Source organism: Castor canadensis, chromosome 9, assembly GCF_047511655.1.
Source record: "Castor canadensis chromosome 9, mCasCan1.hap1v2, whole genome shotgun sequence".
Lineage (NCBI taxonomy): Eukaryota > Metazoa > Chordata > Mammalia > Rodentia > Castoridae > Castor > Castor canadensis.
In genome coordinates, this window is record NC_133394.1 from 20,546,156 (window position 1) to 20,669,401 (window position 123,246).

The 123,246-nt window shown below is 42.1% G+C and overlaps 1 protein-coding gene across 7 annotated transcripts; it reads left to right on the forward strand.

Moving 5' to 3' along the window:
- Nucleotides 1-2,859: 2,859 nt before the first annotated feature.
- Nucleotides 2,860-119,969, forward strand: Trim2 (tripartite motif containing 2). 7 transcript variants are annotated; one of them, XM_074041311.1, is made up of 13 exons: nt 18,604-19,146; nt 24,188-24,263; nt 64,004-64,188; nt 69,619-69,856; nt 82,273-82,424; nt 83,593-83,773; nt 84,637-85,360; nt 100,445-100,548; nt 100,792-100,959; nt 105,828-105,996; nt 107,091-107,161; nt 108,964-109,104; nt 115,181-119,969. In XM_074041311.1, exons 3-13 carry the CDS (start codon nt 64,055-64,057, stop codon nt 115,331-115,333), a joined length of 2,235 nt encoding a protein of 744 aa, XP_073897412.1. In that variant the 5' UTR covers nt 18,604-19,146; nt 24,188-24,263; nt 64,004-64,054; the 3' UTR covers nt 115,334-119,969. The 7 variants fall into 7 exon arrangements, with proteins under 7 accessions (XP_073897415.1, XP_073897412.1, XP_073897411.1 ...); XM_074041314.1 differs by lacking the exons at nt 18,604-19,146; nt 24,188-24,263 and adding an exon at nt 2,860-2,973; XM_074041310.1 differs by lacking the exon at nt 24,188-24,263.
- Nucleotides 119,970-123,246: the final 3,277 nt, after the last annotated feature.

Sequence of the window (123,246 nt, forward strand, 5' to 3'; positions counted from 1 at the left end):
ATATCATGCTATACTCAATATACATAATTATTGCTTCAGTTAAAATGGAAACATTTTTTGAAGTTTTAGCAAGGATTTACTTTAGTATAACAGGACAAAACATAGACAAGGGGTAGGAGATAAAAAGAGAGAAACATTTCCTGTTCCCCATGCTGGAAATGGGAGCAAAGACTCAAAATGGTGGCCTCCATCTCTTAGTCTGATACCAGACAGCTTGGGGAATACACGTAGTCAGAGATAATGGATCTGGGTGGCTGAGATGGCTGTTAAAACAGGGAGGGGTCATCCTGGCCCACTGTTAAAACAGAGAAAATCAGTGTGCTTTAGAACTTCCCTTTGCTAGACATGATTATTCTCCCCCAATCCAAGGATCCTTGCAACTTGTTAACATCTCAGGTAGCTCCTCTATATAAAAATAGAAATTATTTTTAAAAGGACCACCTAGCTCCACCTTGTCCAGCAAGAGAGATCAGAATCTTGGAGGCAGGAGTCACTGCCTTTCTCTGTGAGGTCTGGCCCTGCTGATTGGGTTCAGATCTGATTGATCAGAATGAGTATCCGAGACCCACCCAAACTTGTGAAACTGATAAAGGATGAGGCCTTGGCTGTTTGGCTCAAGAAGGGCTGCCCATTTTCATGGAGGTCTTCCCCAGGAGATGCAGTGTGGCCCTGAAGGTCATGGTGCAAGCCTGGTCCTTCACCTGCCTGCCTGAGGTGATCCCATCTCACTTGAAGACTTTACCACTGAGCTGAATGGGTGCTACAGTTTGAATACCTGCAGGCTTGCATGTTGAATGCTTGGTTTCCATCTGGTGGTGCTCTTTTGGGAAGTGGTAGAAATTTACAAGGAGGAGCCTAGATGGAGGAAGTAGGTCATTGGGGGCGTGTCTTGGAAGGTTATCAGTCCCTTTTTCTCTCTCTTTCCTGTTCCGCTATAAGGTGAGTAGACCCTGCCACACCCTCCTGCTGCTATGACGTTCTGCCTAAGTTCAAGGAGCTAAGCAACCATGGACTAAAACCATGAGCCAAAATACATCCTTCCTCCCTTAAGTGGTTTATGTCAGTTGTTTTCTCACAGTAAGGAGAAAGCTGACGAACACAATGCACTTGATATTGTGCTTGTCCAGAAGTTTCTCCCCAGAAGGTGGAAACTGGAAGTGCTGCATTTATGAAAGGTTCATGAGCACTTCTAGACACCATGGTCTGCAGTCAGGTCACTCTTGTGCTCACCAGAGTCCATGAGTAAGGGGCAAACGGTGGAGGACTCTCCATGCATGGGAGCAAAGCAACCGTTGAAGGTGTTAGCAGGCAGACCTCTGCCTCAAATAAAGAACTCTGGATGAATTCCTCACCTGCTCCTTTCTGTAGCTGAAGCAGAGAAAAGGTTTAGGGTACCTGTGCTGTAAGCAAAGACAGGTGGAAGTAAGTCATACCTGGGACTGTCCATGCCAGCAAGGTCTGTTCCTTACCTGAACCACATCTTTACAAACCCTTTCTCTCCCACATCTTCATGTCTGCCTACATTCCCATAGAGGAAGATGAACAGTTGGTTCACCAACTCATCTTTCAGTTCCAGAAGCTTCATATGATCTCTGCCTCCTTCCTCCAAAGCTACTTATGCACAATGCATAAGTCTCCCCTTGGAGACTCTCTTAGTAACCTTACCTCCAAGCTAACGCGGATCAGTTTTAGTCCTGAGCCCCTTCTTATTCCACCAGAAAGAGTCTGGCGTCCCTCCGGACCCTGATCTTAGAGGACTATGACTCCTGACGTGACACCATCCTGCCTGCCCAAGTGGCTGCTCCCAGCACAGGGCTGCAGCCTCTATGTGTACCTCATCTCTTTGGCTCCCTGGAGGATTCCTGTGCCATGCCATCAAGCCTGCTGAGGCAGGCTAGAATTAGGGAAAGTTCAGGACTCTTAGAAAATATGATTTAATATTGTATTTCAGGTTGAACCTTCCTCTCTTTCTCTGAGCCTTCTTTTCAATCGCAAATGTGTGTAGGTTATTCACACCCTAGCTCAAGAACAATTCAAACCACTCTTACCTGGCCCAGGGACCACACGTATCCCTCCCCACTCATTGATTAATGATTGGGAATCAGCAGGTTCTTCCCTTCCCGTAGGTTAGCCAAGTTTTAAAAGCACCTACACGCTCTGCTTCCACCTTCCACTTGGGCCCACCATGCTTCCTTTTATAAGTCCCCTTCCCAATTTTTAATGAACTCCATTTATACCCACGTGTCCTGCCATTGGATTCTTACATGTGGGACACAAAGAATTTGGAAATCTTCTGATCAGAGACTGTCCCATTGCCATTAACACTGGCAGTGCCAATCTCAAAAGCTTTCTTCTGAACGCTTGGGAACTGAAAACCAGGACACTGGTGTATCTTGAAGGGAACAGGGAATCCAGCGTTTTAGGCACCTGTTTGGGAAAAGGAAAAGTGATACAGTAGGTGGGCGTGATAAGAGGGAGGAATATTGGCTTTGGGGAGTCAGGGGCCTTAGTGATTTGTGTCCTAGACAGAAGTAGGAATCTGAATTTCTGGAGTCGGATTCAGGCTTGGGAGGTACTTCAAGGAGTTATCCCTACCTGGAGGGTTGTTTAAAAAAATGGTCAGAAATAAAGAAAACCTCAATTACAAAAAAAAAAGGAAAGAAAGAAAAAGGCAATGACACTTTCTATTCAAGTCCTTTTCCCTTTTCCCGCTCCTTACTTCAGAATGAAACACTATCTTAAGCAAACAGCCTAAAGAGGCTGGTCATTGGCTCCCATTGTCCCCTGATGCCACAGCTCCACCCCCTTGGCTTGTGCTGACAAGCGTTTATATTTTCCAAAGGGCCACCCTTTAACTGGCAGCCTGATGACTATAATGGACTCAATTGTCTGAAGGCTGCAGTAAGCCAGAGACCCCAGGTCAGAAGAGGCTGGGGCTCTGTAGATCTCCAGGAGTGGCATTATGGAACACGGGTAAGGACTCTTCTAAGTGTTATAATGATCGTTTTTCTGGGCCAGCTGTTAACCCCGGGCATGGAGAAATGCAAGTTGCAATTGAGTTGCTAGTTTTTTCCTGGCTTTCGTTTTTTGCCTGCTAAAGCCAGAAGGAAAGAAATTAATAGTTCACTGGGATTTGCTGACAAGGCTTATAGTGAACCTTGTCAACCTGTTAATGGCAAACGGTGTTTGCAGAAGACTTTGGGTCTTGTGTTCCAGCATGGAAGAATCCAAGCAGAATGCATGGGTGGAGATGAGTTTTTATTAAAATTTAGGGAAAGGAAAATACAAAGGGAGCACAGTGGGATGCAGGAGGAGTCTGCTGGCAGAGAGAGCATCATTTTCTTTTTCAGGTGCTTTTAAAACCTACACTACCCCATGGGAGGGCAGACCCAGGAGGTTCCCACCCAATAATGAATGAGTCCGGAGGGGCATGGGTGGTTCCCAGCCAGGTGAGGGTGGTCTGGGCCATCCCCAGGCACCCACATGTGCCCCCAACTTTTCCAGCTTCTAGCCTGTCTCAAGCCCAGGCAAGGAAGGATGAAAGAAGGAAAAGATCAGGGAGATGCAGGCAGATTTGACACCAAAGCAACATGGATACAGCAAAGCACAAGACCATTTCCAGCCATGCTGTGGGACCCTCTCTTTTCTAATTTAGCTGCTAGATCAGTTGTCTGTTGAGTGACTGTAAGCCAGCTGTTAAGCATGGAGCTCAGTGGACCCCCTTTGAAAGGTCTAGTATTTGCTAGTATTTTCAAAGGCATAGAGTATTCTTGTCGCTCATAAGTAAATCCAATCAGAAACGTGGGATCTCTTTTGTCTTGAGCTAGCAGGCCACTGGAAAGTTTTACAGCCCCATAAACCGTGCTCAAAGGGTACTGTGACCATCTGCAGGGGACTCTGGAATGAAGGAACAGCCCTAGGCAAATACAGCATTTGTCCTTGACTACCCGTGTGAGAAGGCTGCAGGAGCCAAAGGACTCCATGTGAGGTGGGGGTGAAATCTGAACAGCTTTGGCCAGCCACATCTCCAGCTGCTTTCTGGTGTCCAGTGTGTGATGGTGCAAAACTGTTCAGGTCCTGGTCTCTGGTGTCTGATTTCATCTTCTTGGATGGCCCACTTGGCACTAAGATATCTGTCTCAGCACAGAGAGACGAACACATGGCAGTGTTGTCTGTGGGCCTGTTGAGGTACACAGGGATGGAGCATCTGAAATCTTAGGACTTGCTTTAGAAATGTGTGCCCCCCTACTGAAGAGAATAGCTCTGGCAGCTTTGATCAGAGACTTTTGTCCTTGCCTTTCTGGTGAGCCTCTGTAGTTGTAAAGTCAATGAACTCTCGGTCTGTTTGATACGGAGGGAAGTCTGATAAGTTGAAAAGGTGTGGCTGAAGTCTTTGATTAAGGTAAAGGTGAGCCACAGGACTGTGTGTTAACACACCCAGTGCTTTCTAAATCTCCCTGCCTCTGCAGGTACCAGAATTCGTATGTTATCTGGATTCAGACTTCAAGATACCATGGTTTTGTGGTTCCTGGAGGAGGTAGATTAGAATGCAAAAGTTCTTTTTCAATGAGTTTCACCTACAGCACCGTGACTGTCTGAGCCCATTGTATGGTGGTTTCAGAGTGAGGCCACAGGCGTCCGGAAAAGATGGGTGAGTAGCCCTGTGGGGTGGTCTTGTTAAGGAACTGAATTTCTGGCTCTGACAGTGAACTTTGGACTGTGTGGGAAAGGACAGGTGTGCATCAATCCAACTTCCAGGCTCCACTGTGGACCTCAGAAATTCAGGCTCTGTTTGCATCACTGCATCCTTGTGTGTCCATCTGACTGTGTGACCTACTACTTAACTCAGTTCTGATACCAATCAGAGTTAGTGCAGACCCCACAGGCTAAGGGCTCAGTCCCTAAGACTTCCTCACCCCAGATGCCAACTGCAAGTCCCAGAGAGTCCCCTGTGCTTCTGATGACCAACTCTAAATCAGAGTTTCCCACAACCTGGAGGAGTTCCATGACTAGAGTATAACTTGTGCTACAAATCGGAGGTTCCCACAGTCTCATGTTTAATCAGTTGTTTGAGTGGCTCACAGAACTCAGGGAAACACTCATGTTTATCAGCTTATTATAAAGGATATTACAAAGGATACATACAATCCACTTGATGAAAGATGCAGAGGGAAAGGTGTGGGGGAGGGGCACAGAGCCTCCATGCCCTCTCCAGGTGTGCCACCCTCCCAGCACCTCCACCTGTTCAGCAGGGAGGGGTGTTTATAGATGCTTCATTATGTAGACATGGTTGCCAAATGGTGATTGAGTCCATTTCCAGCCTCTCTCTGCCCTCTGGAGGTTGAGGTTGAAAGTTTCATCCCTCTTATCCCTGCCTGGTTCGCTGACAACCAGACCCCCTTCTAAGGCTGTCCTGAAGCCCCCAGCCCTGAGTCAGGTATTTAGCACACAAAGAGATACTTTATCACTTTGTAGATTCCAAAGTGTTGTTAGGAGGTACATCAGAGACATTTATAGGTTTGTGCCTTTCCACAATGTCAGAATGTATTGAATGACATTTTGTAAATTCATAAGCTATGTCAATTTCATTGGCTTAATTCACCAAGTTCTGCTGACTTCACTTGACAGCCATGGCCACTGAGGTTCACAGATTATTTTATTCCAATCTTAATTACTAATATCAACTTAGATCACATATTATACTTCACACACTGATGTACATATATTACATTTGTGTGTATGTGTGTGACAGAATGGCTAAAAGTTAAAGCAGCTATAGAGTTCAAAGCCTCTTACTGAAGGCAAAAGCGGAGAGCTGTTACAGATGAAAGGAGTCACTGCAGAGTCACTCTGCAGATGAATTTCAGTGGGCCATGGAAAGCAGGGGGACGGGGAGAGTTGATAACCTGAGACAGAGTTGGGAGTTCGTCACTTGCTGGTTCCATGGTACATGCAATGGATGGTCTGATGATGGGTTGGTGGACACCACCATACCCCATGTTAAGTGCCTCTCCTTTTATGTAATCCAGATGAGGGGGATACAGCATCATTCATTGATTTGGTGTGTTCGATAAGCTCACAGGCCTCGTTTTTCTAATATGGTTTTGATATACCCATATATTAATGTGTTCCTGGTTTAATTTGATAAGTTCATAGGTGGTGATATTTTCCTTGCATACATAAGTTATTTATTAGTCTGTGCTGGACAGATGATGAATGTTTACTTGTACAAACAAGGTATAGAGTCATTCTACTTCAGCATTTGTACCCAAAATGAAACAAGCTATTGTTTATAAAATGGAGTCATTCAGGGAAGGGCACAGCCTGAAAGCCACTGTTCCATACAATATGGAAGTAACTCGGAGCAGGGTGCAGCCTGGTCTCCACACAAGGGTTTTGGGAACTATGTACCAGGAAGCAGTGAAAAGAGCAAGTATGTACTTTTTCTTATACATCACGATCTCACGTCTTCCTAATGAGTCACACTTCAAGTCATTCCCTAACTGTAACTTCATACAAGTTATACCACCTCTCTGTACTCCAGTCCCCTTGTCTATAAAATGAGGCCAGTCCTAGGAACAGAGGCAGAAGCTGGAAAACACAGTATTAAGAACAAGAGATTTGGGCTGATGGAGTGGTTCAAGTGGTAGAGTGGCTTACTAGCAAGTGTGAGGCCCTGAGTTCAAACCCCAGGACCGCCAAAAAAGCAAACAAACAAACAAACAAACAAACAAAAACCAAGAACAAGAGCTTTGACTCAGACATACCTGGGTTCAAGCTTCACTTTTGCTGTTTTTCTTATGCATAATATTGGGCATGTTGGCTGATCTACTGATGTTTCATTTTCCTCAGTGAAATAATAGGGATGCCAGTCCACTTCCCTGGACCACTCAGGCTTAAATGCCAGCACACACAAGCACTCAGTGAATGTCGATTCACTTATTATGACTGCTGCCCGCTGTCAGTGATCATCCTAAATATTGGCCAAGTTTGTTGAATGTTTCTCTGGTTTATCTGTGACATTTGGAGAAAGGAATGGGTGAAAGAATGCAGAGTGCAAGCTGGCATTCTCTGGTCTCCATGCCACTCCTGACTCCAGATAAGGATGTCCCCAAGTCACGGTCCTTTGCTCTGTCCATGGTGTAATGTCTTCAAAGTCTATTCTAGCTCCTAATCTTTGACTCATGATACAAGAGCTCTCCCTCACATGGTTCAAAGTCACCTTTGGGCTCATCATTGAGCATGCTTATCTCTGTTGAAGGTTTACTAAATAGATAAAGGGAGAGGGGTGTAACCCCAAACATTGTAAAATTTTTTTAATTAAAAAAAAATAGGTGAACCTGATGTGATCTGAAAAATATGCTTCTTGTTTTCTCAGGAGGTAATAAATTCAAGTCAGCTACTTTATAAAGTAAGCAAATATAGCACCTAAAATTTGTGTTTATCTAAAATTTTCATAATACTTTCATGTAAAGTATGGTATCCCACACGTGTGCCAAGATCAGCACATAGATCAAGCAGAGCTATGAACAGAACTTGAATCTCAGGTCTAAGGGTTTCTACTGATCACTAGTGACAAGTTACTTACCAGTTCTCATTTTCCTCCTCTGAAAAGGCAGTGTCTACCTTATTGGGTGATATGGTGATTGAGAAGAGGGACCATGTTAGATGGCTTCTGTAGTGCTTGGTCTGCAATCTTCCCTTTTTCCTTATGGACACACCACTCATACGTTCTGAAGTTTCTGGCTGATGGGCCACAGGTTCCAACAGAGAACATTCGAATGTCCGCTAAGTTACAATAGCCCAAGCCAGGTTGGGAGAGTTTCAAATGTGGGGCACTGAAACCCATCCCCCATGTCACAGACTGGAAAGTGTCCAAATCATTTAGAAGATCCAGCCTCAATTTCTTCTTTCTAGGATTTGACAAGAGTCGAGTCATTTCTTCACTAGGCCCATTTTAAGGAAAACAGAGGCCTGCCTTATAGCCATGTTCTGATGCAGTGGGACCAAGAAGGCCCCTGTGGACATCTAAGGAACAGAGAGCCTGGTGACCTTTGCACTTCTGAGGCTTTCTTATTGGAACAAGGGAAGGAATTTCAACCTGTTTGCATTCATAATCCCTTGCATTTAAACCATTTCCTACTTAGATTTTCGAATGAAGCATACACACACTCACCCACATTCCATATACGTGTCATTTTGTCATTTGGGGATGTGAAAGGGACTCACCAAAAAAAAAGGTGATTCAGAAAGCTAGCCTGGGGTCCACTTCCTGGGGAGCCTCTTTAGGTAGGCATCTAGCTTGCCTCTGGTCTCCTGCTGGGGACACCTTACTCCTCCCACCTTACCACACTTCCAGTCCTGCCCAGCTTCAAGGGCAGCACTTCCTGTGTGTAGCTCTTTACCTGACAGGTGCGCTGTTTACTCTAACTGTGCATTCTAGCATCACTAATGCTTAGCCAGCTAAAACTGGAACAACACACTCCACAGCTTATACAAATAGACCAGCAGTGAAAGTCCTCGAATTATTGACTCTAGATACCACAGGGGCCAGTCTCTGACTTCACACATGGCAGATCTGCCTCTCCACGCATGTGCGGAAGGAAGGTGTTGAAAGCCAAGGTTCCTCAAAGCCTCACTGTAAACCCATCAGGGAAGGTCCCAGTGTGTGGCCTTGGGCATGGGAAATCCCACCAGGGCCTCTCCAGGGGGGGAGTCTCACTAGGGACATTTTGTCTCTCTTCCCCCCCTTCTTCCCAGAAGAGTAAAATGTGAGTTTGTTTGTTTGTTTGTTTGTTTGTTCTATGGTGCTGGAATATAACTCAGGGCCTCCTGAGTGCTGGACAACCACTCTGCCACTGAGCTAAATCACCCCCCAAACGTAGAGTTTAAGCTGAAATTTGAAGTTGTGACTTGACTCAGATCTGTGTGTCGTAAAAAAGCACTCACATGCTTTCCAAGAGAGTTTCAAATCTGAATAGCTTTCCCAGATATTTCTAACTGCAATATCTAGTGATTTAATTTGAATTGCAGCAGTCATCCCTTACCCTTGGGGACATGTGTTCCAAGACCAGCAGATGTCTGAAAACCATCAAGACAGTGATGCCTAAAACTGCTGGCGCTACTGGACCCCGTATATACTGTGTTCTTTATTACACATGACAAAGTTCAACTGACACATAGGCATAGTAACATTTGAGCAACAATAATACCAAATGGAACAAATATAACAATATACAGTATTAATAGTTATTTCAAGTCGATGGGTGGCTTGTTTCTAGAATTTTCCATTTAATATTTTCAGACCCCTGTTGACCTGTGTACCTGAAACCAAGAGATTGAAACTGAATGAGGTGGCCTCTGCTCAAGGGCTTCATGTCAGATATTATGAGCAAGCTCTTCTGCCAAAATCCTGTGATGTCCACAGATGGCCTCCCTTCATGATCCCCTAGTGTTACAGGCAACTGGCTAGTGACTGCATTTCCAGAATGCCCTGTAGAGCCAAATCCTTTTAATGTGTCACTGACACTCGGGTTCTTCCATTGTGACCAAAGGACAAGAATGAGAGCTCTCAGGTTATATGACTCTTGCCCTGTGTTCTTCCCCAGATAAGTCTATTTTCTCAAGAGCATTTTTAACAAGAAACAGTAGCAATCCATGATTTCTTAGAAACGTGGGCCCTTGCCGGGTATGGTGACTCACACTATAATCCTAGCTATTTGGAGGTGGAGGATGGGAGAGTGCCAGGGGGCTGGGGGAGGGGAGGGCGGAGTTCTAGAGACTCTATCAATAAAGAAAAAACTGGGCATGGCGCTGCATGCCTTTCATCCCAGTTATTACAGAAGCATAAGTAGGAGGACTACAGCCCTGGCATAAATGTGAGATCCTATTTGAAAAATTCCTACAGCAAGAAAAAAAGGCTGGAGGTGAGGCCCAATTAGTAAAGTGCCTATCTAGCAAGCACCATGCCCTGAGTTCAAACCCCACCCAGCACAACAATAACAAAAAGGAAAAAGCAAGGAATGTGGTCCCTTTTGACATGCTCTCAACTTGAATAACTGTTGCATCTCTGGGTACTCTGTGTTCCAGGCACACTGGGAGTACAGCATAAATATTAATTAATGCTGGTCCATTACCAAAAGAAAATGGGAAGACCCACTATAAGGCAGCAATGACCCTACAAGTCCCAGAAGCCAATGTGGATCTGTGACAAAGAAAAATAGTGACAAGACCTGAAAAAACAGCTCTCTTCCCACACTCAGCACTTGCAATAAACGAAGAGGCGCCATTGTCTGAGCTGTCACTGGGCACTGGGAGGCGGCCCAGCCTTCCCCTTGGCTGTCCAGGGACACTCAGGGAATTCTGGCCTCTAGCAGGAGCTTTCCTTTTTCCTCATAGGCTGGCTATAGCTCCACAGCTGTCATCTGCACACAGACCTGGCCATGTCCCAAACTTCTGGGTGTGGCTTTTGAGGCCAGGGTCCTTGCAGGGACAGCTGCTAGGTCCACAGGTTGGGAGGAAGAAGAGCATGGTGACTGCTGATCCTTGTCGTGTTCAGGAATTGAGGTAACTGGGTCAGAGAAATGTCACAACCCCCCACCCCCACCCCTGGGGAGGCCTCAAGGCTGCTATTAAGAATCACAACAGCTGGCTCTGCGGTGCTTGTTTGTGGTTTTAGCTACTCAGGAGGCTGAGGCAGGAGGATTGCCTGAGCCCAAGAGTTCAAGGCCAACCTAGGCCGCATAGCAAGATCCAATCTCCTCCCCCCGCCCGCCCCCCAAAAATCAACAACTAAGGCTTATATAACTGAATATATGGCTCCGTCATATTTCTTAGACTAAACCAGTGTTTCCTAAACTATTCTGAAGATAACTGTACATAACCCATACACACACTCACCCTGGGGAGGTTCTGATTCACTAGTACTAGTTGGAGCCCTTACATCTGTCTTAGCAAGCATTTCAGGTGATTTTTATTCGCTGGGGAATTTTGGTAAATACTAGAATATTTATAATAAGTTATCTTTTCCTTTTGTTTCATTGGGTTTTTTTTGGAGGTACTGAGGCTTGAACTCAGGGTCTCACGCTTGCTAAGCAGGCACTTTGCAGCTTGAGCCACGCTGCTAATCCTGTTGTGTGTTGGGTATTTTCAAGATAGGGGCTCAAGAACTATTTGCCTGGGACTGGTTTCGAACCTTGATCCTCCTGATCTCTGTTTCTAAAGTAGCTAGGCCTCCTATTGTTTCGTTTTTTGCAGTTCTGAGGACTGAATCCAGTAAGGGCTCTACCACCAAGCAGCAGACATCCCCAAGTTATCGTTTTAATATTGTTCTATCTATTTGAATGATAATGCTTGCCTTTAATTGGAATCCAGTGGTGAAGAGAAGTCTACAGCCATGAGTTTTTGCAGGAAAATTAGCAATTATATACTAGCATCACTCAGCAGTCTCACAACCTACAAATCACTCAAACGTAAATACAGACTTCCAGCCCTCAACCCCACCCTGCGACACCCTAGCTGGCATCTTTCCTAAATCAGGATGCTTGGTCCCTGTGTGGATAAAGCACCACTTTCTCATATTTAGATAATCAACTTGTGTAGACTGGAAATGGATCACAATCATCCTTCTGTATTTGCAGGGGACTCATTGCAGAACTCCCCCATCACCACTCCACAAATGCCAAAATTCATGGATGCTGGAGTCTTTTATGTGATCTGGGTGCAGGACTGGAGTGTGGCTTAAGCAGTAGAGCACCTGCTTTGCAAGCACAAAGCTCTGAATTCAAACTCCAGTCCCACCAAAGGAAAAAAAGAAAGAAATGAAATGGTGTGATATTTGAACCTATGCAACTATATTTAAATCACCTCTAGGTTACTTGTAATACTTAATACATTGTAAATAGTTGTTATACTGTATTATTTGGGGAGAAAGTGACAAGAAAATAAAAGTCTGCACGTGTTCAATACAGATGTAATTTAAAAGAAATGTCAATGTTTTTAAACCAAGCCTGACATGGTGAGCATGGTAGCACACACCTGTAGTCTCAGCTCATCCCAAGAGTTTGAAGTTAACCTTGGCAACATAGGGAGACCCCCTCCCTGCCATCTCTCCCACCCACAGTTGGGTGAACCCAGGATTGGTTGTTGAGAGAACTCCACAAATGCGGAGCCTCCAACTCTACTGTGAATCTGGCACAGTTCCTCCTCCTTCTACACCTGCCTCCCCCCGCCCCCTTACAGTGGGAACCCTTTAAGTTCAAGGATATGAATCCAGCCAAGCCTCCTGGCATTGCTGTTTGAAACTGATAATGCATTTCCCTGGGAGAACATTGATGTTGACATGGGGCCATTTTGCTGGAGTCCAAGCACTTTTTATTTTGGCTTTTGTGGGCTGATGTGGGCATCCGCTACCATTAGTAATATTATTTCTATGACAAATACACGTAACTCAGTATAGCACTTGGGAGAGAGTAACGGGGGGGGTGCTATCACGTTCTACTTCTTGATCTGGACGGCATTTACCTGGTTCTCTTTATGATAAGTCTCTGAGCTATTGCCTTAGGACTGAACTTTTCTGTTGTAAGTTATATTTATTTAAAGTTTGTTTTTTCACTGGGACGATAGCTCAGTGGTAGAGCATGGGCTTAGCATGCATGAGGCCCTGGGTTCAACCCCTAGCACTACCCCCAAAGTAAAGTTTACTGGCCAGGCATGGTGGCATATGCCTGTAGTCCCAGCTACTCAGGAGGTTGGGGAACACAGGGAGACCCTGTCTCAAAACTGAATAAGTGAACGAAAAAAACAAATAAATAAACTCTTACATATTGAATATAGCTTTTTGGAAGTTAGAGACAGACATTGAGATCTGGTGTGAAGAATAGGAAAATGACTCAATTTTCATGTTTTCTCCACATTTTAAATACAAGATTTTGAAAAAACAAAAGCAAAAAACCAGCTCTTCCATGGTTTCTTTTATTTGGTTTATTTTTCATCTGTAATGGAAGAATCAGGTAATAAGTCACCATAGTCCTAAGAAACAGAGTTCTAAAAAGTCCTTTGCTTATTTTATTGTTTTGTGTTGGTTTATTCAAGTAAGGTTTTTGGTTCAAAAATGCAAAAGCCCGACACATAGGAAAAAGAAGCAGATTCATGAATGAGATTTTTGGCAAGAAATTGAAAAAAATGGTCATGGCCCGAGTGAAAGCTGTTCTCTCTCTCTCTCTCTCCCTCTCTCTCTTTCTCTCTTTCTCTTTCTCTCTCCCCCTCTCTCTGTTGAGATATGGAGGTCTTACTACACTGCCCAGGCTTGCCCCAAGCTCCTGAGCTCATGAGTTGTGTTTGGATGATGCTGGTGTCAACAAGCCACACGTGGCACTGGCGTAAAGTGCGTCCTACTTGGTAACGATAAGAAACTAGCCTGCTGCTGCTGGTTCACGTGTTTGCTGCAGTCCAGTTTTTAGTTTGACTTTAGAGTGTGTCCCTTCTCAGGACGCAGAGCTCAGTGTACAGCAATGACCTGCGGTCCTGCCTCATGCATCTGTGCTCACTGAGTCACTCAAATGCATCATTTTCTCTTGGGCTTGACTTAATCTCCTATCCGTCGTGGCCCCAAAGTGTACACAGCCCTCTGCTGATGCTGCCAGGAAGAGCCATAGCCTCAGTGTGTCACAGGCTGTGCCATCTACATTTGTGTAGGCACACGACAGTGATGTCTGCACTGTGATGAGATTGTCTGACGCTGCCTTTCTCAGAACACGCCTCACCACTAAGTGACGTGTGGCTAATGCACAAATTCATTGCTCACAGTGCTGAAGGCTGGGCAGGCTCAGGTCAAGGCACCTTGATCACCTTGTCCTCTCATGGAAGTAGAACCTGGGGGCAAAAGGGGCTAGCCAGTTCCCTTGAGTCTTTTTGTAAGGCCATTAATCCATCCAGGAGGGGGTGTCTTCATGACCTACACTTCTAAAAGCCCCACCTCTTACACTATCACATTGACAATTACTTTTCAATGTGTGAATTTGAGGGAACACATCCAAACCAATGAGTCTGTGAGTTCTCGAGCTGTTAATGTTTTTTTTAGACTGACTTTCTTTCATTTCTAACTAACATCATTGCTATAACCAATATAACTAAAATTAACCTTTGTTTTCCCTTTCAAAGTAGCTATCTTTTTGGCTAGTGTTTGTTGATGTTTATTTGTTTTTAACAGTATTGGGGATTGAACTAAGGGTCTTGCCAGTACTTGAGCCATACCCCTGGTCCTTTTGCTTTTAGTTTGTTTTTCAGATAGGGTATCATGCTAATTTTGCCTGGGCCAGCCTCAGACCATGATTCTCCTGCCTCTGTCTCCCAAGCAGATGGAATTACAGGCATGCACCACTGTGCTTGGTCCCAGACAAGTGTTTTATTAAATGATGTTATTTCATTTAAAAACTATATACTAGTTTTCCATTAGTGGAACAAATACCTGAGATGATCAAGTTATAAAGAGAAAAAATTTATTTTAGCTTACAGTTTTGAAGGTTTCAGTCTAATGATTGATTGGCTCAATTGCTCTGGGCCTGAGGTGTTCCATCATGGTGGGAACACAGGTTAGAGCAAAACTACTCACCTCAGGGCTAGGGAGAAAAAAAATGAGGAAGGATAAGGGGTTGAGGTCCCATTACCTCCTTCAAGGGCTCACCTCCAATGACCTAACTTCCTATCACTAGGCCCTACTCTAAAAGGTTCCATCACCTCCCAACAGCTCCAAGCTGGGAACCAAGCATTTAACATATAGGTCTTTGGGAGACATTCATCCTAACCATAGCAGTTTATAATATGATTCTTGGTTTCTCCTAAATACCTTCTGGGAATCCAGACATTAATAAGACATAGACTCCCAAGAAGTATACAAGGTAATACAGGATAAGTTGGATGAACGAAGACCCAAAGAACCTGAGATGGTGAAAGTGCAACAGTAAAATACCATGAGTTTGGGATTCAGAGAAGCCATTGCTGTCATCCATGGGCTGTTAGGGACAGGTAGGATGTGAACTGAGGGAGAAGAAGGAGCCATAGCAGACTCAGGACAGACATCATGAAGTCAGGAAAGTGCAGGTTAGTGGAGCTGAAGGAGCCTGGAGGATACTGTAGTGTTTAATTTTATGGCACAGGAGGAAGTTAGGTTCTAGAACTGGTGCATAAAAGGATAGTCATGATGACTCTATGGTCCTTGACAATCTAGACAGCATGTCACGTTAACAATTCTCATGCCACCAGCTTCTCCTCAGTGCTGCAACTGACCACGGTTCCTTTGAATGAGCACCAAAGTGCTCCTCCCCTATGCTTCAAGAAGTCTTTCCTGCTACTCAGAAAAGCAGGCAGACTGGGAGTATGGCTCAGTGGCAGAGCACTCGCCTGGTACGCTCAATGCCCTGGGCTCAATCCCCAGCCCCGTGAAAAAAAATAAATTTTGGAAAAATCTTCAGGACAGCTCGAATCCCTCTTTTATGGAGGCTTATGGTTACTTGCATTTGTTTTGACCCTCGGCCCCACTGTCATCTACTCCTTGTTACAGGAAATGAATCTTGGATGTCGTGTATAATGTGTTTGCTCAGCAAACAGTAGTTGAATTGGTGGCTGAAGGAGCCCAGGCTCTTTTCAGCTGTTTCACAAGGGTGACTTTCAGTTAGCCCCTAGTCTGAAATAACAGACTGCAGGTAGAGGAGCAAGTAGGTGGGATGAAACAGCAACCCATGAAGAAGAAGCAACAGACCCAACTTTGAGTCCTAAAGCTAGTCAGCCAGAAAATTCGACCAGGAAATTAATCCATCTTAGACTTGTGATGCCCCAGTAATATGACTTAGCTCATTCATGGGTGCTAAGAACTTTATCTAGAATGTCATGCCTTCTTTCACTATTTGCAAACTCCTAAGCATTTATTCCCCCAAGGAATTTGACCCTTCTGCTCATAAATTGAACACCATGAGATGTACCCTCAAACCCAGTTTCAGCACCTAATTCTCCAAATGTGGCCATTGACAGAAAAGTTGAAAATAAGACTAGATAAATATTTTATTTTGGAATAAAAAATGACATTAAGGAGCCTGGCATGCTGGCATATGCCTGTAGTCCCAGCTACTCAGGAGGTGGAGGCCAGAAGATGACTTGAGCCAGGGCACTGGAGACCATCCTGGGCAACACAGGGAGACCCCACCTTAATCAAGTAAAAAACTGGGGGAAGTAAGCTGGGGGTGTAGCTCAGAGGTAGATCTTGCCAACATTTTCAGGGCCTTGGTCTCGATCTCCAGCAACACAAAACAAAACAAAATTCAGCACAAGATTCTGTGCCATTTAGTATACATTTGCTGTGCTCTAAGTTTTTGCAAAGCCTGGTCCAGAGCACTGAAGAAAACCCAAATAAGCATGGCATTGATTGCATCCAGTATAACAGGAGGGAGGGAGACATGGAGTGGAGGAGTCTAGAGGGGAAGGGCTTTGTCCTTGACTGCCAGGACTCTGGGTCTGGAATGGATTAAAAAGAAAAAGCAAACTGGGCGCTGGTGGCTCACACATGTAATCCTAGCTACTCAGGAGGCAGAGATCAGGAGGATCGTGGTTTGAAGCCAACCCTGGGCAAATAGTTCACAAGACCCTATTTCAAAAAAACCCATCACAAAAAAGAGCTGGTGGAGTGGCTCAAGGTGTAGGCCCTGAGTTCAACACCCAGCACTGCAAAAAAAAAAAAAAAGTAAAAGTAAATGGGAAAGCTGCTATAGCTATGCTTGTAACCATGTAAATGGATAAATGGTGGTCATTTGTGCTTTGGGTCTGTGCCCAGAAAATGTAAGATGTGGGTGGGATTCAAACAAAATAGGAAATGCTTTCTGAAAAAAAAAAAAGTAAAATAGAAGTTCTGAAGCAATATTGGATAGAAGATGTGATATAAGACAGGTTGTTATAGAAAAAAATATAAAAGGATGATATTTAACAGAACACAGAGCATCTGTTACTGTTTTTGGCTGTAGTTAGTTTGAGCACAAAAGGAACTTGTTTAAAAATGTTAGGACACCTTCAAGAAAGTGAAAGGACACCACAGAATGAAAGAAAATATTTTAAAATCATACACCTGGTAAGGCACCTATATCCGGAATGCGAGAATTAACCATAAAGGACAAATTTTACAAGATAATTTAGAATAAGCAAGGATGCTGGTTGTTAGACAGTGAGCATGTAAGGAATGCCACTGATGAAAAGCAATAGGAGAAAGCAGACTTGAAGCCATGTGAGGTGGTTGAGATTCTCTAGAGCCTCGGGCAAAATATTTCTGTTGTTTAAGTCAGTTTGTGGCACTTGGTTCTGACAATCCCAGCAAACTAGAACAGTGAATTTTTCTCTACTCAATATTTACCTGCTATTTCTAATCACACAACTGCCTAATCTGTATTGTTTGGTGGGAAGGCCCCCAAAATCTTACAAATCTATGTGGCTGTCTTTCCTGGTGGGACATTTACATTTGGGTATCTCATGGAAGCCACACTCAGCTTCTAAACTCAAATCACCATTTCTCCAGGTCATACTTGGTTTTCCTCTGTCATTTTCCTGTCTTGGTGAGTGGCCCCCTCCACCTGCCCTGCTGACCAAGGCAGAAACCTGGGTGACACTACAACTGCCCTCCCCTCCCTGTACCAGGCATCAAATCCTAACAGCTCTCCCTTGCTCTATCTTTGAAGTCTTTCCTTCTACTCCAGCCCCATCTCCACTCCCTTCTGAGGGTGGCCTCCTTTGACAGGCTTTGTGAAACCATCTTACTGAGACACAAATCTAATCAGATCTCTCAGAGGATCCCTGGATTCTAGACAAAGGGCAAGTCCCCTAGCTAGCTGGCAAGCCCCTGGTGATCTGGCTCCTTGCCACCCTCCACTGTGGCATCTCTCCTGCTTGCAGCTATATTTAAGGTCAGCTCTGTCCTCTGCGCCTCTGTGTTCTAGGAGCCTGCACAGTCTTCAAAACTCAAACTCAGTCTGGGGAGGGGATGAGAGGGCTTCCTTGGTTTTCAGCATGATTTTAAATCCACCTCTATATCCCTACAACCCTCTACGCATGCCTTTCTATCATAACAATGTACCAGTGTTCTGAAATTGTAGGTGTCCCTCATATTACCCCCCACACCGCCCCCCACAGGACTGTAAGTCACTCGAGATAGAGACTTCACACTTTCCCAACTTTTGTGGAAGCAAAGAAGGAAGGAAGGAAGGGAAGAAGGAAAGGAGGGAGGGAGACTCCCTACCTCAACCTATTTTACAGAGTGAAAAATAGCCCCAGAGAGAGAGTAATACCTCATCCTTTTCAGCACTGATTGTGTTAGAGCTCAGTCATTTGATGGAGTTAAAGCAAACGCAGAGATTTTTGGGGGATCGTGTTGCGTTTTATAATGAACTGTCCCATAATGGAGGGCGGCCCTTTTCAGCTCTGTTGGCCTGTGCAACAGAAGTCACTCACCCAGCAGGGACAGTTTGCATTGATGTTGATGAGGGCCAGCCTGGTGCTTCTGCCCACCCCACCCCCCACACACACGGGCTGCGATTGGCGCATCCCGGAGGCGGCTGGCTGCGGACGCCTCTAGTCATCGCCCCGCCAAATCCTTCTGGAATGGGGGACACCAACTCCCGCGCTGGTTTTCGTGCTCTTTGTGGGGGGATTAGCTAGCTGCCTGTCGGGTGTGGGAACGCTGCGAGATCCGGGCGACATCTAATCCGGGATTTGCCTCTGCCTCGAGGCTTATGGAAAACAGATGTCTCACGGCCCTGGGACGCAGCACGGAATGGAAATGACCAACCACGGAGCCATCTGGAACCGACGACACCGAGGGGAGGCCTTTCAGCGCGCAGCCAGGAGGCCGATTCCCCTCCTCTCCTCTCTTTCTGCTACTCGGGCCACTGGCTCCGACCGCGTCCGGCAGTGAAGGAGAGTGACCTTCAGATCGCATCGGGCTGCGGGGGAGGACCCGAGGGGCGGGGAGGAGCGGGAGTCCTGCTTGGGTCGCCGGCCCGCCACCCGATGTCGTGAGCCGGTCCCGGGGCTCCGGCTGGGGGCGCAGCGACGCCGGGGCGGAGTGGCTGGGCCCTCCGTGCGTCTCCTGTCCGAGCGAGTCGCCGTGTCGCAGTAAGTTGCGCTGGGGCTGCGGGGCGCCCCCACCTGCAGCGCCCATCTCCGGGCAAGGTCGAGGTGGGTGGAGGTGTGCGGGGAGCGTATGCGGGGGTGGGGAACCGGGAGCTGCGGAGCTGCGGAGCTGCGGAGCTGTCGGGGCTGCGGAAGTGCCAGACCTTGACTTTGACTTCGCCTGGCTCCCAGCCAGCGCGCCAGCCAGGTCTCCCGGGACCCGCGGACCCTTTGTGGTCCCTTGACCTAGGCGCAAAGCTTCGGGATCCATGAATACGTGAACAGAATTATTTATTTTAGGTCTCTTAAAATTAAATATATAAATATGGAAATCACGTTTTCCTTTCCCGGACCCCTAGTGTACTTTCAGTTTCCATTCAGGACTTCAGCAAGTGGGGCTGGGGTATATAGCCCGGTGGTCTAGCATTTTGCCCTGCAAAAGAAAGGTACTCTGCAATCTTAAACCAGTAGCTGCAGTGCTTTTGAGAACATGGGCTTCCTTCTCTTTCTCTATTTCTTTTCAAGAAAAAATTTTGATCGTTTACCTAAAAGGGATTGACTACTGGACTGGACTTCCTTCCTGTTCATCTCCACTCTGGTCCTCCAGCCGAGCATGTACCCCAGTTCTGGTTCATTAGAGGAGGGAAATGTGGCTTTTTGAAGGTTTGCAGGGCTCTTTTGATTTGTTGTGGAAATACTTGACCCAAGTTGGAAAGTGCGCTGCGGACAATGAGATCAAAGGTGGGGGGTGGGGAGGAAGACTTGCTCTCACGCCTTTCAGATCCAAAACCCAAGTGCGTTCTCATCCGTATGTAATCTAACCCATCGAGCCTGGTTCTCTACAACCTTTTACTCCCCCCACACCTCCAAATCTCTAGGTTTAATTTAAGGACCAGACCGCTTTAGATTCAAATGCTTTTCAGTTTTAATTTATTTGTTTTGCGGAGCCGGAGATCAAACCCAGGGTGTCATGCATGTTAAGCAAACCTGTGTCACTGAGCTACTGTCACAGCCCGTAAATCGCTAATTTTAGAACATTTAGGGTTCCATTCTTTCTAGTCCCTAGGGTCTGCATGAGAGGTTATTCTTGTGGCAGTAGGCACATCTTTGCTGTTTCTTTCTATCGTTTGTTCTTTCTTAATGAAACAGTTTTTAGTCTGTTTTCTTAAATGGAGATTAAATTTTACATCTATGGTCTTAGAATATGATTATGGGCTTGTTGCAGAACAACTTGTATTTCCAGATTCCTTTACTGGGGCGGGAGGAGTATTGTGCTGGGTGCACTACCTACCAGCTGCACCTGACCTCTAGCCTCAGCTTTCCACTCGATTTCATTCTTGGCAGAATTAGTTATGTGCCCTTCAGCTCCAAGACACAATGATTCAGAAAGAATAATTCACAACATTTTGACTTACCATGACCTTAACTAAAGACAGAAAACTTTTTATGGATTTTTTTTATGATACACATTACATTTCCTTCCCCTTGAAACTTAGACTCAATTAAAAACACACAAACACACAAAAAAGACAATCAAAAACCCCCAAAAAACCACCCCCCCACACACACATAATTCTGCCTTACTTCACTTGGGTAAATAAGGATTTGGCTGAGATGGCAGAGCCATGTACCCTAATGGGACGTCTTCCTGGTGAGTTACTCTGGTCACACTCTGCGCTGAGTATAGAAGTGTTCAGACCAGATCTCACTGCCTTCATATTAGCACTATCTTTTCCCAGCAGCCTCAGTGTTCTTCCTGCTTTCCTCTATTGGATTCCTCTTAGGTATCTATCATGACTCTTGGATCACGTATCTAGTATACCATCACCTTTCATTGTCGAGGTTTGTTCAGGTGCAAATCTCCCTTCCCCAATCCCTGCCTTTATTTTCCTGGAAAATTCTATGTCTAATGAATTCCCCATTGGAAATTCCATTGTGTATGTCAAAAATAAATCTGGCACCCATATCTTGAGTTATTTTTCATCACCATTTTAGTGCTGGCTTGCATGCCTTTCTGGTTGTCTGGTAAGCTTGTCATTTCTATCTGTACTAGAGTAAAATTAAAGCAATTTCTTGTAAGACTCTCTGCATAGCTAGGTTAGAACATCTCTAGGAAGTAACAGCTCATGTTTTTACCTTCACTTTGGTCTGCCTTTAGATTGAATGCTATCATTTGAATTTCTCTCCATTGGCTACTGGTGGGGTGGGAGTTATGTGTTTATTTGGCCTTTTCCCAAGCTGAAGTAACCCGTTGCTTCCCCCAGTGCTGCATGGCGAGAATTTGCCCCATTCCGATGGAGATGACCAATCCATCTCCATCGATGGAAGCTTTGAAAATGATACCTGGAATCTTGAAATCCTGAGGAGACAGCATTATCGGAACTTTCTCCTTTTCTTGCCACTCTGCTAAAAATGACATTGCTTGGTTTACACTAAAATCCAGCCGGATTTTAATCATGCAAAAGGCAATTCTGGCTTGATTTATGCAGGCACTAAAAGTTTATGCCGGCAGATGCTGGTGAAATGCTTTCATGCTGTTGCTAAGGATGAAGACGGGAACCAGGGCAGCTTTCTCCTTTCCCAAGGAAAACGGGTCTATGCTGTCTGCTTGAGGAGCCTCTCTGAGAATGTTACCTTAAAAGCCTTGAGGCGAAGGCTGAGGTCCTGTCGAACTCTGTCAACAATCATGGTTGACTCCCTGTTATCTGTGGCTTTCCTGAGAGTTAACCACCTGCAGTGGAAAATGTCTTCTTGTGGCTGACATGTACCATGTAGTTAGGCCTGTGGTGATTGCATGTCTGCTCGAAACATGCATTCTTTTCTTTCTTGTTATCTTTCCCTACACAATGCAGCATAACAACTCTTTCATAGCATTTGCATTATATTAGCTGTTATAAGTGATCTAGAAATGATTTAAGGTAGACGGGAGGATGCATGTAGGTTCTATGCAAACACTATGCTGTTTTAAGGGGACTTGCGCATCTGCTCATTTTGGTGTCCACAGAGGTGGGAATGCCTTGGAACTAACCCCCCTCAGATACAAAAGAACTACCGTACTTCTTATGCTGTTATATATTAGACTTTAAGATCGACCCACTAGCTGGCATGTCCTGAAAAAGTTTCTACAGGTCATCTGAGAGTTTAATATATTATTTCTCTAGAAGGAAATGATAGGTTTCTGAATATGGATAGTTTATGGTCTTAGAGTTAAAAAAAATGGCAAGTGCCACTTTTGAGATAGCAGGCAGAGAGCAAATTAAGATGGGGGAGGGGTGGCGCTGGTGGTAAATCTAGTGACACTTAGCCGCCACTTGCTTGTCATTCAGCTTTCATGTAAGTTTTGAGGATTTGGTGGAAATTCAAGCTCAGAATCTGAGCTTTTGTGGGCAAATATTTTATTTTGTTTGTGATGGCTCCTTCCAACAGAAAACTATTATTTTTGCATGTTCTGCCTTTGAATCTCATCTTAATCCTTGAACAAAAATACCCTCTTCCTAGATTTTCAGTGTTTTTCTTTTGCATAACATACTGTATATCTACATGAAATTCATCTATGCAGAAGAAGAGCTGGCCCTGGAAGATTAGAATATGACTATGGAACTGTGACACTTGCCTAGTGTGCACAAGCCCTGTGCTCCATCTTTAGGCGGGGGGCGGGGGGGGGGAAGAAAGGAAGGAAGGAAGGAAGATGTACCCTTGAGTCAAAGAAAAACACTGTACTGTTAGCATCATTGTTAACTCATGACAGAGTTTGGTTTTTTTTGGGCGGGGGATACTGAGGTTTGAAATCGGGGCCTACAACTTGAGCTACTCCTCCAGCTTTTTTTTGATGGGTTTTTTTCAAGATAGGGTCTCTCGAACTATTTGCCTTCAAATAGTTGTCTTCAAATTGAGAGCCTCCTGATTTCTGCCTGCTGAGTAGCTACGATTACAGGTGTGAGCCACCAAATGCTCAAATAGAAGCTGTGGATCCCTTCTGCCCAAAGTGCAGTGGATAGATTCCCCTAAGTCATCCTGACCTCTGGAACTGGTGCGGTTTGTAGGCATGTTGAAGGAGTCAGTTCTGGGAGGTGATTAGTTTTTTAAATCACCATCGTCCCTGTGTAAATCTTTTTCATGTACTCTTTCAGGGATGCCTCTCCCTCCATTTAAATACAGTAATTGATTTAACCTAAAACGTTAATTAAGCAAGGCATAAAATCTTGCAGATCTGCTTATCTCCCATTAGAATCAGGACTAGCATTTTAGGATTCTCATAGCTGAACTTTAGGGATAATGACTTTGAAGAACAAACAAGATGGAGTCTCTCAGGTTAAGACTTTTGAAAAGACGAATCCAAGATGGGCATGGTGACACATGCCTATAATCCCAGCTACTCAGAAGGTAGAGATAGGAGAATCACTATTAGAGGCCAACCTTGTCAAAAGTTAGTGACCCTATCTCAAAAACAAAATACAAGGTCTGGGGGGAGTGGGGGAATGGTTCAATTGGTACAGCACCTGCCTAGCAAGCATGAGGCCCTGAGTTTAAATCCCAGTGCCTCAAAAAAAAAAAAATCCACTATGAGACCAAAAATGTGAAAATAATTTGAACAAGTGTTAATTTGTTTTGTAATGCTGGGATAGAACCCAGAGTACTCTGCATGTTAACCATGACCTACACCCCTAGTCTCTAGAACAATTTTTGTTTTAGATTGTTCTGTCCAGTCAGATAGAAGAAAGGAAAGATACTTTTCAAGCTTACACCCCGATTCTGTCAGCCAACAAGGATTTGTTGAATAAATATTATGTTCCAAGCCCCCTGCTTTAAGATCTAGAAAGAGTAACTGTGTAGGAGGCAGAGTATAAGCCTTGAAGGAATGAATAGTCAAGCGTCCGTGTTGTCATTACAACACTAACAAGCCTTCTTGCTGATTGCCTCACAAGTCCTTCTCCACGGGGAATCACTTCTAGCGCTGGTAGGAATCTCTTCCGTGGATGAGATACAAACACTGCCTGAGAGAGTCAAGATGACTCCGTGACCTGAGACTTACTTTCTTTGACAGTGAAAGGTGTCTTCTTGGCTCTTTCAACATGACCTGAGTGAAATGGCGTGTGTACTCACCCCGAGACTCCTAACTGGTGAGTAGCTTTATTTCCATGGTGCTGCCTCCCCAGCTTCCAGCCAGTTTAGCAGAGGCTGCGGGGAGCTCCAAAAGGACCCATAATGGGAGCATTGCTGGAGGGTAAATGATAGCTGCCCTTGAACTCTGCATTAATTGAGAGAATGAGATCAGGTCTCTTTAATCATGAAAATAGCCTCCCAGACTAAACAAAGATACAACTGGCTCTTTGCTCACTGCATGCAATTTATTTAAATTAGTGATGCACATTCTGCAATGGTGTTGAACCTACCGAATAGAAAGAGTTTTCTGGTCCTTTGCTTTAGGATAAAAAAGGCATTAGCACATCGAGTAGGATTTGCATCTTGTTAGCTTGCCCATGTGTTCTTGACTATTGGGCACAGTAGGCGTTTATCTTTTTAGCCGGGCAGTCTGCCTTCATTATGACTCTGCTGGGAATTAACATAGTGAACTAGCAGTTTAAGGAGAGGGGGAAGGGCAGAAGAAAAGTTTGGGGTCAGATCTGAGTCCTCTCCTTTTCTTTTGTAATTCAAAAGCTGTCTCCATGTGTAGCGACCTCCTTGTTATTGGCATGTGAAAGATCTCTTTCCAGATTGGGGGCAGCTGGCCCTCAAGTTCAGGACTTCCTCCACATACCCCGTACATTCGATTCTGTTTATGGAAGATAATGGCTATGTGTGTTAGTCCAAAAAAGAGGTTATAAAACTGAATTTCTTATGCAATACAAGCATGTATTTTGGGTACCCCCTTACTAGCATGGCCAAGGAGAATTCACCCACAGAGACTGGACAAAGGATGCTCAAATGGGCTGAAGGCTGCAGGATTAGTCACTTGTTACCCATGACCCTTGACAACCCCTGTCCCCCCCACCGTATTAACCATAGATGCTCCATCTGACCCTTTGTCTTCCTCTCCTCCCAAGTTTATATCATTCTCATTACCTCATTTTCTTACTCAAACCCTAACCATATACTTAGTGCTTCCTGAGCTCTCTGGACCAAAAATTACAGAGGCCCCCAGCCACTGAACCTGTGGATGGCTGTAATGTCTGAGACAAGCAGTCCTAAGTAGCTTAAAAACACAGCTTTCAATTCAAGGACAAAGTGAACACCACGGAGAAAGACTAGTGGGCCTGCTAGAAGTCCTACTCAGTGTATACAGTTCATAGAGGGCAATGCGATGTTAGCATCATGATTTCTATGGAAAACAAATGGCAACCACTAGATGTCTTTCTCTTCTAACTCTGCCAATAATGAAGCCATCAATCAAACCCAAATTAAAGGAACGATTACAGAATGTGCTCTCCAGATTCCAGCAAAATGGTTTTTTTCAAAGCTGTTTCCTCTTTACAGGAACAATGCTTCGTGCATCTGTGTGGACATGCTCTGTAGGACGAATGAGCTCAAAGGATGAATGTTCTCCTTTGCCCCAGGTCATGAGTCTGGCCCCCAGTCTAGATGCAATGAAGAGACAGGATGCCATTTGCTTAGGGGAGGGATGAACAGAGGCTGACTGCAAACTTTTGCTGTTTTTTCTTATATTCTGCCATTAAGAAGCAATTATCAGCCGGACACAGGTGGCTCATGCCTGTAATCCTAGCTACTTAGGAGGCAGAGATCTGGAGGTTTAAGGCCAACCCAGGTGAATAGTTCTTAAGACCCTATCTCAAAAATACCCAATACAAAAAAAGGGTTGGTGGAGTGGTTCAAGTGGTAGAGTGCCTGCTTAGCAAGTGTGAGACCCTGAGTTCAACCCCAGGTACCACAAAAGAAGGAATTGTCCTTGAGTGTCTTTCATCCCTTGTCCCCTTTCCTTCTCCAAAGTCTCAATCCAGAAAACCAAAGTAGGAAGTAATAGACGTCTGAAGGCAAAACCCATTCAGAGTTGTCAAACCACCCATCAAAACAACATGAAAGGCTGGTGGAGTGGCTCAAGTGGTAGAGCGCCTACCTAGCAAGTGCAAGGCTCTGAGTTCAAGCCCCAGTACCACCACAAAAAAAAAAACCAAAAAACCCTAAAAATTCTAGTATGGGCTGGGGCTGCAGATCAGTGTACAGCATGTGCTTAACATGTGAGGACTCTGGGTAAATCCTCAGAGCCTCCCTCCCCCCATCCCCCCAAAAAAGAAAAAGTAGTCCAGAATCCTGGGACGAGAAGAGGTGGGAATGAGGGTTTGTGGGGCCGTGTGCAGAGTGCTGCATTTTCTTGTGAAGTTTGCTCTTATGTTCTGCTTCTGCACAAGAAGTCATGTTTTATTCACTTTTATTACAATTTTAGTAGAAGACAAAATACTGAAATTCTCAGGGATTTCCTCAGTAAGGTCTTTACTTGTAGTCCACATAAATTGTTTTGCTTAAACAAAGCTTGTAAAGTTTTAATAAGGATCTATTGCACATCAAATTCATCTTGCTTTTTTTCCTGCGGGGTCCTCCAAATTCATATCACTTTCTAAAAAGCCTTTCAACATGAAGAATAGAAAAATACTTTGCTTTGAATGGTTAAAGCCAACTGTTTTGGAGGAAGACAGATTTGTAGGATTATGAAATTGTGAGTACCATCTGCAAGGGAGCTGGTTTGCATTTGTAATGCTGTACAAAATATTCTTGGCAAGTTCGGGGCTTATTCCACATAGGGTGCTCCATGCTAAAACTCAGTCTGGATAGAACTAAGTAGATTGCTTTTCCTAGATATTTTTTTCCTAAACCATTTCCTCTTCCTCAAGTCCCAGAAGTTTTTCTGTCTTGTAGCAGTTCCATCTTCAGTCTTCTCTATGGAGCCAATTCAATTCAGCTAGTATCCATTGACCCCACAGGGGTCAGAAATTCACAGACAGACCTCCTGCTTGTATCCAACTTTGTGACTTTCCACATGATCACAGCCACGGTACTTATTGTCTTCACATACATGCTGTGTTTGGTGTCCACAGTTCTCAATTCACTTGAAATGATTGGCCAAGGTATAAAGTTTGTGGGGCAAATACCAAAGATGAAATCAAAGAACAAAGTGCATTCAATCACTTTTAAATTAGAAACATTTAAAGTCACATGGCAGGTTTTCTAGGGGAAATTTGGTGGTTTTAGGATTTGAACACTTACCATCATCTGGATTTTGTGTACCATAGTTTCCCTTAATTGAAAATTGACAGTAAAGCCAATTAACTCTTCCTTGATTTAAAATGCTCATAGGATAAATGATAGCAAGATGCTAAATAGGACTTGCTTCCTGGTTTAGAGGTATATTTAAAACTTCATGGTTAGCTTTCAGTCTTAAAAAAAAAAAAGTTCAATTAAAAAGCAAACACAAACGAACATTAAACTTTTGGCTTAGGCACAGTGTATTTCCTAGTGGATTTATTGTACCCTAGCTGGGGGAAACTGTCATTTATTTCTCCTGGGACCCTGAGGTAGTACTGCATGCTATAAAGTTACCAACATGACAGTGTTCTATCTATCTTTTATTCATGAAGGTCACTCTGTTGGCACGTCAGGATGTGCCTTGCCATTTTCTCCGCCCTCCCCACCACTCTTTATTAGTCATAAAATTTATTGGGCCCTGTGGCATGAATCTAGAAGAACCAGCTCACTTGGTTCAAACCCATAATTTCTCCAGTGTGGCAGCCAGGAGCGGAGCTCCCTCAGCACTGAGCTCATAATAGTGATTTACTCTCACAGCTGAGAAAACCTTTACCTTTAAAAAAAATCACTTTCAGGACTGAGGGGTAGAGTGGTAGAGTGGTAGAGTGCCTGCTTTGTGTGTGCAAGACCAGGCAGGGTTCAATCCCCAGCAACGAAAAAAATATATATTATATTCTATCTTTATAATGACGCTGAGAGATATCAGCTTCAAGAGGCTGAGTGACAAGCTGGGCGCCAGTGGCTCATGCTTGTAACCCTAGCGACTTGGGAGGCTGAGATCAGGAGGCTCGTGATTAAAAGCCAGCCTGGGCAAATAGTTTGTGAGAGTCCATCTCCAAAATCACCAGAGCAAAACAGACTGCTTTGCAAGCATCAGCCCTGAGTTTAAACCCTAGTCCAACCTTAAAAAAAAGAAAAGAAGAAAAAGAGGTTGAGTGACTTTTCCAGTGAAAAAGGATTCAGTACTCATACCTACTCACTGCTCCATACTGACCAAGCACTCAGTTTAATCTGATTGAATGACATATGATAAACTAGTATTCCAGGCTGGGATGTAGCCGAGTGGTAGAGCAGTCAGCTTTGCTTGTGCAAAGCCCAGGACTCAATCTGCAGCACTGCAAAACAGTAACAATAATAATAACAAAAAGAAATGTGGAAGCTCTAAGTGAAAGAATGTCCTACTGTAAAAAGAAATCTAGGAAAGTGTCTGGAGGATTGGGTCCCATTTGAGACTGGTCACTTAAAATTTAGCTCTAGACCAGAGCACATCACACAAAAAAATCTTTAGGGAACTATGTGAACAAGAAAGTCACACATCTACTTATGTGACACAGACAGCAAGTACAATGATGGTTCAGAGAAGAGAGAGAAAACCATAGGCTGAGAAATCAGGGATAACAGAACTGAGGAAGAGGTACCACAGTTAGAGAAAGCTTAGTGAAGGTGCAAGGTCGAGATGAAGAGAGACATGGGAAGGACCTAACGGGCTGTCAGGAACACCCCAAACAAAGGTGGAGAGGTGCATTCCAGATAGAACTGGTAAGTAGACATGTCTGATTGGAGGAGGGACTGTCTGGGATGCCTAGGAAGAGAGGTTGTGGGAATTAAGATGCGACCAAATCAAAAAGGATCTTCAGTGCCTGGCAGGGACACATGGCTTGATGGTTAGGCAGGTAGAGCATGGGGACAGCGCTAGGGGTTTCATCTGAAGGCTGTGGGGAGAATCCTGGCCTCTCTCCTTGTTGCTGGTAGCCACAGGCATTCCTTGGCTTGTAAATAATACTCTCTGTGACTTTCCGTCATCTTTCTGCATGTCTCTTGTCTATCTTTCCCGTTTATAACGACACCAGTCAGATTGCATGACAGCCCACCTTGAAGACTTTATTTAAACTTGATTATCTCTGTAAAGGCCTTCAGAGGCCTCCCAATTTAGGATGGTTTGACTTAACAATCTTTCAACTTTATCATGGTGTGAAAATAGCATGCATTGACACTGAACTTCAACTTTTGAATTTTGATCTTTTCCTGGGTCAACCATAGGCAGTATGAGTCTCTGTTTAAGATGCTGGGCAGAGGCAGTGAGCCACAGCTCCCAGCCAGCCAGCCCCATGATCACGGGGGGGAGAGACCCAACACTGCTTGGGGGCTGTGTTTTAGATGATTTTGCCTGGCTATAAGCTAATGTAAGTCCTCCAATACATTTAAAGCAGACAAACCTAAGCTAGGGTGTCCAGTAGGATAGAGGCATCAGTGAACTTTCCCCTTAGGGTATTTCCAATTTAGGAGGGGGTTTATCAGGATATATAGTCCCATTGCAAGTTAAGGAGCATTGAATTTCCAAGTAAGATCACTTTCTGAGGGAGAGAGAGACTTCAACTGATCTTATTTTATTTATTTATGCATACTGGGAATTGAACTCAGGGCCTTGTGCTTGCTAGGCAGACTCTCTACCACTTGAGCCACCCTGCCAGCCCTTTTCATGTTGGTTATTTTTGAGATAGAATCTTGTTTTATGCCTGGGCTGGCTTGGATCTTGATTCTCCTATTTTTGCTTCCGTGCTTAGCTGGGGTGACAGGGGCGCACCACTGTGCCCAGCCATTGGTTGAGATGGGGGTCTCATGAACTTTTTGCTTGGGCTGGCCTCAAACCATGATCCTCCTGATCTCTGCCTCCCTAGTAGCTAGGATTATAGACCTCACCCACTGCACCCATCCTATATCTCTTTTTGGGGGAGACACAATTCAGCACATAGCAAGTACCTTCCCAGTCCTGAGTGAAAAGGAGAAGGGACTTCTGACAAAGGTGGACTGACAACAGAGCACACTGGATGGAGGGAAGGAAGCTATATCTGGGGAGGAAGATGGAGGAGAAGAAATAGATAAAGGTTTAAACACTAGCCATAATAATGCTATAAGTGTGACACATGACAGTTCACAGGTCCCACCCGTGCTGCCTCCTTTGATCTTGATGACTGACCATGGGACCCAGTGTCGTCAGGGTTTCTGGCCTGGGAGAATCAATGGTGAGATCATGCATACCAGTGATTGTGGCTGGCAAAGGCCGGAGGGCGAGATCCACGACCATGCATGCAGGATTAGAGGCGGTGACAGATGCACGTGGAGATGTCCGCTGGGCCAGCTGTCTTCCCTCCAGACAGACTGGGGATTCAAAAGCATTCCAGCAGTCCTTCAATCCTCCAGAGTGGGTGGGCTCTGAAGAGTATGAATATAGAAGCAGAGCCGGAGGCTTGATATTTTGGCAAATTCTCAGATTTACAGGATTGCCAAAAAACAGTCTGAGAAGCATTTTAGAAGTTGAGAAGCAGTGAAGTTCTTTACTTCTGAGGCTGAAGAAAAAGAATTTCCAGTAGAAGTTTCCACGCCGGGAGCAATGGGAGGATGCAAGGAGAATGGGCTGAGAAGTGGCAAGGGCTGAGTGGGGCAAGGCTTTGGTTTTAGTGAAAATGAGGATTGTGGGAAGATCAAGTGCCAAGGAAAGGACAAGAAGAAACAAGATGGTAATCACAGGATGGCAGGATTGAGAAAAGGGTCTGGGGTTTTTTATTTGAAAATCATGGCTTGTATTCCCCCTTTTCTTCTTCCTTCTTCTTTCCCTTTTTTGTGGTGCTAGTATAAGAAGCCTTGGGACAATGGGGACCAATGATGCACCACAGTTCAAGCCCAAATATGTAGAAGCCCCCTGGAGAGTCACTGGTGCAAGTCCACATTCAAAGGTTGAAAAATCTGCAGTCTGATATCCATGGGTGACAGCAGGAGCAAAAATGCACCCACTCAGGAAGACTTACATTTCCTCCTTTCTCTGCCTTTGTTTTCTGGGCCTATTGGATGGCAGTACTCCCATTGGGGGCGGATCTTCTACCCTCAGTTTTCTGATCTACTGTCTGTGGAAACCCCCTCACAGACATACCCAGAAGTGTGCTTTACTAATTTTCTAACTGCCTCTCAATTTAGCCAAGTTGACAAGATTAACCATCAGGTACTATAGAGGTGGGGGGAGGGCAGGTGGCCCACTCAGAAAGGGTCATTTTGGTGAAAAGGTACATGATGTCCCCTCTTCCTACAACGCAGAAGGATGTATGGATGCATACATTCAGAGTCTGTGACATACTTTAGGGGTGAACTACTAAAGTCTTGCCAGCTATGCCATTTCCTGCTGAGCAAAATATTAATGTCATATCTTCTGCCTACTGCAATTCCTGCCTACAGGAATCACATCAAAGAGGTGCACAGGCACGGAGCTGTGAGCACAAATCCTGCTGATATGTAATACCATAGCAGTTTTAGAACAACTTTAAAATCCTCCAAAGTTAAGCACATCTGCCTCCTTTCCTGTACCATACAGTGGGAAAAACGTGGCAGTGAAAATGCCTTCGATCCCCAGAAGTGTGTGTGACAGCTGTAAATGACTCCCTGCCCAGGAGCTAGCTTCCATAGACATATCCGTGGGGAAAAATTTGATAGGAGTGATTCGCTTCTCATCAGATTATCCTAAAGACTATTAAACTCACCTTGAAGTGAAGTTTTGTCTTTACTGTCTGTGGTGTCGCCTGCACCTCCCTCATCTTTGCACACCCACTGTGATCACTCCGTTTCAGGGGTGGGAGGCAAGAGGACGCTGGACAGCAACTCACAATCTGTGGGCTTCCTGAGTGGGTTGTTAATCACATTCGTGAGCTGCAGCCAGCCTATTTGAAAAGTGAAATAGAATAGAGTAGAAAATAGTAGAGCATGTAGGGCAGGGTGTTATCCCATGCAGCCTTTGTTTTAGTGATATGTCTGTCTGACCCCAGTGTAAAATGTTTCTGCTGTGGATCATAGAAATTCAGGTGTAGAAGCACAGAGAGTCTTTATGACCTGGACAGGTAACTAAATGTCCTGTGTCCTAGTCAGGTCTACCATCTGTAAAATCAGAATAACACCTACTGTATCTACTTTACATTGCTGCTATCAGTAGAACTAAATAGGAAATGTATTAAAAACATTATGTCCTGCAACTAGTGAAATTGAATTCTTATTACTATGATTCCTTTACCTGTCTAGATTTCTTTTCCAGCTCAAATCTTTACCACCAAGACCTTTCTTCTGAGCCTAGAACTATGGACTCAATGACTGTTCGACTTCTTCAGGTGGTGGCTCCATAAGCATCTCCAGCTCAACATGTCTTTCTTAATTTGTTTTCTAAGACATAGATTAGGTGATTTATAAAGAATAAAGGTTTATTCAGCCTGCAGTTCTGGAGACTGAGAGGCCCAAGGTCAAGGGGCTGCCTCTAGTTAAGGTCTTCTTGCTGGTGGGGCCTTAGCAGAGTGCCAAGGTAGCACAGGTTACCACAGGGTACAGAGCCAAACTAGCTTTTATTAAAGGCCCTCTCTCAAGATAATCTATTAATCCATGAGTGGGCTATACTAATGGCTTCATGACCTCTTAAAGGGATTTAATGAGTATTAAATGTCAACAGGAGTGTTGATGAGGACATCCAAGCCTGAACTCAACTCATCACCACCTTCTCTCTCCAGTTCTTGTCTACCTCCCTGTTCCATACCCCCGCAAGCACACAGACCCCTTTGCTGCCCTTCCTGAATTTACTTTTCTCTGAGAAGTGCCACCATTCAGCCCTCACCTAGGCTACCTTAGCATCAATCTCTAATTCTTCTAGAAAAAGAGCCCTCAGCTCTGTCACAATCATCACTCACTGAGTTACTGAAATTATCTCCAGTCTGCACCAGACTTTACACCCTACCAACCACCCCCCCCACACACACACACACTTTAATGAGTCTATTCTTTTCATCCTCTCCTGTTTATACATCTTCAGCAGCTCGAGCGTGACTTCTGGGTTAAACTTCACAACCTTTTTTTTTTTACCTTGAGCCACTCCACCAACCCTTTTTTATGATGAATATTTTTGAGATAGGGTCTTGTGGAACTATTTCCCTGGGCTGGCTTCGAACTGTGATCCTCCTGATCTCTGCTTCCTGAGTAGCTAGGATTACAGGCGTGAGCCACCAGCACCTAGTAAACTCCACAACCTTCTGCCTACAAAACAAGGCCCTCCAGGGCCTGGCCTCTGAATGCCTCTCACCCTCTCTCGCCCCCAGCCTGGCACTTCATACTCCCGTCATTTTAAACTGCTCTACTTGCTCTTCATCCCAGGAACACAGGTACCTTCAGGTGTCCTCTGTGTAGAATGCTTGTTTCATCTTTGGTTGTCTGGCTCTAACTTGTCCTTCAGGGATCATTGGTTTTTAAGTCAGAAAGACTCAGGTTTGGATTGCTTAATCAAAAGTTAATAGCAGTGTGACCCTGAGAAGGGAGTTTTTAAAACTCTTGAAGTTAGTTTGTGCTATTCCCCTCTGTAAAGTGGGAATGGCAATGCCTGCCTCACAGGGTTGTGAGGGTTAAATGAATGACTGTGTGTAAGGATCAAGGCCCAGGCTGGGGATTCGGGGATGCAGTCCAGTGTTGGGCATTTATACAGCACGCACAAGCCCTGGGTTCCATCCCCAGCACTGGAGCGGGGGAGGACGATGATGACACCATTGTCTGGAATGTATTAAGTATTTAATAAATGGTTGTGATCATTATTTGATTTATAATAATTCTTTGTAATTATTTTTAAATGTTATTTTATTTTATAAAAAGGCTCAATTTACTTCCTTCTGGACCCAAGCTGCTTACAGACCTGACTGGTCAGGTTGTTCTAGATTGTTTCATCTTCGCACCAGCTGTTCCTCCTGACCTAATTACTTTTCCCGCCCTTCTCCTTTCCACCAACCCCTACTCATCCCTCAAGATTCAATCCAAGTGTCCTCTCATCTGGGACCCTTCCAGGACATCTATAGGGAGTCCTGTTGGAGCTCTTGCCCACTGGAAGTAGGACATTCCTTCTCCCCAGACTCTGTCCCTTGAGGGTTCCATGTGCAGTTCACCATGGGTATCTGACCTATGGGACATGATCAATAAATGCTTCCTTGAAGATGAATGTCTTAGTCTGTTTTCTGTTGCTAAAATTGAATACTACAAACTGGATAATTTATAAAGAAATTTAGTTCTTGCAGTTCTGGAAGACCAGAAGTCCAAGATCAAGGGGCCCCAACGTTAAGAGTATTCTTTGGGTAAGGACTCTGTTGAGTCCTAAGCAGTATAGGATATTACATGGCAAGACAAAGCAAGGAAGTCAGGAAGAGCTCACTTTATAACAGAGTCACTCCATAGATAACCCTTAATCCACTAACTCATTAATCCATGAGTGGATTAATCACCTGTTATATGTCCAATTTTTTTCTTTCTTTTTTTGGCAGTACTGGTGTTTGAACTCAGGGCCTGTGTTTGCTAGGCACCCATTCTACTATGTGAGCCATGCCCCCCAACCCATTTTTGCTTTAGTTAATTTTCAGTTATGGTCTTGCATCTCACCTAGCTGGCCTGGATTGTGCTCCTTCTATCTATAGTTGGAGCCTCCAGTGTAGCTGGAATGACAGGTGTGTGCCACCCCCATAGTCTTATTGGTTGAGATGTAGGGGGGGGGTCTTGATTTTTAGCCAAGGCTGGCCTTGAACTGTGGTCCTCCTGATTTCTGCCTCTCCAGTAGCTGAGACTACGGAGGTGAGCCGCTGTACCTGGCCTGGTCTCACCTCTTGACACCTTAACAATGAGGATTAAATTTCCACATGAATTTTGGTGGAGACAGTTCAACCATAGCAATGAATGAACAAATGAAAGAGCTAATGATTGTAATAATTTACTTACTGGTGTCTCTGTCGTCTCTCCTTCAGGAAATTCATCCTGTTAATTGCAACCAGATTAGTCTTAAAGCAGAGTCCTGTTGCTTTCCTGTGCTTTTTGAATTGCCCTGGTCAGGGAACTTAGCTTACATTGGCAGTGAACTTGGCTAACAGGGACATCCACACATGGCTTCTACTTAGTGTTGCAGCCTTTTCGTCTACTTGTCCCCATCTCGTGTCTTGTACCACAGAACATCAGGCTGCTTGCTCTCAGCACCTCATACCTCACCCCCTGGTTCCTATTAGTGCTGGCTCTTTCTGTTTGGAATATCTAACACCTCAACTGTCTATTTTTTACCACTCACCTTCACTTGTCATAGTCCCACAAAGCTTTTGAAGGCCTCTGAGATTCCACCACAACAATTCCAGAATCTTTCTCGTCCATTGTTTAGCAAACAAATAGTTGTTCTCGTCCTCCTTTTCACCCTATAGCAACCAGCTGGGGACTTCTCCCAGAGAAAAGTGTCCATTATTAGAAATTTGTTTATATGATTGGGTTTGATACAAGTTCAAAGGATTGTCTTAAACATCTCTATAAATTTACAGCACCTGAACATGACTTGCTTGTCATTTTTTCCAGGTGTTTGGGGATCGAGTAGAACTGAAAATCACCTATTTCTGATTCTCATTTCTGCTTTCTGATTTAACTTTTGGGGGTTGGGGTGCGGGAGATTCCAGTGTAACTTGTCCTTTGACTCTTCAATATAATTCATCTAACTTTATAGTAGTACTGTCAGGCATTCAACAAGCTTTCTTTTAGAACTTTTAAGTTTGTTTATAGTTCTTAGTTATTTAGGAGTGTCCACACTAGTAAAACAAATAAGAGTCAAAGTATATGAAATGTGAAAATGTAAATACACAAACACATCAGCGTGTCAGGGAGTAGTTATGTACGTATGAGCTTACTTTCTACATAACCAAGCAATGACTTCATATCAGGACAGTCTGAGTCCTCTTACAAATTTGAAGAAGAGAGTTTTATCTCTTCTTCAAAGAACAGAAGATCAACTTCCAGTCACTCAAAAGCTTCTCTTGGAATACATGGTGGGTGATCTGTCACTGTGGGGAGGGGCAGTAGTGTGACCTCAGGAGCCAGTGCTGGTTCAGGTGGGCCAAAGATCAGTTTCTTTAGTTCACGTGAAACTGAACCTTCTCCAAGAAAAAGGGCCCTGGAAGCTGGACCTTTTTACTTTTTCATCCTCTTCTCCTGTCTCCATCTAACCCCTGAAAAATGATGCTGCTGAAGGTGGTGGTAGGGGCAGTTGTGTACTCTTCAAGCAATACCCAGAAACAAGCTGACAACCCAACTAATCAACACATAGATTTGGGGAAAGGTTTGTCAGTTTACAGTTGCTTAATGTTTTAATGGGTACTAACCTCCAAAATTAGTAAGGCGCGACACATGGCATGCATACATGGCACATTTCTCAATTTGTACCCAAGCAGAGGTCATGGAGGTAAAGGTAAGGAACTGGCAGTTGTGAAAGGTCACATATGGAGACAAGGAGGGACACGCAAAGCATGTTGGTGATGACCAAAAAAATGAATTCAAAGTACATTTGACGTTGGTCCTGGGAGATCACAAAATCAAAACAATAGCTGATAGATTGTTCTTGGTCCCTTGCATGTGTGGGTAGGTATAAGCTGTGCTAAAATGTTGAATTTCCATCCTATGTATACTCATGTTACTTGGTGAAACACCATTTTCTAGCATTGTGCTCTTTTAGAGTTAATCAAGCTCCAAAAGTATTAATCCAATACTTTTGATCAGGTAGGTCCCTCAACATTTTGGGTAGCTACTTTTCTCTTATATGTAATAAAGTGGTTCTTTAGTCTCAGTTTTATTCAAACTTGCACAGTCATGAGCCATAGAGAGAAGTTCTGGTCAACACCAGACCACATACTCAGCAGCGGTCCCATGAGATTATAGGGGAGCTGAAAAATCCCTTTTGCTCAGTGGTGTCATAGCCATCAGAATGTTGCAGTTCTATGCATTCCTCACACATTTGTGGTGATGCTGTGTAACACACTGTGTTGGCAGTTGCATAAAGGTCTAGCACACATGGGCTGGTGGAGGGGCTCAAGAAGTAGAGCACCTGCCCAGAAGCATGAGGCCCTGAGTTCAAATCCCAGTACCACCAAAATAAGAAAGATAGCTCTGTTTTCTTTTGCCTTTCTGTCGCTCTCCTTCTATTCCCTTTAGCCAAGAGAAAAGGCTATCCTCTATTTGTAATCATCAAAGAGTGAAGGCACTAAAGTACTGCCTTAAATCCCCTTCAGTGTAAAAGCAACTTGGGCAGAGGAAGCACTGTTGCCTGAAGGTGAAATGAATGAATGAATGAATGTCAAGTAAGTGACCTGCACCAGGTTTTCTTTTCATTCATTCTCCCTCAGCCTCTTTTCTCTTCAACAAGTAACACAACTTTTATTAAGTAATATACTCTTTGTTCTTCTTTGTGTTCATTAGAAGCGAAATTTTAGAGCAATGTAAAGTGAGCTAGCAGCACCCCCACTTTCTGCAGTGGTAAATAGGGTCCCTAAATAAAAGCTGAGTATTTTGCCCACAACTGCTTCTTTGGCTTATACATAAAGTCATTATTAAATTGTACATTACTAAATTGTGCATAAGGATAGTTAGCTATTTTTGAAATATTCCTTTAAGAATACTGGAAATACTTAAGGTCAGGAAATAAAAATAATATGACACAGCATCTTATTTGGTATTTTGTTTCCACTACTGTTTTACATTACAGAGGAACTATTCTTTTGAAGATGCTTAAGCTACATATTTATATAAACAGCATTTTTCTCTTCTTTAAAAAAATCAAATAGTATTTAGTGATTCTACTACTTTTTTGTTTGTTTTTTTGTTCATTTTTGTGGTGTTGAAGATGGGACACAGGGCCTCCCTCAGGCAAGGCGAGTTTCGTTCCACTGAGCTACACCCTCAGACTATTTTTTATTAACTAGATCACTGTGGAAGGACTAAGGGAAGGTGTCCCTTTCTACATGGTCTCTATCATCAGTTGTCAGTTATGACCTTCACTTCTGGCACTCTGCAGATCACAAGAGCTCACTAATTCAGAACACGTGAAAACTAAGAGCTGTGTAGTTCAAGGGTAGACGTTGCCTAGCATGCATGAGGCTCTGGGTCCCATCACCCCCACCCCCAAAAAATAGGGAATTCCAGAACTTATAAAAGCAGTCTATTTTGATTATTTCCAGTATTTGGGTGTACCCAGTAATGGCATGGCTATGAAAAAATCATTAGTTGGCCTTGACCACCCGAGTGTTATTTCATTGATGTCATTCAGACTGTGTTCTCCAAAGCAGAGTTGGTGTCCTTGCCCCTGGACACTCAGTCATCCTCCATGGCACACTGTTAGATGATTGTGCTGAGACTGCGTGGGGACTGTGTCTTCACTGGGGGTTGACCCTGCCCCCCTAGAGTTACAGGTTGGTAAGGGTAACTACTCTAACCAAACAACCTGTGATAACTGTCCTGAAAGATTCAAACAGGATGGTGTGATAAGAACAATGGGCACATGCACACTTCAGGTAGGAGGGTCAAGAAAGCCTCAGAGGAGGCTCCAGAACCATAAGAGTAAAGCCACCATGCAACCATCAGTCTGGGAGAGCAGGAACCTCACACAAGGAGCCTCCTCGTCCTTCACAAAGGTCCATTAACTTGGCCATGAACTAAAGAAAGGCAGCCTTCTTTTCAAGACTTAAGATCTCAGAATTTGGATTTCAAGGTAATGAGTCAATTGATTCTTAAAAAGCCTGAAACAGTGGAAAGGGGAAGAGAGAAAGAGAGAGAGAGAGAGAGAGAGAGAGAGAGAGAGAGAGAAAGTAGGAGGAAAGAATGGAGACCAAAGGTCACAAGCAAGACTGGTTTAAAGTTCCCAGGATCCTACCAAGAGAGGCCCAGCCATTTAATACAACATAGAAAGAAAATTTGTTGTTATCATCAATAAGTTTTATGGACAAGTTGAAATGAAGATTGGGTTCTTCCATTTTGGGGGGCAAACAAACATATATTAGTAGCTTTGTAAAAGCAGAGAGGAAAGTTGCAGGTGTACCTCATGTGCTTAGCATGCTCTGGGTTCAATCCCCCCAAAAAGAGAAAACAACAGAAATCCTATTAAGACCCATTAGGAAATGAGGAAGAGGAGGACCAGGTGCCCAGCAGGATGCCCATCTGATACCAACAGTGTGGGTCCTTTGGATAATCTGAGTGCTTTTATCACTTCACCCTGCTCACAAATTTAATTAGGTTGAAAGTCTTCCAACACAGCCTGTACACCTGCTAATGACTTACCTCCTCCCTTCCATGTTTATATTACTGTCAGATTTTTATTGTCAAGGCCGCTCTGAGGCCACACAGCTTCTTAACTGTACAGTTGGTATTTAGCCTTGGTCTGTTACGTCTTGTATATTTGTTCCATTTCTTTTCCATTCCCTGGAGTCTGCCTTCTCTGTGAATCCCCTTCTGACAGGATGTCATGGTTTATTTATTCCCTGCCCTTTGCCATGTGGCCTGCAGGATTTTTAACCTTTAAGTAGTATAATCCTTTGTACTGGGTTCCTGTTTCTCTGCTATCTTAGGAACTCCTGCTGTTTGACTGTAGTGTCTATATTCATAAACTCTAAACCATTAATTCCTCAAGCTGAGCAGCTGTGGGGTGAGAGGAATAGCCCTGGGTTTATCCCTCAACATAGTTTTCTAGTCTCACTTAGCAAGACCTTTGCTTGTTAGCTTCCAGTCATTTCTACTGTGGAACTAATTATAAGGAAACCCAGAGAGCCTGCAAAGGTCTCCAAAACCCAGGTCTGCCGTACAAGATGGTGAGTGGAGAAAGAGGCAGGCTGGACCCCTATGAAGGACTTTATCACTACTTGTATAGCATGGTCACATTGTCTGCCCAGACCTATGTTTCTTTGTCTATACTGTGGAACTCAGACTGGATAGGTCCACAGAGCTCTGAGTGTTCTGAGAGGATGTGTGGCGGGGGGGGGGGGGCAGCATGGGTAAGAGGTGTTGATAGGGCCCCCAACCCCCACCCTTCCTTTCTCCCTCCCTCCCTTTCTTTCTTCTTTCCTTCCTTCCTTCCTCATGTTAAGCACATGCTCTACTGCTGAGCCGCAGCCCCGGTTCTTTAGAAAAAGTATTCTGTGGTTTTAAAACCACTGGACGGTACCATCTCTAAGGTCCTTTCCACTCTGATTCTATGAAGGATGAGTCTCATGCCTTGTTCTTCCAGTTATTGGTGGAGAGGCCCTGCCAGAGTGAGGAGGGAAGTGGACTCAGAGCAAGATCCAGGACTGGGATGGAGTCCCAGAGCTTCCTAGCAGCAGCATCAAAGTGAACTGGGGCTGGAAATTCATGTTGGTGGGCTTTCTGTAACTGTAACAAACACCTGAGATAAATCAATTTATTCAGAGAAAAGGTTTGTTTTGATTATCATTGTAAGAGTCCAGTCCATGAATGTTTTCAGGCCTCTGGAGGGGGTGGTGGGCACCACATCATGGTGGGGAGGGGGTGGCTGTGCAAAACGGTTCACCTCAGGGCCTGGACGCTAAAGAGAGGAAGAGGAAGGGGCTGGCACCCCACAACCCCTTTGAAGGCACAGCCCTATGACAGAAGATCTCCCACTAGGCCCTGGGTTTGCCACCTCCCAGTGGCACTACAGGCTGGAACCAAGCTTCTACCACATGGGCCTTTGGGGGCCACATCCAATCATAGCAGACAGAGTTTCTGCCTTTGGTCCAGGTTGTGTGGTCCAAGACTGAAGATCCATATGTCAGGGAGACAACTGGTCACCTATGACTCGAATATTAAAGATGGAGTTGTCTGTGTCTTGGCTGTGTTCTTCGCAGGGAGAGGCCCCTCCAGGTTAGCTGAGGACTGTTCAGTAGGCCAGCTGGGCTGCATAAGTAAGTTATTTATCTAGTAATCATGGCTGGACGCAGATAATGTCTTTTCGTTGTTTGGTGGTGCTTGGATTTGAACTCAAGGCCTTGCACTTGCTAGGCATATGCTCTATCACTTGAGCTATTCTCCCAGCTTGGATAATGTCTTGAAAGATAAACAAGAGCAGATCTGATTCTTGGAAATGCCTTTATAAGATAGGGTTTGCATTTCTGAAGGTCATGGCAAACAAGTTTAATTATTAATTGCAATGTCTTTGAAATAGGTAGGCGATTTATACTACTAGAGAAAGAATTTCTGCCTGCAAGGAATTTGATATGAACTTGAGACTAAAAATCTTTCTAGATTGGGGCAAAAGGTAAATAAAGCATAATGTCCTATTTCTATCCAGGGATACTTAGGAGGATGAGGTAGAGGGAAGGGAAAGAAAGGAAGGAGGAGTTGCAGGGCTTGGGGTACCTGATGGTTTTACATCAAAATCATTTGTGGTCCGATTTCCATATTTTTTCTGGCACATTCCTCCCACCCTCCCTCATGTTTCCTGGCATTCCTCACTCAACATACATTCTGTCTTCTTTCATCCTCTGTGTGTTAAGTCTAGAGGGCTTGTGGCCTTCTGATGTCAAACGCTGCTTACAGTGGAGGTGTCAGCTAACAGCCATGAGAGGCACAGCACACACACAGTGAATCCTTGCATCTGTTGGGAGCACCTTGCTTCCATCTGCAAAACCCAGGTTCTTATCTTGTGAACTGATAAACGGGAAGTGTTACTTGCTTATCTTGGCTTGTGCCCAAGATAAGTTGTGCCCCAGTTGGTCTTGTATTCCTCTTACGAGGTATTTGCTCTCCTTGGATTGGGTTATAACCTTATTGGTCAGTCTGGCTTGCATTTAATATCTAAACACTGTGTTGGGATATTGTGAACCCAACCAACGAGTCTTCCTGTGAAGCAAATCCGTGAAAGGTGGTGCCAGCCATTTCTTTAGGCTTGGCAGGCCAAGCTTTGTCCACAGCCTGTTTTTGTACAGAAGAGTGGTTCTCATATTTTTAAATGACTTAAAAAAAGTCAAGAGAAAAAATACTCTGTGACATGTGAGAGTTATGTAAAACATCATATTTCAGTGTTTATAAATACAGTTTTATTGAAACACAGCTACAATCATTTGCTTACCTATTATCTATGGGTACTTTTGAATTACAGTAGAATCGGGGAATTGCAACAGATACTCTGTTGGCTCACAAAGTCTGAAGTGTCTACTAGCTGGCTCTTTACAGAAGATTTTTGCTTTCCCCCTAGACTTGAGTAATTCAAACAGCAATAATCTTTTCAGTCTTACTACGTGTTAACTATGTGCTAACAGTCTTACAGGCATTATCTTGTCTAATCCCCATAACAACCTTTAAAGTATAATCTCTCTCTCTCTCTCCCTCCTCCCCAAACCCCATGCTAGGGATTGAACCCAGGGCCTTGCCCATTCTAAGCAAGCACTTTACCACTGAGCTACATCCCCAGCCCTAAAATATATCTCTTTCTATCACCATTTTGGAGAAGAGGATGATCAGAGAGGTTGTATAATTTGACCAAAACACACAGCCGGTCAGTGTTGGAGCTAGATTTGCATTCACATTTGTCTGATTCTAGAGCCAGAGCACTTATCTACCACAGAGTCATCCCAGTCAGCTAGAGCAGCACCCATGTGTACTTTGTGGGTCTGAGGTGGAGACTACAGAGATAAGGTGTTTTTCAGAGATTTAATTTATTTTATCTTAATAAAAGTTTATTGTTTAGTTGAGCTTTTATGTTGGTCTCTCTCAGGAGAGTAGTTAAGTTCCTTAGGGGTTTTTTGGTGCCTCTGGTACAGTGCTCTGCACATAGCAAAAGGAGATTAAAAGCTTGTTGAATGAAGTGGGTAGATAGAGAAGAGGCAGGAGAAGGCATGAGAAGTGAGGCACAAGAGAGAAAAAAGTTAGACAGTCATTATCAAGGACTTGTTGGAGTGCCCCAGCAACAACCCCAAGGCCATGGATGGCTCTGTATTGCGGCTCACTCACACCAGGGCTCACAGGCCAGGAAGACACCCAGACTGCATTACACCCTGGCGGCAGGCACAACCTGACTGGCGTGTGCAGTCCCTGTCGTGGCTTTGTCACTTCCTGTTCTATCCCTTCCCCCTCCACTCTGGAGGACTGTGGCTTCCTGGCACCTGGCTGGGGCACACTGCCAACTGTTGAAAGAGCTAGGTGGGTCAGCCTTTGCTATAGAGTGCATCCATTCAGAGGACATGAAAGTGAGGCCTCCCAATCTCGCGTCCAGTGAAGATGACTGACGTCAAAGGGCAAAACTTGGACTCTGGAAAGGGATCAAAAGGAACCCTTTTTTTTTCCTTATCTTTCCAGGAAGGCTGCTGGCTCTAAAGGAAAGATACTGGCCAGGGAGGACTCATTCCCACAGGCTGCTGGACCAGCAGCAAGCACCAGGTGTCTCTATCACAAGCATAAGGTGTGTTGGTCATGGGACTGGACCCTGTCCCTTCCTGGGACTGGCCTGGCATTGGGAGCTAGTATGAGAACTTTCCAAGAGCCACACAGTAGCATACAAGCCTCTCAACTGTGTCCACACCAGCCAGAGACTCCAGTGTTAAGTGGGCAAGAAGGTGCAGCAGGAGAGGCTGTGGCCAGCCTAGAACAGTAAAGTATGCAGGCAAATCTCTTCTGGTTTTGCATGCTTCTAGCCTCGCTCATTTATTGATTATATTTGGCCTAAGAAAAGATAACGGGGAGTAGTATATTATTTGTCTATGCATGCACCCCAAAACCAAATGTGCATTGAGTCCTAAAATGAGTCTAACTACAGAAGAGTGAACTATTAGTTCTTCCAAAATGAACTCAATAATAACCATAATAGTTTATGTGCCGACTGCTTACTAAGTATCAGGCACTGTATGAGATTCTTTATATAGACTAAGCCATCATTTTCACAGCCAGTGTGTATAGTTAGGGTCTATCCCCATTACACCAGTGAGAAAACTGAGGCACAGAGAGGTTGAATGAATACCTAGAGTGATAAAAGGGGTGAGTTTAATCAAGGTATATTGTATGTGGAAATAATAACAATGAAACCCCTTTGAACAACTAAATATCCTAAAAAAGTTTTTAAAAGCTACTAACCTAGAGACATACAACTTGTAATGGCAAAGTGGAACGGAAAGCCATCCTTAGCCCTAGGGCTCATTCTTTTCTTTGTGCCACACTGCTTCTGATTGTAGTAACTCAAGACTTGCTGAGTGTCAGGGAAGGGGTCAACACTGTGGCTTGTGTTGACCCCTTAGGAGGTGACATTCTACAGATGAGCCAAGAGAAGGAAGAACAATCTAAACATGTAGTAGTCTCACCTTATCTGTGGTTTCCCTTTCCTTGATTTCAGAGACTTCCAAATTCAGTGGTCCGAAATATTAAATGAAAAATTCCAGAAACAAGAGTTCATAAGTTTTAAATGGCACACCATGCTGAGTAGCGTGATGAAATCTTGCTGTCTGCTTCGTCCTACCCAGGACACGACCATCCCTTTATTCAATGTATCCATACTGTATATGCTACTTTCCTGTTAACCTCAGTATCTCAGGGCTTGTGTTCAAGTACCTACTTTACTTAATACTGGCCCCGGTGTCAAGAGCAGTGATGCTGGAATTTTGGATATGTCACAGAGACCTTGTAATGTGCTTCCTTTTATAGCTATTTTATTAGCTTTTGTTAATCTTTCCTTTTTTTTTTTTTTGGTAAGACTGGGGTTTGAACTTAGGACTTCGTGCTCGCAACACAGGCACTCTACTGTTTGAGCCACACTTTCAGTCCATTTTGCTTTGGATATTTTGGAGATGGGGTTTCTCAAACTATTCCCCTGGGCTGGACTTAGACTTTGACCCTCAGAATCTCAGCCTCCTAAGTAGCTAGGAGAGAGCCACTAATGCTCTGCTGTTGTTAATCTCAGTATGTCTAATTTATAAATGAAATTTCATCATCGGTATGTATGCATATATATAGGGTTCAGTACCATCCACAATTTCAGAGAGATTTTTTTGCACACTGGGATTTGAATTCAGGGCCTCCTGCTCTTACTGCTTGAGCCACTCTACCAGCCCTTTTTTGTGATGGGTTTTTTCAACATAGGGTCTCACAAACTATTTGACCAGGCTGGCTTCCAACCGCTATCCTCCTGATCTCTGTCTTCTGAGTACCTAGGATTACAGGCGTGAGCCATCGACGCCTGGCTCCATCCACAGTTTCAGGCATCCCCTGGAATTTTGAAGTGCATCCTCCATGGATAAAGGAATATTATGGTACACCAAATCTAGCCCGGCTTCTGGAGCCACGCTTTAATCACAGCCACATGCTGACGTACACAATAAGATTCTAATAGAAGGATGAAAGTGAGATGCAGGGACCCCTAGGCTTAGAACAATTCCCTTCTGATGACGTTGCAGGAGGCAGCCTTCTGAGGATGATGTCATCCCCTGTCCTCAGCGTATCTTCCTCTGCCAAGGCGCCCATTTCAGTGTGGCCCTCCAAGTTGAGGCTGTGAGCTCCAGTTCCCTGTAAAGTCCGGCATGTTTCCTGAGTCACACCTTAACGCCACGGCACCATGGTATGAGTGCGTCAGCTGAGATGGCAGACCCCCCACAGGACCCCCCACAGGACTGGAGGCCGCAGAGCCGTGGCCCCAGGCGCTTACCCTCTTTGCTGGAGGTCCAGACCAGGGCAAGCCCGGAAGATCCCAGGGGCTCACAGCTTTGGCTGCTGCCCTTCTCCCCTGCAATGCTCACGACCCCATTTAAATTAGTTCTTTTACGGATTGGTTACGTTTCCTGGCGAGGAATAAGGACACGGACAGTGGGGGGCAGAAATTCTTATCCAAGCGGAACAATTGCAGCCTGGGCGGAGGAGATGCGTCTGCTTTCCTGAGCCAAAAGGAGCTGGCCTCCTCCCTCCCTGTGGGAGGAGCCTGTTGTCATGGAGACGGGGGCGGGGCGGTGGCCAGGCGTGAACGTTCTCCAGGTTCTGCTTTGGCCTTGCCAGCCCAGGCTGAGCTCGCCTTTATCTGTGATGGTTGCTTTAGCATTCTAGCTGTGGGTTTACTTGGTCAGTAGCGAGGAACATGTGTAGGGTTCTCTCTGAACTCCACGTTGGCTTAAAATAGAGCAAGGAGTGTGAAGAAGAGGAAGCCAGGCTCCCAGCAAAGGTATTATTAGCACCCATCGATTTGCTCCCTTGTCCATGCAAGGGAGGGTCACCAGGTAGAGCCTTGACTCCAGATCCACATCTGGGGATGTGGCTCCGTGGTACTGGGCTGGCCTAGGAGGCTCAAGGCCCTGGGTTCCAAGGGGACCCATGGTGGAAGGTCCAAGATCTCTACTCAAAGTCGCTGAAACCGATTAATTAAATAAGGTAAACTTCTGAAGCAAGTAGGGACTCCGCACCAGCTTGAATTTAATTGTTCAAATGAAAACATGATGGTGAAAGTCTGTCTAGAAAAACAGATGTGTGCGTCTCATGTGCACATCAGTATAGACATCTCAGTGTAGACATCAGTGTACTTAGGAATCCAGAGTTGGCACTGGGAGATTGCATTTGGTAAACTCAGGAGCCATAGTCAACTTTGAATTATTCAGACCAATGGCAAAACAAAAAGGCATTTTGTTTGCTCGCTTTGGATTTTTGATTTTTGTGTAGTCTGGGCAAGACAAAGACTAAGAAAAGATAGACCCGTTGCTGGGGCATTCTGTATTCTCTTTCCCCCAGTCAAAGGTGTACAGAGAGAAGAACCAACAAGATGTGAGGAGTTACCTTGGCACACAGAAGTCATAGTCCCTTTTCCCTACCATTCTTGTGCCTTCTCCGTGGTGTAGCAAACTCACAGTTCCACTGGTGCACAATATAAATAAGGCAGACAGAACACTTCCGTTTATCTTCACTCTACTGTTGGCAAGGAGCCAGTGATGTGAGAAAGTCAGGTGGTTCTCCAGTAAACCTGTATCAGCCCAAGCTTCGTGTTAACCTTTTATCTCCAGTAGGTGCTTGGGAGGAGTTATGTCCCCTCCCCCCAAATATATTGAAGTCCTTATTTGGAAACAGGTCTTTGCAGATGTAATTAAATTAAGATAAGGTCATACTCTTATTAGAGTGGGCTCTGATCCAACATGATTGGTGTTCTTATAAGAAGAGAAGACAAAGCCATAGAGAGACTGCCATGTGAAGACCCAAAGACAGAGAAAGAAGATGGTCATGATAGGATAGAGGTACAGATGGGAGTGACGTGTCTACAAGTCATTGACAACCTGGGGCTACCAGAAGCTGGAAGAGGCAAAGGAGGATCCTCTCCTAATGGCTCAAGGGAGTCTGACCCTCTCAATGCCTTGATTTTGAAGTCCTGCCCTCCAGAACTGTGAAGAGAACAAATTTCAGTTGTCTTAAGCCATGTCAGTTTGGTGTACTTTGGAACAGCTGCCCTGGGAAATGAATAAAATAGGTAAAAATAATATGAGAGAAAATTCATTGCTCTAGATAAATCTGTTTACAAATCACATTCCTCAGAGAATACATAACAAAGATGGCCAAATCATAGATCCCAATTTAGGGAAAGGGAGAAATTCCTAAAGACTGAGACAGGCAAGTATACTTTTCAATTACAAATATAAAATTATGAAACCCCTCAATTATAGACTAAGGAACATAATATTAAGCATGATGCTAGATGATTATTAACAGGATGATTTGTGAGCACCTATGTGAAGAAAGCATCCTGAGTTCCAGAAGAATAAACTATACCAGACCAACAGAAATTCCTTCTTAGATAGTGTTACTGGCCTCAAATTTTTGTTGTTTGTTACCAGTCAACATGAGAAAGGTGCCATGAAAGGTACTTTGAGGTCATTAACAAGAGGATAGGACTTGGAGCAAGGAAAGTGATGGTTTTGTTTTATTCTGTTCTGGGTCTACTCCACCTGCATATGTCTTCAGCTAGAGGCAGTACCCTGTGGGAAACACAGCTAATCATGAGAGAGACTGGGACTCTGGGCAGAAAATCTGGGGTGCTTGATCTGGGTCCCCTTTTACAGCAAATACTCTGATGAGGACAGCTAATCAGGACAGGGCTGTCCTGATGGATAAGACCCAATCCACATGACTGTGAGGAGGCAGGGAACCCTGACCAATTTTGATGGGTTCTACTCCTGTCATTCATTTTTATGTCACTAGTGCCTAATATATCATTTGTGGCAAATAACCATTTGTGAAATATATTATATTTAATGACAAATCCCAATCCACACCAGTTCTGATGTGAGTTTCTAAAATGGAGCTGACTCAGTTGGTTCTCTGGTTAATCCACTTCTATCCAAATAATCCCAACAGGGTCAGTCAAGCTTGGCTCTTCTCTCTCTCTCTCTTTTTTAAGACCACTGCATCATTTCACCATCATTTTCTGGCAGTCTGATAGATCTAGGATTTCCCCACAGCTACTAAAGAGTGATCCCAACATCCAAGTTGGATGTCTTTATCAGGACCACTATCAATAAGGAGGAGGGAGCCTGTAGGGGTCCAATTCAAGCCACTCAACCAAAATGAGTGGCTCCAAAGAACGTGGACCGCTGAAAAGAGCCTGGTTTTGAAATGGGGGCCACACCTGAAATGCTAACCTGTGAAATTAATCATAACATCTCCATCGCTGCTGCCTGAACCGAATGCTAGAAACAATTGTTCCTTACCACCTTCTTTCTCAAGAGTGTGGGGCAATGTTCATAGAGCTTTTTGAAAGCAAAGACAAAAATAACGGCTGCATTTGGCAGAGTTTCTAAGGTCCTGTTTCAAATTGTTCCCTTCTAGTTGGTTTTATTGATCGCTCACTGATACACATCACCTCTCTAAGAAACTGACTTTGTTCTACTCTGAAATTGCCTGGCTACTTTCCCTGTCCTTGCCCATCCTACAAAGGCATTGTGGCACATTGGACAAGAAACAGTGCCAGCCACGGGACCTGGCCTCCAGTTCATCTCTGCTGCAGAATCGCTTGTACTCCCCGGCTGGGCACTTAACCTTTGTACACCTCAATTTCCACTAAAAGAGTAGCAATGCTTACTCTACCTATTTCTGGGTTTGCTTTGAGGATCAAGGAGAAAGTCCATGGTGAAGGTTCTTTCTGTATTAGAAACCACCAATCAGATATGAAGAGTCACCGCTCCCTAATGGTCTCTGGTCTAACTGTTTTCCAATTCTTTAAAGAACTTTTATGTCATATTCTGCCACTCATTCCTTCACAGGACATTTATCATTCTACATCTATTTACTGGACACCTATTATGTGACAGGCATTGTACCAGGAACTGGGAAGTTAGAGGCAAAAGATGGAACCTCCATCAGAATTTTCTGTATTGTTGCTGCATGCAGCAATGGCTCTCTCCCTCCAGACTAGGGCTGGGAGGGTCTGGGGGCTGAAGGCAGAGTCCCAGAATCCTTCCTAATGTGAGTGGTGACTGCTGACCCCTGAAGGAGTCAGAGGATTTAACCAGGGGAACGAGGGGGAAAAGATGTGAATGTTCCTAGTGCCTACGGATGAGTGTTTCTCAAAGAGGGTGCTGTTGACAGCATGGGGGACCAATGTACTTGTGTGTGTAGACTCTGCTGTATGCTCTGGGGTATGCTTGGCATCCCTGCCCCCAGCACAAAGTGTCAATGAAACACTCATCCACATGCCTCTCCCAAGATACACTCAATATAATAGCCCAAAATGCCCCTTCACAAATGTACCACTAGCCCATGGTGGTGGTGTCGGGGGGGGGGGATGTAGTCTATTCCCTGGTTCAGGGCCACTGCTAAACAATACCCATTAGAATAACTTTGGACCCTAAAGTCATGACCAAGAAGGAGAGAAGGTGGACAAAAATGAGGACATCATAAAAGAAGGTGAATATGGGTGATGTACTTCCTAGACAAGAGTGAATATAGAATTTTTAAACCTGTTGAAATCACTATAAGAAGTGGCCTAAGAAAGGAGGAAAATAAAGGGATGAACCAATTTGGATTATAATACAACTATACATGGAAATGTCACAATGAAATTCCCTGTATAGCTATCTTAAACAAACAAAAATGTCTTTTTTTTTTTTTTTTTTTTTTTTTACAAAAACAGAGCAGGAAGGCAATACAGGTCCTATGGGGGGTACCAGTCAGAGCAAGGAGGCTATAGGAAAGGGTGTAGGGAGTGAATAAGGCGGAAATATTTATATACATATGTATGTAACTGTTGAAACTGTTCCAGGAATGGGGGGAGAGGGGATAAAGGAAAATGATGGAGGGGGTGAATTCAACTATAACATATTGTAAGCACTTTCATAAATGTCACAATGTACCCCCAGGATAACAATAAAAATTTTAAAAATTGGCAGAAGTCAGGTCATAAATGGCCCTGTATACCATTCCAAGTAGTTTACTTTCTAGGAGAAATGCCCTTGACCAAGGATAAGTAGATTACATATAAAGTGCTTTGGAGGGCTGGAATGTAGCTTGGTGGTGCAGCGCTTGCCTAGCATGCACGAGTCCCTGGGTTCGATCTCAGCACCAAAAAAAAAGAAAAGACAAAAAAAAAAAAGTGCTTTGGATTGAACCTGGCACATAATACAGGTCAGTACATTTTGGGTCACTATCTCCCAAGATCCTACCATACGCTATGGTAGTGAATATCTTATTCATATGTGGATACACTGCCATGTACTTCCTGAGGACTTCCTGGCTGGTGGTGATTAACTGTGATGTCCATTTGACTGGATGGAAACAGTGGGGAGGGAAAAGACAGCTCTAAGGAGTCAGGAAGGTGTGCAACAACCTTAATTTGGGCTCTTTTCTGCCTTGTTGTTATTGTTGCTAGTTTGGTTGTGATTGTGAAGATCATACCCAGGACTTCTTGTACACTGAGCACTTGCTCTACCACTTACGTACATCCCCATCCTCTCCTCTTTGCTCTTATGGTCCCACATCTGACTACTGGAGGCAAACTCTGACTCAGAAAGAAACATACCAAGAACCACTACACCCTTTATGTTGCCAGGCAGTACAAGAGGAAGATGCTGTGGCCTGCAAAACATCCATGCCAAACCAAGCCCCAGCTTCTAAACAGTCATGTTCATTGCCAGACATGTGCTAAAAATGAGGCTGCATTTTCCTAAAACAATGTTTCATGTGTTAGGTTCCAGCTGAGCCCTCAAAACCCATCTTCCCCAGACAGTAGTTAAGCCATAGTGACAAGGGTATTTGGAACCCAACTAACCTCTGTAGAGCTATTTCCATGGAAGAGGTATTCCTAATTCCAGGTAAAAGATTGAAGACAAAATATGACCCCTGTGTTCATCAACATTCTATCTCTGTGAAAAATACTTGGGAGAAGAAGGACAATATTTATTTTGGCTTCTAGTTTCATATGTTTCAGTCCATGGTTGCCTGGTCCCATTAGTGTGAGCCTGTGGTGGGGCAGAGCATCATGGAGGAGTGTGTGTAGTGGAGTAGAACTACTCACCTATGGCAGCTGGGAAGTAGAGAGACAGGAAGGGGCCAGGGACAAGGTGTAGTTTCCAAGGCATGCTTCCAGTGATCTATTTCCTTCACGTAGGCCCTACCTACCTCCTGATTTCCACTATCTCCCAATAATGCCCACAAATTATGAAGCCATCAATGGACTAAGCCATTGATGAAATTGGAACCTTCATGAACAATCACTTCCCAAAGCCCCACTGTGAACACTAGTGCATTGGGAACCAAGCCTCCAACACATGAGCTTTTTGGGGGACCCTTCATATCCAGACTACAATAAGTCATGCTTGTTCTACCCTCACCCCAGTCTCCAGCCATACTTAGCTACTACTCTTAATTTCTGTGAGCCAGCTCTTGCCTCCTAGCCTTTGCTTGTGCTGTAGTCTGTGCCTGAAATGCCCCCCCCGTGCGTATCCCTGCTATGGGTTCCCAGACCATCCTCTTCCTGTGCTGTCAAGCACTTACCACTTCACAGTACCATTGCCTGCTGACTGTGCCATCTTCCTCACTGGACTGTGACCTTCCTAAAGGCCCAGAATCTGTTAAATTCTTCTCTGCATCCTCAATGCCTGGACCGTATTAGAAGATCAGTAAGTATTCGTTGATTGAGTAAATATACTTCCTCTGACTATAAGCCCAGCAACAAGACCAAGGATCCCCCCCACTTCTCCACTGTCTTCTGAGAGCAGAGACCCCAGTTGCATATCCCAAGAATTTGGATTGAGTGGAGGAAGAGAAGGAGAGAGGTTAGGAGAAAGGATGTGCTAGAGAGGGACCTGGTAGCAGAATGAGAAGAGGAGACAGCTTTGTAATTCAGGTCCTAGAAAAGGGACATTGTAAACCTGGGTGAAGGGAGTCTGCCTATAGTTTCAGGAATTGGACCTTATTACACTGTAAACTTCTAGAGCAGGGTATATGTCAACACAAAACCCTGTATATGATATTTCCAATAGCATCATTCATAACAGCCAAAAAATGGAAACAACCCAGATGTCCATCAACTGGGGAGAATGGAAAAATAAATTGTGCTGCATCCATACGATATTGTTTGGCTATAAAAGGAATGAAATCTATACCACAACGTGGATAACCTCTGAAAACGTACTAAGTGACACATTTACTATTATTTCATTCATGTGACAGTCTAGAGCAGAGAAATCTACTTGTATGTAACTGTCCCATACAGGTAGAAATCTATATAGACAGAGTAGATTAGCAATTGCTTAGGACTGTAGGGATGGGAAGGAAGGGAGTAAAGGCTAAAGGGAGTGGTGGCCCAAGAAGGCTTTGTTTTGCTTTGAAGGGATGAAAATGTTCTCAAGTTGACTGTGGTAATAGCTGCCCACATCTGTGAGTGTACTATAAGCCATTGAAGTATACACTTAAAATAGTATCTGGATTATATCTCCATGAAGCTGTTACACTTACACACACACACACACACACACACACAGCTCTACAGCAGAGTGTTAACCTAGGCTTTTTGAGAATGGAATGCAAAAATTGGCATGTCTGTTTATTCCTAAGACCTGTCAATTTCACTGAATTCTCAAAGAGCCCCTTTCCCACCCCTACCACCAAAGATAACTTTCACTGATCCTGGCATGAGAAGAACCAAAGATGCGGATCAAACACACAGTCTTATTGTCTAAATAGAATCATTAGTGATCACTTTTAAACTAATAACTCCAACCAGTAGCATGCAATATTATTCCACGCCCTCATTGCTATAGAAAAGGGAATGAGTGTGAATTGCATTTGGATAAGTAAGCTTGTTTATTCTAAAGTATTGTTTGTGATATGAGGACCTACTCATATACAGCTACTTGTTGATCACTATGCTATCAGAACTTTTTAAAATACATTTAATGATTTAGCGGGGAGTCAAGTTACGTCTATGTCTAAAGTCAGTCAAGTTTCTCAACCTTTAACCTCAGAAAAAGAACAGGATCTGGTCTCCCCTGAATCAGGAAAATTGCCGCATGATTTTTCTCTGAATGGCTAGTACTATAAAAAACAGAGAATTGTCTTTTGCATTGCTTGACGTTGTGGAACTGTATTTCATAGACCCTTTTCATAGACCCTTTTCTGGTTAAGGGAAGATAGTTGAGGCTTGTGGAATTTGACTGGTTTTGCATTTTGCTTAAATTTGCATTTGTGTTTCAAGGTACCTGAAACACCTAAAGAAATAGATGATTTTTAGTAACTAATGGAGCTTAGAGTGTGATCTCGCACTTACTGTAAACACTCTCCTACATGTGAGTTTTTCATGTGGAGGTACCATATACTTCGTTTTCTCTCTGGAATCTGTTCTCCTGAGACCAGCATGTCTCTCTGATTCCTAACACTTGGGTACCAGCTCTGCCTGCTTTGCACCAGGGGTGTGCACCTGCCTCTCCCTGAGTTAATCCTGCAGTCACATTCAGGGATGGAGCCTGGTGGCCCTGCACGAAAGCACGCGAGCAGCTGACTGCTGACTCAGAGGGGAGAGGGAGCCACCCGCGAATCTGCTTGCAGCTCGCTGCTGCATCCCTATCCCATAATCCCTTGCCTGGCTTGCTGCAGTCTTTTCAACAGACGCTGAGAAAAAGATGTCCTGTAAGATAAAGATTGATTGGTCTGAATACCGAAGGGGGTCTCCTACTTGTTAATGACCCAGAAAACATTCCTGCCGACTTTCCTGAGCCTTCTCTCATTTTCTCCATTTTTCTCTTCCTCTTTCTGTGCATGAGCTGGTACCAACGACTTAGAGCAGAAGACATGCTGGGCTTCTGAGGATGGCTGCACTGTATGGTAGGGAATTTTAACCAGTCTCTTTGCATGATGCTTCCAAACTTGAGATGTTAGCAGAAATGTGCCTTGTTGTCTGGGATTGCTGCGGAGCTGCAGTCACAGACTTGGGAGGATTTAATTCTTTGCCTCGTTGATGAGTCTGTTTGCAGAAATGGGTAAAAATGTTTGACTTGCTTACTGTTATGCCAGGTGGATAACTGTTTTCTACTGCGCTTCTGGCTTTTCTTCCCTCTTTCTCATGGTGATGCTTCATGCTCCATACCTAAAATAGAGGGAGGGCCACTCTTGGCTTTAACAAAGGCATGAAATTAACAAGGATGGGGAGGAAAACTGCAAGATTTTCTTAGCAAGTACTATTGCGTTCTGACTAGGTTTTCATTTTTACTAGCCTTTATTTTAATATTGTCTTGACCTATTTGAAAGAGGAAAAAATTTTCCTTGCATCTTTCCCTTGAGATGGATGAAATACTGAATTTGCAGGAGTCCTTCCCACTCCAGGGCGGAGGAGAATGTGCGATGCAGCCCTTCCCCCATCCTGCCCTCGGTTCAAGAACCCTGGGGTTGAGTTCCATGACTCCCAGTTACCATTGGAAACCCATTCATTCATAATGCATGACTTGACCCTCTGAATGCTGAGTGCCTTTGAGGGCCAGCAAACAAATGTGCAATAGATAATTTCTGACAGTTTGGTTTTTCTTTCCTATCTTTGAAGTACAATCAAATCTGGGTGGAGCTCAATGGTAGCATTACTGAGAGGGAAGAAAAAAAATCCTTGGGTCGGCGCTTAGGTCTACTTCCTCAAACCGTGGGTGATTGTGTGTGTGTGTGTGTGTGTGTGTGTGTGTGTGTGGAGAGAGAGAGAGAGAGAGAGAGAGAGCGCGAGCTTTTTCTGCAAGAACGCCCCACCCTATTACTCTTTATTGCAGAGAGCACTGGGAGAGCAAGTAGGAAGGCCATTGATGCCAAACTAAAAGTTGAATGTTCATAAATGGGTTTCAGAGCCAAAAGATAAAATATTTTTGTCTGAAGAAAACATGTTTTCAATGTCAGAGCTTTCAAGAACAGATAGAGACTCAGAATGAGGCGTTTAAAAAATTGTCAATTCGTTTCTTCAGCTTCGATGGTAATTACAGTAGTTTTATTCCTCATGGATCAATTGTTACAGGTTTAGAAAACCTATAATAAGTAAGGTTTGCTCAGCTCCTTAAATTGATTTCTTAAGTAGTATTAAGATTCTGCTTTGCCTATTGTGAATTGATTTCATGGGGTCCTTTCTTATTTTTTGGGCAGATGCTTTTACAGGCACTGTTCAGAACCGCTGTAATGTTAAATAATGCAGGCCCCTCCCTAGTGAGCGAGCACACAATGAGAAGTTTCATGTGTGCTGTGGCATGAGAAAGCCACTCTGGTGTGGAGCCATCAGCTTGTCACCCTTGCAAAACCTCTAAGCATTTCTTTCCAATTTTCTTCTAGAAAGACACAAGCGATTCATATTGTAAAGGTTAAAATGTGGCTGATGTAAAAAAAAAAAAATCTACAGAATGAGCTGTTTGAAGATAAATGAATGCAGCATAGAAAACCCGCAGTTTAAAAAAGAATAAAAATCTGTACATGTTTTCATCATAGTTAATATTGCAATCCCAAAATGCCTTAATTTTTTAAATGTACAAGATAACGAATGATGAGTGGACTTTATGGCTTGTGAAATATTGTAAAAACACTCATTGTTTGTATTAGAAATGAAAATGGCCTTCATTTGGACAGCTTTTGGCAGTAATTTCTCCAAACTTACAGCTGTCTTCATTAAGTAGACAGAAATCCTAAATATGCAGCAATTAAAAAAAATTTACCTAAGCTTAATTGTAAAGACTTTCTTGTGCCTCATTTCATTATCTCTCTGATAAGAATAACCAAATATTTGTGTTATTGAGATATACAGAAGAGAAGTACTTTCAGATTTTAAAATTTTGCTCGCAAATTATTTACTATCTCCCACCTCTTCCGATCCTCCTCCCCTTTGCTGGGGATTGAACCCAGGACCATGTGCATGCTAGGCAAGTACTCTAACACCGGACCACATGCCCAGCCTCTATCATAGTTTTCTCATTTAAAAAAAGTGAATTGCTTCTAAATTGTAACAAAATGGTAATTTGCACATATTTGTAATGGCTTAGAAAATTTTCTGATGTCCCTTTATTACTTGCACAAGGGCTTCAATGACAGTACAATTTGCTCTGTCCAAGAGAGGCTCTTGGGGCTTGCTGAATATTTCTATTGTGTGGGTTGTCTGAATTTAATATATCAGGTTTCCGCCTAGAATTTGCAGACTTAGATTAGACCAGAAAGTGAGGAAAAGAAAGAGCAAGAATTCCAATAGCATCGTTGAAGGAACCCTGTGTTGCTGCTTTTTGTGTGCTAACCTTCTAGCCCCTCTATACCCTCTTCTGCTTCATCATTTACAGCCTCCATTTTTTCATTAGATCTTTCTATAATCTCTCTTGAAAGCTTATTAATTGAAGGAAACACTCTAACCAACAGCACAAATAAATAATGTGCTCCCTTTACACCAGGTGCAAAACAGTTACTATGTAGACTTGTATTTTTGAAAGTTTTGATGTGAAATAAATTTCTCTTCCCCCTTCTTGCCAGCTTCTCCCAACCCCCAGTTAATCCTCACCCCTTACCAACCTGGTTGCCTTCTGCCTTTCTTGTGGTTCCAGAATATCCAGCCTTTTTGTGGAGCCCCCAGGGAAGGAAGGGGAAGATGTGTTGGCACAGTGATGGATGTAGAGAGAAGAGACGCCAGGGTACCATAAGGTGAATGTCAGTTAGCCTGACCACTTAACACTCCATCACACAGATGCAGCCTTCTGGAACTCAGAAAACCCAGAGCAAAGCTTAAAAAGATGAGGACTTCTTAAAGGGCAGGCAGTGACAGTCACTTAGCTGTATACTAAGGAAGGAGGTTGAGACAACAGCACACATACCATATCTTTATGAGCTTGGCTAGAAAATCAACTTTCAATTGGAAAAAGCCAACACATCTAAGGAAGGTGGCATATGTCAGACATGGAAATAAGAAGGCGAGCCTGGGGGAGCTTGAACCTGTCCTTGCCTGGAGACAGAAGTGAGTTAGATGGCTCTCTACCAGTAGATGCACTCCCCCTCACACACACACACACACACACACACACACACACACACACACACACACACACATATCGTCGGGAAAAACACATCTAGCTTTCTCATTTACAAAATGGTCCACCTGAGAGAAAGGCTTGATTCAACTGAAGTGGGTCATCCTGTTTTAATTTCACTGAAGATTGTCCTCTCTTCTTTCTTCTACTTGAGCCCTCAGTAACAATGCAAGTTCAGTTACAGGTGAATGATACTAGGCTCATAACTTTAAATAACTCAAAATATCTGCTTCTTTAGTCATGCTTTTGCCTGTGCCTTGAGCTCCAGGGCTCACCTGTCCTGGCAGGTAAAGAGTAACATTGTAAATTATAGATAATCCTCATGGCTCATCATTTCCTTTCTCAAAAAGTAGTAGAAGATTCTTACCTGTTAAAGAAGCTGGTTTCTTTGTCCACCATTGTCATTGGCCCAAGAATAAATAAAAATGTAATCAGATTAATAAACGAATTCATCTAAAGGAGCACAAAGAGAAGCAGTGACCCAGGAAGTTCCATGAAACTACACAACAGAAATGGGATTGGCTTGCACCTGGGATTCCAACACTGGGGAGGCAGAAGAATGACAATTTCAAGGCCAGCCTGGTTTATATAAGACCAAGGGGAAAAAAAAAGGAATTAAATACCCGTAGGAAGATGTATAATAAAATATGCCACAATTTACCCACCAATCACATGTTCCAATTTCATCTTGGCCTCTATTTTCCAGCTGTGTTCCTTAGACCAGCCAGATGAGTCCAGGCCAGCTCCCCTCCCTCCCCTTCTAGCTTTTTCTTTTTTTCTTCAATCCCTGCTTCCTTGGTGTCAGCAACAGAGTTTGGATACTTTCCCCATCTAAATGGTATAATCTTGGGGGTGGAGGGGAGGTGGAAAATATGGTCTAAATCTTAGAATTGTGGACATAGGCATTTTTCCCTCATTTTATCTTCTATCAAGTTCTTTCCATTTCATGGTAATTTCCACCAAGATGTAGGAGATATAAGAAAGAGAGCCAGGAAAAATCCCAGAGATGATGTAAGGAAAGAAACGCCGACAGTGCTCTTCTGTGCTAGGATTTTGTTTTGTGATTCCTGCATTACTTTTTCCCACAACATGCTGTGTTTAATGAGCAAAGCTCCCCTAATAAGGAATGTCTGTGCCAACGTCTTAGACTGTTTATTGGCATGCATATGTGTCCTCAGTAGTTTTCCATTTCTTTTTCTGCATTTGTGAAATGTGCTAAAATATATCACCAATATTTACCCTCTAGATGATAGCGTGAATACTAAGCGTTAGACTGTCATATGGGAGGCGGGCAATGTCCAATGTCAACGCCAATATTCATAGCAACCATGCTCTTTGTCACAGAATTCAGCAAATGCTACTCTTCACTGCTGTGCTTAAGTCCATTTCCATGTTATGCTTTGCTAGTTCAAGTCCTGAAAAAAATAACAAGTGACTACAGCCACTTGTACCAGGCACCTGCATTCTCAGTGCCGGACTCCTCCCCCGCCACAGGGTGAGATGGCATTGTATGGGGTAGAAAGACAAAACAAATTGTGTCCTCTATTAGAAGATGTCTTAGTGCTTTTTGCTATAACAAAAATGCCATTGACTGGGTGATTTTAAACAACAGAAATTATTTCTCACAGTTCTGGAGACTAGGAAGTCCATGATCGGGGCACTTTTTCTCATTGTGTTTGTACATGGAAGAGAAGGGGGTGGGGAAAAGAGACGGAGAAGGGGGGGAATTGAGAGAGCTTATCTTTTTATAAGGCACTAATTCCATCATGAGAGCTCCATCCTCTTGACTTCCCAAAGGTTCCATCTCCAAATACCATCACACAGGAAACTTGGGCTTCAACAGATGAACGGGGAGTGGGGAACACAAACATGGAATCCATGAGAAAGTGACCAGTGGGCTGATAAGTGCTAAGGAACTGGGGAAAAGGTGCAGTCCGAAACTGAGGTCAGATTGAGCAGGTGACACAGAGCAGAGGGCTGGAGCAGGACAGGGAGCACTCTGGTAAGGAGCATTGCTGCCACCTACAAGGAGCCTCAGCTTGTCTCCCACATAAAAGTTCTTGTAGCTGGTTAATGTCAGTAGCAGTCTGTGGCTGATTGCATCATTTAAAAATGATGCTTTTGGCTGGGCATAGGTGGGACACACCACTAATCTCAGCACTTGGGAGGCTGAGGCAGGAAGATCTCAAGTTCTAGTCCAATCTAGGCTACATAGTAGCCTCAAAAAAACAAAACAAAAGCTCTTCTGCCTTCACTTCTCTGTCATTTCCTCTCTGTTGGCCTTTTGTCAGTGTATCAGATATTAGCTCCTGCATCCAAAAGCACTGTGCTCCACAGGTGCAAGGTCCCATGCACGTCTCCCCAGAAGTTAGTTCTGCGAACCTCCAGCAGAAGAGCTGGTCCATATCCTGCCCTAGTTTCTGCTGGCTATGTGAGTAGGAAGGATCTCTGACACTTCAGAAACACAAATGGGGAAGGAGGCCAGCAGAGAATCTGGATGAGTACTTACTTCTTCTAATCAAGAAGATCAGAAAAGGTAGTGCCCACAGACTTTGATTAAAGGCTGTAGCATATTCCTCCAGGCTTGTGAGCCTAAGGGCAGGCTTCCCACTGTGCTTGTGGGCACATTTTGTGCCTCAGTTCTTCTAAGCTCATTGCTCCTCTAGGAGCTGTGAAATGTTTTTCTATTGTAGGTTTCCAGCTACATTCAGGGAAGCATTGTATCCTGGTGAAGTTGGGAGTCTAGAGGGGTGGTAAACCTTCTATGTGGATTCTGGGAGTTCTAAAAATCCAGATGCCTTCAGCAGGTCGCTTGTGACAGATCTGTGATACTGTTGTGATTTTAAATTAGTGTTAATAAGTAAGCATAATTAATTTACCATGTGAGTGAGCAATACTGACAAAGACTTGTTCTCATCCACTACAATAATTGCCATAAAATTAGAAGGAGCGTTTTTTTTTAAGCTTTAGAACAGATAAATGTTATCATTTGGTTAAATCAAATATTTTTTCCTTGCCCCAAATCCAAAATTCTAAAGTTAAAAAAAGAGTAAAGCCTAATATGATGTTTTCTCAATACCCAGCATGGCTCTGATAATTTCAAAGAGTAGTATGAAAAATTTCAAAAGCTATTCAGAATAAAATTATTTTAGCTGATTTTAATTGACAAGTATGAATTTTCTTTTTCTTTTCTTTTTTTTTTTTTTTTGCAGTACTGAGTTTGAACTCAAGGCCTCACTCTTGCTAGGCAGGTGCTCTACCACTTGAGCCACTCCACCAGCCCCTTTCTTTCTTCCTTCCTCCCTCCCTCCCTCCCTCTTTCTCTCTCTCTCTCTCTCTCTCTCTTTCTCTTTGGTGGTACTGAGGATGAAACCCAGAGTTTCTAAGCATGTATACCACTGAGCTTTATCTCCACCCCAATATCTTTTTTCTTTAAATGCAACACTTCCCGAATTTTTTGCCATCCTTGTATAGAAGCTGTGCAGATTTTCTCTGTATCATTCAGACTTTGGTGCTGCTGAAGTGAGCACTGTCATTTTTAGGCCACTCACACACTACAAACACACTCTTCAGTGAAGTGTTACACCTAGGATTCAGTATCATCGACTTATCTGATAAGGCAGAAAACTTGAAATCTGAGCCTTCTGATTCATTGATTTTACTGGATGACCTTGGGCAAGTCATTTAAGCCCTCAGCTTTGGTTATCTTTAAGACAGACAAGCCTATTCCTTCCCTATTCTGATGTCACAAGAATGTGGTTAAAAAGCAGACACTGTGCCAACATTCTGAGCTCCTAAGAGATGAGCACATTTAATCCAATCAGTGAATACCATTCTCTAGTTCTTTAAGGAGGCACTCTGTGGAAAGTCTAGCAGATAATGCTGGCTACACTGCTAACCGTGCAGTCTGAAGGTCATTCTCTCAGACAGCAGGTGCTTCCCCAAGTGCTGTCTCTTAATCATAGTCTTTCATGAGCCTGTCTGGAAAGAATAAAGTTTGAAATAGGTGTGCTATGTGTGTAACTAAACTCAGATATATCTAAACACAGTTTTCTTAATAAAAGTTGAGATGCTTAGGAAGAACTATCATTTGGAAAGAGTGTTCCCTTTAGAAAGTGTAGAATTGTTCATGTTATAAATATGGTTATTTTCCCAGCTTCAGACACAGGTCAAGTTAAAGTGTCATATAAACCAAGCTTCCACAGTACAGCCTTCTCAAAACACAAGGTCAGGGTGCTGGGGTGGTTTAGGGAGTGAGTTTACATTCAGACATTCATACAGCTTTTTTCTTTTTAGTGATGGTACTGAGGTTTGAACTTAGGGCCTCACATGGCACTCTACCATTTGAGCCACTCCACCAACTCTTTTTCTGTGTTGAGTGTTCTCAAGTAGGCTCTCAGGAACTATTTGCCCTGGCTAGCTTCAAACCAAGATCTCCCTGATCTCTGACCTCCTCAGTAACTTGGATTACAGGCGTGACCAACTCTTTTTCTGTGTTGAGTGTTCTCAAGTAGGCTCTCAGGATCTATTTGCCCTGGCTAGCTTCAAACCAAGATCTCCCTGATCTCTGACCTCCTCAGTAACTTGGATTACAGGCGTGAGCTACCAGCGCCCAGGCACAACAAACTTCTTGACTTAGTTTGCAGGTGGATGTTTTGTGTGGAGGTTTGGTTCTTGTTTTTGTTTCATCTGTAGAATGAGAATAATAATAGTAATTTCTACTAGTATTATATTGAAGGTTACCTACCTTTTTTGTTAAGAGTATTTCCATTGGAAATTGGAGGGCTATGGACATGTTTAGAAAATTGAGAACTGAAACTTAGTTCCTCCTTGGCTAACCCGTTTGGGATAGAAGCAAGAAAGCTGCATGTTATAACTTTTGTTTTTCCCTCCTGTGTGATCTCATGGGCTCTCTGATTTCTTCTGATGACCTCTTTTAATTTCTTCTTTTCTGACACAATCCCTAACATTTTGAAACCTCCTCAGAATTAATTAACTTTTCCTGGTCCTTCAAATGCATGCACATGAATACCAGTGGATATTTCTTTAAAATTGCAAAGACTACCTCTAGTCTTTGTCCTGGCTCCATGGTAGATACATTTTAGTTTAAAATCTACAAACCTTTTATCTGAACCACAGGTAAAATTCTTAACTCAAAATTCTAATGATTACCATCCTGCATTTTAACAGTATGTAAGAGTAGAGAAACTTCTACTCTCTTAGTTTATGGGCTTTGGAGCCTGTGAATTAAACTGACTAAAGACAGAATAACAAGTGAAAAAGGCATTCGAATTGTACTGATGTTAGTATTTTTAATTTTACATGCCTTTAGAGTGGTGAAAACCTGAAGTGGTGATTAGACTTGGGGGATTATCTACCATTTTAACAAAGAGTGATAAATTGTGGAGAAGTGACAGACAAAGGAAAGGTGTTGGAGTCCAGCGGGGGTAATTCCTGGGAAGGTGATTAGAAGATACTGGTAGATTACCTTTGGTTTACTGATGTTTTGTCATACAGATTCCTCTCCTTGTAGCCTCCCCTTCCCCTCTTCCTGGTATCTGAGGTGTGTTTGTGTGTGGGGGAGGGCACCTTGCCAAATGGAAATTTCCTTTCTATGCCAGCTACTTGGGAGGCAGAGATAGGATTTTTGTCTGAGGCTGGCTGGGACAAAGTAAGACCCTATCACAAAAATAAACTGGGTGTAGTATACCTATCTGTAATCCCAGGTACTCAGGATGGGGAGGTTGGCCAGGCAAAAAACGCACAAGACCCTATCTAAAATCAAACTAAGGCAGAAAGGGCTGGGGCCGAGGCTCAAATGATGAGTGCTTGTCTAGAAAGCTCAATGCCCTGAGTTTAATTCCTAGTACCTCCTCCCCAAACAGAAATTTATACCCATTCTGGGCAAAAGACAAAATAGTTGGGAAAACATTTTGAATTCAATAAGAATATAAAAGGCAAATATGTATTCAAATATAGTCATTACTGAGGGCGGTGAACAGACATACCTGTGTAAATATGTAGCGCCTCTCCCATCCCCCCATCACCACTCAGCCTTGAAACCTAGCAAGTACCCCGGGTAGCACACTCCCTTTCTAACCTGTTGTTTGCATGGGAAAATGTCCTTTTACTAATTTACATAACAAACAGGCAGCTCATTGCATTCCTTCCGCACTGTAAGGGCTGGCTCTGGTCACATTGGGGTCGCTGACATTGACCTTGACATGATGCCCAGAGTGCATTGGTTGATGTGCATATACAGATGCTCATGTTTCCATCTTGGCTTTTCTGTCTGACAGCAGCGGCGCGCAGGGTCGAGGACAGCCGGCCCCCCATGTCAGTGGTCTAGGATGGCCAGTGAGGGCGCCAGCATCCCCAGTCCTGTGGTGCGCCAGATCGACAAGCAGTTTCTGATCTGCAGTATATGCCTGGAACGGTACAAGAACCCCAAGGTCCTCCCCTGTCTGCACACTTTCTGCGAGAGGTAAGCCGCCACCTGCTCGGGGCTCTCCCAGGAGTCTACCATTACCCAGGAGACACAATGGATCTCTTGTGCTTATGACAGACATCTAGGAACCTGGTCATGAGTCACCAACAACTGCCTTCATTTCAAACAATTGCAAAGAAAGCAAGTCGGTAGTAATTGGTTCATTTCCAAAGGAGATGGAGCATTGAAGGAGTTTAAGACTAAAAAATCTTTGATTTTCCCTTTGCTCTTTGTGAAAGTTTCTGCCATCAGCCATTCCCTCACAGAGCATCCTTCTTGAGGACCCATTAAAAGTCTGTCATTTTCTTCCCTGCAACAGACCAGGTAAAATACCTCCTTATGTTTCATATTATTTCAAAGAACAGAGTTTCCTCCCAACAGATACTTGAACACATGGTGATGTCACCTTTGGACATTAGGGTGTTTCAGATGAAGAAAAAATACTATATGTAAAATAACTAGAAATTACCTGGCTGTAATTCACACATAAGAAAACACGCTTCCTTATTTATCTTTCGTAAAAGGCAATTTTTTGAAAGAGATATCACTCAGTTACCAAACTTTACTCTTAGCCCATTGTTTAACTTACCATATAAGAAATTAGGCATTAAAAACTTTGTGGTAATTAGTTTATCTGTGGTCTAGTTTAAGTAGTAAGGTTATATATTTTTCTTTAAAACATTATGGTTTTTAAGCATTTTCTTAAATATATTTTCTATTATTATTTAATATGCATAATTAAAATACTCTGCTTCTTATTATAAAGCAGGTGCTTTTAAAACCTACAAAAACCTACAGGAAGGAGAGAACAAGGTGATTCCCACCCAAGAATTAATGAGTGGGGAGGGGTGGGTGGTTCCCAGCCAGTGAGGGTGGTTCCTGAGTCAAAGCAAGGCTAATCTACGATGTAATGTTTTTCTATGAATCCCTAATTTAGCGTGCCTCAAATTTCCTAAGAGACAATATTCCAAAGAATTCTTTTTTGGAGGGCTGCTGAAGGGGAGGGGTTCATCCTCAGAATCTGCTTCAAGCTGACAAGGGGCAGCAGACCCTACCTACAAGGGGAAATTGTCTCTCCTATTTCTTTCCCTTGGGGCTCATTTGGACACAAGGTGTCTGAATTATTGTCCAGCAGTTAAAGTTCCTCACGCAGATCTGGGTTGCTCATAGAGATCGCATTCGTTTGTAGAGCTTGATAGCCCTATTGTCTCATGATTTGGGTCCTAAAGGCTTTTATTCTGGAAGAGATAAATCTGGTTTAGAAGGCACGACCTGCACATTAGCAATGGCAGAAGCATCAGAAGGGGCCCTGCCAGGTGTAGCAGGAAGAATAAAGAATCTAACCTTTCATTTTGAAAAGTGACAGAATCTCATGGTTACTTTATCTAACAGTGTTTATATCTGTAGCTATTTTCAACTCAGATGACCCTCTGTTTTGGACTGTCACTATAGTGGGCAGTTAAGGGCTGACCACATTAGGGGTCAGGTGTACCAGGGGGCGGGTGTCAGTCCAATTGGAGAGTAAACCTCAATGAGTCAGTTCTGTACAGAAAGAAGACTCAACAGCATCCCAAAGCAGAAGTTAGATCCCATTGAGAGTTATATTGCCTTTGCTTAAACAGAAGGCCTTGGCTAAAGACATGAGTTTGCCTTTTGCCAGAAGCCTAGAGGCTTTATGTTAGAGTACATGCATAAGAGCCCTTTTTAAAGTCTCTTGGCTTCTGGCTTCCACCTGGGCCTCACCATGCCTCCTTTTGTATTTCCCTTCTTTAACTTTTAATAAATTCCATTTACTCCCATGTGTCCTGTCATGGATTCTTTCCTGCTGGATACAAAAATTTTGCAAGTCTTCTGATCACAGATTGAACCAGTGCTGTTAATAGGAGTTGTGTGTGTGTGTGTGTTTTACTGGTCGTACGTATGGTGCACCTGTACTTTTTATTGTATTCATTTTATACTTTGGCTTAAGTGCTTTGTAATTCATTTTCAAAATAGAGTGTGATTTCCCTCCACCCCTCAAGTTGTAGCTAACACACAAATACCAGCAGATTGTCCTTGTGTCCCTGTATGCACACAATGAGATGGTGACTTAATTTCTAGCGGTCAGCATAGCCTGGCGCTCTCTGTACCACACTGAGAACCACTGGACTGAGCTCAGTAGGCCTGCCCCATTCCTGGTTCAGGCTCCATCAGTGTGTGTTTTGAGTTTTCTTTCCTTACTCTGACAGATGAGAAGCAACAATACTGAGCTGCGCTAGGACTGGAGCAGCCCACCTCTGTACCCCATCCAATGGTGGGGATTTTCGAGATCCTACCATAGTGGATCCCTATGGTATGCTATGTGTTAGAGTTGTTCTAGCAGCTTGCACATTGCAACAATTTCTTTCTTTCTTTCTTTCTTTCTTTTTTAGGTGACACTGGGACTTGAACTCAGAGCCTCTACCTTGAGCCACTCTACCAGCCCTTTTTTTTGTGGTGGGCTTTTTTAAGATAGGGTCTCACAGACTCTTTGCCTAGGCTGGCTTCGAACTGTGATTCTCCTGATCTCTACTTTCCGAGTAGCTAGAATTATAGGCATGAGCCACCGATGCCCGGCACAGTGATTTCTTTTTAATGGTGTTTGGCAACCTTTCTTAGGATGGGAAGATTTTGTTTTTGTAGAGATAGACTTCATAGCTTGTGTCACTATCAGATCGAACTCTAGGACCCATTGTGTTGGACAGACACACTTGGGAACATCTTCACAGTTGCTCTCTTAACCATCTTCCAACAAGGCTTGGAAGGACAGCAAAACCAAACACTGTTGCTGGTCTCGTGGAGGGGCCAGCTACAAACTGCTTAATCACTAGATTAATATGATATTAAGTCAGGGACAAGTGTTACCCACCAGAATTACACAAAAAAACATAGGACAGGCACATTTGCCCTAATCAGGCAAGGCTTCTATTAAACAGAAGCCCCAAGGAGGAGTAAAAATGAAACAAAGGAGAGTGGGTAAGAGGAAAGGATTTCAGGAATGTATGAAGGTGCTGTAGAGAGGGACCAGGACACTTGGGAAGAATTTAAGTACACTGTGGCTGGTGTACAACAGCAGAGGAGAAGAGACAGAACACATGTAAGTGCCAGGTCATAGGTGCGGGTAATGCATGTCATCCTCCATGGAGTCTACTTGCACTGTAAGAGGAGTGGAAGCCATGCAGGGTTTTCATCTCAGCAGGAGGTAAATGGTTCTGAGAAAGTCACTGTGACTGCAATATCGAGAAGGGTTACAGAGTACAGGGGAGATGAAGTATATACCAGGTGTAAGGTTATTGCAGAAGCCTAAGAAAGATCGCTGGGAATGGAGTGTTGGAAGGTACTTAGAAAGTGAGAGGCTTTCATGGTAGGTTAGGTGTGGGAGATGGACAGTAGAGGAATCCCTCCTTGATGAATGACTCTTGATTTCTGGTTTGCTTGCATGAATGGATGCAGGTGCCATTCATCACAATAGGAAGAGGATATACTTAGATTTGGGACATGTTGAGTTATGGGAGTGGGGAGACATCAAAGAGGAGATGTCAAAAAGACAGTTGGTACACAGATACAGGGCTCAGAGAAGACATGTATGGGAAGAAATATAGATGTGCAAGCATTATGCACATGGGGACATCACAGTAGAGAGGAGCTCTTAGGATGGAGCCTTGAGTAACTCTTAACCTTACTAAGTCAGAAGAGATAGGGCAGACAGAAGAAGAACCAGGTGTCATAAAGACAACAAAAAAGGACCTGGTATGTTGGTTCATGCCTATAATCCTAGCTAATTGTTAAGCAGAGTTGGAAGGATCACAGTTGGAAGCCAGGCCAGGCAAAAAGTTAGTGAGACTCCAACTCAACAAATAGCTGAGTGTGATGGCACACACCTGCCATCTTAGCTGTGCAGGAAGCATAATTAAGAGGATCGTGGTCTGAGACTGACCATAGGCAAAATCACAAGACTCTATCTGAAAAAGAGAAAAAAAAAAAAAAACTGAACCAAAAAGAGCTGAGAAAGTGGTTCAAGTAGTAAAGTGCCTGCCTACCAAATGCAAGGTCCTGAGTTCAAACCCTAGTACTGCCAGAAAGAGATGACAAGGGAAGATAAAATAGCAAACTATGGGTGGGGGAGGCAATGTCGAGCCTGATGAATGGTGGTGATGAGAATCCAGTAAATAGGACTGAAAATGTCTACTGGACTTAGGCATCATTCATTAGCAGAGCTATTTCATTTCTGGTATGGGCTCAGGACTAGCCACTTTGACATAGATAAGATCAGTTAACCTTCCTTGATGTCACTTTGTTCACCCACAAAGTAAGGGGAACAGGACCAAATTGGTGGTTTTTAAATTCTGTTTGGCTAAGCAACTGCAAAGCATTCTACAGTCTAGGTTGTTTTTTTGTGTGTATGTGGTGCAAGGGATTGAACTTAGGGCCTCACACATACTAGGCAAGTGCTCTACCACTGAGCTACATCCCCATCCCCAATCTAGAGTTTAGATTGTGATGTCAGACTGCCTGGGTTTGGTTTCCTGCTTTGCTCCTGAGCAGCTAAGTACCCTGGGAAAGTCCCAGCCTCTCCCTGCCTGGGTTTCCTCTTCTGTCTAAAAGAATCCTAATAGGACCTCCTCTGTAGGCTCACAGAAGTACCTTGAACATAGCGAGTGATAACTACGGAGCCATTATTAGGGATACATTTCTTTAATTAAGTGAACTTAAGCTAAAACCTGTGAAGGAGAGACAAAGAGAAAAGACAGTGTGATTCTTGTTGGTTTTGTGTGTGTGTGTTGGGGGATGGTTGGTAGTACCGGGGCTTGAACTTGGGGCCTCATGCTTGCTAGGCAGGTGCCCTACCACTTGAGCCACTCCACCAGTGACAGTGTGATTCCTCAACCAAACATTTCCACTCTGATGTACTTTTAATATATGATTATGGATTTGAGGTAAAATGAATTTCATTCTTTTCAAAAACATTTGACATGTTTCTTCCAACTGTACAAGTCCACACGTCCCTGAGCCCAATGCTAGATATATTAGACCAGTGCTTCTTAAACTTTAAAGAATCCCACGGGGGTCCTATCTGGTAGGTCTTGGAGTCTATGATTCTGCTTTTCTACCAAACTCCCTAAAGGCCAAGACTGCTAGTCCATGGACCACACCGTGTGGCAGGACTCTACAGGAACTCATGGCATTTTTCTTTTCTTTGAGTGTAGCTAATTGCCTGATCAGTGGACAGGGCCAATGTGAAGACAGGTTTGTTTTCTAAAATATCATTTCCCTGGTAAAGGACCCCAGGAAGGGGGCATTTCTGCAGATTAGCCCATGTAGTCAGTTATGGCATGGATGGGACCTGCACACCATGGTTCTGATCCTGAGGGGCTCTGTGCTAACTGTCAGCTCTCTGCTCTGTCACAGGTGTCTGCAGAACTACATTCCTGCTCACAGCCTGACCTTGTCCTGCCCAGTGTGCCGCCAGACCTCCATCCTGCCCGAGAAAGGGGTGGCCGCTCTCCAAAACAACTTCTTCATCACTAACCTCATGGATGTGCTGCAGCGGACGCCAGGCAGCAATGTCGAGGAGTCCTCCATCCTGGAGACTGTCACTGCTGTGGCTGCAGGAAAGCCTCTCTCCTGCCCAAACCACGATGGGAATGTAAGTGAAGTGGACACTGCCCGGGATCATGGTGGCTTTCCCATAGGGTGGGACTTGGGCACATCAGAGACTAAATAAAACATGCCTTCTCCTGAAAAATGAGTATTAAAAATGATAATTTAAACCAACGCTCAGACTATTTGGCCTGTTCACTTTCAGAATTATTTAGATAATAAAATCTATGTTTATTGTATCTGCTTAGCAAATATTGTTGGTATACTCGGAAGAGCAACTCAGTAGCTAGTTGTAAACTGGGCCTACTTTGACCCACATAAACATCCGAGTCATAAATTATGGATAAAGATTTAATGGTGGATAAGGTCTTTGACTCAAGAGTGGTTATTAAAATGCTAATGCATTAGAGCTGTTTGTTCTTCTAGTGAGGGAAATTTTTCTCGTGTTCCTTTAGATGCTGTTCCTTAATAATAAATGAAATTTGAAGCTGTGTGAATCCCTGATAATACATTGTAGTTTAGGAATTGCAAGCATATTTCTTGCTTCTTGCAAGCACAATAACTGTTAGAAACTCTGGAGGGCCCGTGCATGCCATCAAATGAGGGATTCCCAATAGCTCTGTAACCCAAGGGGACGGACAGGAGAACCGGCTTTCAGGTCAAACCCTTGTCTTAAACAACTTTGGCAAGTTTATTAAAGTCTGGGTTTCATTTCCTCCTCTGTGAAAAGAAACGAATGATAGTTTCCATGGTAAGAAATTATTAGAAAAAATGAAATACCTAAGTCCCATAGAGTGCAGAGTAAGCTCTCAATAAAGGTTAGCTATTAAAATTATTTCTTGGGCTGGGCCTGGTGTTTCATGCCTGTAATCCCAGCTCTTGGGAGATAGAGACAGAAGGATTGAAAGTTCAAGGCCAGCTTGGGCTATATAGTAAGACTCTGTCTCACAAAAAGAAATTATTTCTTGGGGGCTGGGAGTGTAGCTCAGTGGTACAGCATGTGCCTAGCATGCAAAAGTCCTTGGGTTTGATCCCCAGTAACTACAAAGGAAATTTTATTATTATTATTATTATTATTATTATTATTAATTTTAGTGCTGGGAATTGATCTCAGGCCTCATGCATGCTAAGCATGGGCCCTACCACTAAGCCCCAACCCTAATATTTCTAATTATGACTTTAGTCACTTTCCACCTTATGGATCAGCACTTTAAAAGTATTTGAAACTGCTTACAGAAAATCTCCCCTAAGGCAAGGAAGTGATTGTTAGAGCCATGCAATCATTATTAGTCATCCTCCTGTTCGTTGACCTTATGTCACACCCTTCTCTCTGCCCACTAAGCTGTAGCCCGCCTGGTTCCCTTGAGCGTGCCAAATAGTTTCCTTCCTCCAGGCCCAGCTATTCTGTTCCTTCTGCCTGGGATGCCCTTCGTTCCCTCCTTTTGTGACTTGCTCATTCTCATCTTTCAACATTTAAGGCAACTTCTTCCTCCACCTCTGAGGTCACCCACCTCTTACCCCACTTACTGTCCACCCTGTCACTTCCTTTATTGTCCCCATGTAATTACCATGTCACTTTTGGACTATTTACTTATTGATCTTCTGGCTTTTCTTCTAGAATGCAGGTCCAAGTGGGCAGGGACCTGTTCATTACCCCTTAGCACTGAGTTAGCATAGAAGCTAACACATTTGCCCAACACCACACTTGGCTCTACAAAAATACTCTGCAAAGTCAGTATTAGTTACCTTCATTTCATAGACGAAGAAACTCAGGCTTGAACAGTTAAAGCCACAAAGCCAGCTAACACATCATAAAAGTAGAACTGGAAGAAATACTTCCTGAGCTTGGCTGGCAGCCCAAACAAGAAAGACACACTGTGGATTACGTATAGAATTATTTGAGAGCACACAGCGGGAGTAATGACTGTCAGGTGTATTGCATACATTGTACTCAAAGGGAGAGTCACCATGTAAATTTTGTAAAAAAAGAACCTGAAAGAGATGTCCCCAAAAGCAGTTTGAGCATCCTTCTTGTGACTATTTCTCACATGGGCTCTGAGTGAATTGACTCAGTCAACCTCTGAGTGAGGTTGACTCTGCCAGGAACTTGCATTTAAGAACTAGCTCTGGGAGAACATGTCCATAGATACAAGAGTGTCCTTAAATGTAGTCCAGGCAGGTGACTCTGCAAACCCAACCTGACAGAGAAGAAAGTTAGAAGGAGACTTACTGTAGACCCTGTTCTAAATTTGGGGTGTGAAGGGGTGATCGAGTAAAATCTGAATTAGTGTCAATTGGAAAGGTAGCATCCCTGAGCAAGGTAAGAATGTGGTAGAATTCAGGAGTGCCTGGCAGCTGGGGGCACCTAGAGTCTAAGGACAGGAGGTGGGGGCAGAACGTGGGGGGTGCAGGAGAATTGCAGGAAGGAGCCTGAAAGGCAGATGGGAGAGATTGTGACCAGCTAGAACTATCACCCAGAAAATGTTTGACATAAATTCTATACACAGTGTGAAAGCATTAAAACTTTTTAAATAAGAGATGGATGTTTTAGTGTTCTTCTATGGAATGGAGTAGCAGAGTAAAGGCTGAGACACCAATTTTAAATGAGAGATAGTAAGAAGTAGTAGGATGGTATTGGTAGGGCTGGAGAAAGGAGGATGGATTTCAGAGAGAACAGTACCAGTCACTGGAGTCTGCCTCCCACACATAAAAAAGTGTGTGCTGAAATCTGTTAAGAAAGCTACTAAGATTGTGCGAACTTGAGTAATTAAAATTGATCACTACTGGGTTGAAAAGATGGCATGACTACATTTTCCCATTATTAAGCCAAGTCCCTGAACAATGCACTAAAATTAACATTGGTGATGTTGTGTGCTTCTGGAAAGACCACAAAGTGTCTCTTTAATGCTTATAATTATTTAATCAAAGAAAAAAATGGCAACATGGAACTATTCATAAAATATGAAGTAGAAATGTTCTCTGCCATTTGTGTGGGGTAAAGTCAAGTCTTTACCCAGGAAATTTTATAGCTTAGTGCACTTTCCTTTATTTGAAAAGAACTCAACTCATGAAGTTAGGACAAGAACAACAAAATAAATATGTGAAACACAAAAGAAAAGAAAATAACAGATATGATTCACGGTGTGTATTTCTGGATAATAAGAAAAAATGTAAAGCTACACAATTCATTCATGAAACACATATAACCTCGTTGACAAAACTTGGTGAAGATAGAACAAAAAGAAAACTATTAATAATTCAACTTATGATAGTAGCTAAAAATTTTTTCATTAAAATACCTTGACAAGTTCTTTTTTCTTTTGATGGTATTGAGGTTTGAACTCAGGGCCTTGCACTTGCTAGGCAAGGCCGGTACTCTACCACTTGAGCTACTTGCCCAGCCCTTTTTGCTTTAGTTATTTTTGGAATAGGGTCTCACATTTTTCCTGTGGTTGGCCTGGACCACAGTTCTCCTATTTATCTTTCTGTAACTGAGGTGATAGGCATATACCACCACACACAGCTAGGGATTAAGTTGGGGGTCTTCCTAACTTTTTGTCCAGGCTGTACTCAAACCGTGATCTTTCTTATCTCTGCCTTTCAAGTAGCTGAGATTACAGGCATGAGCCACTGCACCTGGTAGCAAGTTCTTTTTTGTAGGGGGAAGGCACTGGAGCTTGAACTCAGGGCCTCATATTTGGTAGGCAGGCACTCTACCACTTGAGCCATTCTGCCAGCAAGCAAGTTCTTAATATGTAAGAACACTTACAAGTTGAGAGGACTGTGGTCATTGCAAAAGAAAATGAGCAGCAAAGAACTCAGGAAATTCACAGGGAGGGTACAAATGGCTGCTAATCTACAAAAAAGGCTTAAGCTTCACAAATAATCAAATTGTTTCAAATTAGCTATGATTTTTTTTGGGGGGGTCCTAGGGTTTGAGCTCAGGGCATTGCACTTGTTAGTCAGGTACTCTACCACTTGAGACACGCCTCCAGACCAGCTACAACCAGTGCTTATGAGGAAATGTATTTTGAGACATTTTGTATGCTGTGGGTGGAAGAGTAAATTGCTCTTCCGGGAGTAGATGTCAATTTAATAAAATGTAATGAGTGTTTTATACAACCTCTTGTCTTAATTCCACTAATAGAAATATATCTAAAGAATTACCTAGATGTGAAGATAAAGATTTAATATATAAGTGTTATAGTTTTTATATTCTATTTAATTGGAGGATGGTTAAAATTATGGTAAGCCCATATAACTTGGGTAGCCATTAAGATAATTTTTGGGGGGGGTTGTTGGGGACCAAACCTGGGGCCTCACACGTGCTAAGCATATACTCTACCACTGAGCCCAACACTGCTGTTTTCAAAACAAATGACGTTTGCCAAGATATGTGAATATGTTCGTATGTTTAGAGTCTTTGAATTTGTAGGATCACAGTGTGCTCAGTTTTGTGCAGAAGGGACAAAGTTTCATAGGCAGTAGAAAAATCAAAGAGACAATTGTGCTATCCATCAGCCCAGTGCTTCCAAGAGCCAGGAAGTGGGATGATGGGCTGGAGAGGTAGAAGGGGTAGGACCTGGAGGGCATCGGATGCAGCATAAGGAACTTGGTCATGGGAAGCTATGAAAGGTTATTAAGCATTGGAATGCCTAGGCAAGATTTGCGCAGAGCTCTTCTCAAAGTCGCTAAAGACATGAGAAGGGAGATTCAAAGTAGAGGAGCCTGTGACTTGGGGAGCACCTGGGGACCTGCCAGAATAACCCACAGAGAGGCTCTGATGCAGGCAATCAGGCTGGAGAGCTGGACCACTGGCATGGATTGATGGCAGAGGCACCCATCCCAGGTGATACCAGGTGTGGGTGCCCAAGGAAGCAGTGGAGTTACCAAGTGAGGTTGATTCTTTAAAATTACTGTGGCTCAGTGGCAGAGTGCCTTGCCGAACATTTGCAAAGCCCTGGATTCCATCCCCAGCATAACAAAAATAAATACAATTCCTGCATTTTTATAAAATTGCACTATCCATCCCAGGAAAAAGTTTGGAAAGAGAAATCTGTTGTCACTGCCTGCAGGAAAAATTAGAATTCTTAAAGATGTATTTCTGAACCTACCTCATCAACAGAGACCTTTGGATGCTGGCTAGAGATTCTATTTCCTGTGAAGTTAAACAATTCTTGAGGTTAACCTAACCCCACCTCGTCTGCGAAAAGCTCATCAAATCGCATTAAAAATTAAGTCTACCTGAAGAGTTTGACTCTCCTGAGGTGAACAAAGCTGAAGTGTGTTTAGAGTACACGCTCTGTGCTGACTCATTATGATTCTTTGGAATGGTAAGCTTTACAAAGCGGTAAGAAGCCTTGGGAAATTAGCCCAAGTGTGCGTGTCTTAACTCATGGCATTTGATGATAGACTGTAGGGGTTCACCACAGCTGCTTTGAAATATGGGGGCCTCATTGCATATTCAGGACACATGCATGCAATATTTCAGATAAATTGCTGCAGTTAACCACCATGGGTAAATCCTTTAAAATAAGTCAAGCATCTGAAGGTTAATAAAGCAAAGCAAAACAGGACTCTGCTGACCCAGTGGGCTGGTGCTGAATAGGAAGGGGAGGGAAGCTTGTCACCTGCCTTAAGTGCTGGCACAGGACCTGCCTTCTCATTAAACTGCCATGATGATGTACTTCAAGTGCAAAAGAGAAAGAAGAAAGGTGGGCAGTGATCTGTAGATTCTTTGCTTGTAAAGCCAACACCTTGAGCTCCTATCTTGCGATCCTAGGTACATAAACAATTGGGAAACCATGACCTGCTCACTGAGGCACCTTACTAACAAGGATGCAGAGACAGGCAAAGGGGTATCCTCCTGAAGAAAGCCCTGCCACTAGCAAGTCCCCACCCACTCCAACCTCCCAGGATCAACTGTCAGTGTTGGCCACAAGGCTCTGACCACCCTTTTTCCCTTAGGAATGCATATGGACCTGCCAGCCTTCTTTGCTGGTGGACACACACAGTGACCACCTGTCAACAACAATAAGCTCCCCCTAGCCTCTGGCTACCCTCTCCCCTCCCCCCACCGGGGACAGTGATATCATCTCTCCAGGGATGGATGACATGGATGAGCTCAGCCAAGACACACACCTCCCACAATTAGCGCTCAGTTCAAGCCCCAGCTGTCAGACCTGAGCTCAGCATTTGAGAATGACTAGCTGTTGACACTTCAAGGTACACTTAGGAGAGTGCCCTGGGCATAGTGACTCGGTCTGTGTTTCTCCTCCAAGGTGCAATCCAGTTCCTTTTCTTTTCTTTTTTTTTAAGGTGAAATTCACATGACATCAAATTTAACATTCAACCATTTACAATTAGTACAATTAGTGGGTTTTTTGTATATTCATAACACCACTGCCAATTCCAGAACATTTTCTTCACCCCAGAAAGGAATACCATACCCATTAAACAGCCACTTTACCCTATTAATGTCATGGACTACAGGTGCATATAACTCACTTGTTTGTGGCATATAATCCTTTTAATATGTGCCTAGATTCCCTTTGCTAATAGCAAAGGATTTTTTTCATCTGTATTTATAAGGGATATTGGTTTGTCATTTTCTTGGGATATCCTGGGTGTTAGGAAGAACTGCTGCTCCCTCTTCTGTTTTTCAAAGAGTTTGAGAAGGATCTGAATCAGTTCTTATTTAAATGTTTGGTAGAATTCACCAGTGAAGGTATTTGTTGGAAGTTATTTAAATGTTTGGTAGAATTCACCAGGTGAAGGTATTTGTTGAAAGTTCTCTCATTATAAGTCTGTTCATACTTTCCATTTCTTTGGATCCATCTGGGCTATAATATTGCTATCATTCCTGTGTTTCTGTGATGTCTGTAGTAATTTCTCTACTCTGTTCCTGGTTTTAGTAATTTCAAGGTTCTCTCTCCTTTTTTGGTCAGTCCAGTTACAGTTTTGTCAGATTCTATAATGTGCTTTTCATCAGCTATGTACTGTGCTCTCTCTGGCACAGCTTTTGTCTTAGGTCTGTTTTGCCTTATACTAGATTAGCTGCCCAACTCCCTTTTGGTTAGCATTTGTAGGAAGCATTTTTTTCTACCCTTTCACTTTCAGACCTGTCTGTGTCTTTTTTTGTTGTTGTTGTTAAATAGTGCTGATGGGTCCAATCCAAGGGCTTATGCATGCTAGGCAAGTGCTCTTCCTCAGAGCTCCATCCTCAACCCTTGTTTTTTTTTGAGACAGGATCTTGCTAGGTAGCCCGGCCCAGGCAGGCCTCTAATTCAAGCTCCTCCTGCCTCTACCTGACACCTGCCAAGTGCTGGGATTACAGGCACCAGCATCCCTGGCCTAAAGTGCTTGTTGATGAGAACTCTTTGTTAATCTTATTGACAACCTCTTATACATGATGAGTCACTCTCTCTTGTTGCCTTCAGGATTCTTTACCTTTTGATCGTTTGGTTATTAGGTGTCTTGATTTGGATCTCTTTGAGCTTTTTGACTGTGTAGATTTGTGCCTTTCATCAACATTTGGGAACTTTCCAGGCCTTATTTCTTTCTTTTTTTTTTTTTTTATTCATATGTGCATACAAGGCTTGGTTCATTTCTCCCCCCTGCCCCCACCCCCTCCCTTACCACCCACTCCACCCCCTCCCGCTCCCCCCCCCTCAATACCCAGCAGAAACTATTTTGCCCTTATCTCTAATTTTGTTGTAGAGAGAGTATAAGCAATAATAGGAAGGAACAAGGGGTTTTGCTGGTTGAGATAAGGATAGCTATACAGGGCATTGACTCACATTGATTTCCTGTGCGTGGGTGTTACCTTCTAGGTTAATTCTTTTTCATCTAACCTTTTCTCTAGTTCCTGGTCCCCTTTTCCTATTGGCCTCAGTTGCTTTAAGGTATCTGCTTTAGTTTCTCTGCATTAAGGGCAACAAATGCTAGCTAGTTTTTTAGGTGTCTTACCTATCCTCACCCCTCCCTTGTGGGCTCTCGCTTTTATCATGTGCTCATAGTCCAATCCCCTTGTTGTGTTTGCCCTTGATCTAATGTCCACATATGAGGGAGAACATACGATTTTTGGTCTTTTGGGCCAGGCTAACCTCACTCAGAATGATGTTCTCCAATTCCATCCATTTACCAGCGAATGATAACATTTCGTTCTTCTTCATGGCTGCATAAAATTCCATTGTGTATAGATACCACATTTTCTTAATCCATTCGTCAGTGCTGGGGCATCTTGGCTGTTTCCATAACTTGGCTATTGTGAATAGTGCCGCAATAAACATGGATGTGCAGGTGCCTCTGGAGTAACAGTCTTTTGGGTATATCCCCAAGAGTGGTATTGCTGGATCAAATGGTAGATCGATGTCCAGCTTTTTAAGTAGCCTCCAAATTTTTTTCCAGAGTGGTTGTACTAGTCTACATTCCCACCAACAGTGTAAGAGGGTTCCTTTTTCCCCGCATCCTCGCCAACACCTGTTGTTGGTGGTGTTGCTGATGATGGCTATTCTAACAGGGGTGAGGTGGAATCTTAGCGTGGTTTTAATTTGCATTTCCTTTATTGCTAGAGATGGTGAGCATTTTTTCATGTGTTTTCTGGCCATTTGAATTTCTTCTTTTGAGAAAGTTCTGTTTAGTTCACCTGCCCATTTCTTTATTGGTTCATTAGTTTTGGGAGAATTTAGTTTTTTAAGTTCCCTGTATATTCTGGTTATCAGTCCTTTACCAGGCCTTATTTCTTAAACTCTTACTTCTTTCTCCTTTCCCTCCCTTCTGGGACTCCAGTATGCATATTTAGTACATGTCACGGTGCCCTCGGCCCTCTTAGAGTCTGTTACTTTTTCTTTCTTCTTTTTAATTTCTCCTCAGACTGTGTAATCTCAGTGGTCCTATCTCCATGAGTTCACTGTTCTTATTTTTGTGTTTGCACATCTTCTGGGGAATCCCTCTAGTGAATTTTACATTTCAGTTATTACGCTTTTCAGTACTGGAATACTGCTATTTGGTTCCTTTTTATAATTTCTGTTTCTTTAATATTCTCCATTTGGTGAGGCATTGTCTCTTAGGTTCTTTGAGTTTTTAATATATGATTTCCTTTAGCCCTGTGAGTATATATGAAAGAGTTAGTTTGAGAGCTAATAAACCCAATTGTGGCTTCTTGAGGGACAGTTTTCATTAATTTATTTCATTTTGATTTGGGTCGTGCTTTCTTTTTTTTTTTTAATGTCTTTTTTTTCATAGGCAACCGGACATTTCAAATATAATAATGAAAGCTGGACATGCTATTGTGTACCCATAATCCAGGGAGGTGGTGTGTCCTAGCCCAGTCCATTGTTTGAAACAACAAACAATTGTGGTGACTTTGGAAGTCAGATTTTTCTCCCCTTCCCACATTTTTTTTGTTGTTGCTTGTGATAATTTTTTTCTTTACTTGTTTGCTTAGTGACTTTTCTGGACTAATTTTGTGAAGTCTGTAGTTTTTATCATGTGTGGCCACTGAAATCTCCATTAGCATGGTCACCAGCTAGTGATATGACAGACATTTCCTCCCTCTGCCATTTTCAGCAATGTCACTCCCCTGCAACCATTTTAAAATATAAATTAAAAAGAGGGCTAGAGCCAGGTTCCAGTGGCTCATGCCTGTAATCTTCACTATATGGGAGGCTGAGATCAGAAGAATCGCGGTCCAGGCTGGCCTGGACAAAAAGTTTCAACTCCAATGAAAATTTAGATCTCCCAGGGGAAGACTAGATATCGGTCATTTGCACCGGATTTTGGATGATTCAATCCAGCTCGAGACACAGAATATAGAAAATGCTCGACAATTATTTGCCAAGGGATCTTTTCTTGGCAGCACCCCCTGAGGGAAGGACTGCTTGCTTTTGGGCATTTTACCACATTGCTTGCCTTCAGTGTTCAGAAAATGAAATGAATAAAACTATATGCAGTGTCATTTTAAACTTCCTATAGAAAGTTTTTAGAAATTTTTTTTGGAAATGTAAATATTTGGTAATACCATATATTTTCATTGGAGTTTGTTATTAAAATACATTTTAATGGACCATGGAGAGAAATACTGAACAAACAATGGATAAAGAAAGAAAACTTTGGACTGGAGGTGTAGCTCAGTGTACAGTGTGTACTAGCCCTGGGTTTACAACAAAAAAAAAAAGAGGAAATTTTTAATTGATGGTCCAAGCACAAGCACAATTCCTAAAAGATCTGCAGAGGAACAAAATACATGGAATTAAATCTCTATGTGACAAAAAAAAAATGTATTCCTCTAATTTACTATTTATCCACTTCAAACTATGATGTCACATGAAATGTAAAACTATGTGGTGGTTTGAAAAACTTTCATCTGAATCTGGTTCACTAGGAAAGATTGGCTCCAAAATAGTATCAGAAAACTGAGTGTTTTATTCCTGAAAGAGTTGCTTCAGAAAGTGCTATGTGAAGCAGTGAGTAAGGAGGAAGGTGACCTTCAGTTGTCCTAATACTTGCTCCCCAGCCATGGCCAAGACATACTTTCTCTCGTGCTGTCAGCAGTGATGAGTACCTACTGTATGCAGGCATTAGCTAGGCTCTAAGTGGGATGGTCCTGTGCTCAGGAACTTAAAACCTTATAAATATTTCAAAAATGGTGTCTAAGTGAGAGTGTGTGGGTGCATGCATGCTGTGAAAATTCTTCAAGCTGGGTTAGGATTTATGCCTTTTTCATTATGTGTACTGTAAACCCAAGATAAAGTTCCCCCCAAACTGTGCTTTGGAAGCTCAAAGTTGGAAGATATTGCTCCCAGCTGGGAGAATAGGCTTTCTGTGAACATTGTTACTAAGAGTCCATTACACTCAGGATAACGTGGTTTATTTTCAGATAGCCAGATGACATCATTGCCATTACCACAACAGCTACTACTTTCTCAAATGTATTCTGACATCATTGCCAGACATCATCCGGTCCTTATACGCACCAACCTACTTAATTAACAGAGCAGGTTGCTGTTATTGTCTCTATTTGACAGAGGTGCAAGTTGACACACAGTAACACTAAGTAATTGGCCTGATGTCATTCAGCTAAATAAAGAGTGACGCCAGACACAAACTGCTCAACCCAGCTCATCTCTGAGCCATTTTCAAAGGGAGGTGCAGGAACCCTTACAGTCCCCAGGCTCTTTCTGGTGGAAGATATGTCAATTCTGGATTGTAATAGGAATAGGTAGTACAGTGCAGTAATAGGAAGATACTGTTTGTCTTTTTCACTGTCATTCTCTCAAGAGCATACAGTGGAACTGTCCAGAGGCTATGATGTGTACTTCACAACAGATGAATGCAGAAGCAGATAAGGGAATCCAAATGTCTTCTATTAAGCCACACACCTCAGAGATTTACAAAAATGGAAAACAATATCATGCTGTCACAAAATTTTTGTTTTGCAAATATATTTTCCATAAATTATGTTATTTGTGTTAATATTTCAATGGATTTACTATTGCTTTTGATAAATTAATAAGTACTTTAAATTTTTTCTTAGTTTCTTTTTTGTGGTACTGGGGTTTGAATCAGAACCTCACACTTGCTAGGCAGGCACTAACCACATGAGCCACTCTGCCAGCCCTGTTTTGTGTTGGGCATTTTTGAGATAGGGGCTTGCAAACTACCTGCCCAAGCTGGCTTCGAACTACGATCCTCCTAATCTCTGCCTCCTGAGTAGCTAGGATTACAGGCATGAGCCACCAATGCCCAGCCTGTGTTGAGTTTTTTTTTTGTTTTTTTTTTGTCTTTTCTTTTTTTGGTGCTGGGATCAAACCCAGGGCCTCACGCATGCTAGGCAAGCGCTGTACCACCGAGCTACATCCCAGCCCCTTGTGTTGAGTATTTTTGAGATAGGATCTTGCTTTCATTTTGCCCAGGCTGGCCTTGAACCACAATCCTCCTGAGTAGCTAGGGTCACAGATGTGAGCCACCAGCACCCGGTTTTAGCTTCAGTTTTTAATATGACAAATATCTATAGATATAAACCACATACATAGGGCAGGGGTGTGGCTCAGTGGTAGAGCATTTGCCTACCATGTACCAGATCTTGGGTTATATCCCCAGAAGCATAAACTATAATAATAATAATAATAATCCACATACACAGAACTCTTTAGAGTCCTCAATAACTTATAAAGAGTGTATTAAAAAGATCTCAAGACAAACAAGTTTGATAACCATAGCCCTACACGATTCTGCCTTAGGAAGTAGCCACCAAAGTCTGGCTTTATCAGTAGCTTTGGAGTTGGACCCATACCTGACTGAGACATGTCACATCAGGTTTGTTCTTCCTTTCTGCCATGACACTGAGCCCAATAATTTTTATTCCATGACAATTGGTGAGACAAGTCAAAGATCAAGATTCCTGAAGAGTAAGCACTGAACCATGGCCCCAAACCTGGAACCTTTCTGTGTTACCCACAGGTGATGGAATTCTACTGCCAATCCTGTGAGACTGCCATGTGTCGGGAGTGCACTGAGGGGGAGCACGCGGAGCACCCCACAGTCCCACTCAAGGACGTGGTAGAGCAACACAAGGCCGCCCTCCAGGTCCAGCTGGATGCTGTCAACAAAAGGTGCGGCACCCTCCACCTGGTTCCCAACCTGCTGCCCTTGCCCTGAGTGCAAGGCCTGGCCTCGTGCTCCATTGTCTCTGCACAATGTAGGGTCATGTTACACCTCAGGCGCAAGTCTTTGTGTCACGGTGAGTTTTCCTTTGATGATGGGTTTGTAGTCATAAACCAGTGAATGATGAGGCTATCGTCTACTCCTTGGTAAGATTCCAATTGCGTTATGTTAGACATGGTAGCTCTTTTTTTTTTTTTTTTTTGGTTTTTCAGGAAGATTAAAGGAATTAAAGTACACTTAAAGACGGTGCCCTCAGATCTCTGAAATTATGCCTGAAACCAGGCCTGTAAGGAGCTCCTTAGCTGCTGCTCTTGACACACTCATAGACTCATTATGGTGGCTGTGACTGACTCCCTTCTGCCTGCATTCTGCACAATGGTACTGAGAAGTGATTGCTCCATTTTCAAGTTGTCCTGCTTCCAGGTTCTTTCTTAGTCTGGACATGGAGAACAGAGTAGCTGTGTTGTGCATGAGAAAGACAGAAGAGAGGAAATTACCCCAGCTGAAAAACAGACAAAATAGTAAATCTCTCACCCATAGTCAACAGTTGTTGTGAGATTATTCTATTTTAATTAAAAGAGCTTGGAAGCTTACAAGAAGTTCCCAGGAAACTCTGAGTTTGATAAGGTTTTTTTTTTAATGTGGTTGAGAAAAAAGATCTATTTAGAACAGTGGTTCTCAACCATGGGTGACTGGACTCCCCCACAGGACATTTGACAATGCCTACAGACATTTTTGGTGTCACAGCCATGGGTATTAGGAAGATGATACTGGCATCTGAGAGGATAGGATGCTGACAAACATCCTACAGTGCACAGGACAGTCTCGTGTAGCAAAGAATTATTTATAATGGCTTTTCCCAGAGCTTCAAGACTTTATACTACCAATTATTAAAAATAGATCATTGAGGGTAGATTGAAATGGCTGTAGTCTCTCAAGTCTCATTCATTCCATTCTTCCATTACTATTTTTTTAAAGATGATGAAAGGCATAGAAAAATAATTTGATTTATTAATTATTATTATTATTATTATTTGATAAACTGGAGTGTTGAGATAGGCCTTGGAATAGTTCCAGTTTGATGCTACGTAATGATCTTTACCAACTATCCCCCAGGCTTCCAGAAATAGACTCTGCTCTTCAGTTCATCTCAGAAATTATTCATCAGTTAACCAACCAAAAGGCCAGCATCGTGGATGACATCCACTCCACATTCGATGAGCTACAGAAAACTTTAAATGTTCGCAAGAGCGTGCTACTCATGGAACTGGAAGTCAACTATGGCCTCAAACACAAGGTAAGGGTCCCTTGTCCCTAAGATGTCCTATAAGAGACAAGGTGGGGGAGGGAGGCACCCCACAGCACTGGCTTAGTGTGCTCTAACAGCAAAGCAAAGGGGACTCAAATGGGTTCTTACAGATCACGGTTGTACAGTAAACTGGGTTCCATTTAATGGAATATCTGGCTCTTTTTTTTTTCCCCCTCTTCCCCGGTTTCAGTAAATCTACGATTCTGTGACTTTAAGAACCAATTTATAATTTGACAAAAGGCAAGGTTGAATACTATGTAATGCTTTCAGGATTTAGGGTTAAGCTGGATTCCTTTCCTTCCTTAATTATAATGTGGGATAGCCTCTTAATTGCTCTCTCATCCACACTAACCTGTTCGTCAACTTCAAAGCGAAGCCTGACTGCAGTCTTTGTGTCTGTTCACAAAACCAACAATGAAAAGCTTTTGGTCTTCAGGTCTGGAGACTTCATTTATTTGGTTTCTGTTCCTGTAAGTGATGACTGAGAACTCTGAACATTCCAGAAAGATACTGAATAATGACTATTTTAGGCGTCAGGCATGACAGTTTATTTGCCATGCTTGGTACGGGCGTTTTTGTTGCTCCTATCCAAACACATGATCCAAGAAATCCACGTGTGGGCGATGTGGCAGGGCGAGGCACAAGGGACATCTTGAGAAACGCAGTTTAGGCTTTTGCACTGGACTTGGTTCACTGGGTTAAGTGGCATGCCACTTGCTGTGAGCCACCCGCCTGGGCAGGTGTAGAACCACCCTGGTTCTCGCGTGGGGAGGAGGGCCAGGCTCTGTCCCAGCGTGCTGGCAGGTGTCCTAGGAAGCGCTCACAGCCTCCCTCCGTGTCCCTCCCGGCAGGTGCTCCAGTCGCAGCTGGATACCCTGCTCCAGGGCCAGGAAAGCATCAAGAGCTGCAGCAACTTCACTGCCCAGGCGCTGCACCATGGCACAGAGACCGAAGTGCTGCTGGTGAAAAAGCAAATGAGCGAGAAGCTGAACGAACTGGCCGACCAAGACTTCCCCCTCCACCCGCGGGAGAACGACCAGCTGGACTTCATCGTGGAGACCGAGGGCCTGAAGAAGTCCATCCACAACCTGGGGACCATCCTGACCACCAACGCTGTGGCCTCTGAGACGGTAGCCACGGGCGAGGGGCTGCGGCAGACCATCATTGGGCAACCCATGTCCGTTACCATAACAACCAAGGACAAAGACGGCGAGCTGTGCAAGACAGGCAACGCGTACCTGACCGCGGAGCTGAGCACCCCCGACGGCAGCGTGGCGGACGGCGAGATCCTGGACAACAAGAATGGCACCTACGAGTTCCTCTACACCGTGCAGAAGGAGGGCGACTTCACCCTGTCCCTGAGGCTCTACGACCAGCACATCCGCGGCAGCCCGTTCAAGCTGAAAGTCATCCGCTCGGCCGATGTGTCCCCCACCACCGAGGGTGTGAAGCGACGTGTCAAGTCCCCAGGCAGCGGCCACGTCAAGCAGAAAGCGGTGAAGAGACCCGCCAGCATGTACAGCACTGGGAAAAGAAAAGAAAACCCCATCGAGGACGATCTGATCTTCCGAGTGGGTAAGGACAGGGCTCCCCCAAGCCCGAGCCCACCTGCGGCTGTGATTAAGCGGTGGGGAAAGGGACATGACAGCCCAGAATGTCCCCTCGAGGACTGTTGGTTTATTTTATGCAGGTAGCTCATGCAGGCTTCTTCTCCAGGGATGTCATCCCTTCTTCTTCCTTCTCTTCTTCCTCTCCTCAGCTCCTTCCACAGGCCACATATTCACTATTAGAAATTAGAAAACGAAAATAAGTAAAAAGAGAAACAGAAAAAAAGCTCAGAGCTCCTAGTCTGGAAATTGTACGGGAAAGGTGGGTAGTCTCCCATCACCCCCATGGGAGTGGACTCCTGCCTAACCCACAGACAGACAGCTGTTGTCCCCTGTGATTTGTGTTTCTGGGAAATCTGGCAGCTGGGGCTGGGGCCATGACCTGGATAGAGCCTTTGTGACTCTCTGTCACCACTTCTATGTTGGAAGGGGATGGGGAACAGGGGTTACATTGCGAACTGTGGTGGCCACCAGCTGTGTGTAGCTGGAGAAGGGCCCCAAAGAGGCGGGTGGAGAAAGGAATGGAGTTGGGACAGGGTTGGTGATGAAACCTCAAGGTGCTGGATGAGCCAAGAGACGGGAATGTAAATAGCCCTTGCCTCCCCTGATTTATTGCCTCTCTATTTGTTTATTTTAACTGTTTACTTTCTCAGTAGAAAGCGAACTAAATGTAAACAATGAAGGGATTAATCGGTTCAGTGTGGGGGGGACTCTGCATTTTGATTAGTTTCAGGAGGTTGCTTTAGCCTGCCTCCTTCTCCCCGTTCCTCTGCATTGCAGTATCTTAACTGACATGTATAGAAAAACAATCCTGTGGTTCAAATAAATTGGGAAATCTTGAGCTAAATGAAGGAAACAGATTCATTTTTTTTAACTGCTGGTCTTCTCAGAACTTTAGAATCTGCTGGTGTGCACAGTCTGAGGCAGGGATGGCAGGCTGCACTGGCCAACTTTTCTCACCAGGAACTTTTCCCATGGAACATCCTGGGAGATCAGGGCTCCTTGGAACATTCTTGGGCAGAGTTGCTCCACGTTAGCACTTGATACTGAATCTTGGTGAAGACTGTGGTAGGACCCCATAACTTGCTCATCCAGAGCCCAGCAGCCCTCAGGCCTTCTGTGGCTGTCTGAACAGTGTGGGTGAAGAGGACAGAGCTGGGTGAACACAGGATTGGGGACCTTCCAGGTCTGCCACTCCAGTTCCTCCACTTATTTGAGCCTTGGGGAGAGTTCTTAGGTTGCTTCATCTTCAATTTTCATGTCCATAAAATGAAAATGCAAAGATCCTGCTTCTCTGTTCTAAGAACTGAGAACTGATCTAAGTTCCAAGCTTCCTGCCTGACACAGTGGAGAAGCAAAATAAATAAGAGCTGTCGTCTTTGCATGTGTAATTATTGGGCTGTTAGAGTCTCCCTCCTACCTTTTCTTTTCAAAAAATTTTACTTGCTACCCCCCATGGAGCACCCATATTAAGAACAAATCCAATCCCATTCAAATCCTCACCCCTTGTTTCCACCCAAGAAATAGTAAAAGCTCAGGCAATGGGCTGAAAGGCTTAAGTCTGAAAGTGGGTAGATTTGTGTCTGAATCCTGATTTGCCTCACCAATTGGGTAGCTGGCTTACTCTTCCCAAATTCTGTTTCTTCCTCTGTAAAATAGAGTATGAGATAGCCCCAAGTCTTAAGGTTGTTCTTGTAATACACCTGGCATTCACCTATGTCCAGTGAGTGTTCAGTTAATGCTGGCTAAGATTTTACTGTTGCTATTATTAGTAATCATCACCTCGTTTCTGAAACCCACCTGAGGAAAGAGACATGTCTTTGTTTCAGTGTTTAATGTTTGTAAAGAAAGTAGAACAGGGAGGCTGAAGCCTGGAGGATCGTGGTTTGAGGCTAACCCTGGGCAAATAGTTTGTTGAGACCCCCATCTCCAAAATAACCAGAGCAAAAATGGACTAGAAGTGTGGCTGAAGTGGTAGAGTGCCTGCTTTGTAAGTGCAAAGCCCTGAGTTCAAATCCCAGTCACACACACACACACACACACACACACACACACACAAAGAATGGCCAGGCGCCTGTAATCCTAGCTACTCAGGAGGCAGAGATCAGGAGGATCACAGTTTGAAGCCAGCCCAGGGAAATAGTTAGCAAGACACTATCTTGAAAAAAAAAAAAATGACAAAAAAAGGGCTGGTGGAGTGGCTCAGGGTGTAGGCCCTGAGTTCAAACCCCAGTACCGCAAAAAAAAAAAAGAAAAGTAGAACAGTGTGTAGTGTATCTGAGTTTATCAGTAAACTAAAGGAACTGTCTTAGTTTTCTAGGGATGCCACTGCAAAATATCACAGCCTGGGTTGCTCAAACAACAGAAATTTTATCTTCTCACTGTTCTTCAACTGGAATTGCTTTTAAGTTAGAAATCAAAGTTACAAACTATTACAAGTTCAAGATCAAGGTGCTGGAATCTTAGATCAAGAAACTAGAAGGGTGGACTTCCTCTGAGTCCTCTGCTCTTGGCCGTCCCCACTGCTGTTTTGTTCTGAGATGGTCATTTGTCACCCTGTGTAATGCCTCCTCCTGAGTCTGTTGTCTCTTCTTACAAGGACACTAATTATATGGCATTAGGACCCCACCTAATGGCTTTATTTTAACTTAATCACCTCTTTAAAGACTTTAATCTTCAAATATGGTTACATTCTGAAGTATTGGGGGTTGTGACTTTAATATATGAACTTGGGAAGGACACAATTCAATCTATAACCAGTGCTATGCGTCTCAGGTCTGTAGGAATAGAAAAGGAAGGAAGGCAAGTCTTACTGGCCTACTGCTCTTTTTAAAAAGTATTAATTAAAAAGTTAAAATTGTGTATATGTATATATATATATATATATATATATATATATATATATATATATATGAATGACTAAGTCAGTCTACCATGTTCTATATAGTAAGGACACTTAAAATCTACTCATAGCAATTCATAAGATACATTGTTATTAACTGGAGTCACCATGACGTACAATAGATCTCATGAACTTATTGCTCTTATATACCTGAAATTTTATGTCCTTTGAGCAACATCTCCCCAGTCGTTCCACCCTCCACCTCTGGTAACCACCATTTCATGCTGCTTCTGTGAGTTCAGTTATTCCAGATTCCACATGTCAGTGAGGTCAGTATTTGTCCTGTGCCCCACTTATTTCAGTTAACATGGCCTACAGGATCTTGGATGCTGTCATAAGTGACAGGATTTCTTTCTTTTTAAAGGTTGACTAGTATTCCATCATCCACTCACACTTTGATGAGCACTTTGATTGGTTCCATCTCATGGCTATTGTGAACAGTGCTGCAGTGAACACAGGAGCACAGATCTCTTTTGTTGGCAATAATGGCGCCGATAGGTTTCAGTTCTTACTGCACCCTTAAGCTTCTGTTTTCTAGGGTCACAGTCCTGCCTCAAGTCTAGTTTGAATCCTCCTTCTGCCCCAACCTCCAATCAGCATGAACCATAAGATCCTAATCAATCAGATCATGCCGAGTCTCACTGGGGGGTGTTTAAGCCCCTGCCCCTTCTCTCCCTCTCTCTCTTTGCTCTCTCCCTCTCCCACTAGGCAATAAAGAATCTCTTGGCCAGATCACTCCTCTCCACATGGTCACTTTGGGCCTACATTTGCCTTACATCTTTGGCACACTGATGTCATTTCCTTTGGCTATATACCCAGGAGAGGGGCTGCTGGATCATATACCAGTCTACTTTCTCCACGCTGTTCTCTGTAAAGGCTGTACTAATTTACATTCCCACCAAGTGGACAAGGGTTCCCTTTTCTGCACAGCCTGGTCAACACTTGTGTTTTGCCTTTTTGATAACAGCTATTCTGACAGGTATGAGGGGATATATCACTTTGTGTTTAGTTTGCATTTTCCTGATGACTAGTGATATTCAACATTTTTTTATGTACCTTCAGGCCATTGTATGTCTTCTTGTGAGAAGTGTTTAGTTCCTTTGCTCACATTTAATCAGATTACTGTCAAGTTGAGTTCCTTATATATTTTGGATATTGACCTCTCCCTGGAAGTATGTTTGCACATATTTTCTCCCATTTTGTGGCTATCTTTTCACTTCAGTGATTGTGTCTTTGTTTTTGAGTTCAGTGTATCCCATGTGTCTGTTTTTGCTTTTATAGCCTGTGCTGTTAGGCTCATAGTCAAATAAAAACCATTGCTCAGACCAATGGCTGGGGCTTTTCCCTGTGGTTTCTTCTTGTGGTTTTAGCTTCAGGACTTAGGTTTTAAGTCTTTAATCTGCCTTTACTTAATTTTTATATATGCTATGAAATCACAGTCTAATTTCATTCATGAACATATCAATATCCAGTTTTCCCAGTGCCTTTTTTTGGGCGGGGACTGGGGTTTGAACTCAGGGCCTAGAAAGTGCTCTACCACTTGAGTCATGCCCATAGCCTCTTTTGTTTCAGTTATTTTTCAGATAGGGTCTTTGTGCTTTTTATCTGGAGCTAGCCTTGGGCCATGATTTTCCAATATCTGTCTTCTGCATAGCTGGTATTACAGCTGTATGCTACCACACCCATCTTGTTTTTTGAGCTAAGATCTCACTAACATTTTGCCCAAGCTGGCCTCAAACTGTGATCCTCCTATCTCTATCTCCCAAGTAGCTGCGATTACAGGTGTAAGTCACTGTCTGGTCCAAATTTTACTTCTTTTTTTTTTTTTTTTTTAGTGGTACCCAGGATTAAATTTAGGACCTCACATCCTAGCAGAAACTGTCTTTAAATGTGTAAATTTATTTCCAGTCCCTCAATACTGTATTTGTTTTGTTGCTTTCATTTTTGCTTTTTTTTTAAGAGATAGGGTCTTACTATGTACCCTACGCTGTTCTCCAACTTGTAATCCTCCTGCCTCAGCCTCCCAAGTACTGGGATTACAGATGTGCGCTACTACACCTACCTTTGGCCCTCTATCTTGTTTCTTTGTTGTATGTGTCCATTTTATGCCAACACAATGCTGTTTTTAGCACAATAGCTTTCAAGTAGATTTTGAAATCAGATAATATGCTTCTGGCTTTGTTCTTTTTGTTCAAAATTTCTTTGGCTATTTGGGGAAGTATTGTGATTATTTATGAATTTTAGGATTGCCTTTCCTGTTTCTGTGAAAAAATACATTGGAGTTTTGATAGGGATTGCATTGAATTTGTAAACTGCTTTGGACAGAATGGACATTTTAACCATCTTAGTTCCCCCATATTTTTTTTCTTAAGTGTCATCATTTTCAGTGTATAGAAGTTTCACCGTCTTGGTTAAAGTTATTCTTAAGTACTTTTAAAATTCTTCTTTAACCTTATGTTCTAATCCAGGGTATAATCAAAAGACAGCACTCACAATGCAATAATGTAGCTCAAACAACAATTCTAGGACACCTGGTGCCTGACAGGCATTGTGTTAGGTGGCAGGTAGATAGAGATGAAAGCAATAAGATCTCTTTCTTTGATGAGCTTACAGTTTAGGGTGACAGATGTATGACCAACTCACTCTAATACCAATGACTGGTGGAAAGCTACAGAAATAAGAAGGAATTTAAATCAGGACCTGAATGATGAGTAATAGGACTTATCCAAGTTAGCAGATGGAAATAGCATCTCAGGCAGAGAGAACACGATTGATAGTTCGAGGCCATGAACATCTGGCAGGGTTAAGGTCAGAGGAATGAAAACTGAGTAGTTTGAGTTGCTGTAAATGATTCCATGATCCTGGAGTACTACCATCTGTTGTAGAATCCTGGGGATTATTATTCCTTACGCCTGGTATTGTTACCCCACAAGATTGTAAACTCCTCGAGTTCAAGGCTGATGTCTTTAATCCCAGAAAATTTGCATACCTTGTCCATTGGAATAGGACCAAGTTGTGATCTGCTGGGTGACTTCAATTCCCTCACTACTGTCAACCCCCAGGTTCTTAATTTTTTTAATTATTGTTGTGCTGGGGGTACATTGTGACATTTACAAAAGTGCTTACAATATATCATAGTTGAATTCATCCCCTCCATCATTCTCCTTTATCCCCCCTCCCCCTATTCCTGGAACAGTTTCAACAGGTCTTGTTTTTCCTTTTTCATACATGAGTACATAACATTTCTACCATATTCACCCCCTCACACACCCTTTCCTTATGTCCTCCCCCTCCCACTGGTACCAAACCCCAGGCAGGGCCTGTTTTATCTTTCTATTCTCCATTTTTTTTAAAAAAGGACATTTTTATTTAAGATAGCTATACAGGGAGTTTCATTGTGACATTTCCATGTATATATGTATTATAACCTGAGTTGACTCATCTTCTCTATTTTTCTCCTTTTTGCTTTAGCCCCCTTCTTATGCTGCCTTCATGAGGTTTAAAAATTCTATATTCATTCTTGTATAGAAATATATCAACCATTAGTGATGTGTTCCCTCTCCCATAATGACCTCCTTGTATTTGTATTGAGCCTGTATTCCACATATGAGAGAAAACATGTGGCCTTTCAACCCCTAGTTCTGAGTCTCAGGGCGAGAGTGCATTCAGCTTCAGGGGTGACCTTTCGCGTGGACAGAACTATGCTAAGCAATATTCAAAAACAGTGCTGGCCGAAGAACTTGTCTTTTCAATGTCTATACTTTTGGCTACAAGTGAGTAGGTTTATGTTAACGATGAAAAGAGTTTAACTTTCTTTTACCATTATACCTTCCTTTTAGACATTCAGACTACTTAGGTGCATGAAAATAGGGCATTTGGGATTTGAACAGTTCCTTGGTGCATGTATTGATTACCACATGTAATCCAGAAGCCAGGCAAACCCAATACACGTCAGATGGTTCTGCTGTCTGCTCAGCTGGTCTCAGTAGAGCTTCTTGTTGGCACTGATTTTGTGCTTAAAAATACACCATTTCCATAAAACAGGTGTCAGTATTCACACAACCACCCTAAGTACATGTGTTGATTTTGTATATTCATGAAAGTAAATCATCACTTTCTGGGTTATATAAAGGATTTTCAGGGGTAACTTCAACTTACCTTTCACCTCCCCTGCCCATCATGCAGCCCCTAGTCATATGTGGCTGTGGTGTATGAGCACCTTTATGCTAGGTCATGGAAGAAAACTTCTGACTCTAACCTATAGGAGGCCACAGTGTAGGAGACAGAGGTGTAAAAAACCATGCTACCTTCAGTGTGAGTCAAGGCTCAGGAGCCAGCAGGTGGATGGGAGTGAAGAAACAGCTAAACTTCAACTGGCTTTGGAAGAGAGTTTGTCAGACAGAAGGAGGAAAAGTGTCAGATGAAGGGAAAGCAAGCACCAAGGCGTGAAGATGAGGAACTGAGTTGTTCAAGGTACTGTAAGTGATTCCGTGAATGACCATCAGGTGGAGTGGAACACAAGCAGAGACCAGCTTCTGTTTCCTTGATAAGGAGCTGGGATTCCGTCTGTCCTATGAACCCATGCTCCTCAGAGTGGTCCATAAACCATGTGCATCAGAACGCCTCAGGGTGCCAACTGGAAATGCCTGAATACAGAATGAGAATCTCTGCAGAGGGAATCTGACCCTTCAGGCTCCAGTGATACCCACATCACTGAGGTGTGAAAACCATCGCGATGCAGGTGGTGGAGAGACATTGCAGTGTAATGTAGCAGCGTGACTTCCCGATAGTTTTTACTTTCTAGATCGTAGGGGATCTCTACAGGTTTTCTAGAGGGTTTTCCTTTAGAGAGTATTTCAGGTGTCCACATGAGCCATATGAGTGCCAGAATTGGGAGTGATGTGATGAGTAGACCGGAAATAGCAGGTTTATAAAATGCTTAGGAAGAAGAGGGCAGACCTGGTGGTCAATTTGCACCCCCGGCTGTTTGATTCGAGTGAGGTAGGGTTGTGGGGTGGTAAAGTGGAACAGCTAAGGATGTGGGCCCTGAAGCTAGACTGCTCTGGACCCCAGCCTCCTCTGTAACACAGGGGTGACAGAACCTGGGGTTGTTGTGAGGATTCAGTGAATTGATACGCAAGAACCTAGATCAGTGCCCAACACTGAATAACGCTCAGGACATTTTAGAGAGGCAAAGTAAATGTACTAGTTAACATATTATTCGTAGTTGTAGTACAGCAGTGCTAGTTAACATAAGTAGTCAGGAACTGAGTAAAGAGCGAGCACAAAAGCCTGACTGCCTCATTGCAAACCGTCTCCCCTCCCCCCACATGCTATTTAGGGAAAATTATTTAACCTCTCCATTAAACACCAGATGAAGTTATTGCATACCCCATATGGTGAGGATTAAAATAATGCATGCAAAGTCTTAAAACAGTGCAGGCATGTAACAAGCACTCAATAAATGTTGACTTTTTTTTTTGTACTGGAAACTTAATTCAAGGCCTTGAGCTTGCTAGGCAAGCACACTACCATTTGAGCTATACGACCTCAGCCCTTTGGCTTGCATTTTGTTTCTGATGCAGGGTCTTCCTAACTTTGCCTGAGCTACCCTTGAACTCAAGATTCTCCTTCCTCCACCCAGTAGCTGGGATTACAGGAATGTGTAATCTTTGAACGTGTTGTTAGTATTATCATTATCAACCAAGACAGGGAAGGTACGAGGAAAAAACAGGTATGTTTTAGTTTTGATCATTCAGGTAGACAGTATGGAATACGGATGGGCACCCAGCAAAGAGGTCCAGGGCAAAGAGATCAATTTGAAAGTGAAAAGTCTAGACAAGTTACTTTATTTATTTTTTTTGGAGGGGGTGTAGGGGGGAATGAAGGAAGTCTTCCTGAAGGAAATGTCTCATGTGAAGGGGAAAACGCTGGAAGGGGTACATTTAAGACATATTGTAAGTACTTATGTAAATATCACAATGTATCCCCCCAAAATAATAAATAAATAAAAATTCACTGTGCTGGGTCTGGGTAAGAAAATTAGTTTCTACCAAATTAACTTATTCTGTTTTCTCAGAATTTCCAGGTTTACTTTTGAATTGATAGAGCAAAACTGAGAAAGTCAAAACCATGTAATTAACTTTTACGTCTAAGCAAGTGCCTCTTCCACTGTGGTTCCAGTCACTTGGGGTCTTGTTAAAAATACACACTTGAGGGAGAGGGGGATGTGACAAAGATCACCCTGGATTAATTTTAAATCTCTTGGGGTGAAGTCTAGGAAATTGCTATTTTAAGCATGAACACTCCTGGGGATTGGAAGTCAAGTACACAAATAGTATTTTTGTTAGTGGCTCCAAATGGTTCTTGACCTTTTGGGGGAAAGGAGGATATGATAGGCAGGTAGGGGGTGTGGGGGAGTGTGGATTGTAAATGATATATCTGGGAGAAAGACTGCTACACTGCAAGTCTGGCGGAGTGGCTCAGGTGGTACAGCCCCTGTGTAAAGTCCACAAAAAAAAAAAAGCAGCTACATCGAAGACTATCAGATTCTACCCCTCACCTGCAGGGTTGTTGGCTGACTTAGGATAGGTGCTTGACAAATGTTAAGCTCTTGACCACAAGGACTCAGGTGGTTGTAAATTCCAACAGTTTTGAAAGTCTTTTCTCTTAGATTTCTGCTCCAATCTTCCGGTGTCCAGCCAGCAGCACACTCAATGTAATGCAATTGGTAAGGTATGTGGAGTTTGGAAAAGACTGAGTTCAACACCCCCTCACCTTAGTTGGCACTTAGGAGGACCCAAGTTCCTTAATCTGTCCCCACTTATAAAGAAGGAATGGAAATAGCACTTACATTCCAGCATTGCTGGGAGCCTTAACGAAGTATTATAGATTTCAATGAAATATAAAATGCTAAGAACCATGCTTTATGCAATGTTAGTTCAATAAATGCTTATTCAAACCCAAGCAGCACCCTCTTCCCTTAACATTTGTAATAAGTCCATAACTCAAGGCAATTATCAACAGAAAGAAAAGAATGAAAGAGAAGGAAAAACAGAGAAAAAAGAAATAATGAAAAAATACGAAAATCCGGCCACCAGGTCCCGGGGCTAAGTGCTACAGTCCAGGGTCACCTGAACCTGCCTGCGGCACGTGGCCGACTCAGGCGGGAGCTTTGGGGCACTGGACAAGTTACTTTAAATCATGAGTTTCAATGAAATATCAAAAATAGGAGTTTTGGCTCAAGTAGGAACAGATGAGAAAAGGACACAGGAGAAAGGAGTAAGCCTTCTCTGTTATATGTCATCTTATATAAAATCCTTAGTGCCAAGGACTTCTGTATGTCATGATTTCAGATCCTTAGTAGATAGAACATTCTTCCAGTTTCTAGTAACTGCAGTGTAAACATACCTACATCAGTGTAGTATGTGGTATTCTGAAGCCCATTCCTACTGTCCTGTTCAATGCCTTCATGTTGGCAACCTGAAATTGACCAGGATGAGAACATTTACGGTATGGAAATGAGCAAAAACTGTACCTCAGAGCTCCTTCCCCATCCCAGTCCTTTCCCCTCAAGAGCCAAGTTTCCAGGACAATATATGTTTATCCTTAACCCTGAAGAAATTGAGACTTGGAGAAGTGAAACCTATGCCATGGACATGCCTTGTAACTATTATGGTTTTCCATCATGGAGCTCTTTTGTACCACCCATGTCTGAAAGCTTCACTGAGGCCATTGTGAGTGAGTTAATTGTGTTGTTCTAGTGTTGCATTGGAGAACAATCCTCAATGAGTGTAGAGAAGTAGTTTAGTGCATCTGTGGATGACTACTCTTTGAATCCTAGGCTCCAATAATTACATAATTCTCAGACTATTAGTCTTCTGACTGGAAACCATGAGCTGGTTTTGTTAGCCACTAAAGTCTTAGCCACTGATGACTTAGCTACTAAATCATTGAACAAAGGGGAAGCCAGAAGATGTGGGGGTGAGTAACAGAATCGCAATTGAATTGTTTCAAATTATGCAATTCATACAACAGTACCTTAATGACTTGGTGAGATGAATGAAACACTCATTTGTATTCTAGAACAAGTAATTTAAAATGGACGTGTAGGGTTGGGGGCGTAGCTCAGTGATAGAGTGCTTGCCTCTCATGCAGTAGCATACACTTCTTTACAGAATGGAACATTGCTGCATATTCTAAGCTGCTTTTAGAACAGCAGTTTCAAAGATCCTTCAGAGACAGCATATTGCTGCACAAAGAACAATAATTCATATGTGCTTCTCAGAGCAAAATGCTTGAAGTTACTCTCCTGATCTATCACCCACACACTGCTTTCTCAGCATGGGACAGCAGGCAACCTTCTAAACTTCTGAAAATAAAATAAAATAAAGCGAAGTAGAATAAAATAGTGTAAAATCTCTTAGACTTTATAGGAGGATATGATATTATTTCATGCCCCTCTTCTCTGCCCATCTCTATAAACGATCATGTTGCTCCTTAGAATATGTGAGGAGAAAGACATGCTAACGTGACATCTTGTAGGAACTCCACCTTACCCCTTGAGAATCTCACTCATGAGAACTCTTCTTGAGTTTCAAGTAGAAAAAGATGCAAGTTGTATTTGCTAAGTGCTAGGCACCGTGCTGTGTGTACATTTAGTCAGCTTTCCATTACTATCACAAACACCCTGAGATAATCAACCAAAAAGAGAAAAGGTTTATTTTGATTCACTGATTTGGAGGTTCTGGTTCATAGTCACTGGGCCCCACTGTGTTTGGGCCTGTGGTGAGGTAACACATCGTGGTGGAAGCACATGGTGGCTCAAAGATTCTCACCTCATGGCAACTGAGAAGCAGAGACAGAGAAAGAGGAGGGTTTAAGGTCCCTCTTTCCCCTTCAAGGGCACCCCTCAGTAACATAACTTCCTTCTGCTAAGCCCCAATTCTCAAAGATTCTACCACTTGTCAATTGTGCCACAGTCTGGGGACCAAGCCTTCCATACATGGACCTTTGGGGACATTATACATCCAAACTATAGCACCGTCATAGGGTCCAACAGTGAATGGGGCAGATGTTGCTCCTGCCCTTAAGGATCTTATGCCTAGTGAGGGATACAGTTAAACAGTTAGTTGCTGTGTGATGAAGGATGGAGTTTCCTAAGAATTTTAAGAGCCCAAAGGATAGTTATCTTCACCTCCAAAACCTAGTATTTTAAAGCATGATCCCTAATCATTTCTAACTTTTGAAACTCCAATTTATTTTTATTTTTCATTGCAAGGCATTTTACAAACACTCGAACAATCCAGCCTAATGATAACACTTGTCATTCTGCATCATTACTTGCTATCAAGATTTTTCTAGTTTAACTGCTATTAAAAAGTAGTCAGCATCAGTTGTTCCTAAACAACAGCTGGTATTGTCCTTCAACCTTCAGGGGTAGCAGAGACCCTGCTGGGCTGTCACAGAGAGGTTTTTGTAAATGATGATCTGTCATCTCTGTCAAGACAAAAAAATATTCATAAGAATGAGGAAGGGGAAGTGGTGCATAATGCCAATCCAGCCATTCAGAAATTGAGCCATATGGCTTAAAGAAAAAAGAGTTTGGGGCTGAGGGTGTATCTCAGAGGTACAGTGCTTGTCTAGCATGTGCAAGGCCCTGGGTTTCATCCCCAGCACTGAGAAAAAAATTTAAATTATGAAATCAAAATGCAATGCCTGTTTCATGTGTAGCCTCTTCTAAAAGCCATACACACAATGTTGGACTAACAGATGTCCTCCAGTCCTGTGATTTTCTTTATGAGTGAGGCACAGATTCAAGCTACGATTGAGACAAGAATGAGAGCCAGGCCAAGCCTTCACCCCCAAGCGCAGGGGAGGCTGTGGAGTCTTTCCAGCAGGGAGCTCTTTTGCAACATGTTTACACCGCTCTGCTGAGTTTGTATGGGCAGCCTTTCTCATTCATTTCAGGTGGGCACAGTCTTCCTCCTGTGGTTCTGAGCGGTATGAACGTGGAACGGAGTCCCACTGAGTGTCTTCTTGCCCCCAAATGCAATCATTTTCCCCTTCTACTGATGCTTGAAAATGTGTTTATTTCTGCAAAGCACTTGTTTTGTTTATATTACAATCCTACTTATAAAACTCTTGCTCTTGGTTTGTTATTATTATTATTTGTGTGTGTGTGTGTGTGGCACTAGGATTTGAACTCGAGGCCTCACACTTGCTAGGCAGGCACTTTACCACTTGAGCCATTCCCTCAGCCCTTTTTTGTTGATGGGTTTTTTTGAGATAGGGGCTAATGAACTATTTGCCGGGGCTGGTTTCAAACTGCAAACTTCCTGATCAGTGCCTCCTGAGTAGCTAGGATTATAGGCGTGAGCCACCAGCGCCTGGCAGTTCTTGCTTTTTAATTATGTTTCTTTAAGGTCTTCAGTTCCTTGTCTTGCTAAATTCTATGCTTTTGTTCATCAAATATTTTTGATAAATTAGGTCTTTTGTTCTTAAGAAGCCCTTTTGTTCTTCAGAAGCCCCTTTAAGTATCCTTTAAAAAAGAATTTATAATCTGAACATTGTAGAATTGTTTAGTGTTTTGGTCCTTCAGTTTTGCTGAACCTGTCATCCTGCTGTTGTTCAGACATGAGGAGAAGTTTCTAGAAACGAATAGCACATGAGTACATGACATACCTCCCGAAAGGGCCAGCCACATCTTCCTCTGCCTTCTGCCACCAATCCAACAGCCCATTTTATTTATTCATTTATCTGTTATTTTGAGGTGAGGTGTCACTATATTGCCCAGGCTGACCTAAAGCGATCCTCCTGCCTTCACCTCCTGAGTAAGTCTATAGGCACATGCCACCAACCAGCTCCAACACACCATTTTTGAAGCTTTTCTTTTCATGCTGGTAAGGGTAGGCGAGACATGGAAACTTGGCGGGGACCATGACTTCAGTAGGATGACTGCCATGTGAGTCTGGTGGGAACCAGGTGATTGCTAAGGTTGACCTGTCCAGCAATTCTATGTTGATTTTTTTCTGAATTTAATCCATTACCAGTTTCACTTCCTAAACCCAAAAGTCCATTTCAGAAGAGACCATTGGCAGACAGTTCTTCAGTGTATCCCTGTCTAATTTTTCCTAAGGTACTTCACTGATGTCTGAAACAAAATATCAAATCGCTCTTTTGAATATAAATGAAATTATAAAGCTGAGGCATGGTTTTCTCTCTCTTAGGATTTAAATTTAAACTTCTGTCTAGGTCATCTTTGAACAAAGTTTATTCTGTTTGTATCCATTAATATTTATATAGTTTTATTGAAAGGAGTTATAAAATCTTTTTTTGAAACAAAAAAAAAGATTACTGTTAACCTGTATATTTTGTTGCTTCCCTTCCCTCCATCTCATCTTTTCCTTTGAGAAAAGAGTTTAGTGGAAATGAAAATATTTCCCTGGATTAATTCCTTTGCCTTTCTCATTTACTTAATCTAGAAAGTGCCCTGTTAGTATATCTTTTATAATTTCAGGAAGAACATACAACCAATGAGGTCCTAATCTTAGAAAATAACACGTAAGTAGATCCAGTATATAAAAAAACCAGCCTGCTCACTGATGACATCTGTGACCTTATGGTTTGTTAAATGCTCTGAAAATCAAACCTACTATTTAAGAGGATAGATTTTGGCAAAACTCTGAAACTAGGCCCCTCTCCTGTTGCATTTCCTTGATTGAATATTAGTTTTTATTATGTCTTCATGAAATCTGATTGCATTTTAATCATATTAATATGCAGCTATAGATTGGTAAGATGGGCATTTGCCTAAAGTGATTTTCTAGAGACTATTGGTTTATAAGAGAAGTTTTGTAGCATGTGGAGTAAGTCATGGGGGAAGGGTCTCTCTCTCTCTCTCTCTCTCTCTCTCTTTCTCTCTCTATCAAAGTATAATTCAAAGTGATGCTGGAACTGGGGATTTAGCTCATCAGAATACTTAACCTAGCACACACAAAGCCCTGTGCTCAATCCCTAGTACTGGGAAAAACAAAAACAAAAAAGCAATAAATTCTCAGGTTACCTATGGAAGCTTGAACTATTGTTTTGCTAAAACTGAGAAATCTATTTCACTAGTGCTTAACTTCTGTGCTTTTGTCATATTTTTAGGGACCAAAGGAAGAAATAAAGGAGAGTTTACAAATCTTCAGGGAGTAGCTGCGTCTACAAGTGGAAAGATACTGATTGCAGACAGTAACAACCAATGTGTGCAGGTACAGCTCCTCTCACCTACCTTTAACGGCTACATTGATAAAGCAGGTGCAGTCACATACTTTCCAGGTTAAGACCGAGGCTATGTGGAGGAAGGAAAGACGCTTACCTACGACACGTGTGTAGACTTTTCTTAAGAGGAGCTGACTTGTTCTGACCTGTCACTCATATGACAGAGGTTCTCACCTTTTTCTTCCTTAGTGATTTCTAGTTAACATTGCACTGAGTGTAAATTTGCTTTACAGATGTTTTCCAATGACGGCCAGTTCAAAAGTCGTTTTGGCATCCGAGGACGTTCTCCCGGGCAGCTGCAGAGGCCTACAGGAGTGGCAGTACATCCCAGTGGGGACATAATCATTGCAGATTATGATAACAAGTGGGTTAGCATTTTCTCTTCAGATGGGAAATTTAAGGTAAGATGAAATTGTCTTTTTTGAAATCCAACCCCGCATTTGACAATTCTTTATACATGAAAACATCTTGAGAGAGTAACAATGATAATTTTATAAAACTGCTCATATATAAAAATGTGGCTTTGTTTTATAAAGCAATTAGTTGCTTACTTTTCTTTTTTTACCCATTAGATTTAGAAGAAAACTATTCTTTCACCTCAATTCAATGAAAAACAGCCTTCCAAAAAAGGTTTTAAAGAGGCTGTTTATAACTCATAAACTAACCTATAAGTTGTCACTTTCAAAGTGACTTTCCAGATGACATGGAAGAAATAGAATTATAAGACATGGTTTCTACCTTTAAAAAATATAAAATCCCATTGAAGAAAAAAGACTACTGCACAAGAAAGGACAGAAAACAACCCACAGCAGCTTGGAGTCAGTCACAAACTGGTCTGATCTAAAAACATAGCATTAAAGAATGCAATATAAGATTTAAAAAGAAAGAAACTAGAGGTGGATTTTACAGAGAAGATGCAGGTTGAGCTACACTTTGAGGGATTCTGTCATTTGACCTATCACTAGTATCATCTTTACAGAAATATAAAAATGGCTTCTGTGTTAGTAAGCTCTCCATCACTGTAACAAAATACCTGGGAAAATCAACTTATGAGGAGGAAAGCTTTATTTTGACTCACAGTTTGGATGTTTTGGTCCATGGTCACTTGGCCATGGACTTTGCTTTGGACCTATGGTGACATTGGCAGAGGAAACTGCTAAATCATGCAGCAAAGGGAACAAAAGAGAGAGGGAGGCACACCTCCAATGACCTAACTTCCTCCCATTAGGCCCCAACTCTTTTTTTTTTTTTTTTTGTTTCATTTTTCTTTTATTATTCATATGTGCATACAAGGCTTGGTTCATTTCTCCCCCCTGCCCCCACCCCCTCCCTTACCACCCACTCCGCCCCCTCCCTCTCCCCCCCCCAGGCCCCAACTCTTAAAGGTTGCCCACCTCCCTGTAGACTCATAGACTGGGAGCCAATCTTTTAACATGGCCTTTGGGAGGGGAGTTATTTAAGATTCAAATTGTAACAGCTTCTATTTCTTCAGCAAGGGTAGAGAGCCCAGGGGTGATTGCAGGAATCCTTCATCTAAGATGTCATCAAAGAATTGCTGTCATGCAGCCAATTTGTACATTTATTCACAAGAAGATTTTGAGACATCTTGTCAAAGATCTTTTTAAAAGCCATACTCACTTTGCCTTCTGTATTACTTCTATCCACCCTACTACAGGCTTCTCTTTTTTTTTGGCGGCACTGGGGTTTAAATTCAGGGCCTCAAGCTTGCTAAGCAGGTGCTCTTACTGCTTGAGCCACTCCACCAGCTAGAGGCTTCTATTTCATTTGAAAACATGAACTTTTACTCAAATAGATCAACCCACTGGAACCCCAGCTCTGAGGCTTATTGTTTTGCCTTAGACAAACTGTGTAATTTCCTTAAGCTTTGATAGCTTCATAATTAAAATTTGGATTAAAAAATCTTTATCTCATAAGATTTGAGTTAAAAACTAAATTAAAATTTATTTCTGGATTTTATTTGTGCCTCATACAAAATAGACATCTAAGAAATGTTCTTTTCCATACCTCATGTAAGTGTCCAAAACATGAAGTCTGACCAGCTATGATGTGGGCTTCCTGAACTTCTGGAGGTTCTTGGCCACCATCACTTCCTTCTCTGAGGTTTGGGCTGCCATTTTGTGTAACTTATTCTGGAATCCTGAAGATAACATGAAGTTCACTCATTAGCCTCTGATTGGAGGGATTTATATTTTCCTTTTTAAAGTCTTTGGATTGTTGTGGTCACCTCATGGTGAAATCCTTACATAACTGTTAACCCTCAGATTAGAGCCCCTGTTTTGTGTGGGCAGCATCTTTTCAATCTTGAAAAATAAAAATCTCTCATTTATCAAAATTCTTTGATACCGTACACAATTCTTCAATAGCCCTTGAATTTTTTTCTACTATAAATTTGATGGTTCCATATAATAGTCATGAATACAGAAAGATCTCTTGCCTCTAACCTCCTCTAACCCCCTCCCTTTCCTTTATATTCTTATAACTGTATTTGTGGTGACACATATCCAATGTGACAACTCTGATAAGAATGCAGTGACAACTATTCAGCAACCTCTCAAAAGTATGTATCTAGTTTGGAGGCAACCCATTTGTTTTTGTTTCAGACTCTAAAAAAATCATGATCTGTCTATAAATTCAGAAGCTAATACTAAGACAGGTTTCATATTTTGAGGCAGGAGTTTGGTATCTATGAGAGAAGGTTCCCCTGAATTAAACATTTTCATTCAGTGACTCAATAGAAATGAATAAATCTTTTTGGAAGAACTGGAATCTTAGAGTCAGAATAATACTGATAATAAAGAACACATGCCCTAGAGAGGATGGGAGGAATGGATATGCCTATTATAGAAATACCCTTTTTTATCGTAGACATTGATTGGAACCCAAAGAGTAAAAGAATGGCACATGAAAACACTATAGCCCTGTAAACAGAGTTCATCAAGTGTGAAATCTACAATTATACCAAGAAATTCTCTTTTTTCCTTCGTTGGTGGGACCCATTAAGATGAAATGAGTGAGAGGTGTATCTTTAACATCAATGCAGATTCTTTATATTTTTCTAAATAGTTTCAGAGGAATAGCACCATATCCCCTCTATTTTTCATTCACTAATTTCTTAGCTCTATTTTCATTCCTCTCTGCCGCCTTTAATTTTTTTTCTGTTCAACTTCCCTCTTGGTCAGCCCATCTGAGAGCCTTTTGTGATCTGAACAAATAAGAACAAATATGGTGGCTGCTCTCTGGTTACCTTATTCTAAAAGAACTTATCTCTTCTCTGTTCAATTTAAGAACCTATTTTTGAGTTAAATATGCTCTTCACAATTCTAAAGACATGACCTAAAATAATTTTGTTTACTGTTCTAAGATGGGGACAAATCCAGTGATTCTTATTTCACTTGATAGAATCCACTGCAGCCACACTAGGATGGATTATGGGTGGTGGAAGGAAAAGAAACTTTGGTTCACCATTTAAGTTGTTCTCTTAGATCTGGCCTGGTTATCACTGCATGATAGAATAGAGGTAATGCATTACTTTCTGTTTTTGTTCTAGGTAATTATCTATTTGGTATTATGGTTGAGTCTTTCTAGAAAACTACTTGTGTTCATAATGTCAGGTACTTATAATATTAGGTAGCAATAATCAGAGCACCAGCTTTTCTTTTGATCTCTGTGGACAACCTTCCATTCAGACATGACAGAGCATATGCCATTTTTTTACATGCTATTAAGTTATAGCTTTGATCTTTGAGCTAGACTGCAGAATCAGAATCAAATTTACATAACAGATTCCCTTGCCAAGCGAACCATTTGAATCTCAGCCATTTATAAACTTAGAAAAATAAAGGATCATACCAAGTCTGAATCCCCTTTGCGGAAAAGCCTCCATCCCTCTATTAGAAAAATTTAAAAATACATATATGGCTTACATTGTATTTCTGTTCAGCAGGACTAATATAGAGAGAGAAAATAAGAAGTCTGAAGCAGAACCTAGGAGAATATAATTGGGGAGGGGGATGATTTTTAATTCAAAAAAATAATATATGCAAACAGGCTTTTAAAATATTCCTACAAGGCCTGGTAGAGTGGCTCAAAAGGTAGAGCACCTGTCCAGTGAGCATGAGGCCCTGACTTCAAACCCCAGTACCGTAAAAAAAAAAAATCCTACAAAATAGTACAAAATGACCAGTAAGAGTTTCTGTTGCCATTACTGATACTACTTTCTAAAGTACAGATGCTGTTTAGTTTCTCACTTTTCCTTCCAGAAGTATAGTTGTTTCTTGGTGTATCAGCCTTTTAATTGCTGTGACAAAAATATCTGAAAAGAGCAACTTAGAATGAGGAAAGAGTTTTTTGGCTCATGGTTCTCTGGACCCATTGCTTTGGATCCCGGCGAGGCAGAAGACCCTGAATGTAAGCAGGTGGTGGAGCAAAGCCACTTATTTCATGGTGGCCAGGAAGCAAAGAGAGACAGACAGAAGAGGCAGGGGAAAGATACACCCTTTAAAGGCACACCCTCAGTGACCTTCAATCAGTCCCTTTGACAGCTTCCCAATTGTTCATTTAATTATGTATCCATCAATGGGTGAATCCATTGACTAGATCAGAACCCTCATGATCCAGTCACTTCCCAGAAACCCCACCCCTGTGGTGAGCCCTTTTAAAAATAAGATTTTCAAATGACCCAAGCCTTGTATGCACATATGAATAATAAAATAATTTAAAAAAAATAAAAGTAATAATGTTATTCAACATAAAAAAATAATAATAAGATTTTCAGCTGAGCACAGGGGCTTACACATGTAATCCTACTCCCAGAAGACTGGGATTGGGAGGATTACAGTTTTACGCCAGCCCAAGCAAAAAAAAAAGTTTGTGAGATCCTATCTCAACAGAAAAAGCTGAGTGTGGTGGGGGATTTGATAGGAGAATCATGATCCCGCCCAGGCTGGGCAAAAAGCAAGGCCCTATCTCAAAAATAACTAGAGCAAAAAGGGCTGGAGGCATGGCTCAAGCAGTAAAGCACCTGCCTAGCAAGTTCAAACCCCAGTACCTCAAAAAACAAAGTTTTCATATAAATACCAGTTGTAACCAATGGAGAAGACAAAGTCAATTTTCCAAAACAGAAGATCCTTCTGACACATGAGTGGTTATGACACCCTGTTTTAATATTCCAGCAAATGTTTACTAAAACAAGTGTCTAGCTTCATGTTTGGGGTGTTTTAAACTTGATGTCTGTATTTGTTTCTAACAGACAAAGATTGGATCGGGAAAGCTGATGGGGCCCAAAGGAGTTTCCGTGGACCGTAACGGACACATTATCGTGGTGGATAACAAGGCGTGCTGCGTGTTTATCTTCCAGCCAAATGGCAAAATAGTCACGAGGTTTGGTAGCCGAGGAAATGGGGACAGGCAGTTTGCAGGTACACTCGATGGTAACACGTAAACCCCCTTTCTTATGCTGCTTCTGCTCACATTTGCATGATGTTGGAGCATGTTGAAGATGCCAGATCCCCAGTGTGTTTCTGGCTTTGGGAAGATGCTAGGGATGTGATCCCAAGCAGACGCATGGTTAGATGCCTCTGGGTTACTTCCCGACAGTCAGTGGCACGGTAATCCACATGTAGTTTTTATTTGTGGCCGTTTACAACCAAAAGTCTAATCTTAACAAATTCATATTAAGTAAAAGAATGCATTTTAAAATAAAGGTATTGGAGGGATAGTGGAGGAACTCCTGTTCCCTCCAGTTGTATGTTTATTTGAAGATCCTCTGGATGGGAGTTTATTCCTCTTTTCTGGTTATTATGAAAGAACAGGAGTGCAGAATATTTTTCTAGAGCAAAAAAGCAGTCTAACTCATTTGTTGGCATGCTACTGTGCAATCACAAGCTTTCTTCAGTTTTCACATCTGCAAGAAGAGGCTGAACACAGTTCACTAATTTTCTTCTTGAAAGGATGCTTTGGGCATTTGACATCAATTTGCATAATCTCTCTGTGTGCTCAGTCTCCAATTCTTTGTCCTGCCAGATTCTGAATGTCACCCAAAATTACACAGTGTGGGTTTTCTGCTCAGTTTTATTTTAAAAAAATAAAATAACATATTGGAACCTCTTTCCCAGTGTTGAGAGTTGCCATGTCTTTCCTCAGAGGGAGCTGAGGAGCCCCAAAAGAGACTGACACATATTCAGACAAGCTGACAAGTGTGGCTTCAGCTGGCAGTGCAGAGAACGAATTCTGATGCTTACTGCTAATCCCACTTCTTTGGGGCTGCTACAACTCTTGGCTTGGTCTGGGAGAAGTCAGAGTAGACAATTACAGGTGCAGAAACATAAGGGACCCAAGTTATTTGGAGCCAGAGGTCTGACTGAATGATCTTCCAAGGCCTGGGTCTCTGATTATCTGTCCTTTCTTAAGTAATTAAATCTATTAAGTTTGTTTTTTGGTACATTAACTGCTGCATTGCAATCATTTTTGTTATTTGTATAGTCATCTGTTTTTCCATTTTTTTTTTTTGCAGGTCCCCACTTTGCAGCTGTAAATAGCAATAATGAGATTATTGTTACAGACTTCCATAACCATTCTGTTAAGGTACTATTAGCACATTGATTGTTAACTTTTAACTGTTTTTGTAGAAAAATTGGTCTGGGAGAAGAATTAGGGGAGTTAACCAAAAAGGAAGATCTTGCTTTTGCTTAAAAAATGCAGATTTTAATATGGATGGACAGCCTTTGGAAAGTCGGGGAATTCACCAATATATGGAAGCAATAGTTTCTTAATTGGAAACTGGTATAAACGAACATGATTTGAATGTTAATTTTTTTTTTTTTGGCAGCACTGAGGTTTGAACTCAGGGCCTCACACTTGCTAGGCAGGCGCTCTTACTACTTGCGCCACTCACCAGCCCAAAAGTTAAATTTTGAAAAGCAATTGCTTGAATGTAGAGGCAGAACGTTCTGAAACTTAATTTGTCTGGCTATTCAACGTGTTACAGCAATTATCAATTCTCTAATTTTCTGCAACATAAGGTGGCTTCTGCCTGTAATCCTAGCTACTCAGGAGGCAGAGATCAAGAGGATCAAGGTTTGAAGCCAGTCCTGGGCAAATAGTTTGCAAAACCCTATCTCTAAAAAACCCAACACAAAAAAGGACTGGTGGAATGGTTCAAGTAGTAGAATGCCTAGCTAGCAAGTACAAGGCCCTGAATTCAAACCTCAGTGCCACAAAAGAAAAAAATTAAATATTAGAACTCTGCCCTTGTCAGGAGAAATTTTTACAGCATGGCATCTTTATAAAAACTGGTTTGTTCATATTTCTGTCCTTTCTAAAGAACCAAAGAGGTTCCAAAAGGTCCTAGAATCATCTTCACATTAGATCTATGCTCTCAGCAGTAAATCTGAGGAATGCATGCTGTAAAGGTTCCTTACACACAATACTTTTTGATTTGTTAATATTTCTACATATCTAGGCACCATGGTGATGAATGTTTGAAATAATGTCCCAGAAACATTTCAAAACCATTGAGCACTATCTGGAATAACAAGACAAACATTATGCTTCTGTAGTGTCATCATTAAACATTAATGTTTTCATTCTCTTCAAATCAGTAATCTGTATTTGATGCACATATAATAATAGTGCTTAGTTAACCACAGTAACCTATTGCTTGACTACATCACGTATTGGAGAGAATTTGCTTAAGAGTTTTATTTATCCCTTACCTCCAACAACCTTTGGAGGTTCTACTGTCAAAGCATAAGAATCATGTAAACTCTCTATTTTAACTAAAATACCAACTGAGGGCAAATCAAAAGCCTTTGTTAATTCTTCAGCTGCTGCCGTTAGTATAAGCACGCAGGAACATACATGATGAAATTCCCCTGTTGTAAGTCCAGCCTCCTCTTTCTTATCATGTTAATGTAGTAAAATGGCAATAAATTAGAGCATCTGGCCTAAAAAAAACCTCCTACTCCTTGATGGAAACTGAAATATCATCCATCCTATTAGAAAGACAATGCCCATTCTTGAAAATTTATTTATTTAATAAATATGGCTATTTAATTAAAGGCAGAAAGAATATTGTTGAAAATTATATCTGTCCTCACTCATAGCACCTCATATTTATATACCATTTTATAATTTATATATTTCACATAAGTATTAAATAACTAGATATAATCCACAGAAGAGTGATTTAACTAATGGTAAATCAGATTTATAAAGTAAATTAGGGAGCACAAATGATATGGGGTCCTAGTTTATAAATTTTTGTTCCTTTTTTCAGAATGCCTTAAAACACAGGTCTTGTTAGAAATAACCTGCCCAGATAGATATTTTGAAAATTCATGTTGGGTCTGCTATTTTAAAACAAAAGCTTGAAATATTTCACCCAGGTATTTAATCAAGAAGGAGAATTCCTGCTGAAGTTCGGCTCAAATGGAGAAGGAAATGGACAGTTCAATGCACCAACAGGTGTAGCAGTGGATTCCAATGGAAATATCATCGTGGCAGACTGGGGAAACAGCAGGATTCAGGTACATTCAAATGCTGATGCATATGGCTAGATGGTTGATACTTGTTCAAAAGAAAGAATGAGCTGAGCCCCAAACTAGGCTGTTTATCCTTCTTGGTTAGTTAGATCATAAAACCATGGGTAATGTCACCAAAAGGACCAAACTATAAAAGGTAGAGTATATAAAAACACTATGGTACCAGCATGAAATTCTGTAATTCAAGGCTTTTTAACATGCATCCTACAGATCCTCAGAGTTTTTTGTGGATAGAATTGAAGAGCTCCATTGAACAAAAATACATTACTATTTTTACTAACCTCCAGGTGAAAATTATCATTTCTCTTAATTTTAAATATAGATAATAATCACAGTTTTAGTCACATTGAAACCAAGAAAAATCATAGAAAGCTTATATCAGATTGTATCAGAGTGTCATTTATGTTCATTATGACTACAAAATTACACTATTTATTAAGCTAACTGCTACTTTTTATTATTTAATGTGTCAACTAAGAAGCACACATAAATTACCATGCTGCAATTTGTTAATATTTTGTTAACTATATTTTAATGTTTCCCTTTATAAAGTAAGATATTTTGTTTCATGCATTTTTTGGCAGTACTGGGGACTGAACTCAGGGATTTGTGCTTGCTAGGTAAGTACTCTACTTGAGCCACTCTGCCAATCCTTTATGCATTTTATGCATTTGAAAATACTGTTGTTTAACACAATATTGTTAAACAACCCACTGGCTAAAGAGCAAGTTTCAAGGAAATATTTAAAATGTACTGGACTGAATAAAAATGCAAATATAGTTCATGAAAATTTGTGGAATTGAGCAAAAGAAGTGAGTGAAATTAATAGCATTCAAAGCTGATGTTAAAAAAAGAGGAAAAGTGTAATATCAATAACCTACCTACCCCAAGAAGCCAGAAAGAGCTGAAGGACGCCAAAGGAAGGAGAAAGAAGATAGTAATGAAGTTAGGGTCAGAAATCAATGAAATTCATGAAAGAACATTAGAGAAAATCAACAGCAAGTTGATTCTTTGATCAGTGAAATCAACTAACCTCTAGCAAGACTGAAAGAGAGAATACAATGTACATTTGTACAGACTGAACAGACATCAAGTAGATAACAAGGTAATTTCTGTGAACAAGTCTACATACATAAATTTGATCCTTAGATGAAATGTGCAATTCCTCAGAAAGTAAAAACTCCATACCTCACTCAATGTGAAATAATTTGAATAACCCTAACTACTAAGGAATTTTAATTTGTAATTTTAAAACTCCTTCAAAAGAAATATCTAAGCTGGGTATGATTGTGCATGTCTGTAGTCCCAGCTACTCTTAAGGCAGAGATAGGCAAATTTCAAGTTCAAGACCAGCCTGGGCAAAACTAGCAAGACACTATCTCAAAAACAAAATATAAAACAAAAGGGCTGGGGGCATAGCTCAAGTAGTAGAGTGCTTGCCTAGTGTGCATGAGGCTCCTGAGTTCAAGCCTCAATACTGAAAAAAAGAAAACAGACTCAGATGGTTTCACTGAATAGTTATCCTCAATGTTTAAAGAAGAATTAGCGCCAATCCTATACAATTTCTTCCAGAAGACAAGACAAGGGAACACTTCCCAATCCACTCGGTTTCTGAAGCCATACCAAAACTGGACTAAGAACAAAAGATAAAATTACCATCCAATGTTCCCCCTGAATACACAGTAGACATGCCAAAGTAAATAGAATTCAGCAATATATTTAAAAAAGCTTTCGATGACCATGTGGGGTTTATTCCAGGAAGGCAAGGCTGGTTTCAGTCAATGTAACCCATCATTTAAAATAGTTTAAGAGAAGAAAAAAAAAATCATACAATCATATCAATTGATGCAGAAAAAAATACCTAACAGCATACAATACCCATTTGTGACAAAACTCTTAGAAAACTAGGAATAGAATCTTTCTCAGTAAAGACTATTTATGAAACCTATGTATGTTCACCATACTTAATGGCAAAAGTCTGCATACATTCCCTATAAGATCAGGAACAAGGCAAAGATGTCTGCTCAACATAGTACTAGAAGTTTCAGCCAACAAAATAAAAAAAGAGAATTTAAAAGCTTACAAATTGGAAAGGAGGACACTTAAAACTCTCCATATTTGCAGATAACATTATCATTTGCATGGAAAATGACAAAGAATCTACAAAAAAAATTTCCTAAAAAGATTTCCTAGAGGTGAGTTCAGCAAGATTCCAGAATACAAGATCAGCATAAGAAGACCAAACTATATGTCTACATACCACCAAGAACACATGGCAACCAAAATTTAAAGTATAATGCCATTTATAATATTGCTAAAAAATGAAATATTTAGGCATTATACAGTTCATGGCTAGGCTTTATATGCTGAAAACTGGAAAATGCTGATGAAAGAAATCAGAGAAGATCTAAGTAAAAAATGGAGAGGCAAACTATTTTCACGGGGGTGTATGGGGGGGGTCCCAAATAATGCACACACATGTTAGTAATTGTAAAAACAACAAAATAAAGTTTTTTTAAAAACCCTATTTTCATGGATTACAAGACTAAACAAAGACAGGTCAACAGTGAAGGGCTCTTGTTTGAGTCAACAAGGAAAGTCTATCAATTGGCTCCAAATTGATACACAAGTTCAACACAAAATCCCAGCAGGATGTTTTGTAGACAAAGACAAGAGTGTTTTAAAGTTTATGTGTCATAGCAAAAGAACTAGAATAGCTAAAATAATTTTGAAAGAAAAAGGTAAAGTGAGAGGAATACTCTGTTCAATTTTATTTAATAATATGACTGTAATAATTAAGACTGTGTGGTACTGGTGAACACAACAGAGAATCCAGAGCCAGGTGCCAGTGGTTCACACTTGTAATCCTAGCTACTCAGGAGGCAGAGATCAGGAGGAATGAGATTCAAAGACAGCCCTGGAGAAACAGTTTGCAAAACCCTATCTTGTAAAAAACCTATCACACACATGCAAAAAAAAAGGGCTGGTGGAGTAGTTCAAGCAGTAAGAGCGCCTGTCTAACAAACTTGATTCCCTGAGTTCAAACCCCACTTCTGCTCCCTCCCTCAAAAAAAAAAGAGTCCAGAAATAGCCCCCACATTTTTACATCCAGCTGATTTTTGACAAAGTTTCAAAAGCAAGTGAATGGACAACAATAGCCTTTTCAATGGAGTTGTAGCAAATAAAATAATCTCTGATGAAAAATAAATAAATCTCATCATATACAAACAATGGTCTCAAATTCATTGTGGCCTAGGGAGATAGTATTTGGAAGGTTTTAAGAAAACTCTTTGGAGTATTGGCTTGGTGAAGAATTTTTTGACATAATGCCAAAACTATTATCCATAAAAGAAAAAAATGAATAAATTGAACTTCATCAAAATTAAACACACTTAAAAAAATTAAACACACTTGGTCTGTAAAAGACCCCATTAAGGGGATAAAATACAGGCAACAGATTAAAAGGAAATATTGACAAACCACATTTCTGGTAAAGGACTTAGACCTAAGTATGTGAAGACTCAGTAGTAAAATAACCAGAATCCAATTAGAAAGTGGACAAGAGCTAAGAAGAGAAGTTTCCTGAAAGAGGAGAAATATATACACAAGAAGATATACCGTATTATTAGGTATTAGGGAAGTACAAAAGACCATTATGGCATCCTGCTGCATGCCTATTTGAATAGCTAAAATTAAAAATGTTGGCAATGTTAATATTCTGCTGAGCATGTGGAGAAATTAGAACTCTCATACATCACTAGTGGAAATGTAAAATAGCACAGTCAACTTTGAAAATAGTTTGACAGTTTCTTTAAAATGAAACATACAGTTATCACACAACCCAGCAATCGCACTCCTGGGTATTTAACTCAGAGAAATGAAAACCTATGTTCACATAAAAGCCTGTATATTGTCATTTGTAGAAAGTATATTTATAATAGCCCAAAACTGAAAGTAACCAAGATGTCCTTCAACAGACCAAACAAAACTGGTATTTCCATACTGTGCAATATTACTAAGTGTGGAAGAGAATAGGCCAGTAATACACTCTACATCTATGGTGCATCTCAAGGGCAAAGTCACACAATATGATTCCATTTATGTAGCATTTTGTAACAGTCTCACAATGACAAAACTGTAGAGAAGCAGAAGAGATGAGTGGTTGGCAAAGGTTGGAGACAGGGAGGGGAAGTAGATGTGACTATTGAGCACAGGTCTTTATGATGGAATAGTTCTGTATGTGTGTTGGTGGCTACACATGATAAAATGATATATAATTATTCATACACATCTCAAAGTCAATGTGTTGAGTTTTATATGGGATTAAAAGGGATGGGGACATGGCTCAAGTGGTAGAGCTCCTACCTTGCAAGTATGAGCTCCTGAATTCAAATCCCAGTACTGCCAAAAAAAGGGTGAGGGAACAAGGGAGAAAATATACAATAGTATAATTATAGAAGAGGTAACCACTGGGGAAAGCCAAATAAAGGGTACATAGGACCCCTCTCTACTATCTTTGAAACTTCCTACGAATCTGTAATTATTTCATAATAAGAAGTTAGCCATGTATGGTAGTACACATCTGTAATCCCAGCACTTGGAAGGCAGACACAGGAGGTTCATGAGTTTGATGGCAGTCTGTGCTACATCAGGAGACCCTATCTCAAAAAACCAAGGACTATGGCTATAGCTCAGTGGTAGAGTGCTTGCCTAGCATGCACAAGACCCTGAGTTCAATCCCCAGCATCATACACACACAAGTTAACAAAAACAAATAGTAATGAATTTGTGTTATAAATGTACTAATGGTATCATGAATAGCATTTTGGTTGAGTATAAAAAAATAATAAAATGGTTATATTCTGGGGGAGGGAACACTAAAATACAGTTCTGAGATGGGATCTATAGTCTTTTCCAGACTGTCAAAGGGGTCCAACACATAAAAGTTTGGTTTTTCTACTCTAAGAACAAATCTTTTAAATCCTCAAATTGAAAAATGACTCTTTCTCCCATTTCTCTGTATTTCCACCTATATAAAGCTAAATACATGTGTACAAATGACACAATGTATTCTTGCTAATGTGGCCTTGTGTGCACCTGAGACCCCAGAGGGCATGGATTAAATTTAGTAGCACTCAGGTGGCTCTGTGAGGACAGCAATGACCATCAGTTGGAATGTGATATGGGTATATACTCAGAAATAGTGTTGAGACTATAAATGTAACACAAAATGCTTTTATTTCTCCTGGCTTAATTATCCCCATGGACATCTATGTTAAAAGAGACATTCTATGTCTCATGAGAACTATTACCAAGGGTCTGAAACACTACAGAAGACAGAAGCTGGGTGGGGGATGAAGTTCACTATACAGGTCTACACAGGACCACAAATGCTATGCTGTTTGGACTGTGGCCCTCACAACATCTACCTAGTCACACTGTTTTTCAAAACTCCATGGAGATCAAATAAAATGTTCAAAAGAAACCAGCCTGGACCTCGGTAAGAAGTGTAAGGGCCTGGATTTGTGTCTTTTATTTCATCTACGATCTTGTAGATCAAAAGACCATTTCACATCCAAGTGTACATGTTGAACCAAGGAATTCTGAAAAGGAAAAGAAAGAAATCTCAATTTTGTCATTGTGTATTAGGACTCAAGATCATTTGTCCGTGGTCTAGTTGCTGATTTTTTTTCCCATAAGACTGGACCTGAAAGGGAGACGTGAGGCTGGAAGGAAAAGAAGTAAAGGCTGAGTATGAAAAGTAAGGGTCATTCATTTTTCACGCACTTCCCAGTGCCAGTCCCATCAGATACTGTGCGAACATCACAGGAATATGAATGGGATCTATAACCAACGTCAAGTTCATAGCAGTGACTCTGGGCACAGGGAGAGGAGAAAATACAAGGTCAAGTGAAAGTGAACAGAATATATATGACAGTGGCCTAAACAAACCTAGGAGGTTCCTTACATGCTTTTATATTAAGAACATTAGCATTGAGGCGTTTCTAACTCATATTTCAGCATATGACTGACTTCCATAATGTTCTTTATGGTTTTGCAGGTTTTTGATGGGAGTGGATCATTTTTATCCTACATCAACACATCTGCTGACCCACTTTATGGCCCCCAAGGCCTGGCTCTAACTTCAGATGGCCACGTTGTGGTTGCAGACTCTGGAAATCACTGTTTCAAGGTCTACCGGTACTTACAGTAACAATGGCCAGCTGCAAACTCCCTAGCAGGGGTCTTGCACTATAAACTGGAATGGTTTTTCTTGACGTGGGACCAGATTACGACTAGACTTTTCATGCTAGAAGGAATCTTTGGTGAACTTTCCAAGGTTATTTCTGAATGTAACAATTTCCTTAAAAACTGCTTATCCAATTTCCGTAATTCACTTTTAGGGTTTAAAAAAAAAATCTTCTACTGAATCTACACAAACTGCAAAGTTTTACACCTGTGAACTATGGCTTATAGGACAGGGATTTATGTAGTTAAACTAATTTTGCAAATCAAACATTAAAAAACAAACTAGCATATGTAAAGATATTTGTTAATCTTGTGAATGGTAGCCTTTGCACAGAGCTTCCAAGAGCAAAACCTGTTGTAGTTATATACTTTATTTCACCTAGGTCACAAGACCCAGGGACTCATCTAACCTCACTTTTACAGTAGGTATTATTCTTGTGACCTTTTTTGGGTTATCAACAACTACATATGAATTACTTTAGAAAAAAAAAAAAAAGGCTGTCTTGCAAAATCCTTCTAGGCCTCTTGAGCACTGAAGAATCAATGCAAATTTCCCAATCTTCCCGGATTAGATCAAAGATCCTTTTTGTGTGTTCTTTTCATCTTCTCTGCTCCCCTTTTTATCAGAAAACAAAAATCCATATTCAGGGAAATCTGACATTCCTGATTCTTTGAAGAGCATATTACAAAGTAAAGGTACCTTTTGATCAATGAACAGCTCCAGAATGATGTACTGGAATGTAATCAAGAAAAAGTTAAGTCATCTTATATGTGCCATGTTTCCACATGTGTCTTTCCTCTTCCACTTCATGAAAGCGAAAGCTTTACCTCCTACAAAATGTCAACACATGTAGCAGGACACCAGTATCCTAGGACAGAGAGCCATAAGCAGCCCTTTGGAGGACTGATGGTGTCAACCAAAGGCATGTGATTGATTCATGATTTCCCCTTAGCGAGCAAGTGTTACCAAAGTTCTGTTATCTCGAGAGCATACCAGGTAAAGGCATGTTCTGGTTAATTCTCCTTGTTTAATGAACAGTAGAGGCATTAAGGGACTATGTATACACGATTAGGGTAAGATAGAATGTATCATATATAAATATATATAGCTGAAATCCTTGGTGTATTGAAATAGGCAGCACAGAAAGACAGAAGCATTGTCCAGGCACCCTCCAGCACATCCCTTCACTAACGCAGTTTAAAGCCGTCCTTTGTGGAGCAAGCCCAAAAGCAGGTTTAATTTTTGTCATTTTCCAGGAATAATGGTGGTGGCTGACTTGTAGTCAGAAAATGGCCTTCTGTGCTTAAAAGAAAACAAACAAACAAACAAACAAAACAGGTCAAAAGAAAAGTTGAACTTGAGTTATATTTAACTTAAACTAAATATGAAGGCATTTTGAGAAATGTTAAGAACAGTTTAGTTCATTGATACTGTAAAATAAGATGTGATGTATTTCCACTTTAATTTCAGTTCTACCAAATAGAAAGTTAGGTTTGGCATTTTTGATAATTACTTTGAGATCGCTTTTGGTCACCTTAGAAATGAACTATAAGAAAACATTTGCCATATGTATTAATTTATGAATGGTGATGTTTATTGTTTGTTAATTTAAAAATCTTTATATAGGGGCTTTAAAAGTTTAGCAGGGACATCTAGCTGCTTCCAATTGCTATTAAATTTATTATGCCCAAATCAACATCTGAAAAAAGATTTTAAGGAACATTTTACATTTAGGTTTAGCATTTTTTTAGTTATGTAGAGGTTTCAAAATATTCAAACCTGACTATAATAAAATGATAAAATTCAGTAACATTTTAAGAATGTCAAATTCAGGCATTTTTGCCTAATGTCAGTGAAATAAGTCTTTGGATTTCTTTATTTTATATTTTTTTTCTTGGTGTAGGGTCTCATACATGCTAAGCATGAGTTCTACTACTGAGCTACCCCTGGAGCCAGTCTTTGAACTCAATGTTCATATTTACAGAGTGTACCACACATTCTTCTAGGCACTGGAATAGCAATGGCTAAACCAGACAAAAATCTCTTACCCCTGGGAGCTTATATTCTGGTGAGGGAATTTCATTGAGTCACTTACTAATATTCTACCTGAAACATAAGCTAGATTTTTTTTTTTTTTTTTTTTTTTGGTACTGATGTTTGAGCTCAGGGCCTTGTGCTAGGCAAGCGCTTTACCACCTGAGTCACATCCCGCCCTTTCTGCTTTTAGGCTATTTTCAGATGGGGTCTCCTTTCTGGCCTGGGCTGCTCTGAACTGATATCCTCCTGCTTAGTACCTCCTGCATAGCTGGAATGACAGACCCCGGTCACTGCACCCAGCCCAAGTAGACCCTAGATATTTATTTAAAAGGAAGATTTTTAAATTGGTTAAATGAACTTCTACTTATTTTCGTAGGTAAAAATGGCTTGCTATTTAAGATTCCGTTGCAGACTTTTGGATTTTTTGTTTGTTTGTTTTTATCAGCCCTGGGGTTTGAACCTTTCAGGCATGCTAAGCAAGTGCTCTACACTGAGCTATACACCCAAACCTGTACTATTTATTTGAAAACTAGTTTACCTAAAGAGGTTTTTTTTGCACAAAACTGAAATATTTGTGAACTTTGAAACTAACTTATAAACTAACCAATCATCGTATCATATATTTTATCAGGCTAGTTATCTCAAAAGCAGGCTTAACATAAATGTAAGGTTTTTGTTGTTTTTTTGGGGGGTTTTCTTTACATGTCAATATTAGCACAAACTGGAATGAAAGAATAGTTCGTTCTACTATTTGTTACTAAAACATATGCCTCAGGCACTCCAGGAAACACTACGTCTTCCCAAAAATATCTAATCATATATGTTGTAGGTAACACACTTGGATACATTTACTGTATTTCTAGATAAAGCATATTTTGGGGGAAAAGTGCTGCTGAGAAGTTACAAATAGAGAAAACTTAAATACAATTTTGTCACATCCTATGGAAAATGGTTTCCGGTAAACTGAGAAGGATTAAAATAAGTGGCTTTTTTTTTCTGGGCTACCATTATTGTTTGATTTCTCTTTGTAAAGTGTATAGAACCTGTCATATATTCATGATAAGTAGCACTGAAAAAGTACTCATTCAAATTCCCCTGGGCACTTCTGTCAAAATATTGCCAATTAGGATTCAAAGGTCAAGTGACAATGCATTCTGTCCCAACACAGGCTTCCCCTGCTGGACATGGGGAGAGAGAGTCATTTGACCATCCAGAAACACATGAATAAAGAGCCTTTATGACTGTTGGCCATTTTTTAATGGTGCATAGTCTTTTGATGAAACTTTACCCCCATAACTAAACAAGTCCCCAAGTTTCCTTATTTTACTTTACTCTATGACTCAATTTGAGGCAAATAAATACCCCTGACCCATGCAACTGTTGCACACTTGTTTCCACTAGTAAATAAACAGGGTATGTTTAGTGTGGCATGAACTGGAATAGCAGTAATTAGAGCATCTGTGGATAGGGTTCACACTAATGCTTTGCTAATACTGAGTAAGCTGGAGACAGCAAATCAACTCAACATCAGAAATCTGCAGTTACTACAAATGGGAAAAAAATCCTTTTCTACATTTGAACTCTATCACACCCTCTCTATTCACCAGCTTCTGAAAAGGGGAGGGGTGTTTTTAGTTGAATACTTTCAAAACAAGACATTTCCAGGTAGGACAAAAATTGAAGCTATTTGATGCAAACCTTATTTAATTCTCCTTAAAACTGAAAGTCATAATACTGTTGCTTTCTATAAATGTTGCAGGGTTTTAAACTTTACAATTATTTTCCTATTTTTGATAACTAGGAATCTAGTATTGCCATAAAGGAAACTAAGTGCCCATTAAAGATTTGTTTGGTATAAATAAATAATTTTTTTTGTTTTGTTTTAAAAGACAGTTAGCTACAAATCATGATGCTAATCTTAAAACTTGCTAAAGATGAACTGTGTGGCAGTGGTTGTGTGATCTGTTTGTGGAGAATGTATGAAAGCTATTAATTAATATTCTAGGATAGATGAATAAATTGGCTATGTTGTTCCAATGAATGTACAGCACTTCCATTAACATTTGAAAGCAACACAGCCTTAAATTCAATGCTTTGCTTTTTGACATGGGAATGTCTCGTTACCAACAGAGTGTATTCTTGAAATAGAATTCTTTACATCGTTCTCAGTTCCATAGCTTTTCAATCCTATGTATGCATATGAAGGTTTTTTGCTTCTGTTTTTTCTTTTCAGATTTTGTACATTCCATCTTTACAGGTGTGTTTCATATGTTTTGTGCATAGAATACTAGTCTCGTGCCCTCTGACATTGATACTGCTATATTCTCATCCTTTGTTCTTTTACGAATCAAAATGCTGACTGCCTATTTAAAGAAAAGAATGAACGCTGTGCATCAAAGTGTTTGTATGTTGGTAGCTACATACGTACCACAGTATTTTGGATGCTTTAGTCTTCAATAAAACTTTAAATTAATTCTGTCTTAATAGGAGAAACAGGATTTGTGTGTATATCTCTAACATGCACAAAAATCTCAAATCATTATAATAAAGCTTGTTTTCTCCATTTCCAGGATGAATAATTATTTAATAGCTTGTTCCCTGAGAGAAAGGGAATGGAGGAATGTTCTGGAACGTGTTGAAGACAACAATAGCTCATCCAAAGTTTTATACTAGTGAGAAAAAGCTTAGTAAAAATTTTGTTGGTTATGTTAATCGTCTGTTGCATTTAAGATGTATGTTAAGCGGGGATTCAGAAAATTTTGACACATGTGTGTAGTATGTATACTTAGAAAGTTAAAAAACAGATCAAAACCACTGTCCTTTTAATCCTTAAAGAATTTCAAGATAAGCTGGGCACCAGTGGCTCAAGCCTGGAATCCTAGTTACGTAGGAAGCTGAGATCTGGAGGATCATGATTCGAGGCCAGCCCTGGCAAATAGTTCACAAAACCCATCTCCAAAATAACCACAGCAAAATGTACTGGAGGTGTGGCTCAAGTGGTACAGTGCATGCTTTGCCATCAGAGTGCATGCCTCAGAATCAGAGTCCTGATTTCAAACCTCAGTCCTACCAAATAAAATTCAAGATTAAGAGACCTTCTAGTAATCATGGCAGACACATTTCTAGGGTATGAAGAGAAGCCCTGACTACAAACATTACCTTTAGGGTTCAGAATTTAATTACATAGAGTTTATTACAATAAAAAATTATACATCAAGCTACTGGTAACATACTTCAAGTAGTAGAATCATCTAGAGAACACATCTGGACAATTCTCTGGACGTTTAGTCTCTGAGGAAACCTGATAATAAATTATATATGTCATGCCTTTTCAGAGAAATTAGTTTCCATGGTCCTTCTCAAATTCAGGTAAACATTTCATTTTTTTCTTTTGGTAGTGCTGTGGGTTGAACTCAGGGCCTTGCACTTGGTACACAGGTGCCCTTCCATTTGAGCCACTCCTTTTTGTGTGGGTTATTTTTGAAGGAGTCTTACTTTATGCCCTGGCTTGTTTGAACCCAGGATCTTTCTACCGGGATCTTTCTATTTGTGCTTCCCCTGTAGATGGGGATGACAGGTGTGCACCACCTCCAGTGACAGGTACCCAGCCATTGGTTGACATGGGGTCTCATGAACTTTTTGCCCAAGCTAGTAACTGTGGTCATCCCTATCTCACCTCCCAAGTAGCTAGGATTACAGCTGTGAGTCACTGCATCTGGCAACATTTCTTAAATATAATCTTTATCTATAGTGTTAAAGTTGTCCTTTTAAAACCAGTACTGTACTCACAATCATGAGGTCTAATTCAATTATGGGGTCTGGTGCAAAATGAAAATGCATTGCCCCTTGCTCAGAAGGCAGGGAAAAGCTTTTTGCTCTTCTTCTGTGGTCTCTCTTTCTACCCATCATGGTGATTTTTATTTGCTATTTAATGTCATTAATATCCCCCTTTGGTACGGGGACACTTGCTGGGTGAGTGCAGACTCTCACAGGAACTGCACCTCACAACTCAGACTTGCTTAGGAAAAGGCAAGAGAGTATGGTTCATCCGGGAAAGAAGAAATGCTTCAATATGTTAAGATCTCAGAAAGCTCAAGAAGTAATGATGAGAGATGAGGCAGGATTACAAAGAGAAAGGATTAATAATGAAAATATATAAATAGCTCAAAATATTAAGCACCAAAAGAACAAATAATTCAGTTAATAAGTGGGCAAATGTACTGAGCAGACAAATGGCCAATAAACACATGAAGATGTTCAACATCGTTGGTCATAAAGGAAATGCCAATCAAAACAACTTTGAGATTCCACCTCCTCCCAGTCAGAATGGCTGTCATCAAGAAAACAACAGATGCTGAGGAGGAGAAGGGGAAGAAACACTGTTGGTGGCAATGTAAATTAGTGCAACCACTATGGAAATCAGTATGTATGTTTCTCAAAAAAGCAAAAATGGAACTACCATCTGCCACTGATGGACTGCTCTTGGGTATATACTCAAAGGAATATAAGTCAACATACAATAGAGATGCCTGCACAATCATGATTATTGCAGTGCTATTTTGTGACAGACTAGCTATGGAATCAGCATAGGTGGTCAACAACCAATGATAAAGAAAATGTGGTACATATATACACAGTGGAGTATTCAGCCATACAGAATGAAATTATGTTGTTTGCAGGCAAACAGATGGAACTAGAGATCACCATGTTGAGCAATATAAGCCATGCTCAGAAAGACAAATAGAGGATGTTTTCTCTCATGTAGACATAATAATAATAATAATAATAATAATAATGTAAAAAAGGGGAGCTCTTAGGGGCGGAGTCAGTAGGAGGGGAGAGGGAGAAAGGACCAGCAATGGTGAGTAAATGTGATCAAAGTACATTACATGTATGTTTAAAGTAGCATAATGAGGACAGGTATAGTAGCTCACATCTGTAATCTCAGCTACTCAGGAGGCAGAAATTGGGAGATTGTGGTCCAAGGCCAGGCCAGGAAAAAACACGAGATGCTACCTAAAAAAGTAAACAAAGCAAAAAAAAGGGTTAAAGGTATTTCTCAAGTGGTAGAGTGCCTGCCTAGCAAGCACAAGGCCCTGTGTTCAAACCCTAGTACTGCCAAAAGAAAATTGTTGACTGTCATGTGTGAAGCACTGGTATCAATGGATGATATCAAAATGGTCTCGTCCCTGTGCAGAAGTGGATTTGATATTGGACAAGAAATGGACTTGTTCCCTTCAAGATGGACAAGTAGACAATTAGCAAATGAATGCAAAGATAAAATTGTACCCAGAGTGCTATAGCTCTACAGAAGGGACCTGCCGACTTGTGAGGTGGGAGTTGGGCTAAGGACAGGAGGGGATTTTGGAGGCACCATTTGAGCTGCCTAAAGGATAGGCAGGATGGAAACTGTGTGTGCCCAGTGGGGTAGAAAGGCATGGCAGTCTCAGCAGATTGGGGCAAGGCTCCCCACAAATGTCACCGTCATTTGTCACATCTGTAGATCACCAGAGCAGTTACTTAATGGTTTTCTTGTATTTCAGTATCCTTTTTGCTTTTCACTGACACTCAGTAACTACTTCATCTGTGTCATGACCAGTGCATGAAACACACAGTAAGATGTGCTAGTATTTTTCTAGTACATATTAAAACATTTATGAATTGGCTACACATTCACTGTTTTAAAATTATCCTGGACCATCACTGTATTGTGTAATGAACTCTTGGAAAAACTGAGCTGATGGAATGCTCATGTTCCTTGCCTTACTTTCATGAGAAACAAGGATCACGACTATTTTTTATGCCTTTAGTAAAGTTGTTACTTTAAATGATATAGCATG

Bases quoted from the DNA above. Each gene is read 5' to 3' on its own strand.
- Trim2 (XM_074041307.1), top strand. The intron at 100,960-105,827 runs GTAAGATGAAAT...TGTTTCTAACAG, and splicing joins CTTCAGATGGGAAATTTAAG to ACAAAGATTGGATCGGGAAA. The intron at 105,997-107,090 runs GTACACTCGATG...TTTTTTTTGCAG, and splicing joins TGGGGACAGGCAGTTTGCAG to GTCCCCACTTTGCAGCTGTA.